Below are 111,084 nucleotides of genomic sequence, written 5' to 3' on the forward strand. Positions count from 1 at the left end.
AATAAGCAGGTTATTAAAAAAGTAATCACAATTAACGTTAATGCATTTTTTGTATATGCAAAAGGCAGTGTGAGTTTATTCCATGCCACAATGATGTCCTTTGACGTTATGTGAAATTTAACATAACTGATTCAGTGTATTCGTTATTTGGTAACTACTGTACATATATAAAATAAAAATCAAAGCTGATTTAGTGTTTTTAATTAAATCATATTTAGAGAAAAAATCTAGTTGTCTCGTTGTTGATCTAATCATGAGATAGAGGGGACAGCTAGCAACCATTAGTCCATTGATATATATTTTATGTGCAATGAAGAGCAGGGGGGATATCTGTTTCTTACAGAGTGGAGCATGCCTGTCATCTCTGGGCTGTTGATGCTGGATATGGAGGAGCTCGCTTTTCTTCTGGAGCAGTTTGCTATTACAAATGGTATTTGTACCATATAAAGCCAAATACAAGCAATACAAAAAGGCTTTAATAGATAAATCAAGTTGTTACAACAATTTGAGACCTGATCAAACTTCTCACACCAGTTGTGAACAGGCACTGAAGAGCTGAATCAGTATAGGCTTTGTTTTTAATATCGTCAGTGCGCTATCTCTCATCAGCTAATAAGAAAATCTTACGCGTTGAGAGTCAAGGATTCACCACAGCTCAGCATATCTATAGCCTTTCATTTCCTGCTCAGGAAATTACTGTGAAGCATCATGCCTTTGTTCACTGTGGAGCATTGTGCTTCCTGGCAGCTCATTTAACATGGTGTAGAATACAAAAAGGCATTAAAATTTATATAATCAACACTGTGGTGCAAATATACTAAGCAAGTTAGTTTCAGTGTTTTTGGAGCACCTAGTTCACTTTGAAGTGTACTTGTTAAATATTTTTGTCAAAAATTAAGATGAAACTAGGGAAGGGAAACATCTAAAACTGGGAAATGTAATGCATGAGTCTGTCAATTGACTGTGCATGGGTCTTAGTTATTCGGGATACGCAGTCACAAAATTACACGCAACATTAAGATCTTGAACTAATAATTGGGTGAATATTTAAGTGCTTAGGAAAAGTGTATTTAAGGGGGATTCTGTAATTTCTTAAAAAAAATCAGTTGTGACTAACAAATACTACCAGCCCTGTGAGGGAAAAAAAAAAAAAGTTTGCCTTTCCTTTTTGGGTCTAATTATCGACCTTTTCCCTTTGCCTGAAGTACTTGGATGTCAAGGATGAGAAGGCTGATCCTGAACTACAGAGAGCAGCTGCTATAGAAGGCTTGGAGTAGGTAGGCTTACTTTGCTTCCCAGCAGTGAGATGCCCATTGCAGTGTTCATTATCTGTAGTTTCTTTCCTGCTGACAGGCAGGCTGCAGGAGTTGCATTCACAAGCAACCTCATCCTCCTCCAACCTGTTCCTGATCGTTGGGGATGGATATAGTTTAAGCTGAGACTGCACGCACTGTGAGAGGCCTTAATCAGGATTGTGATTGCTAACAAAAATGCCATGGGTTGGAAGTTCTGGATGTGTGATTATGTATTTAATACTCAAATTACTTAGATTGCTGAGAATTAACAAATATGAATTAATTCCGACTATAGTTTTGGCTACAATTGTTAGGATATAAAGCAATAATTGTAAGCAGGTTCCTGCAAACCTGTTTTTTAATGCTTGAACTTGAAGGTAGTTATATTTTGGGGGTGTGTATTTAAAACTTCATGCTTTTTAGTCTTAGTATTCTAATAGTACCTGTTCCAAGGTAAAATTTACACTTACGTACCCTTCTCCTTAAAAGATGTTTTTCCCTTTTGAGCCTGTTCAGGCAATTTTATTTGCCTGGAAAGTAATTTCTTGAGGCTTTGAGAGCAAGAGGTTACTGTACAAAAGAGAATTTTCTAAAGGTTCTTGGGAGTTTGGACTAATGTCAATGTTTATAGAATGGATTTGGTAGTGGCAGGTCTAAAAATCTTATAGAAGGGTGATGCTGTACTTAATTGCTCATCATTAATACTCCAGTTACATTGAATGGATTTAGCACAGGTGTGCCTGTCCTGTTCATCTATAATCACTGTATTTGTACCCAGCAAGCATCATAGCAAGTGGCCTTCAAACCCATGTCAGGAGTGGAGGTTCAGTGTTAGCAATAGTTGTGGGTAATTTCTCTCAATATTAAGGCTACATATACTAACGGGTCCTGATCGCTTTGAGAACCAGCTATGGAAATACTGTGATGTTGACTGTATTAGCAATTTGTTCCCATTGATCTGTAGTTTAATTAAAATGAAGGTGTTCAACAAGCCCAGCTTTGTTGCTAACATTTTTATATAACACATTTGCTTTTTTTTCTAATAGACAAACTTACAATGCTTATGTTGCTGCCTCAGGTACTCTCTCTAGGTTTTCTCACGTATTGCTCTCTGAAAAATTTGTTGGCTCCCAATCAATGTAAGCAGTGAGGATACTTTCAGATGTGTTATTGAGCTCTGAATCAAAATTCCATAGTGGGAACTTAGTAGAAAGCAGTCAAAAGTATTCTTGCAGCTCTTATTTCTAAATATAATAGTTCAAAATAAGTTTGGGACAATTTCTTCACTTTTAAAAACTAATTTCCTGCTACAGGACTCTTTTCTAAACTTGAAAAATAGATTTTACTGTAAATGGTTTGGCATTCAGAATTTAGACCATAGACAGATGTTTTGGTGCCACTGACACATCTCATGCATGTCCTGGTGTGCTGCAAATGGAGCCTTGCCAAGTTATAGGGACTGCATTTCCATAGGCAACTTGTATGTTCTCAACTTGTTCCATGTTGGACAACAAAGGAAAGTGCTGCTGAGGTTACTGGAATTTTAAAAGTGCATCTGAGAATTGATTGACATTAAAAATGGGTGATTTAAGTGGGCTGTGAGGAGGAATAATCGCTTGCTTAGGAAGTGTTGAGCATTTTTCAGTCTCTCATTTAACTGATATTCCCGTACAGATGCAATTTAAGATTGAAGTTGTTTGTTCCACAGGCTGTAGAAAACTGGCTGGTAACAAGATTTTGTCTGTAGCTGACTAAATATCGTAAAATATATTTTTCTTTCAAACCTGTTGCCTGTTTTCTGAACACTTCCAGACAGTGGTTGGTGCCACCTCTGTCTGTGTGAAAGAGCCGTGACAGCGGCTGGTGCTTGTTCACAGGGGAGAAATTCTCTGAGCTGTTCTGTGGTGGGAAGTCCCAACCCTGGGTTCTGCACATGTGCTCATGTACCTGTACCTGGCTCAATAGTTGTGACTACGTGAGCATTGACAAGACACAGCTACATAACGGAGCATTCAGATTTCATATATGTCTGCAATTAGGTTTGATTTAAAGATACTTTCAAACGCTTTTTCATGGTATTAAAAACCAAAATGAATTGTGCTTCATGTTTAGTGGGACCTGATAACTCTGCTGTTCAATTAAGTGATGTTATTGCGGTGCAGGTCTTATATAAATTAAGCTTGAAATTCATTGTTCATTTAAGTGGGGATTTTAACCATAAACATTTTCTCGGGAACGTTTGCTCTGTTTTCATGTTAAATCACTATCTTAGGCACAAATTGAATTTTCTGATGCATTCTGAACAAAAAAATATAGAGTGTAGGATGTCACTTTTTGCTTCATCCGAAATAAATTTTAGAAGTTAGTCATAAATGTATATTTCAAACTGTCCTTGTAATTCAAATAAATTAAATCTTCTAAAACAGTTCCGTTTTGAAAGAATTGGATTATAATGCATATTTTGATTATACAGGATACATGCACCACATGGTAACATTAGTCCTTAGGCCTTTTCTGTACATATCTTGTTATTAACCAAGGTGAGCACTTCAGGAGACTGCTGCTACTTGTTTCCTCCGTGTACAGTGTGGTTGGCCCCAGCAAGGAGGCAGGCACTTGCTCAGCCTCTCGCTCCCCTCTCATGAAATGTGGAGATAGTTGGAGAAAGTGAGAAGAGCCACGGATGACAGTGAAAGCAAAAGCTGCTCCTGCAAGCGAACTACAAAGAGGATTTCATTAATTACTTTGGTCACTTGGGGTCAGCTGTCCTGGCTGCTTCTGCTCCCAACCTTGTGTGCACCCCTGGGCTAAGAAGAGACAAAACCTCAATGCTGTGCATGCACTGCCCAGCAGTAGCCAAAATGGTGGTGTTACTGGCACTGCTTTAGCCATGAATGTAAAGCACAGCACCATATGGACTACCGTGAGGAAAGTTAACTCCATCCCAGCCACACCCAGTCCAATATGAAAACAGCCAGACTTGATGGTGTGCGACCTCATGCTACCCTAAATTAATCCTTCCTAGTGAAGATGACACTTTTAAAATGCCCACTTATACTTAACACAGAAATGGTTGTAGTACACAGAAGCAAATTTTGTTGTCATTCTGTTGCCTGTCATTAACTCTGCAAGGTGAAACATCAGAAACTTTGCCACAATACTCTTGGTATTTTAATTAGTCCACTTGTCCCTTAAGTTACCTGGGTGCATGCCAGCTTTGGGCATTGGTGTAGGAGAGCTTCAGTGCCCTTCAGGTTTTAATGCTAAAGCAACTGATGCAGGAGACCAAGATCTTTAAAGTACAGGTATGTGATTTCATGGACTCGATAATTCCTTGAGCAGCAAGGCAATACAGCTTCTGCTAGGAAAAGTGGCTGTCCAGATCGTTTGTTCTCTTCCTTGTGCTACTACCCTATTAGTGCTGGTATGATCAATTTGTGCAGATGTGTGGTAAATCACATGAAGGACCTGAAATGTTTCAGAGCTAACCAGTTCTCTTAGCCAGATCAATCATCCTGCACATTTTTTCACCACGAGTGTGTTTACCTGAGTATACACATACAGCAAGTTTGTTAAAATCATGGATTCACGACATTGGAAGGCACTTTTAAAAGCTTGTGAATATAGACTAGCAAGAGCATCTCCTGTTGGAAGGCAGATCTTGCTTCTGCCATATGCTTGCTTGTCTTAGCTCTTCTTAAAGGCTTCCAATAACATCGGGTCCACAACTGCTGCAGGCAACTCTTCCATGGCCTGGTGTTTCTTGCTGTCAGAAGCCTTTGCTCACACTGAACTGGGAGTGCTTACTGACATGGAAAACATTGCTTCTTCCAGCAATCTTCTGTGTAGATAGTTTCGTCCTTTTCTCTTGCTTAGGCCAAAAACCCACAAACAAACAAAACCCCAAACCAAACAAACCCTACCATAATTACCATAGCTTTTTTATGTACAGATCACCTTTCTTTGCACTCCTATAGATGTTCTCTGGACAAGAGATGATCCGTATAATTTTTATTTTTTCAATGTCGGGATGTAAACTGGCTAAAGTAGCCTGGGTGAGATCACCTGTATTGAAGAGGACTGGAAGATAACTGTAAATCTTGCAGGCTATTACCCAAACACGTTTCAGGTGTTTGTATTTTCAGGGTAGACTGAATGATCACTTTCAGCTGGTGGTTTTCTGTAGCCTCTGACTCCCTGGATATGAGCTCTGCTTTCTCTTGTAATTGTGTGGCTTGTCTGTAAGCAGCTTGCCACCATCACTCACCCAAGATCTATTTAGATTTTGTAACTGTTGAGCATCTCTGAGTTAAATACAATCTGAAAACTCAAAGGTGGTCACTGTGTTCCTGTTCTGGGTGGTCACTTTGGCCTGTTCTTAATTAGTATAGGAGTGAGGGTAGGTACTTGTGGCTCTCCTGTTTTCTACAACCCTTCCATTTAACACTGAACCCACTCTTTTGTCCAATCTCTTAGTTTCATCTGCACTTTTCCTTATCTGTCTTGTGAGAGTGTTATGAGAGACCATGGCAAAAGCTTCACCACCATCAAGATTGATGATGTGAGTTGTTTTGCCTTGGTCCACAGGACTGGCATAGGAGGAAATGAGATTTACTCGACTCGATTTGTTCTCAGCAAATCCATCTTGACTGTTTAATCATCTGTTATCTTTTAGGTTCTTACAAATAATTTTGCTACTACTGTTTTCCCCCCAGAATTAAATCAGGCTGGTCCAGAACTCTTCAGCCCTTCCTCCCCCCATATCTTTTTAAAGATAGGCATCATTTAAGTATTTTTTTCATGTGTCCATCCTCTGAGCTATCAAAATAATTATTGATGGCTGAGATTTAATGAGCCTACTCTGTTAGCATAGCTTCTGCACCATGTTATTTCCTAAGATCAGATTTAACCCAAGTATTCTCCAATAAATTTTATCCTGTGAAAAGCTGAGAGCTTATCTATCTGTCCCTGCCATTAATTATGATAGCCCTCCGGTCACAGTAGATTCTTGTAGCAAAGCATATTTTAAAACAAACAAAAACATTAAATACTTAGGTTTTTTAAAAGTTTCTTTTCTGTCTTGTCTTTTCCTTGTAGTGGGCTAATAGTTTCATTATTTTCTGACTGCTGCTGTATTTATAGAAAAGAGAAAAGCAATCTTTTGATGTCCTATACTAATTGCTGTGAATATTGTACTACACCTTTTATCTACGTGTTATGGTGTTTGTATGTAGAAGCTCAGCCCTAGTTTTCATCTTGTGTAAGTTACTTTTTTTTGAGTTGAGGGTAATGAAACTAATGACTTATGATACTAGTAGTAAAAGTATAGTAGAAGACCCCACTTCCTCTGCAGTGAAATAGTGTCCCAGTGAAACTTTAATTTTTTCCTTAAGTGAGTGTTGCAGGTTAACCTCAGTAGGGAGCTAAGCCCCACTCAGCTGCTTGCTCACTTCCCTCCAGTGGGACAAGGGGAGAATCTGAAGGGTAAAAGAAAACTCTTAGGTCAAGGTAAAGGCAATTTATAAGGTAAAGCAACAGCTGTGCGCACAAAGCAAATGAGGAACTCATTCACTACTTTGCATTGTCAGGCTATTTCCAGGAAAGCAGGGCTTTGTTGTGCATAAGTACTTGGGAGGACAAATGCTGTAACTCTGTATGTCTCACCTTTCTCCTCTTTTCCCTTGTTTTTATTTCTGAGTATGACTTTGTATTGTATAGGACATTCCTGTCCTGGCTGTGTCTCCTCCCAGCTTCTTGTGTGCACTCCAGCCTACTCGCTGATGGGGCAGCATGAGCAGAAAGGACCTTGATGCTGTGTAAGCATCCTTCAGCAATAACTAAAACATCAGTGTGTTATCAGCACTGTTTTGGTTACAAATCCATAACATGGCACCATATGAGTGACTATGAAGAAAATTAATTCTATCCTAGCCAAAGCCAGTACTGGAAGGAAAAGGTTGTCTTTCTGCACTGGGTTTCATCCCTTCGGAAGCTGTAATGACTCTGAATTTATTGAAGTTTTTATTGATTTTTTTTTTTTGATCTGAAATTGTCAATCTCTGCTTTCTTCTCTAACCCTCCTTCTGCTGAAGATCATGAATTCATTTTATGTTCACTGTCACACAGTTTATATTATGCATAGTGTTTTCAACTGGTTCCTCTCTGTTAGTTCAAGTCTATGAGAGCCTTCCATTTCATTGTTTTCTTCTAAAACCTGCATCAAAATTTACCATCTGTACTTCCAGACCTTCCTAGTCAGTCTATCACTTGGTAGATATCTTTTCCCAAAAGCTGTTTTTGATTAAAATCTCCTTAGTGCTATTAGAAGCTCTAAAAAAAATGTGTAGTTTAGCAGTATTCCCAGAGCCATGTACTGTTTGTTGTACTGCGGCTAGGAAAAAAAAGAAATAAATGTTTTCTGTCCATAAATATGTGTCCTTCATTCTGGCATTGATATGGAAAAATCCACCTACAAAACAGAAGTTACAAAAGAATAATTTCCTCTCTGGGGATAAGCAATCTGTTTGTGGGTCTCACAGGCAGGCAGCATTGTTAAAAGAGTTGAATCATTCAGTAGTCCCTGCCTGTTATACAGTCCATGCCGACATAAAGTAGCTTTGTTTGGTTTGCATTCATGAGTCATCCTGAAGAGGTTACAAGAGACAGAAAATCTTTGCCAGCCTCTAGTCACCAAACAGAGCTGTGATAGATAGCAAGGCTACTGGGTAGTGGGGTCACCCCTGATTTGTGTGGTGTCCCAGCTGCACAACTAGCACCTAGCAGCAGATAAAATCATGCTCTGTCACGCTGAGAGGAGAAAAGCCTCGAATAGATCTTGTTTTTGTCACTGGAGCATTTGGAGAGTGCTAAGCAATCTTGCTCCTGTAAATTGTTCAACTGCAGGAACTGTGTCCAGGTATCTCACGCATAGTGGACAGGAATATCAAAGTCTAAACACTCTGATTCACTTTCCCATTATTAAAAATACTGAATAAACATGACAGAGAATATCTCTTGGTAACTTTGGATATAAGGCTGAACTAACACATGCAGACATGCTTTCCCCAGCTGGGAAAGCAAAGTAAAACTTTGAGAGTTAGCATAATGAAAATGATTGGTTTGCATTACAGAAGCAAGTAGGGGAACCAAATATAATTACAAGCTTGTCGTCAAGCAGAAGAAAGGATCATTATTACATTTTACACATGGGAAACTCTGGAAAAGTGAGACTAAAAGTGCTTGCTTCAGACCTTGTGTGAATACTGAGGCAGCTGCAAAAGCATCCCAGTCCTGAACACCAGTCATGACCTTCCCTTTTAAGAAAGGGGTCATCTGTCTGACAGGGGCCAGTTTGGACTTGAAGCTTTTGCTGGTTTCTGTTAATTGTAGTAAATGATAAGATTCCATGGTACTCCACAGTCTCAAATCTTTTGTTATGCTTTCATGCTGGTCTCTTTTTATGAGAAAAATTAATCCCTCAATAAGGCAGATACGTAAACACTAGGTATAAGATGCTGAGGTTAGAGCCAGAGACATTGACTTTGTAAAGCGAGGCGAGCAACAGCTGAGCATTAGATGTGACATGAAACTTAGCACCACGGGTGCTAAGACTTTCTGCCACTTTACCTGTGTATCTCCTTGTTCAGTATTTCAGATCAGTGGCTCCAATTTTAACTTTTTCTTCTCGATGTATGTTATCTTTACATATAACAGTTAAGGCTATGTGGTGCTAGCTGTCACATTCAGCTAGGCTGCCCCTGTTTGGGGATACTGCAGGGAAAAGCACTGCTGGAGACTTGCAGCCATTTTCCCTGACCGATGCTTTAGAACAGAGAAAACTGTATGTATTTGAACAAACCTTAATGAAATAGTGCGCCCGATCCAGTTGTGTTCAGTTCTACACTAAGATAACCTGTTCAAGGTAGCTAATAGAAAAGTTCTAGAAAACGGGAGAAGTGAGGAAGAAAATAATAGGAAGAGAAAATGACGAGAGTAAGTGACAAAATGAGTATTTGACTTGAGTATGTTAGTGTAAGAGAAATACAGAATCCTAACACAATTTCCCAAGTAGGCTTGAGAGACGGAGACATTACCTTAACAATGCAGTCAAATTACTGTTTGAGCAATTACTTTCTGCTCATTTACAATTTCTGAGCTTATACTAGTCTGAAATTAAGTAGGAAACAAATTCTTTAGAAAAAAAATCTTCACCCTTGAGACATGAGCAATTCAGAGACAAGTGAAGTTGTCTAATATATAAACAGACCTCCAGGAGCCATACAGGATTGTTTCTACCTTCATAGATGATTAATTGCCTTATTGATGTTGTGGTTATAAGAGAGTCGTACGATCAGAGTCTGGCCCTTATGTAGCTCAGGTAGAAACCACAACCATTGCTGCCTTGATTAAAAAGCTTTCTCCAATTAAGCATTCTCTTTCAGTGGAAATACTCTTTGCAAGTCATCAATCATCCTTTAATGTAGAAGGTTTGTTAAGTCTTTCATTATAAGATATATCTCTTATCCCTTAATGCTTCCTTTCTGAACCAACCTACATTTTTATAAAACGGGGAGAGATGAGTTCCTACATCAAAGAATTCCTCACATCAAAGTCAATGTGAAAACATTTCCATACAACTTTTCCTTGCAGAAACTCAGCCGCTACTTTTTCTTGGCATGTGCTGAGCAAGGCCTGATGTCCCTGTGTCTCCCCAGGGCCACCACTTGCCCATTGCTCCCCAGGGCCACCCACAGGGACCCTGATGGCTCTGACTTGTAGCCAACACTTGTTGGTGCTCACAGCCGCAGTTTGGGCTCCAGACACAGGTTTTTAGGTTCTCCAGTTGGGTTCAGAGTGATATTTCCTTGCCCAAACTGTTATCCATAGGCTCATGCACAGTGCACCCCGCCAATAAGCACACGGAGTCAGAATCCACACGAAGGTGTTTTAATTAAACAATTAATGCTACAGCAGGCCCTGCTGGGCCAGCTGACCTCCTGCTGCCTCTTTCGGTGCCCCAGCCCCTCGGCTTGAGGGGTGAGGAGCCGAACCCGGAGCCCTGGGGAGCCTCCCCACAGCGGGACCCTACTGGGTGGCGGCTCCTGAGGGGGTCCCCAGGGGGCTCGGGCTGGGCTCTGCCCCGGGGGCTGCGGTGAGCAGAGGCCGTGGGCGCCCTCCTGCCCCCGGTTCCCGTCAGCCGGCGCTGGGTCGCCCCATGCCGGGTTTCCGCCGGTGTCGGCGGGGGCGGATAAAAGGAGGCGCCGCGGGCGAGGCTGAGAGCGCGGCGCTGCCCCCGCCCGGCCGGCCCCATGCAGCCCGCCATGATGATGTTCTCCAGCAAGTACTGGGCGCGCAGGGGCTTCTCGCTCGACTCGGCCCTGCCGGAGGAGCGCCCCGCCGGCCTCGCCGTAAGTGCCGGGGCTGGGAGCGGGGGTGCCGGGGGGGAGCTCGGCTCGGCTCGGTCCCGGCTCGGGAAGGATGGAGGGAGGGACGGGAGCCGTGCTGCACGGGCACCCCGGTGCTCCCGGGGGTCGGCGCTGCGCGGGCAGGCAGCCGCTTTGGGGTTTAACCAGCGCTGCTTTGGAAGCGGCTTCAAGCCACGGCAAAAGTTTTGCTGGAGCCGCGAACCTCCCCGCTCCGCTGCAAGGCGCCGGGGTCCGGCTCAGGTGCCGGTGATGCTGGGGTTTGACAGCCCTGCGGTGCTCCCGCTGGCTCTGTGCTGTACCCGCAGCACCCACCGTGGTAAAGCACGTGTAAGCCTCCTACCGCGGTGTTTAAACACTTCCATAGTAGCAACTCGTGTGAGTGTATTTCTGCTGCTGGCACCTCCATCCCGAGCAGGTGCGACAGGTGCCTGGGTGATCCCGAGCATGGGACATGCTTCTGTGCCCTTACAGGTAAAGGGATTTGAGCAGGTTTGCTTTATTGATAATAACAGAAAGTGTTAATGGTGCTAATAATGTAATCTGCTATGAATGAGTTAGATATTTAAGGTTATCCATATAATATCTTATGGCAAATCCACAGTGCATGGAGGCTCTGATAATTTGAGTAGAGCCGACAGAGTGCACTAGTTTGTGCCAGTTGTGAACCAGTCCTTATAGTAAAACACTAAATGCTCTTTCTCGTATATGCTTCATTTCTGTTGGCGATACTGAATGAACTGTGATAAACTCATTTCACAGTTTTTATATCTGAGTTACTTCACTGTGTTCTGCTGTAGGTCGCTCTTTCATTCTTGAGCACTTGCGCTCGCTCCAGAGAATTTGTCTTCATTGGGGAAGTTGATCTGCTAATCATTATTTAATTATAAAGTGTATTAATAAGCGTGGCTGATAAGATTTGAGTTCTGGCAGTAACACAGCCCCCTACTAGATTGATAACGATTAAGCTAATCTAGCTTTTATATGCCTGAGAGAGGCTTTCAGTCATCACTTCAGGTAAAGCTTGCTTGCAAGTGTTGGTGAACCTGGGACAGTCTTGGAAGGTGCCAAGTGCTGTTGTTTCCTGGAGGAAACGATGGTACTGCATGATCCTCTGTATGGAGCTTCCAGAAAGCAGCATACAGTGGAAAAGTGTGGATGCCATCTAAATAGTATCTTTTTCTCTTTGACACTTTGTGTGGAGGTTGTGTTCTTGATAGGTGTGAAAATTCCTCAGCCAAATCCCCAAAACCCGTTAAGTTAATCCCAAATATATTGAAGTTAAAGCCAAAGTGACCTTCTCCTAAGCAACCCTACTACCAAGCAGATTCATATAAGCTCAATTACTGAAAGGTAAATGTTTAAAATCCTACGTATGCCATTTCATATGCAGAATTACTTTTCCAGTTTGGTCTTTTATCCTTTTATTAGATCACACACAAACTCTTCAGCATGCTCTGAAAAGAGTGTGGGCTCTTTAACTTGTACTGTTTTAAAGAGTAGCTTTTGGTAAGATGTTTCAACTACCCCTCCTATTAATTCAGTGTGGTCTTCTGCTTTTTTTTTCCTTAAAAAAAAAAAGCTTCAGAATATCCAGTGAGAGCTGACTTGAGAGCTGTGGCCTCATTCAGCAGAGGGAGATATTCCAGTTTGACATGAACTGTGTGGATGCATTGAGATGGATGTGATGCAAATACCTCATCTGTCAGTGATATCTATTTCTAAGAAAACTGTCTTAAATAATCCAATTTGAAGAGGAATTAGACTAAAGCTTACTGACTTTTCCTGGGTCATGGAGCATTCGATTAAAAACTTCTGAAATCTCTTAGAAGCACAAGGAGACGTTGCTGAAGCCTGTTGTCATGGGTCTACAGACATTATGCAGGTGGGATAACCTGCCTTGACAGTCCCACATGAAAGGCAAAAAAAAACAAGAATATTTATCTTGGCTTTAAGAATCTGTTGAGACCTGTTTAAAAAACTCCACCTATTTTTGGGTCTGTTTTATGTTTATTGCTGCTCTATGATTTACCAAAGAACAATTTAATCCATTAATAATTAGGGAATACCTGTATATGAATCTGAATTTCTATGATCACTTTTTTCTTTAGCCTTCATATTACAGGTGATGCTGTTATTCAAAAACCAGTTACCTCCTCACTGGGGATGTCATTTTTCAGGAATCATGACAATGGGTATTGGAAAATGCAGACTTTTTTGAAAATCGTAGTCAGTATTATTAAAATTGTCTATAAAGTCGGACTCACTGTACAGTTTGCATCTTGACAAAATATAATTCCATAAACTTTTTTTGAAGCTATGGGATGAAATATGGCTTAAAGCAAAGTTTTTACCCCTGAAATTAAGAGAAGGTTGTAAGAGTGGCCAAGGATGATGTGATTTCCTTTATTTTGAGGAGTTCCTCAGCTGGCTCACTTGTGGGAGGTGCAGTCTCAGCTTGTGTTTCTGTCCTTATATGTATAACCAACAGGGGTTTTATTTCCTTGGGAAAAATGACCTTACATAGCAACATCAACAGATTACATTCACAGCATAACAATTATGTTATGCTCATGACTGACCACTAAACCCCTACCTATGAGGGAGGAAGGCTCAGTGGTGGTGGGCAGGAGGATGCCCTGGTGAAGCTCAGGGAATCCTGCAGGGTGCCTCTGGCCACAGCAGCTGCAAAGAAGCTGATTTCATCTCAACACAGAGGGGAGTTTAGGTGAACAGCTGTCAGTAGTGAAATGGATCAGCTGGTGGTGTAAATGTTTCTCCCTGAGTTCATTAGAAGAGTGTGAATGTCTCCCGGAGTCCCAGAGCTGTAGGAGGCGAGTGAATGCACGGCTCAGCCCAACGTGGGGTACAGAAACTGAACAATGAACAGGAGGATTTCAGAGATTGGTGGGCTTGAACTGGCTGTGACGCTCATATCCCTTCCTGGAGTTTCTGGTTGTGCAGTGGTGTGGCAGTGAGCATAGCACAGGGACCAGTCATGCCAATCGCACTGGTCCTGTGGCTGAACTGTGGGCTGCCTCTGCTGTGTTTTGCTAAGCGTAGCTTACCTTTGTGTTGTGTCTTCAGTACATTGCACGTCACTCTGATAAATCAGAGCTCTGGGGTGACATCAGATATCTTCAGATATTTAAATTTGGTATTAAACGTTACACTTGCCACCTATGGAATATCTGAAAGCAGCCGGTCAGAGTATTGGACTCTGGCAATGGATAGTACAAAAATACAGGCCAGTGTAAATCAGCATAAATTGACTCCTACAAATTACAGTAGCATCACCACAAGTAGTGGTTTTGCAGTAATTCTGACCATCTCTACTCAATTTGTTTATTACTAATGATAGCATTGCCCTAATAGTATCATTATACCTGTATCCTATACTTCCATATGCTTTGCCTTTCCTTTTTTTTTTTTTTTTTTTTTTTTAGGAATTGAACTCTTACACAATCATCTCTAACAGATGCTTTTGACTTGTGATTCTAGTTTCAAGTGAATGAATTAACCTTTAAATTAAGTCTGGATGGGTTCCATTCAGTTATTTTTCTAACAAATATTTCTCTTCATGTAAACAGACTTAATTTTGGGAAATGCCCTTTACATCTGAAGTGATGTTCTTTATCCATCTGTAGCTGAACAGATCAAGTTCTGGGAAGAACGAGGAAAAGAAAGGGAATAAAGGAAATGGGAAAGGTGAATCGGCTTCTGAAGGTGGAAAGACAGCTGTGGTGTTTTCCTTGAAGAATGAAGTTGGCGGGTTGGTGAAAGCTCTCCGGCTCTTCCAGGTAAAGTCATTCTGTGGACCAGACTGAGGAAGGTCAGGTGTTTGTTGGTGTAAATTAATGCACCGGGGAGTGCAGTTACTTTTATTGAATTCTGCAGAGTGTAACTTCAAATTTTATGGATCATTCAGCAAAGCATTTTGGACTCACAAAGAGTTTTCTGGAACAAAGTTTAACAGTGATGTTGATGTTCACACCATTCACTTTAGATTTCTAAAGTGTGATTCTCAATGCCGTAAATTAGGTTTGAAGTTCTCTGTACAGACTGTGATGAAAGAAAGCACTTTCAGAGAGCAGTTCAGCACCTAAGTTATATGCCTGAAGTCAGATGGTGATGGCAGCCTTGCTGCAGGACAATGTTTGGTCATAAATTTACGTGCACCTTTAAGTGCTTGCAGGGTCAAGGCTTTGTGTCTAACTTGAACATAAATTGTAAAATGTTGGTTCCTGTATAGATCCCCATGCAATTGGTGGTTTTCAGTCAGGCTGCTGGTACTCGATGTAGTCTGCTTACCTCATTAATAAACTGAGAGGACTTGGAGGTGTGTCTGAGGATAATTAAAGCAGAGCAGTGTGATGCAAGTCTTAGGCTGTAAGTCTTCTCAACCCAGGGTATATCAAAACCACTCTTGTTACTTCTGAAGAGAGTGTCTAAAACTTAGCACTGTGCCAGCTGGAAACATGCAGGGGAGTCCTGTGGCCTGTGTTACTCAGGAATAGGTCATCAAAATGATCCCACTTGGCTTTGTAACCCGTCTACAAATAGCAGATTCAAACCCCTCAGCAGATGGAGGCTTTTCCTTCTGTGAATGTGTTAGATGAATGAGTTGGCTAAGGAGATGCACTATATGCATTCCTTACAGAGTGTGCCAGTGAAAGAATTATCTACTATGTAAGTCCAGAGGTAGAAAAGCAGAAATAGCTAGTTGGCTGTACCAGAGGGGACCTTCATCTAAAATTCAAAAAATCTTCCCTGAAGAACATGCTGTCAATATTACCATTCTAACTGATATGGTTATTCTTAATCCATTTTTTTGTCTTTCCACAGGAGAAACATGTCAGTATGGTTCATATTGAATCACGAAAATCAAAGAGGAGGAACTCAGAGGTGGAAATTTTTGTGGACTGTGACTGCAGTAAAAAAGAATTTAATGAACTAATCCAGTTGCTCAAGTTTCAAACTAATATCGTGTCTCTCAATCCACCAGAAAACATCTGGACTGATGAGGAAGGCAAGGCTCCTTCATTTCACTCGCTTTAGACACTGACAAACTTTTTGGACATGTATCTCAATCTCATACTCAATACATTCAACTTGCATTCTGTCTTCTGCAGATCTTGACTGTGTCCCTTGGTTCCCCAGGAAGATATCTGAATTAGACAAATGCTCACAGAGAGTTTTGATGTATGGATCTGAGCTCGATGCAGATCACCCTGTAAGTGTAACAAAAATTGTATTGTAGATAACATGTTCAGGTTGTTTGCCAGTCAAATAAAGCATGTTGACTGCTGATTTTGAGTACTTTTCTGAATTCTCAGAAGGTGGGGATTTAGTTCTCTTCAGTGAATCAATTCTCCTTTTCTGTAGCTGGACATGCAAAAAGGAAGTCCCCCTGAAAACTTTATTACTCTTGAACATCTTTGTTCCCTTTTGTCCTGCCTTCACTTACTTATTTTTTAGTTAGCTGGTTGACAGAAGCTTTCAGACAAACTGGGGAGTTTAGATCAATGTGACCTTAAGTTCTGCCACAAGTGGCTCTTAGATAAGAACTGATATTAACCTAGGTGTCAGAGAAGAAAGAAGTATGGAGAAAGACATCCTGGCCACTCAGAAGATAATTACAAAATAGAACAGAGCCACATGTTCCTGTCTCTGCATGGATGGGGCAGGTGGGAAGGTGCTTCACATTGTTTCCTGACTTCAGTGACAGGAGACAAAAGCTTGCATTTCACATAAGCATTATCTGCAGTAGTACCAAATCTTCAATTCAAGAGGCAAAAAAAAATATATATTTTGGTGTATATCCATAAATTCATAACCTCAGAGTCTTTAAATGCCAGATGATATCAGGCATTAGTGTTGGAAGTTTTTTTCACTTGTTTCAAATCAGTTTCTACCTTTGCACACCTTGGCTCAGCGTTACTGGTGGCAACTACTTCTATTTGTTCCTACTCAAAATGCTTTTTTCAACCATTTATAAAAAAAAAAAAGGATGGGTTCAACTGATATTGTAGGAAACTTCAACTTCCAGCTGAAGGGAAGTAATGAACTAAAACACCTGACCACATTAAGACTGTCTTGTTACATATCCAGATTAAAAACTAGCTGTAGGCAATAGTCTCCTTTGCTTTTTGTCATGTATATTTTTCATCGGTAGCGTGCAGGCTGTTCTTAAATGCGTTCACATAAATTCAGTGTAGGGAACTCCAAAGATCCATCTGTGCCATGCCGTGGTGTTACAGTGTCTGTCTGAGCTCTTCCCTGACCTCTACCATGCCTGAGGAGAGGCAGGCAGTCCTGGTGACCCAGTGTTTAGGACTCTGTGCAGCACACAAGTGGCAGTCAGACCACTGCCTCCTGCTCTGGCTGCTCCACAGCTCCTACAGCCACTGTGCTGTGGCAGGGTGTTGGGTGCAGACATGCACGATTAAACTGGCATCATCACCATTTCCCCTGGCAGTCTCACTTCCCTGTCCCTCGTGTCACTTGCCTATCAGCCACGATAAGCATCAGCACCTTGCTTGGTTTCCAGCCACCTCTGCAGAGCATGAACCCCTCCTGCTCTGTGGGCCCACAGTTAGGGAGCATGTTCCTGGGTCCTGATTTCTGCCACTTACTTCTTGATGACAAGCTAGGATTTACCTACTGTGTTCTCAGAATAGAAAAATCTGTTGATTACCTTCAGCCATTAACAGTAATTTGGTTCAAACAGAGGCCTTAATAATGGCAACTCATTCTAGGCTTGAGTTGATGATTGTGACGGGCCATTTGATAGTGTTTTATGTTCTGAGCAGGTGCCTTCATTAAATTCTTGAGTGCTTTGCTGAAAATCTGCATTCCCTTTTACAGACAATGAAAAAAGACATTTGCATTATATGAATATATATTTTACACTTGGGGGAACTCTTATAAACATAATTTACACACCATTTGTTAGCTTATGCAGCACACAAGGTATTAGAGGTGGGGGAAAAAATCCTAAAATCTGTGACTAGCCTTTCAGATGCTAGTTCTGGTGCCTGCTCTGTGCCTTCATGCTGGTATGTACATGCCAGAGAACCAAAGAGAATTACCTCGTTACGGAACCAGCATAGCACCACTTTAGATACTTACCAACTCCAAACTGGCTAATGGTTTCAGTCTCGATTTCACTGCACGTGATGGGCCTTTAAGTCACCTGTGCTGTCATCCATCCCGTTTTGTCTGTTGAATGGTCTATAGCTGAGTAACATAATGCTAATGTCAGAAGGTATTAAGCAGACAAGGATATTCCCCAAAATTTCAGCAAATTTTTGTCTATCAAAAAGCTTTTCAGTAGGCAGTGTCATTATAATGTGTCATTCTGGACTCTTCAGTTGCATTTTGCAGGGGGACCGCTAGGCTCTGTAGAAAGCAGGCCACACAAAAGCAGGTTCAGAGAGGGCAGATATGTGCTTGAGTTTATGAAGTAACTAATCTCACCATAAGGTATGTATAGCAAGTCAATAACCAAATGAATGCCAAGGAAGAAAACAGATTGTCTGGTACCTGAATGGTGTTGCACAAGGCCTTTGTTACCCTGTGTGAGAGCGAAGGCTTGGAGGTTTTCTGCAGTCCTCTGACATTCTCCCTCACTCTGCCCTAGCAGCACAGCTTTGGTTATAGGGCAGTAGAATACCTTCCCAGTTTTCTCATACAAACGTTTTAAAACAGAAGACGTTGTCTTTTCATTCCTTTTGTTGATTTGTGTTTGTATATTTGAGCGGTAAGGAAAAAAATGGTGTTTTCTTTTTCAGCTGTGCCTAGGTGGTGGGAGCAGCCTGTTTAGGTTGTGACACTTGAGGAAATTTAAGCACGTTTTCTGGGCTACTAACTATGGGGCTTATATAGCCGTTTACCCTTTTTCATTTTCAAGAGGTTACAAGTCCTGCTTTGAAAGCAGATAACTTTTGTAGTCAAAAACCTGAAGCATCCAAATCTTTTATAGGTACAAAAGAAGTGATGGTTTAGTTTTGAATAGCTTGAAGGGCTGTAACTGACCGGTGTATATGTTTTATACAGGTCTTTTGTGCTAAATATGCAAAAGGTAAGAGCCTGCTGTAGTCCACAAAGTAGAGTGTTTCCTCTGTAGCTCAAACTGGGGCAATGTATGTAGTTGCTGTTGGAGGCTGGTGGTTCAGTCCCTGGTGTGTTGGTTAAGATGGCAACTGCTGAAGCAGCGTCTTCAAAATGAGTTACTTATGAACCCTGAGTGCTTCAGTCTTCTAGTGATGACAGATGTATTAAGAAAAGGTCAGTTATTCTGCTTGATGCCTGCCTGTAGATCTCCGTTCAGATTAAGGAAAACCTGCATGAGATGAAATGACAAGGAAATGTTTCCCTTTTTTGCTGTCTTGGATGAATGACAACTATGCACAAACCTGTCTTGAAAATACTCCTGTGGGGCTTTGGTGGGGAAAAGAGCAAGAAAATCCTTGTCTTCTCTTACAGTCCAGTAGATGGTGTTAATCAAAATACAGTATAATTTGGTACTAAATAAACACTTTAATGATTTATTTTATAATTCTTACAGCTGATTTTCTGTCTTTATTATAAATTACTCTCTTCTTCCTCACTTAAGGGATTTAAAGACAATGTCTATCGACAGAGAAGAAAGTACTTCGTGGATGTTGCCATGAGCTATAAATAGTAAGTACTGGTATAATTCTTCCCTGTGCTGCTGACTAGTTAGAATTCATGCTCTACTTAATTCTGTAGGATGAAGTTTTGCAACAGACAACATCATCCTTTAAACTTTTGCTAGTGTGGCCTATAAAACACAAACCTGATGCTTGGAATCCTCTTACATTTTCAGTACAGACACAGGCAAGTAAAATATTTGAAATGTGAGCTTTATCTTTTCCGCATTTTATTCATAGCTGGTTAAACTTAAGGAACTCTTTTATTAATGAAAAACTGAGGTACTGCTGAATCCATGGTCACTGGATGCCAAATCATTACTCAGTATTTTGACCAAAGAAAATGGTGCTTGTTGTGAAGAGAACTGCTACACATACCAGGAAAGGCACCCAGAGGAAAATGTACACAGTAGGAGTGCTGTACACTTCCCCTGCTTCATATAAGTGTTGTGTTTGTCACAACAGTTTGATTCCTACCATTGGTATAGGATGAACTCTCAAAACTAGTCAGTAATAATTATTAAATAACTCACATCACTACCTGCAGAAGTGCTGCCAAGACATAAGAGTCAGGTCCTGAGGATGTTCAGAGCCCCCAAAACTACGTATTGCCTTAAGGGTGAGCTTTTTGAGGTAGGAGCAGGAATACGTTTTTGCATGGGATACTACATATGTGACAAACCTAACACAGAGGAGGGGAAAAAAAGAAAAAGAGAAAGGAGATGGAAGGAAAACTTGGGTTTATACAGGCTATCCAATATAGGAAGCAATGTTTGAATCCATGACAAAGAATTACTGCTTCTTGCTTTTACTGCAAGAATGATTTTTGATTACTAAAGAGAGCTGGAGCCCAATACAGTCCTGACCTTGATGTGGACAGGGGCTAAAGCAATTTCTTCAGTATTTGGATGCGCTGTGCACTCTGAAAGAGTCTATGAACCCTGGATGCTGTTTATCTGTGTTGTTTTCTGAAAAATCCTTGACATCATATCACAGTACAGTTGTGGTTTAAAGAGTTTTATTTTGAAGAGCCCAGCAGAATTAGATGTCCCCCTTGATTTCTTCCCCTCTCCCCCCATACATCAGTAGTTTCCATAGAGCCAGGAGGATATCAGGGCCTCAACTTGTTGAAGCCTGAAATTTTGATTTTTCACTGAAAAAGGAGCTATGATTCTTTTTCATGAACTTAATATGCTGGATGCTGCAAAATGCCTTTTATGAATTTTGCCACCACAGCTGTAAACTTCTCAGAATTCATTCAGTGTGTTGCCCTGTAGTTAATGGACCTGCTGCCTGCACACAAGTACACTCCATGTGGTTCCTCCTTTTGATCTTTTTTCCCTGTCAAGTCAGTATTTTCAATTTGCTGCCATCCCTGGAAGTTAGGAAACTTTCTGTACTACCTACAAATACCTACTGCGTTGCAATTTTCTTGTCACATCAGCATTGCACTAATTCTAATCATACTGTTTTGTTTGCCCTCATTATCAAGGGAGAGAACATACTAATTTCATGTTCTTTTCCATTTTACTTTTTCAGATTTTTAATTTTTCTCCGCTGGGATTTCTGTGTATGTTGTTTAAAGGATATAAAGTGCAACAGTTTTTGCTGCCTTCACAGAAGGCACGTCCTGCCACGAAGCAATTCAGAAAAGTATTTTTGAAGTTATTTTGGTTCTACTTTTTATTTCAATATAAGGCTAATCCACAGGCTGCAGAAGGCTAGGGGTGGAGACAGGAAGGTTAACTTGGCTTTGTCACTATATATTCCCAATTATGTTTCTTCTTTGCTTTTGTCCCATTCCTGTTGTTATGCCATAACCAATCTAATAAATGTCCAAGTGTTTGGTTCCCCTTTCATCAGCCCATGGTGGCATTTATTTAGCTGGGTGCTCGTGGCACTCATCTGGCACACTGGGCTTCTGCTGGGTAAGTCCTAAGCTAGCCAGTTTTCAAATATAAGTTGAGACAGGATTTTTGTTTGTTTGCGGCTGATCAATTTTTCCGCCAGCCTAATTCTTGCTGTAGAGTTAGTTATTCTTGCCTAGCGTTTGCTATAGTGTGAAGTGTCAAGCAGGTACCTGTGGATGAGGGCAGATTGTGTGCACCTGTAGAACTCTCTCAGTAAACTTGGACAGTTCTCCATTTATCCATGATGCTAGCACTGGTAGTGCCCCGCATTTCACAGTTGCTAAGCTGCTGGAAATATCTTCTTCCCTTCTTCCCATCTAAGCTGCCTAAGTGCTGACGAGGTTCTGCTGGTTCACTGAGCAGTGGTTGGTCTTCTGCTACAAGGATTTCTTTCCCCCTGAAACTAGTGAGAAATGTCTTTTTAGAAAAATCTTTCACGTTCCCAGAAAAACAGCTAAAGGAAATGAGAATTCTTTTCCTTCCTTAGATTTTGAAGGCTCAATGAGCATTTCTGCAGGCAAATTACAAAAAACAAACAACCCAAAAGAGAAGTTATTTGAAGACCTGATGTTGTACTTCAGTGAAGCTGCTCAGAAGGACTCCCTCATCCCAATAATATTTTCAAACATGTAAAAAGTTTTAAAACTCTTCCAGCTATTATCAGCAGCTTTAAAGGTTTTTAGCCAGGAACAACACCAGAATAAAAATGTCTGAGAGGCCAGTAATTAGAGCAATTACCTAAGACGTGGTAAAAACTCATGCATGCTCCTCAGGTCTGCTAAAGCAGCTGTCTTCACTCCACTGAAGTGCCACATCGACTGGGCTGTGCAGTCAGTCTCTCCTCCCAGATGTCTGCCCTGCAGAGGCACCCTGGGGAGGGGTAAATCAGCTCCGTGAGGACCCTGTGCTGCTCCAGCCGAGCTATTTCTGCTACCCATGCTGGTGCATTTAAAACTAATTTGGGTGTCTTGACGCTGCATTGCAATCTCGTTACACCCTCTCCTGCAGTCTGATGACTATTTACTTATTTATACAAAAAGAACAGCTTTGGCAGGGAATGTTGGGAGAGCTTCACGGTAACATAGATGACAGTTCTGGTATACGGAGTGCTTCCCTCTGAGACAAATTTAGAGCATTGTCTTGAACCTCTCATATTTAAAAAATAAAAGATTTGTCTGCAAAGAATTAGCTGTAAGGAACTGCTCCGTCAAAAACTGTTGAATTGAAAATCCCTGATTGGCATTTTCTTTGTGAATTGCTATTGTACTGTAGCAGGAGATATTCTACTTTGGTGGAACATAAAGAGCCCTCAGTAGGGGATAGGGAAGGAAAAAAAAATAAGAATCAAAGCTGGAGGAGCAGCTACTTGCTGGTGCTAGGTGTTAAAGCCAAAGACATGTTGATAGAGCACATCAATGGAGATCAGCTGTATGAAATAAATGGACCAAAAAATAAATATTCCTCCCTCCTTCAGTTAGCTTCTATCCTAAAGATAGTGAAAATGTGTTAATCTTGCTAATTAGCCCTTTGAGACAGGACTTGCAATTAGGGATTGAAAAAGTGTTGAGAAAATTAAATCTGGAGGAAAAGTATGAGGTTTATAGAGGGAATTCATAATGTGAGTTGATAGCTCATGACCATGGCAAAATGGAAAGACCCTGTTTTAATAAGGGGAGATAAAAAAATCAGGTCAGGTTAGCCTGTAGAGTTGTCTTCCTCAGCCCCAAGAGCACTGTTTTAGCAGGCTTGACACTTGTATGATTTATTGGGTGATGAGTTGCAAGGTGGGGTTTGCTTGTTGAAGCAAGAGGGTGAGAAAACTGAGCTTGGCAGGGCTGGGTGAAAATGGCACAGTCCTCCCTCAAATCTGGCTACTGTGATCTCTGTAAAGCAGCATCACTATCATCTGGAAATAAGACCAGCCCTCCTAGGCATAAATTCTAATAAGGAATTAATGTTCAGTGAACCTTATTTCAGTACTAATGAATTAATTGAAACAGTAACAAAATTATAAGCCTCGTAGTGAACAATGAACAAGGTTCAGGTCCTTGATCTTCTTTATACCTCTCTAGTGACAGGCTAAATAGAAACTTGATTTTTTTTTTCTTTCCATTGGTGCCCAGATTTCTTCAGCTTTGCTGCTCTGAATGGGCAGAATGTTGATGAGGTTGATGTAGCTGTTGGGTCTAAGGAAAGGAGAATACCTGGTGTGCTTGGTACAATTTGGAATAGCTCTGTTCTACTTTCCATCAGCTGGCAGGCAGCATAAGGCTGGTGGAGCGTACTGCTGAGGACAGATGCTAGATGTGGAGGGCTGATTCCTGCTGTATTATGGACATGGAGGTAACGCAGCTTCTGCTGGTGAGAAATGCTCTGCTAAAAGCATTGCAATTCTTGTCAGGTCTGCAAAAGCGTGGCTGAAAGGGAACTAGCAGATTTAATACATTGTATGTTCAGAGAGTCTTTGACAAGTGTGAGTGCCTCACACAAAGTAGCCTTTAACTGACAGGTACTGCTGTGGATCAAAATACCTTGATGTAGTGAAAGGCACAGGGATTAAACAGTAAGTTTTCAATAGAGGACAGTCACAAACAAATGTAGGGCAGATGCTCTTCTCTAGTGTGTATAGGGACTGCATAGCAGCAATTGCGTGTGACACGAGGGCTCGTTCTTTGTTACCTGGCATGGTGGAGACGGGATTGTGAGCCGGGTGAGAGCCAGGAAGGACACTCAGCCTGCTGGCAAATGCACAGCGCTGCAGCTCTCCTGCTGCAGTGAGACTTCCCCATGCCTGGTGCACCACTTTGGTGGGCTGGCCACCCAGGTCTGGTGTCTGGGACACTGAATGACACTGAGCTGGGGGTGCCCACTGTGGCAGGGGAGTGGGAGATAGGGACTGAGGGGGCTGGAAGGGGATTCTGTGAATCCCTGTGCTCATCTGTGCTTGATAACGGCCTGGGAAAAGAGAAGGACACCTGGGGACATAGCAGATTTCATGATTACATACAATGGATTGTGAACATTAAATCCAGAGAAAGACTGTAAAGTTTCCAGGGGGAATTCATAATATGAGTTGAAGACCACGCTGTGGGAAGTTCCTTAAAGCTAAATACAAGGCAGTGCAAGTTGGAGGGAGCCCTTCACACTCCGTGCTGTCAGTCAGCTTTGAATTAGCTGTAACCACTAAGGCAAATCTTGGATGTCAGAGACAGATTAGCAGGCACCCTGGGAGGCTCCTGCTTTGCAATTTCTATGCATCTGAGTAAGTGGGAAGAGGCAGAGGAATTGTGCAGAAGAAAAATATTGCGATGTATTTAGAAGCTTAGTTTCCCTCTGGCTAGGCTGTTGGCTCCAAGGTGAGCTTCCTTGTCATGCAGTCCTGAATGAGTTTGGGATTCCAAACACACCTGCACATTTAAACATCAATCCAAACAGTAAATGTATGTATTTTGATTGGATCCTAGTATTTCTAAACATCTACATAATTGCCTAATCTTCACTTTATAAAATTTTAGGCAATGATGCTCTGTGAATATAATGCATGTTACAGAATGGATAGAGCATGAAGTCTACTGGTGGTCTTACTGAGTATACACATTACACTGAATTAGGATCTTCAGCTAATGATTGCAAAGGCATCATCAACAGAAAACAGAGCTATTAGTTTGGTATACAAACACATTATGTAAGAAATCCATCTTTCTAATATGATATATACAAAGATTAAGAAATAATCTCATTGCTTAGTAAGAAATGCAGTTCTTATGAAATAAATGTGATATGTGCAATGTAATGTAGGGAAGAAACTTCAAGAAAGAAGCGTCTAGTTGTTATTTTAAAATATTTTTTAAAATAAGCTCTGTGTAGTTTTATTTAATTAATACTTTTAACAGAAATTTTGTTATCTAGAATCTATCTAGAAGCTGTTTGAATTCAAATTTTTTAAATTTTATTTTCCAGTGGTCAACCCATTCCCAGAGTGGAGTACACAGCTGAAGAAATTAAGACATGGGGGGTGGTATTTAGGGAACTCAGTAAACTCTATCCCACCCATGCTTGTCGTGAATATTTAAAAAACTTTCCTCTGCTGACTAAGTACTGTGGATATAGAGAGGATAATGTGCCTCAGCTGGAAGACGTTTCTATTTTCCTTAAAGGTAAGATTCATATTTGATTTATCAATAGATAGTGTTTCATGAAAATACTCTTTTCTCTTAGTATGTAATACAAAGCACATTGAATGAAAAGGCTCCCAGTACTGTCAGCCAACTTTGGTTTAGGCTGGAGTATCGTTCTGTGTTTGATGTTCTCCATGGGAGAGAATTTGCTGAGTGAAGACAGTTGTATGTATTTGCAGGTATGAAGCTGAGATGAATTAAACAACTAATCATGTATCACGTTGATGCTATCTTGCACAGGGAGAAAAGCCTTTCAGTATGATGAAAACAAAGCTGAGTTAGTTCTGCTGTTCTGATTACCACAGGGTAGGTGTCCTGATGACCACAGCATGCATCCCCCAAACATCCAGGCAGTTTAAAAAATAAAATCGAAAAAAAAAAATTGTCAATATAACTGAATTCAAAGAGGAGAGTACGTTTGGCATGTTGACATACAGCCTGAGGAATATGAGGCTTTTCTGAAAGCCCAAGACCTCATGAAGCTGGTCACTACGTTTGTACATTGAATAGACTCAATGAGACTCCATGGGTGATCTGCCACTTCTTTCATGTTATTTTTAAGGGATCAGAGTGTTATACAGTAGAGTTTGAAAATACTCTGCTTTCTTATATATAATGGAAATGTATCCTATGTGGAAGGATAAGTGGTAGACAAGAAGAACCTGTTGTTTTTAACTCTAGAGAATAAGCAGCCAAAGAATCCAGTTAAGATTTTCTCTTCTCCCCAGGTGTTCCTTCAGACACATATACTTATTCCTTAATTCCCTTCCTCAGGAGCTCAGGAATTAAAATATTGCAAAGATACATGTTAAGAAGAAATGTTATGTGCTGTTAAGTACTATGGAGGGGGAAGGAAGAAAAAAAACTCACCACCTCTTTTGTCCCAAATGTGCATAGCAAACTTTTAACTAAGAGAAATATAACATTTATAATAGAAGGCTTACTTCCCCTTGTCCCTGCTTCATCCTTAACTCTTGTTTGTGAACACCTGCATTGACTCATAATGGACTCATAGGTCTTTGAATTTTGTTGTGTCCTTCTGGATCTGTCATGTACTGCGCTACGATTTCTAAGAAACGATGCTAAAGCCTAGATGTTCTTTTCCTGTAACTGGAAACTCAAAAACGCACTTCTTTCAGAAATATTTTCAGACTAAATCGAACAACAGTAATATCTGTTGAAGAAAAACTTGAAACAGTTTTTCTCCTGTAAATTCTTGGAAAGAATAAAGAATGAATGTGGGAGAGAAATGTCCTTTGCAAAGTTACTGAGTCTGAAATAATTCCCTACTGGGACTTACCTGATGAAGCAACAGTTTCTTAAAAATTCAAATGAGGACCTCAACTTTGAAAGGCAATATTTTATCTGTAAAAATAAGGACAGGTTTGGTTTAATCCTGTTTTGCTTTGTTAGTTTTTAATACATTTACAGAAGTCATCCTCTGTTTTGGATGCTTCTCTCCTGTTTTGCTACCATATATAAAAATAAGATGCATTGTGATTTGAGAATGTCCTGTATGGTACCTTACCTTCTTGTCTATACAAAGCTATTTAAACAAACTTTGAAGTACCTCATGCTGTTTTCATAAAACATATGCTAGTAATGCAAAAATAGTTCTTGTACTTAATAGGTGAAAATTATATACAGTGATCTTCAGCCAATATTCTCCATGTCATGCTTCTGGTAATTAACTGCAGGCCATTACCTGTCTTCACAAATTGATGTAATGATTTATAATATGGTCTTTTATTATCTCCTTCACTTCAGAAAGGTCTGGCTTCACAGTGAGACCAGTTGCTGGATACCTCTCTCCCCGAGATTTTTTAGCTGGCTTAGCGTACAGAGTCTTTCACTGTACTCAGTATATACGACATGGCTCAGATCCTCTCTACACACCAGAACCGTAAGTCGCTACATTTGCTTCAGTGATTGGAAAAGAAATGCTCTCAGAATTTTTAAAAGACCCAATTGAAGTTGCCAAGGTTGAAAAGAGGAAGCTTGCTGCAAATGTAGAAATATAATTATGCTGTCAGTGACAAAACACTTCACTTAGGGGAATCAGAATTTAATTAGGATTTTTTTCTTGGACTTTTTACAGCGGTTTTAAATAGCTGTGTTATTTAGCTGCTGGGTCAAAAATATCTACCTGAACTATTTTGCAGTGGAAGATGTAAGTTTTCAACTAAATATTTTGGGAAAAAAAAAAAAAAACAACTACAATTTTCTGGTGGACAATTAAGGAAAGAAGTTTGAAAGAAAAGCACTGAATCCCTTGAAAACAATTACTTTCAGAATTATAATTTGATCTCCTTGCATCCCCATTGATCTCTTTTGGGCCAGACACCACAGTAAAACTTCATCTCTTGCCTATGATACAACACAAGCAAGTCAGGAGGCACAGTTTTCTCACCCAGTAAGGATATTAGATATGAAGCCCTTTACAGAGAACATGATAGAAATAAGAGTGACTTTAATTATGACTTTCATGGGACAGCATTGTGGCTTTTCCAAAACAGTGCTGTGAGTTTGGAGGAAATATTTTGGCATTTGATCTCTTGGTGAAAAATGGAGGGGGGGGCAAAGATCAAAGGGATTATAGTTCTTGTCTTGTATTATATATGTTGTGCTCTGTGCAGTAATAACAGAACAATTCATGTCAGGTAATATGGAGGTAGTTTCAACACAGGCAGCTGCTGATCTTGTAAACCACAGGAATGTCATTTATGCAGTGAATCAGTTATCAGACAGCTACAACGAAACTGCATCATTGTTTACTCAGCTTGTACTATTTTGGTGTGTTTTATTTTCGCCAAAATTTACACAAAGGGTTCATGTATATGTATTCAGCTCCAGTTCTGTAAACATTTGGACCCATGCCTAACTTTGATTTCATGAATAGACTGCTGAAACCATGGAATAATATTTTTGGATATAAAAGGATTAATGGAACTGCACATTTAGCTGTATTTATAAATGCACTAACATTATTCTGACCAGAGTCAGCAGGTGGTGCTGTTAGACACTCATCTACCTACTCTTTTCCTCAGCGTGTGGACAGGGCAAAGCGTTTGCTAAAATGCTGTGAGGCTAGCTTTGTGTCCATTTTTCCATTGAGAAAGAGGTGGTAGTCACCGAAGGAATGCACTTGCAAGTTTTAAGGACGTTACAATTTAGAGAGAAAGGCTCAGATGTATGCTGCTGGATCTCCTCTGGTCTGAGAATATCTGTAGATATTTTAAAAAAATAAAAATATATACTTAGGAAATACCAGGCTTTGCACCAATTATTTTCTCTCCTGTGGGAAGCCAGTATCTCAGTTTGTAACACCTGCTGATACATAGCAGGTGAGTGATGACATTATTAACTTAAAACTAGGAGTATATTTTTGCCTATTAATAGAGGATTTAGGTGCATAACTCAAACAGGAACCAAGGAAGGAACATCTTTCAGGAAACAATTGTGTGTGCCTGTATTTTTACTGATGTTCTCTGGTTCATTGATTCGTATATTTGTATCCTCTGTAGTCTCCAGGATGCTGCTTGTGTTCAGAATTATGCAGCGTGTCATGGCTGATCCTTAGTAGTAACTGCAACTACCTTCTGTAACCTTTCTGGTCATGGTGTCTGGAATGTCACTGTCTGGTAATACTAGTTCAATTAGAATTGATATTTTTGTTTTCTATTCGGTCTAAGCTTAAAAATTCAGATTTTGGTCTTAACAACTCTAACTATGACTAACAGAGGAATGAAATTGTCATGCCCTAATTATGCTACCTTTTTCCTGCAGATCTGCTTGTTCAGAAACTACATAAATGAAATAATGTGCACTATGAGGAACTCCACTGCAAAATTTTGAAAATCCCTTTTAAATTGTATGTGATTTTTTCATAAAATAGAACACAGAGTAGGTGTTACCAGAAATGTAGGAGTGAAATCCTGGCTTTGTTGAAATCAATGGCAAAACTAAACTGACTTGAGCAGGGACAGCTCTTCATCTTCCACAGCAGCTGCAATGGCCTGAGATCTGCTAGTTGATATATGGGGCCATAATGAGGTTTGCTGCAGGTCCATGGCTTGGTGAATGTTGCATTTCGGTGATATAAACCTGGTAAAAAAAACTACTTTTGACTTCAGTGGGCTTTCCATCAGGTTTAACACCCAGGCTATAGAGCTAGATACAAATTAGAGAGTTCATTTGGTTTGATCTGTATCACTACTATATGCATTTTAAAACATTTCTTTCTGAGTTTCATTATGTTCCTACTACATTCACAGAGCTATATAGATTTCCTCTGCTCAGCTAACTAATTTAGTCCAAGAAAAATCTTTTGCTGTGAAAAGTGCATTACAAAAATCTTATTTTCTCTGAGCAATGTGTGTGAATAAATTAAAGGAACTTAATTATTTTCTGAATAAAACAAAACAAAAGAATCAAGACTTGGTAGTTAAGCAGAAAGTTATATTGTTTAGACTATCTATAAAGGACCAGACAGGCACAGAAATCTAAGGGACTCCAATGACAATCCCAAATGCTGGTTCATGGTTCTGCCTGGAAGCCGTGGTACGCTTTATTTTATTTTATTTTTGTGGTTGCTGTTCATATGCTTTGTGTTTCAAGATGACTTCTTTCTAACTACCCATTCAAAACACTTTGCACAGTTTTAAAGGAAAAATCTGCAAGGTAAAGGCATAAGAGAAATATTTTCTGCCTTCTCACCTTCTTTTCCTTTCCAGGAGAGCCAAGCTAGTACGGCTGGCCTTTGTTCTCATTTTGTGTGCAAGGATGGAAGTGACACAAAGAGCCTGTGCCCCAGCGCAGATCAAGGAATAACACATCTTATTTGTTTCTGGGAGCTGTGACTTCAGCACAGTAAAACAGGGATGTAGACACTCACTCAGGAGCCAGTAGTAGAGATGCAGCTGTGGAAGCCTGCCTGGAGCCAAGGGCACTTACCTGAAGCCAGGAGCTTGAAAGCCAGTCCCACTCTTATCTTCTTTGCTTTCATTATAAGATCTACTGATACATGTATGAAGTCACATTAAATGTGTATGGACTGGTGAAGTATTTAGTAATCAGTGTTGATTTCTTCAGTGAAGATGGGAAGTGGAGGTAGGGCACTGGACTTGCAGAGAATGGGCTTTGTGGCCCTTTTCTGTATTGAAGGTGATGGTTAGAGGAATCGGGTTCCTCCAGCGAATTGCTTGATGCTGGGAATTCTCTAGGTGCATCCATCAGGTGCATCAAACTCTATTTCCCTGCAGTCTTTTGGGTTAGTGAGCTAAATCTTGCAGGAGATGACAAGAAGTTGTTGTGACTGGAACTGAATTAATAAAGAAGGGTCATTAACCTTTGATGATTGTCCACTGTAAACCATCTCCTGAACAGAGACGATACCATGCAGAGCAAGCCAATTTTTCATATCCGAGCTCCAATGAGGAAAGCTGGGTTATCTAAGCTACAGCTCCAGTGGTAGGAAATGTTGATCTTGTAAGTCTCAGAGCATCGCCAGTTGAAGGTGTGAGGAGATGATTAAAACAATAAAAAAAAAAAAGCCTTCTTGCCAGGTGGTTTTGAATAAATACAAATAAGAAGTTGTGAATTTCCCAGGCTCTTGAAGGTGCAGTGATGTAGGAACATGGGAAGGAAGACCTTAAAGGAAGGGCAGGTTTTCCCAGGCAGTGGATGGGGTGGGGGAAGCAGTTTTCCTTATGCAAGTCTGATGCTGTTCCTGGCCAGCTGTACATTATCAAACCTGTTTCAGAGCTGTTGAGTAAGTATATTGGCACACAATTAATTTGAACACTCAGTCTATATTGCTGCAGCTGAGTCTCTAGGTAACGGGTGGAACGTGTTTGTTTCATCATGTGTCATGAGCATCCTCTTATCTTTCTTTGGGAAATACGTATGTCTGGGAAAGAAGATAAGTGAGATTTGGTAATTCTTCTAGGTGGCTGAGTGAATTAGCTGAATGTGAGCTAAGCTCCAACTTGTCATGCACAACTTCTGAGCTCTGCCTGTCTCACCAAAAAGTGTGAAGGTAACATAAGCAAATGTTGGCAAGCATCTGTCAGTGAGGCCAGCTGGGCTGAGAAGAGAGACTTTCAAGTAACCTTGTGATACTGGAACTGTATTTGATCAGCTTTTGGTGAAGCAAACTAGGAATGCCAAAATGCTAATGTTCATTTGCATGCATTCAGAAACCATTACCTACCTAGGCACAGTTGGCACAGGCTTCATGGTAAAGAGTAGTGAGTAAAAATAGGAGGCTTTAAATTATATAGAGGGTTGTTTTTCTGTTTATGATTTATCTGAAGTGTCAGGTTCTGTGTCTTTTAGAACAAAAATAGTTTATAAAAGACAAATTGGATGATTTTGGATAGAAGGCAGAAAGCTTGATGTTTTCTCCCTGCCTTTAAAACATTTGTTTACAGCTTAAAAAAAAAAAAGAGAGAAGTGTCTTTGAAGAGACAAAAGCAAAGGAAATGTCAGATCCGATTTTTAAAGTGAACTTTATTACCAACTCCATTATTTTCTGTGAACAAATGCACCAAAACTTTCAGAATTGTTTGAGAGCTTTTGTAGATGATGCATGTGCACTTTTGTTTGTTTGGTGAGGTTTTTTTTAGACTTATATTTGCACTTTGTTGTGACTAATAATGCACTTACAGATGTGGACAGTAGATTTTCTGAAACAAGACAAATTCTCTGCTTTTTCTGGAATCTGCTTGGTGAGAATTGGACTTTGTAAGAAAAATAACTTCTTAATTTCAGCAGGAAGTCATGGCAAAATGAAAAATTAAACACAAAGATACTTCTGTAAATACTGCCCTAAATTTCCAGTGGCAAGTAGCAAAATGTCTGGTTATGGAGCTGTGCCCAGGTGTGGAAGAGGTAATGAAGAAGAAGAAGAGTGTAGGATTTTGAGCTTGATTCATGTGGAGAGAATTGCCAAAAACTGTACATGCGAGACAAGTGGCTTTCCTCTGGGCAATTCACTCTTCATGGAATTGAGCCTGGAAGACAACAATGATCACGCCCCACCAGTCAATCTGGAAATGATGGGGAAATCATGGAACAGAAGTTGTTAACCCATTTAATAGAAATAAACCTGTGTGTTTCTATAGAACTGTATAGAGGGAAGAGAGAGCCTGTAAAAACATGCTTTGTGGTAAGACCTTTCAAGCAGAGGTCAGACCCATGTAAAATGGTCTATGTTAAATTGATTATGGAATTTATTTCTGTAATGCCTCTCTTCTCATTTCTGTTCCCCTAGGGATACGTGCCATGAACTCCTGGGACATGTACCTCTACTTGCTGATCCCAAATTTGCCCAGTTTTCTCAAGAGATAGGACTTGCTTCACTGGGAGCATCTGATGAAGATGTTCAGAAATTAGCCACCGTGAGTCAGTTCATTTTGTGGCATGCTCCCTCCTATCTGTCCTTCATTTTGGTTGATGAAATGACACGTATTGTCTTATCAGAGCTGACTGTGTTTTCAGATGACTATGATGCGACAATCTCAGAGCTTTAGGTGTTTTTCCATTGTTTTTAATAAGAGCAAAGCTGAACACTCATCTTTAAGTAGTCAGTTTTATTATTTATGTGCAATAACCATCCAATTTCAAGGGCTAGCTGAGATGGATTTTGTCTGCTTTAAGGTGCTGAAAACAAGTAAGCAAGGTAATTTGGAAGAGGGGAGGGGGGAAAAAACATTTGGTGTGTACTCTCAGCTCTACACAGTTAGTTCCTCCACAGGTGGCCACTTTGGCTCTTAGCACTGCTATTTCTGTACTCACTGATCAGTCTTGCAGATGTTCACTGTATTGTAGTGTGATAGATTTTGAGATGATTTTGCATCCTTGTTACTGCTCCTGTTGGAGAACATGTAGTTCCGAAGCCAAGGCTGTGCTGCAGTAGATTTAGACTGAGGTCAAGTGCCTCAGCCAGTAGCTGTGAGCAGGATTTTATGTTTCATCAAATGAGGCATGTTCCCACAGAAAGCGAGAACAGAAGAGGCTGCATGTTAAAGATGTTAGATGACCACCCAACTGGAACCTTCCTGCCTCTTGTGTGAGTGTTTGCACTGAAAGGCTATGTCAAGTTGCCAGGACTCTCTGCTCCTGCCCGCCTGTCAGCCCTACTGCAGTGCCATTTCCAAATAGCTCACGTGCTGTCCTTTGCATCATTACATAGATTGGTGACCCCTGGGCTATACTGCTTGCTCAGTTCAGCTGTCCTGTTTTAACTTGCTGTGTGCAGCTTGCTTTTGTGTATTCTGTTAAAACCAACACTGCAAATAATTTAATAAACAATATTGCATTAGAAAACAACTCAATATTTACATATTTTATCTGATGAAAAATTCTGGGAGATCCAGCAGAAAAATTACCTTAATTACCAGGTTACCTTAAAACTTATCTTGTGCACTACTGCTTTCCTACATGAGAAGCACAGTGAGGATTTTAATGGTTAGAAATAACTTGGATTCATTATTGAAAGTAGATTCAAAAAAGGCTCTGTTAAACTGTCATAGTTGTGATGCACTGGTTTATTACAGTCTTAGAGTCCCATCTACTGAAAAAGGAGTTTGTTTGTACCCTTTTTTTTTTTCTTTTACCTGCAGCCCTCCAGATGAGGCCACCAATTTTATTTAATGGAAAATCCTCACTCCCTAATTAGACAGGCTTGATATCCTGCTCCTGGCTGCTTCCTCTCACATGCTCCAGGATACGTTTTTTGCTTTTCCAATGGCTGTCTACTGAGAAGAAATTGTTGTTCATATGGAGGACTCATGAAAATTGTGTGTCTATATGCAAATTTGCTAGGAAGGGACTTGATAGGAAGCAGACCTACCTTGTCATGAGTTGCAGCCTCAAGAGAAACTAGCTATCTGTCTGTTTCTGCAGGTATTTTGAAAAAAGTGGTGTTTTCAAGTCTTTCACCCCATAACTTTAGATGGCATGGGCCTGTTGCAGAGAACAAGGTTGAGCCTAATCTGTTTGGGAGAGATATTAATTCAAAATGACCTCTGAATATTATATAAATGCTTTTTCTCTCCCCCTCCCAGAAATTCCCAGTTATGACTGACTGTGTCATCTGAACAATGAACTGCTCCTGAATCACAAAGCCAAAAATAAAAGAAGACAGCTGAGTCACTTTCCCTTATCACACTGAGAATTTGAAATCTGAGTCAAAGTTGATTTCTCCTCCCATGCTGGAAATAGCTCTTTCAGGTGGAAAAAGGCATTTAAAAAGAGCCTTATGGTAACCCAGGTGTTGTTATTTTTTGTAGAAGCACAATGAAGGGCTATACTCCCCTGGGGCAGGTGCTTGACAAATACAGAGACATTACTTGTCCTAAAATTTGCAATGTAAACAGAGTCAGTTTGAGAGCAAGTAGAAAGAATATCGCTCAGCAGAGAGGGTGAAGAGGCCAAGAAATGCATTTAGTTGTGCACCAAATGTCACCTGATGTGCTATTAACTGACTTTTGCAATATTCCGTCCCATTTCCATCCTAGATTTATATATAAAAAAAAAAGCCAACAAAAACCAGCAAGCTGAAAAATGCCAGCCAAGAGTCTTAACACAGAAAAACAGTGCAGGTTCCAGCTAGGCAACTTCAAAGTAAATAGAGAAACAAATGAATGGAGGGAGAACATGCATATTAATGAGCTCGAAGCAATATGCTCAAGGCAAGCTTGCCATTATCATGACCTGTTTCAAAAGATAGTGACATTAACAGCTGAGCCCTTACCGGGAGGACAATGGCTTTAGGAAGCGAGGAAAACGCCTCTTAGGAATTCAGACCAGAAAGGGAAGAATTATTACAGGTGATTTGCTAATCTTCCGCTCCAGTCTGCTCTCAAAAGCCACCCTGTATCTGCCTTGATAGATCTGCTCTTTGTGTGCCATCAGGCCTGAGCTGCGAAGGAAACGTGCCGGTAATTTTGTCCCTGCGGAGCTGACACGGTGCATGGGGAGCAAGCAGGGGTCTGGTCCCCAGGCAGACCAGAATGGTTTGCCAAATGCCAATTAGTCACCCCTGTGCAACCCTGCTGAGGGCACAGATTAGATGGGAGACCTTGCAGAGGTGCTGGCCAGCTGCAGGGGAAGGACGGCTGCAGTGGAAGAGGGCTGAAAACGGAGGGATGTGAGTCTACCTCTGCCTCCGGTTTGGGTCTGGTAGTCAGGCTGGGGCAAGGGGGAAGTTATAGCTGCTGCTCCTTTTCAAAGTTAAACACTCTTACCCTGAGAAATGGCATACTGAAAGAGCCAAAAGACCATCTTAGCAGTGTTTTTAGAGTTACTGTTCCCTTTACAATATTTTCGGGCAGTAAGAAAAAAAAATACAAGTGAATGAGTGACAGATTACTGCAACAAGGCAAAATATTTCCACAATCCTTTTTTTTTTTTTTTTGCTTGTCCTGTGGTACAAAGCACTTAGTAATTCAGGAAATATAATATTGGCCATGTTTGCCTGGGTACTAATTATGATCATCATAACTAATGTCTTGAGCTACTGTGTGTGACTTTGTAAAAAATGGTTTTGAGTTGATTTTTCAAGCATGCTTGGTCTTTCTATTTTCATATAGTACTAATAAACAAAGACTGTCTTTTCTGCTTACCTATCAAACTCTGTGCTGGAGGGAGGACTTGGCATGAGGTGTTTCAACTAATTTATGTAATATATCATTTACAACACATTTAACAGCACATAATGTAAGGTTTTGTCAGAAAAATTGTACAAAAAGTACACCTCAGTTTATATTTCAATATTATCTTGTAATTTGTGGACTTGTGAGCCTGAGAGCAGCTGTCTTTGTAAAGCTGCAAGCCGATAAGCAGGATTCTCTCTCTTGCTGATGGCAGGAATGACTCCCAACTCCTGCTGAGCTCTTTCAGCATAGCTCAGGTTGCCCTTTGCAGGGCAGTTAAGTAGTAGACATGTGTGTAAAATTGAGTGGGGATTCAGAAATTGGGGCAAATTGGTGGTGATTCAGAGAAGAGGAGGTTAGGGCAGTATCTGTGGTTTGTATGTGGTTTATTGTGAAATCTTTCCATCCAAGAATTTGTCCATTATGGGCTAATTAGCCTTAGTAACTTTTTTCCCCACAATAGTTACGTACTGTAAGGTACATTTAAACCCTCAGCTCTCCAAAACTGAAAAATTGTTGCCTTTTCATTTTTCTTAACGATATTTTCCTCCCGGTATTTTAGTAGCATAGGGCAGTAGAAATCAAGCAATTTCTCTTGGTTTTGCTAGTCTTTATGCAGAAATCACAATAGTGAATTGCTTCCTAATTTGAAGGAATTGTGTGTGGTGAGGTCTTGTGAATACATTTCAAGGTTGTTATGAATCTGAATGTTTTACCTTGCCTTGGATAAATGCTGAGGCCAATGGTGTATTTCTACTGATGACCTTAGTTTATCTCTGTGTGAGTCACATACAAAGTATTTTAGATATATATGCTGGGCTAAGCAATTCATGTGAGCTTACTTGCCTGTCTTCCCTGAGGATCTCTGCTGTCTGGTTTTGTTGGCTTCATTCAAGTTCTTCTACACTGAACAACTGGCACACAATTCAGGACAATTACACATTATGTTTCGAATCATTCAGGTTGGAAAAGACTTCTAAGATCATCTAGTCCAACCTTTAACCTAGTACTAAAGTCTACCACTAAACCGTGCTACGAAGTTGTACATTTACACATACCTTGAAGATCTCCAGGGATGGTGACTCCACCACTTCCCTGGGCAGCCTGTTCCAATGCCACACAACCCTTTCAGTAAAAAAATTTCTCCTAATATCCAACCTAAACCTCCACTGGCACAAATTGAGGGCATTTCCCCTCGTCTTATCACTTGGTGCTTGGAACAGAAGTCCAATCCCCACCTTGCTATAGATAAGATCTCCCCTAAGCCTTCTTTTCTCTAGGCTGAACAGCCCCTGTTCCCTCAGCTGCTCCTCGTAAGACTTCTTTCCTGGACCCTTCACCTGAGGGGCAGATGACCAGAATGGAAGAAACGGGAGCATTGCAGATAAAGGCTGAGTTGCATTTGCCAACTTTGGGTAGATGCAGCATTTGTGGTCATACTAGACGGCACAAACTGTTGTGATCTCTCATCTTCAAAACACATTAGGTTTCCCAGAGGGGCTATCGATAGCATTAGGCTGTAAGTACAGCTTGTGAACTGGGTAACTGCCTTCCTCCATGAATGAACAAATGGAGCAGAGAAGAAAACTATGAAAATACTTGAGATTTTGAACATTCCCACTGTGAATCTGGAAAATCAAGGTTTCTTAAATGTTTCTCATTTATACTTGCAAAATGATAGGCAGCAAACTAACCACTGTGCTAGTCTGTGATCAGATCCCCTGCTGAAGCTGTTCTGCCATATAAAAATAATTGTGTATTGGCCAACTGAAACCTGCTATTATAGCCCAAGAGCTATGGCATTCACTGAGCATATTGAAGTTTAACATTCAAATCTCAGCTCGGTCTTTTTTCTGTATCCCAAATGTATGCCATAATTGTGTGACAAATGCCAGGAGTGAGCAGAGTGCGTACCCTAAGTCCAACGGAGGCATAATGGAGTTTCTTGCAAAGGAGTTGCTTCCAGCTGCACCTGTAGTTAATTAAAGACCTGCAGCATGAAGAGCTGGGTGTGATGAATATGATTTAAAAACTGCTTGAGTAAATTTTGACAGACTAATGGGAGACATGAAACAACTCTGATTGGGGATACATGTCACTTAGAGAAGATGAACCAATCCCCAGTGTAAAACCTGGGATTGTAAAGCTGAAATATATGTGAAGGAAAACTACAGCTAGACATTGTCCTGCCACACAGCATGCGACTGAAAATGCTGTCATCCATACTGTTCATCAGTTGAGAAGTATGAGACCATGGTGTGGGCTATGTCTCTTTCTGACTTTGACCAGGCAAAAACACCTACGTGTGGATATGTTTGGAAATTGTTCAAATGTAAAATCTGAAGCTGATACTAAAACAGAAGACAATGCTGATGAGACCTGGTGGCCTTGATCATTGCAAAGTCGTACAAGTCTGTGTGAATCAGGAGAGAAGGCTGATGGATTACTCTCTTTGATTGGTGAGGTGGTGCTGAGCCCACAGACTGCAGCTCTAAAAGCACGCCCTAATCTCTGGTTTTGCTTTCCATAATGTTTTGAAGGAATTAATAACAGATAATAGTTTGACTCCAGATTTTAAGGGCTTGTTTTAAGGGCTAGTTGATAAACTAATTGGAGCACTGATGTCAAGTCTGCATGTATAATCAAATAGGTGATCAGAAAAGATAGTATAGAACATTTATCACAGAACCAGATTAAAAGGGGAAAATTGTAGATTCCAGGGATCAATATTTAATATTTTAGAATACTGCAATGTTCTCTTGCGGTGCATTTTCATTGTCATCACATCAGAGATTCATGGCACAAGAACAAAAACTCAGCAGCAATATCTAACTAGCTTTGTATCTCAGAAACAAATGGCTCTGTACTACATAAAAATAAGCTGGCACTCCAGAGAAGTTGCTACAGGGAGAATTTGAAGAGTTGATGAAACAGGAGCAACCCCTGTGCGTTTTCTGCAGGAACTGAGACAGTCTGTTGAAGTCTTTGTTCTGGGTTTGGACAGCCTATTGCCAAGTTTGGGTCTGTAAGGACTGCTGTACTGGTCAGCCCACGTGGCCAGTGCCTTGTTCCCAAGGGCAGTCCTGAGCAGCTGCTTAGAAAAGGTAAGAAGGGGATGAGCATGCCTGATTCTTTTTGAATGTTTTCCAGCTTTCTGACACTCAGGGACTCTTAAGCCAAATGTGGTTTCTGTGTATTTAATTTTCCTGAATGGCTATCTGTTCAGTGACAGCTGTCCGTGTTTGAAGACATGTAGACTCTTAGTCCCCACAATGCCTTCTGCAGAGAGCTCTGTGACTCAACTCTTTGCTGTCTGGTGAACTATCTCCCTCAGCTGTATCTAGCCTGATTCTTACGAGCTCTTTTGATGCCACATAGTTTGGTATTTGAAAAGGGAATCATCAAATCATCCCTATACGCTTTCTCAGTGCCATCATGACTTCACATAATTGCATCATACTTTTCCTTAGTTGTCTCCTTATGTGCATTTAAAAGCAATAGTTTTAGTTATTTGTCATGTGGAAGATGCTCTGTAACTACGTGCATGCTATTTCTTCCCTGAACCTCTTCCACTCTTCTGGCTAGAACTGGAAAAGAAAAGGAAGAGAGAGGATATCTAAATCATCATGCTGGGCAATGGGGTAAATGAACAGTTCCAGCCCTAATGCCTGTTTTGGTTAAGAGCAGCACTACAGAATTAAGCCAGGTTTGAATGTTCTTGCTATAGAAATGAGAGCCCATATATTTTAAAGACTTTTTGTATGGCAGGAAGAGCGGACCTAGTAGCTGACGTGGTTTGCTGCTTGGGGATGAGAGAAATGGGCTGCATCCAGGTGCAGGAGGGGAGTAGGAATCGGTGGATCCATCTTTATCAACCAGCATCACTATTCAAGCACGTGAGTTCCTACAGTTTCTGATCAGCAGAAGGTACAAAGGGGCGTTTCTGCTACTGCAAATTCTGTGAGGGGATGGGAGAAATAATTTAGATGATGGAGAAATCATGTTGTCAGCCACGGCAACGAAGGTGGGGAGCTGGACCGCTGCTGTTGGAATTTATTTTTATTTTTTGCTTTTGATTTGTAGAGAGTGGCATAAAGTATCAGTTTGCAAAATATTTTATAAACAAACCTCCTGTTTTATGTAGTCTCTAGGCTAGGTCACAGGATGGGCTACATCTGGAAATGGAACATTTCATGCTTTGGTGTTACTTAAAATTAAGAACAAGGGTAGTTCATCTGTTGTTATGAGGGTACACAGGGTGAACCCGTGCTACATTCTAGCAGTTGCTTGGGTGATTGACCTGCCTTTTGACAGGATCTCAAGTTGCCCTACCAAGCAAAATTTTGTACCTGCAAGTAACTTGACATAATGTTGTTTAATAACATGTTTGTGTGTTTGTGTACTTGGGTCCAATCCTGCAATGAGGAAGCTAGATGCAAGAGAGGACTAATTTGACTTAACTGGGAGCAGGGAAAGAATTAGAAATTGTTGTGGAAATAATATGACTCCTTGTAGACAGGATGCGGTTTATGAAGATCAAGCACTAAGCAGTTAGACATGCTGAAGAGAAAGCCTCTTTTTTTTAATAAAATAACAAACTATAGCCAGACACTGCATTTGTTTTTATTTCTTGTAGGATTATATTTCCAAGAGTGGTTAGACCATGATCTGCGAGGTTACTGAACTGCAAATGCAAATTTACATGCACACAAGTAATACATTTTGACACATAGGTTAACAAGAGAATGGTGCGCATTTCACACAGCACTGGCTTGCTAATTACATTTGTTTATTTTCAGAAGCAACTTCATTTTCATTAAGAAATTGCAGATTCTGCAATAGTAATCTCTGCTGGTACTTCAGTAGCTCACACTGAATGTGTACTCTGTGTGTACTCTGCTGCTACAGTGATAAAAGTGATCCTCAAAAAAACAGCTTGGGAAGAATTTGTAGAGTTTAGGAATGCACTCAAATAGCGAAGATCTGCCACTTCAGTGCTGCATCCAGGAGAGATGGATTGTGGAATAGATGGAAGCGATCTATGAATATTAATGGTGTTTTTTTTCTCTCTTTTGACCTAGAGTAGGACATATATTAACAAAAGGGCATAAAGAGTGTTTTATACACAATATGAAACCAGGACAAATTGTTGCTTCCAATGAGCAGCAATTGTACAAGTGTTTTGGGTAATAACTACTAGCAAAGCACATAACTTACAGAATGAATATTTAAAAGAAATGGGGGGAAAAAAGCATTAGAGGAAGGAGGATTGTGGGGAAGTGAAGGAGTCCAGCACATGGTAACTAATTTCAGACGTGTTTAGGTGTCACTTAGGACCGAGGGATTGTCTGTGCTGTGAGTGCTTGGCTTAGTGTTACCCATGCTTTCTGTGGAGCCAGAGCAGTTGAGGAGTGCTGTGGAAAAAAGTGTGGGTGACTGCATGTGGTGCTGGCCCTGCTGAGTCCTATTAGGATCAGCCCCACCCCATGAATTCAGCTGCCTGGTTATCCGGCTAGGATCTGAATGCTGTTGGGGTGGGTCAGCTCCAGCTTCCCCTTGCTCAAGCGTCTCAGCACCCTGCTGCACTGCGGAGTGCAGCCGTAGCTGCAGCCCTGCACACACAGCCCTCTGCTTGAGGATTGGTGGGACCATCTGGAGAAGGAAGCCAGGAGATTCTGCTGTCAGGCAGAAATCAAACTAATTACGTCTAATGAGCAAAGTCCTCAAACCATACGCTCGTCTTTTAGCTTGTCTGGAGTACTTCAGTAAATGATTTTGCTTCCGGAAGGACACTGATACTTGTAGCTACTATCTATAACCCAAATAACATCATTTTATGGAAACTGTCTAAGAATTCATGTTTGTGAGAGCTGAAAAGATCCTAATTTAATATTCACAACTGTGCTAATCTGAATTGTTTTAAATACAGGCTCGAGGACTAAGCATATCACATGTATTCAGTCTAGTTCTCTCAACAAGCATTTTCCTGAGTAGTTTCTTTGTGTGCTCAGAGAAAAAAGTAGGGAAGTAAGACAAAATATGTCTGGTATCCATAAAGAGCTAACTATGCCTAGGGCTCAATTAGTTGGTGCTACAGCTTTTGAAGTGGTTCTTGTGCCTGTTGTAATCTTTCTATCAAATGGCATCAGAGTGCTGCATCAATATGATCTCATACATTTTTAATTCATATATTTTTGGGTGATCTGCAATGTTTTGGTAAGTATATCTTAATTACAGGGCCAGTCCTGACACCTCAGAAAGCCAAGGATAGGTTTGCCATTGCTTTCAAAGAATTAAGTCAGGGTTTGACCCACAGACCTACGTTTCCATGCAAGTCTCCCTGAAAGTCAATATGGTTGTGCACGTGCAAATGGAGGTAGGATTTGCCACTGTAAAATTAACAGTTTTTGTCAAGCAAAAGATTAACGTATCAGAATATGGGCTTCTGCAGGAAAAAAAGCCAACTCCAAAGAGCATGTGGTTTTACTGTCATGGAAGTCTCTGTCAAAGGCAAGTGCAAGTGGTAGGGCATGTCTCAAACTCACTTGGGTGTTCATTAGCGTTGGTAGGGCTTCGGGCGTTATTGTATATAGGGTTTTTTTGTGGATGAATTGGGAAAGTAAAAGCAAATACCCTAAACCTCAGGGCATTGTTGAAGCCAAAGAGAAGTCTGTGGAGACGGGCCTTGTATCTGATAATTTTGGTTGTTTTGGTTTGAATCCAGCTGTGCCTGATGATATCATAGACAAAGTGACCAGAACAGCACCACGACGGTACTGCTTTAGGCAGTTCCAACACCCCTGTCCCAATCGGGCTGTTTCTCATATTCAAGCTTGGTGTCAGACTTTTTTTTTTTTTTTCCTCAGACAAAGCATTAGTTTTGACAAAATAATTTTACTTCAGTTCGTACCTGTAAGCTTTATATTTTCTGTATTTTGTAGAGAACTTTCTGCAGATCGTCATCGTGGCATTGATAAAATATGGTACCCACTAGCTAGATAAAGGTACCTACTAATAGCACTAGATAAAACAGCTTGGATTTCTTTTAAAAGAAACGCTGGAAAGAGTGGGTGCTCCCAGGTTGTTATTTTTTTTTTCCCCCAAAAAAACATATTAATCTTTTTCTAAAGGTTTTTCTTCCCTCTCTTTAACCCGTAGGCCACAATTGTTACGAATGTATAATTTGACTGTATAAATAGTTAACATTATAGCTTACACCACATTCTACATTTCTAGCATGTAAACACCTTTGTAGGATTAATTTTTCAACTCTCGAGAAACCTATTAGCTTATGTCACACGTCTGCAATGAATTCAGTACCTATATGAGAGCAGAAACCTTACACATGAGTGAGAGCCTGGTTATAACTGATTGTTTCAGTGACCTTTATGTTTGGTAAGTCACTTCTAGAGCAGAGCTGCTGTAAACTGCCTGGGCTTTTGTCTATGCAGGGAAGAGCTGCAATTTGTGCTCACAAATAACTTGCTTAGTATACCTTTTTTCCACCTTGCTGAATGCATATTCATATAATTTGCTGTGTATTTACAGATTTCTGGCAGGTAACCCAGCGGTGACTCACTTGACTAATCTGTAGTTATGACAAATTCTTTTTACATGCCCTCACAGCCTAAAATCAGTGAGAGACAAGGAGATACTCAACTGTACTTGAAAAAGATTTTGTTTGAGGCTGTGAAAGCCGTCTCCAGTTTAGACATATTTTTAGTGGCAAAATTAATAGATATTTAAAATTCCCTGAGCTACTTTTCTTCTTTGATCCATCTGTCAGCTTGACATGAATAGAACTTGCACTTGTGCTGATGCCTACTATTTTTTTTATTTTTATTTTTTTGTGCAAGGCAGGTTAAGCAAATACATTAAGAGCCAGAAAAGCTTTTGGGAGTCCCCTTGCATTTATGTGTTTAAAAGAACATTGGGTTTAAATGCAGTGTTGCTGTTGGAAACTGTGATGTTTGAAAACAGATTTTAGCTATCTGGTTATTAAATCAGTTTTCAGTAAATAGACACAAGCATTTATTTATTTTTAAGTTTAGAAAATTAGCGTGTGTACTGTTATTTTTGGAATGAAGTCCTCTTTTTTTTCTTTTTTCCCTTCTCCTTACAAATAAATGTTTAGGTGTATATGACTGCCAAGAAATAGTGCATTTTTTCCTTGAAATAAACATTTGAAAAATGCATTGGCCAGTTGTCAACATCTCTTTAGTGTGTTTCTGCACCCCCAATTCTAGAGCTTGCCCAGGTTCTGAGATCTTTCCAGCCCTGGGAGACCGCTCTGCTTTCTGGAGATACTATTTCTCCTCGTTAGCAGACACATTAGGACTTCTGCTGTTGATCATGTACTTAAGAATCTCATATCCCTCCTCAACTAAAATGTCATGGGAGGCACTCAGCAGGCTCGGTGAGTCTGCATCACTCCCTGCAGTGCAATTGCCACACACGGTAATTGGTCTGGCAATAAGGTGGGACTCAGCCTGCTCCAGGGAATGGCATCCTGAGAAACACATGTGCCTGGTGCCTTCCCCAGGGGAACGCCGAGGGCCTGTCTCTGGGCTGGCCAAGGATTGCTGTTAAAGAGGCCTTGCAGCCTGCAGTAACTCATTCTGACAGGGGACTGACATAGGGCAGTGATTCAATAAGCTCTCTGTTTATAAAATGAGGACTGCCCAGACTATGATTTGTTACTCCAGCTTTGCTTCTCATGAATCCATGGATTTATCTTGCCAGTCTATCAAAAGCTTCTCTTAGAAAGAGTGGAAGAGGCTCTGGTGCCAGTCTTCTCCATATATAGTTTGCTTACAGCACTCTAGTATGCAAAAAAGGACAGATTATGCCTCCCCAGTCCAAAGAGGCTTTCTTGATGTTTCAGGGAGCATTACAGCTTTGCATCTTCTGTTCTGAGTCTCCTTGTGAGAATGCTTGCTGGGGGTGGAAGATGTTCTTTTAGAGAGGGGGAAACAATTCTGGACCAGTGCTGAGGTCCACATGTAAATGCAGGAGACTGGTCTTGAGGCCTGGGCTAGGCTTTTGTGGAGATGTTTGCTCTGAATGTCAGATGAAGAAGTGTATCTGAGATTGTTCTTGCCTCATCTCTGGAGGCAATGCACTTCAGAACTGGGGCACCAGTCCTTAGGTTGATGACTTCCCATAAAATGTGGGTGTTGGCAGGTGAAGGACGTCTCAATGACCTCTCATATGTGCATTTGTTCCAAATTCTGCTCTTGTTTGGGTCATGCCAACCTGTCACTCAGTCCTTGGCATCTTTCTAGCAAAGATCCAGGCTGTAGTGTGATCCGGAATGCTGAGGGGGCACTTCCAGGGTGCCAGTCCTTGCCTGTAACAAGGTATAAAATTAGCAGTGTTCTTGCTCTGGTTTTGTTAATGTAAAGTCCTCATTTGGAAGAATAGCAGCACAAGATCTGGAAAACAGGGATGTCAGAGCCCTAAAGACAGTCTCTGCTTGCAGCCTGTGAATCCGTGAAGATCCTGGTGGATCAGATGGGTCTCATGAAGCAGCGCAGGCTGAAGACTATGAGTGGGCAGCAGTGGCATATGTTGACCCAGCCTTTTTAAAAATTTTTTGGAAATTCAGAGAACTGTATTTCTTGGAGACCAGCAAACATGTAAAAAGACCTGATTGTGCCTCTTGAGCTAACTGCGTGAAAGGTTTCGACAGCTGAAATTTGAAGCAACAGCTTGAAAAAGAAAGGGGAAAATATTCATGTCAGCTACTGTAGGGAGCACTGAACATGACTTCACATTACATATTGTAAAATAAATTGGAAAGGGAATGGTTCATTATTGCACATCATTTGTTCTTAATAACTCCATATGAAATTAATAAAGCTTTGAAACTCCAGGTTTTAGAAGTTCTTCATGATAAGAGTCAAATGAAAAGGAAGGAGAAATAGGAAGGGTAAAGCATTTGGGCTTCAATGCCTTATGTTTAACAAATGATCTAAGCAGCAGTTCATAGTTTCAATGGTTTCATCTCCTTAGCTACATACTAAGCTTCAGCACTATTAGTTAATTACATTTGAGAAATTAGGAATTATTCTTCTGACAGCGTTAAGCAAGTTGAAGTGAGTGTGCTTTTGGCTGCCTTGATGGGAAACGTCAGACCGTGAATGTAGAAACTCTTTTTGCTGAAGCATTGAGGTGTTTGGTTCTGCAGCTCTGAGTCTCCAAGGTTTTTGACTGAGATAAAATGAGAGAGGTGGACAAATATCTCAGCACAGAGTAAGCCTCAGTTCAGATTATTTAGGAGTAATTCACACATGGAGTCAGATATCCAATGGCTCCAGTTCTGTGGGAAGTGGCTTCTTTTGGAGCAGCAGCGGTGGAAAGATCCCAGAAGTGCTTCACTCTCCATTCTTTCATCCCACTCTTCAGAGTAGCAGGAAGGCCTCCTATATCTGAGAATGGACAGTGGGACACAGTCTCTCAAGAGACAGAGATGTTAGTAAGTCCTCCAGGTCTTACTCCAGAAGATGGACTGGATCTGCAGGTGGGCATCCACCATACCCATTTTCTTACCTTCGGTGAGCTCTCTTGTATTGGGTGGTATAAAATTACCTCCTTACTGATGCCACCGGAGTGTTGCTCTGCAAATTCTGCTTTACAAGCTCAGGATTATGATTTTATTTTGGTCACTGTTATGAGATTTTTTCCAGAAACTCCTGAAAAAAGAAATATATTTCAAAGTGTTTGCAAGGGGTTAAGACCCACAATGCTAACTTTAGTGCATGCTTTCTCTGATGGTGTCAAGCCACTGCATTAGAGGAATTTGCATGTAGTGATGCTGTGTGCTATGGCTGTCAACAGAAACGTGAAGGCTGGGGTGCTTCTAATCCAGAGTGCTCTAATGAGCATCACCACATCTACTCAAACTTCTGTTTATAAAAAGATTGTTCCAAACATTCACCCTTAGTGAAAGGTCTGAATACAAAGCAGTCAGATGAGGGGAAAAAGGAGAATATTGTTAAATATACACACTTTGAAATCCCTGAAGGAGACCTCATTTCAGTGAGCCTAAGTACATTTCAAAGTGGCAGACTAAACAAAATTCTTCAGGAAGGTAACTCTGAAAAATTAAACTTTGTTTTCTTATTTAGAAATGCTGTTGGTTGTGAATAGGGTCACTCCCTTTCCTGGAGGTAGGCGAATCATCTATAATGAAAGACTTATCCATTGAATTTTTCTTCTTTTCTTCTTTTGATCTATTCACAAGCTCATCATGAGATTTATTTGTTGTTCAGAAATCTCCCTGCATTTTTATGCAATACTGTTCCCACATGAATAGCTGTCAAATAGCTTGTATTGCTTGATGTTTGGATGCTGACGTTGGGCTGTACTGGCTAGTTGCCTGGGTTACCTGTGTTGTATCCGTCTGTTTCTTGTAGTGGAGCATTCCTGACACTACTCAACAGGCTGAAAATGTTGAATAATTTGGTCAAATGTGGAATGCTAGCTTTTTTATTATTACTATTATTGGTGGCTATTGATACCTTGGAGACTGGAAAAATAAGCAAGAATTCACAAATTTGTTTATGCTAGCTCTGAAAGAAGAAAGCAAGCAGAAACAAGTCACAGATGGCTTTGAATCAACATTTGCATTCAATCTGAGCAACTTTTACAGGGGGAAGAAAACACCTGTATTTCATTAATTCTTAGGATTAATTTCTAACAGGGATTTTTGAAAGTCTTTCAGTTGTATATAACTATCCTCTTACAAGATAATTACAGCTATGTGAGAGATTTAATCTCCAGGTGAGTAATTTTAAAGCTAAAGCTAAAGGTCTTCTCTTCTAAAGAAAAAGGAACGAATCTTTGCAAATTATTGAATATGTTACACGTGTTGGAATTAAGAGTAGCCCATTCAAATATCCTTTGAAATCATAAATCTAGTAGAAAGAATGTAAAGATTTTTCCTTAAGGATATTTATTTGGCACTGGTCTTGTAAGTGTTTACATATACTAGTATTTGTATTATCTTCACGGCAACTAATTAAATCTGTACTTACATATAAGTGATTATTTCTGGTGCTGCATGTCAGCTTGGGGCTGTATCCCCATCCCATTAGCGGTACTTGAAGTGGTGAATATTCTTGTCCATATGATGTGCTTGCAGTCATGCAATTACTCAGTCCCTCCTTCTTGCCCCTTGTGACAAGGAGTGCAAGTGAATCAGCTCTTGACCACGGCTGGTGTTCCCAGTGCTCATCCTGAGAACATCTTTTTAGAGAACAGATAAAATCTCATTATTCATCATACTGAAAATTACAAAGTGAACATAAATATCAGCCTCTCAGCTATGCCGTAAGAAACCTATGTGAAAAGGAATGGCTTGAAGGGTCTTTTTATAGACAAGGCAGATTTTGAAGTACTGAGTCTGTGACATTAGCACCCAACAGCCTGCACAAGTTCTTTGCACAGGTCCCAGGAGGGAGATTCACAAATGCAAAATGATGTTGAAGAGTGATTTGAAAAAAATCTTCAAAACCAGTCAGATGTGGAGAGTTGCAATTACCAGACCTCTTTTCTACCTTTGCAAATTTCTATATAAACTTGAATATATATATATATATTATATATATATATATATATATGTATGTTAGCTGTCATATCTGTAACTGAACCTTTTCTTGTTGTGGTAGTCTGGATTATAATGTAGGACTGTGCATGAATGTGAAGAATAGACATTGTGCTTTCCATGGAGAGCAAGCTTGGAGTTTGCTGGGGCATGATCTGTTCTATCACTTTTCTGTCAATTGTAGATGTCTGGAGAACGGTGTATGTCTAAAGATTACAGTGGTGATATTTTCCTTGTACCTTCTTGTAGTCGGCAGCAACCATTGGCTCATGGATTTTGAAGGAAGAGACCTGCTGTATTAGTATGTAATAGCACTTAAAGGTTTTTCTTCTATGGATCTATTTATGCATTTTTGAACCCACATGTAGACAGCGTTTCATGAGCATGACTGTAAATTATCAGTCATATACTTCAGTTAAATTAGAGAAATAAATTAAAATAATATCCCACACTGCATCAACCTCCTGGTACAGTCTTCATCATGACATTGTTGTCTCTTAGCTTAAAAAGATATTTTTAATCCTTCATTTGGTGCTGTGATTTTTCATCTTTGGTCATTTGGGTGACAGAAAGGCATTTTAGTGGAGGGCTTTTCAAGAATTACAGAATTTATACAAGATAGGAAGACATCTCTTCTGCTGCTTTGTGTCATCCTGCTGTTCTTGTTGCAGTTTGCAATAGTTATTTTGGCAGGATGCTGCTGTCTTCGTGCTTTAAATATTAAACCTCCTTCTTCCTTGACTTGTGTTTTTACATTTTGATTTGCTGTCCATGGATGTGAATGCTATTGTTCTTGTTGATCTCAGCATGAATTCATATCACTGCTTAAGAAGACTGGTTCCTGTGCTAGCCGAGAGCTTCCATGGAGTGTTAAGCAATGCCATTCTCATTGCTGCTGTAAATGTGTATGGAAAGACTTGTGAGTGGAAGCACCAAAAGTTCATCTGTTCTCCTATAACATAATAATCTTTTTATAAGAATGAGAAGGGAGATGAATAGGAGGAAGAGAGAAGAGTACTTGAAAGAGATTAGTGTGGAAATGCCACATAATCTGTTGTATTTAGCGTAATTCTGGAGCTTCTTTGTGGCCACCAAATATGTTTGTTTCTTTATGTTGTCTATTATGGGGTGGTAAACTGGAGCAGAGGGCTTAAGGTGGTGTTGGTGTAGGAGGAGAAGGAAAACTCTGGGCAGTGAACTGTAGGCATGGAACTTTTGGGGGTATTGTAGTTTGGGGGTAGGGGTGGAGAAGAGATGTGTAGACAAGGGAGTGAATGAAGGGATCAGGAGGCCAGTTGAGGAGAAGGGAGAGCATCTGGTAGTGAACCCAACAGAACTCCAGGAGCCCACCTGTAGGATGAAGCAAGCTGTACTTCACTCCAAAAATGAGGTAGAAGTGGAAGTCATGGGAGAAGACAGGATGCTGATGTAGCTTGTACAGGAGCCATGTGTTTGGGGCTGCAGGTTGGGGAGAAAGCTTAATTTCAGTGTTTTGAGTATGCCAGAGAGAGGTCAAAGATATAAATCAGAACATGAAGGCCTGAACATCCCCATTTGTGCTTACGTTCACCAGTCTACACATAATGATGATATAATTATCAGCTATTTGCCTTCAGGGAAGGCTTTTACAGTTCTGTTCATCTAAGCAGCCGTTACTTCATTCAGTCACTCCAACTGCAGTAGCAAGTTATCTTCTCTATAATATATGTGTATAGCAGTAACTACAGTTACTGTCGCTGCTCCATACAAAGCGAGGGCTAGAGTGGGTATTTGTATATAGTGGGTATGCGTCCAGTCTATTAAAAGAAGAAGAAGAAAAAAGGTCTTTACATAGTTAATATTTAACCTTCTTATCAACACGCTCCAGTGTTTGTAGACCTGAAAGCACGGCTTTCCAAAGCCTGCTGAGTCTCACAAGGCACCGAGCCTTCTCTGGGTGTCCGTGTGAGTGGGAGGGTGGGGGGAGTCATGTATTTCTGAGTAATGAGCTGAAGATGGCAGCATTGGGTGTGCTATTCTCATTTTCTTAGCTAAGTAGAGCTCTCTTAAAATGTAGAAATTATAGTTTTTTCATATGGCAAATTTATCAAAAAAAAAAACCAACATATTTTCATTTGAAGGGTTCTTCTTAATACTGTAGCTTAATACCACAGGTTAGTAGTGGGCAGTCGTGTTTTACCATCAGGTCATTTTGTATGCACGCATATCTCATTATGCTCTGTTTAGCCATTAAGGGAAAAATGAAATTGATGTCTCCCTTTGTCATGTGCACACCCTACCCCTGGGCAGCGGAGATTGCTCTCTCCTGTGCTAGTTTTATATCCCCTCGCTTTCTGTCTCTTCCTTCCCCATTAGTGCCCATCTTCAGAAAAGTGGAGAACATTTCTCCACCCTCCCTTCACTGGCCTTGAAGATTGCTGAGAGGGCGTTCTCAGCAGGACATTCATTTGGTCCTCTTCAGGACCACTTACGGGGACAAAGTTAGGGCCACCATGGTGGATCTATAAGAGAAAAACAGCAGACTCCCTCTTCCTAGCTACTGTCTGTTTTGAGAATGAAAATGACTGTGATCACAGTGTTTTATGAGGAGCCCAGTACAGCTGCATGTCTATCAGGATGTTCTTGTTCATAGTGTAAAAATCATTACCACGTTGTTTCTTTTAAGATTGTTGAAGGGATAATTCAAAGATGCTAGTGGGGTTTAAGCATAAAGCTGAGCATTTCATTGCTGACATTGTTGTCATGTACAGAACCAGAACTGTAACCCTCTAAAGGTTTTTCTAGTGAAATATTTAGGCAAAGAAGCTAAATTTGCTCTCTCCTTGGTGGCAGGTGTCTCAGCCTCACTCAAGTCCTACAGTGATGCCTGTGTCATTCTGTGCATCTGGTTGTTTGTTCCCGAGATGTCTCTTTTGGAAAGCAGTTGCCTTGGCCTTCCTCTAAGTGATGACATCAGCTAATTGCTAATGAACAATTATGTGCCAGCTTGGCTTACCAAGTCAATAGCAAAGTCAGAGGTGGAACTTTGATTTCTTGTTTGACAATGTTGTGCTTTCACCTCTTGTAGATATCTGTGATTTGACTGCTGTGGTGGAACCTGACTAAAGACATCTTAAGTCTCTGCAGCCTTTCCTTCTTCCCAGTCTAGCAGGTTTAGATCAGACACAGGGCTCATATTTTTTTATTCTTTTTTAATCATGCATTTCTATGTAGTGCTGGGTGAATCAGTGGCACTACAGGAACTTTTATGAGAGGCAGAGAAATGAATCATTTCTCAATTTCTAACCATTTGTTGCTGAACTTAAAAGAGCTGTTAATTACTGCTCTTTTACGTTAGCGATGGAGATTCAGTCTAAAAAAGTGGGGTTTGTAAGAAAAGTGGGAAATGGCAAATAAATAAATAAAATCATCTGTTTAGGGTCTATTTTGAAGATATTCAGAAAAGTATAAGATTTAATACCAAATACCGTGTTGAAGTTTATCCTAAAAAAAAAAACAAAACACAAGTAAGCTTCACCCACAGTACCTGCTACATAGTTAAATGAAACTCTAGTCTAAATTGAAATTTCATACAAAACGTGTAAGGCTCTTAGTTTCAGCAGAGTTGTATTTCTGTGCACAAATACTGAAATTGTCAAATAAATGCACACACACACACAAATAAATGTGTGTGTATGTATGCAGTATTTTTGTAGAAACTGATTTTTAACTTCCCCAAACCTTCATATGTAGAAATAGTTACTAACTTAATCTCATCTGCTTGATCTAACATCAAAAAGCCATCTTGACGTGTCATAATAAAAGCAACTAAAACTCATTACCAAAGGAGCAGATGTGATTGTCCTTTGTATTTAGCAGATATTGGACTATCTGTACTCTTTACTGTCTCTCTAACATTTCACATTGTTAGGTGAACACAGCGAAGCTAGATGCATTACCGTTACGCTGATTTAGCCAACCTCCTTCACAATTTCTCATCAGCTCTGCTATGTTACCTGCCTTCTAGTTATGTTGGTTGAATATAGACCTAGAAAATAATTGTAATGAATGAGCCAAGTGAACTCACTAGTAATTTTCTTTGTCATTCAAGATGCCAAATGGCATATTGGTTCTTCATTTTATGACAGAGTAAAATCTAGTGAGGACTAAGACATTGGCTCAGAAAGCTCTTAAGCACTTTTGTATGTTTATTCTAACTCAAGACGGCACTTAAATATGTGCCAAACTTGAGTGTTCTGAACTAGATCTCAAAAATCTTCAGAGGTTTGTAGGCAGGGAGACCATGTGCCTTGTAGGATTTTCTTCTAAAGCACCTTATTTATTTCACAAATCTCTGTAGATTTCTGTTTGTGTCTTTGATACCTAAATGGTCTTGCTTGTCTGTTCCTAACTGGCTCTCCCTGTCAAGTGCCTTGTTGCTCAGAAGAAAACAAAATACCACATTTTTGGGCAAAGCTCCCTTACTGCAGAACAAGATGTTTAAAATACTTGGTGGTAATAACATACTCTACCAGAATCAATATTAAGTCATGAAATTCTGAAGAAGTGGGGCAATGAGGTGACTATAGTGCCAATTGTTTTGGCTGAAATGCTTTTTTTGCATCTACACTGCATATATCTGTATTTCTATATATTTTACAGTGCTATTTTTTTACGATTGAATTTGGCCTTTGCAAACAAGAAGGACAGCTACGTGCTTATGGGGCAGGACTTCTGTCTTCTATTGGAGAACTAAAGGTATGTTGGTTGACATGTCCTTTAAGGAGAATCAAGTTTCTTTTAATAATAATAAAATAATAGTTGGATGTAAATATTTTGACTTGCAAATAACAGTTAAAGTTCTCAAGATAAAAAGCTTTCTTTTAAAATGTGTTATTGACCTGAATCCTTTTTACAAGTATCAGCTGGCATGTGAAGCATGAAATGGATTTGTAAGGACTGAATTACCACAAACTACAACATTTATTTCTGTTTGAAATTTAAAAAATAACTAGCCCATAAGACACTTGCATTTCCTGTAAATGGAGGCTCAGAGTTCAGGGTGTTCTGGGCTTTGAAAGCTTTGCTTAGAAGAGGTGAATACGTTTTTAGTAGGTGAAAGAAACGTGTTTTGAAATCAGACACAATTCTGTTGCAAGTAATCCAAAATACTTCGATGGATTTGTTATTGATATTAAAACAACAGCATTTATTAAGGTACTGATTCAGTAGATTAGTTGTATTTAGGATTAAGGAATGCATAAAAACTCGTGCTAGACTTGAGGTACATGTGTATGTCACAATATATAGGGAACTATTCTTACAAAGGCAAAAGTGCATGGTGTGAGTAGTTGTAGTGGATCATTTATTGCCTCTTTTCATGCATAGTAAACACAATGAATAAGCAAAAGGTATTTTGTCACAAGTATAGTGTTTTGAGGTGTAATACATCTCTCTTGGCAAGATGGAAGGGAAGGGGATGGAGACGGGAAGGAGAGGGAGGAATACCATGTTTCCTCTGGGACCCAGATGAGCTCATTGCTTTTCCTTTAAAAAGTTGGTTTCAGAAACCATATACAGAATAGTGCTTACAAACTGTTTTGCAATATATCTGTTGTTTATGTGCATTTAAGCATCTTCCCACCTCTGTTGGCCAGCTTTCAGTGAAGTACCTGGCAGTTCAATAGAATTGTCTCAGTCTCCTTTTGCTGTTTTACCTGTAACTGAGAATATTAATAATGAAGCTTAGTAGTCAAATTGCTATTCTTTTATTAGCAAGCTTGCAGAAAGGGATAAAAAGAAATGCATAGAAAAAAGGTCAAAGAAAATAACTTTCTCCAGTGATTTTTTTTTTTTTAATTTGATTTCATTACATTTTTTTCTCAGTTCAGTGCATACTTTAGCCACAGAAGCATTCAGCATCAGCATGGAAATGTTGTATCCCCACAGTGCAAAGATGGTTAAGCAGATGAATACGTACCACTTGTTTTCCCCTGGTCCAACAACATCCAGAGCTGAGCCTGAAGCTCGGTGCAGGATTCTGCAGAGAATCAGGCCCTTTATTTAAACTAACAGTTGCAGCCATTAAGTGATGACCCTGAAAATACCTATCACATCATTTACAAAATCTATAGCAGAAAAACAAGGAAATAGATAGTCAAGAACATCATAAATCTTACACCATCAATGTTATAAACAAACACATTATTCTTGTCAAGTGTGCACATTCTGTTACCATACAGCAATCTTAACTGAACTGTGATCCCGATTCTGTGTTCATCACTCAGCAATAATCTCAGAGTATAAATGCAAAGAATAATTCTTTTGAAAAGCAACAGTAAAAATTAAATAATGTGTACATTAATAGACTGTACTGATTGGCTTCAAACGTAAGGCCATATATCATAATAATTTTGCCATAAATCAATGATACTATACACTTTTATATTACACTGTGTATTTATTTCATAGATCTTAAGCCAGAAGCGACTATATCAAATCATCTGATTTGACCTCTTGTGTATCATAAGCTATTAAATTTCACCCATATCTTGAATGTATTGATCACAGAGACTTAATTTAGACTAAAACATTTCACTTATTGAGAGACTAAGCACTTGTGCACTGCAGGTACAAAACAGCACTATACCAAGAATACCCATAGTATCCAAAAAGAAACTGATAAGGTGAAAAATGTCCAGACAATCTTTGTGGGACTGCGCTCTAGGGTGGAAAAGAACATAAGGGGGAAAACAAAATGAAAAAAAAAAAGCACTATATTTTCTGCTAATCTGACCAGGGGAGAAGCTCTTTCTAGACCAGAAACCTGGCATTGAGAGTGCTTCTTTTCAACAAGATCTGTCAGCCGGGTGCTCAGGAAAGAGAAACCCTGGGTACCTCAAGGCACTGTTGCACAGTGTTGCATCAAGCCATTGCTGCTCTCTGACCTTTTATGGGAAAGCAACCTCCCTTACCTCTGACTTTATCTCCAAGCACCCACTAAGAGGGAAAGTTTCCTTCTTGATCTGAAGGTACCTGAAAGGTAATGCTGATGTATGTACTGTATGTACTATTACAAAGGTATGTAATACATGTAATGCTAATGACTGTAGTTGAGATCCTGATGATACCAATATCCTGATTGTAACTCAAATGCTAATGGATGGCAGCAATTGCTCTGAAAACTATGCGAACAATGCTAGCTATTCCTGTGGTGGATGGGGATGAATCCACACCAGATTGCATGGCCATGAAGCCTGACTATGTGTGCAGCCCCCATGCTTCTTCCCACAGAAGTCAGAGGGAAGAAGTCATTTTAGAAATAACTGCTGCCATTCTTAAGACAACAGCAGCTGTTATCCCCACAGTCCTCTCCATGAAGGTAAAATTATTTTTTCTTGTCATTGGGAAGGTCGGTCTTGTTTCACTGTTGAATTTTGCTATCTAGACTTTATGGATATTTGATATAAACACTAATTTGATATTAATATTTATATTTTAGAAATAATATCTAGAAATTTCTAGAAATAACTTAGTCACAGTATTTGCAGGGTGGAAGATGCCAGCAGGATTCGGGCATTTCAGATGAGTGAAGGGCTTGTTCAGTCATCCCTGCTTCTATATTACACTGTTCCACTCTGCAAATCTGGTCAACAGCTTTAGCAAAGGAGAACTAAAAGCTAGAGAAATGTGGGCACCATCCTATCAATATAGGATTTCCTGCATTTTTTTCCCCCCACTCAGTATTTAGACTTCAAATTTCGGATATTGAAAAATGCAACTCCTCATGTGCATGCTGTGGAAACATCAAGCAGAAAATTTGAAAAGCACAACAAAATAAGGAGAAAGAGAAGATTAAAAATGAAGCCTGGGGGGGAAGAATAATACAGTAAGTGGTTATAAATGTTCTGCCTAATATAGTCAGGTTAACTCTAGCTAACGCCATTACACAGTATATATTTAGGGCTTAGAGATAAGGCAGAAATAATGTACATTTCAATTATTAAAACTATTTCTAAAAGGCAGTCCAAATGTCTTTGGAAATGTTAATCCATTTAGTTTGTATGATGCTCTCTTGAACCCTTTGATTAAGGAAGTCTTCCTATTAACTTCAGCTGGCTGTAGATCTTCATATATCCCTGTTATACGCTTCTATATTTAACAGAGAGGTGGACTCCAAGTCTTTCTGTATAGATTTTTTTAAAGTCAAGTAACAATATCCCGTCATGTTTTATTTTAATGACAGTTTTGTGTTAAGAGGAGGCAATATCAGCCGTTACAACAAAAAAGTCTCAAATACTTTGGTTTTGTTTTTTGAAGAATATGCAGATGATGGAGAAAATAATTCCTGGATCCCAGATGCTCATTATAGTGCTCTTTTTAAATTGAGACTCCTCCCATTTTCTAAACAGTATATAAAACTTACACTGATAACATAAAAAAAATAATAAAATCCTGTTAAAGTCAGGTCACAAATCTGGGAGTGTCCTATGTTGAAAAGCATAAGCAGAATAACATTTAAGACCAGGTTTTCTGAGACTGTATTCTGTCACAGAACAGCAAGGTGATAAAACCAGTGCTGGCACGGAGGCAACTTCTCACCAGTGTTCTTATTCTGCCCTGCTGTCATCCTCAGACAGTGCAGTATTTATAACTCGTCTCAACTTTACCCCTTGCTAGCTGAAGTTATTTTTTTTCTTCTTTTCTGGTGAAACCAAAAATTTTAAAGTTATATTATTACATTCATTTTTTCATATGCAAAGGAGAAATTACAGACAAAACTGATCTTTCATGTGTCAGTGATGTTTGTCATTTAGGAAATGATTGATGGTTGCTCCATGTAAATGCCTGGTGCTGTCTGAGATGCCCTAATATATCTGACCAGCTCTGCAGCTGGCATTTCAGAAACTTATAGGTCTTTAGGTCCTGTGCTATAGCTTCCATCCCTGTACAGATACCTGAGACCTGTGGTTCGGTGTCTGAATTGCTTTCTTAGTCTTTGATCTAGTGGGACTGGAGGTATTTCTGTAGTGTTATGCTTATTCCCAATAGGAAGAAGTAGTTGCTGAATTCTTGAGATGTCCCATAGTCTAACATTGCTGCTTTTCCTGGGAATCAGTGACAATCCACTTGGAAGTTTCACTCCAAACTCTTGTTGCTTAAACTGAAAGAGTCACCAACAACTTCATTAGCATATAACTTGTGTGAGTGGGCTGTTAGAGACAGTTGTTATAAACTCGCAAGGCGGTGAGATGTTCTTTTTGACTGAAAGCTGTTTTCCATATTATCAATATCCTTGACTTCTCATGAAGGTGGATGAATTAAGAGATTTCTGATGGAGAAATCCATATTAGATCCTTAGGCATTTGATTTCACTGAAGAACTGTATGTCCAACCAAAACATAAAGGAATGTCATTCATTAGAAAAATACAGGTCTGAGGTCTTAAAAGCTTTTGGACTCACCAGGTGAAATTTTTTTGTTGTTGAGATTCTGTACTTCACAATGTTGAGAGTGCCAAGGAGCAACATTTTAGAGCACCGTAATGTTTCTGAAAAAAAGCCTTTATCTCAGCTTTGAGTCAGTGTCCCGACCATCCTAGTTCATGCTAAGCAGTTTATGGTCTGTATGAAGGTCTTTCAGGCTGCAGAGTTTCAAAACACTACCCAGAACTGCAGGATCCTTCCCATTGCTCTGGTCATCATGACAATGCCTAATTGATCCAGGAGCCAAAAGGCCGTCTCCTGGAAGGGAAATACGTATCTCAGGTGGGAATTCAGCAGAATTTAGGTACTTCATTCCAAAACTGCAATCCTAACAATAAAAATTGATCAGGTGTCAGCTAACTTGGAAGGCGTGTCAGAATTTTGTACCATCTCTTTCCAGGCTGCATGTTTCCTGATGTCTGCACATCTGAATTGCTTTGGAAGCAGCAGCTCTGTCCATGCACAAGCTACATTGGGATCCACAAAGTAGGAGACATTTCATGTGGATAATCTGGGAAGAAGAACCAGAAATGCCCTCTCAGAGGACATCTACTGTGATAAAGAATTAGCTTTTGCTTCTCTTTAAACTATCTCCTTTCATGTAACGAGGGCTCAGTGATTCGAGTAGTTTGTGATTTTGCAGAATCCCTTCTCACTGTATTTCTGTCCAAGGAGCAGACCTGTACCAGCAGAGGCCATTTGTGAGGGGAAGAGGAGAAAGAACTCTGTCACTCTTTCTGTTCAAGCTGTAACAGTACAGGAAAGAATCCATGTGCCAGAAGTGGTCACCAGAAGTGATTCAGTTCGTAAGAAAGCATGGCCAGTAGCACCCTCTTGATTTCCTGCACAGGGCTTCACTAATTCTGCTCAGAGTTTTCAAACTTTGTCCTTTAGACATTTGAAGCATCAGATCCCATCTGAAAGTACAGAGACACCTTAGGAGGAGATGCTGTTATCCGTGGTTAACCCAGGGAGCTTTTTATAATGCCAGTCAAGACAAACCAATTCAGTGGAAGGAGGTAAATGCCTACATTTACAGGTACTAGATCACAGTGTGGCTGTGCAAGGAGATAGTGTCAGGGTGAGGCTGTTTCTGCAATCGATTTAGAAGAGGGTGCTGGTTGACGTAGACCATTTTTGATTTCTGTTTTCAAAACTGTTTCACTGATGGCTGTCTAGAAACAGCAAACTTTGTGAGAAGGAGATGATACATGTACTAAAGAAAGTTAGTTTCCTGACATTTTAAGCTACCATGCATTAATTTTTCATGTATTTATTTTTGGAGAGAGAGAGGGTGGGAGGAAGAGGTTCTTGTTCCAGTTTTATGTCCTGTTATTTGGCAACAGCAGGTTGAGAACTAACTAGTGTGATATTTTCAGAGCCTTTCACATGGATTTAGAAATGAGCATAAGCAAGAAGAATTCAGGTAAACAGTGGTGAATACCTCAAGGCTGATACTTTACTCTGCTGTAAAGTATGTCCATGCAGAAATAAAAATAAAGAAATAAGAGACACCTTCATATCTCGGGGATTTTCTCTCTCCATGTCATTTCTCAGTGCTTTTCATGCACATCTTCCCTGTGGATAGATATTACTGGCCTAACAGAAGTTGACCTATATATGCTTTCCTGCCTCACCTTGTACTTTAGTACAGAGAGCACTGAGAATGAAAATGTGTGTGCTCTAAGAGTTAAACTAGATCCAAAAGCTAACATGAGCGTCCAAGGGGGGAGGTAGAAATAAATTTTATCGTTAAAATGTCTCAGTACCAGGTCTTCAGTTTTTGAAACCTCTGTGTCATTTCTAGTGGCTTTTGCCAGTCATGTAAAAATGAAGGCTAATCTGAAATCTCTTCTCTGGGCAGCAATATTTCATGCCTCATCTGCTTAGCGTCTGCTTTGTACCTCTGCATGCCTGTTTTTTTCTTTTTTTAGTTCCTTTTTTCTTACAGTATTAAAACCAATGATCACTATTCAGGTGCATGTAGTGGGAGGGCAATGCATTTCATCAGCACACACTACATGGGCACTAAATAATGGGTTTTCATTTATATAGTTTCACTCAAACTCACTGTCAGGAAAATAGTACATGAATTTGGCCTGAAAATGTAATGCAGGATATGTGAATGATTTGGTCAGGCTTAATTCACCAACGAGGATGATGATCAATTCTGCAGTTAAGTGACATTTGGGGATATACATATTTGTAATTGTAGATAATGTGTCAGGAATGGTTATTTTATGACTTTCTCATTTCCATCTAAAGGTGTGTATGCTTATATGGCAGATGGATTTCTAATCTTCTCTTTGTTATTTTATTAAGTATTTATGGGGAAAAATGACTCTTAAAAATAGTTTTTTATGAGTAACAGATGATTTGTTCTATTCACACTGAAAAGACCACTGTACATAACACAAGAGAGGCTACCAACTAACAGAAAACATATAGCACAGTGAAGCTGTATATATGAACTGTTGTACAGATACAAAGCAGTATCAAGATATGGTTTAACAGATCCTGTGTTTTATTGTGCAGCATGCTCTCTCTGACAAGGCCAAGGTGAAAACATTCGATCCAAAGACAACCTGTTTGCAAGAATGCCTTATCACCACATTTCAGGAAGCTTACTTTGTTTCAGAAAGTTTTGAAGAAGCCAAAGAAAAGATGAGGTAAATTATTTCCCTTGACTCTAAAATCTAATTTTCTTTTCTTTAGTGGTAGAAAAAAAAAGGTGTTAATTTTCTTTTTTTCTTTCAGGGACTTTGCTAAATCAATCAACCGTCCCTTCTCTGTGTATTTCAATCCATACACGCAAAGCATTGAGATTCTGAAGGATACCAGGAGTATAGAAAATGTTGTCCAGGACCTCCGCAGCGATCTAAACACTGTATGTGATGCATTAAGCAAAATGAACAGATACTTAGGGATTTGATATGTGTGGCACTGTGATTTGCTGTCAGCTGCTTTTTCTGTAGCCGGTCTAGTAACATCACATGATATGGCTAACTTTTCAAACCCATCAATTTTCCCTTTTCAGCTTGGCCTGTGGCTTGCAACATTGTGTAGCTCTGTCTAATTGTAATGTGCAGACAAACCAAGGCAATGCTAATTTGTAAACTCAACATGGAGTGTGGCAGAATATAACCAGCAATTCCTCAACACAATGTCATGTACAAGTACACCAGTAAAAGCTTGCCTGGCAATAGTTTTGTTTCCTTAAGATGATTCCCTTTGATGTATAAGAAATGGTGTTGCTGATTTCATTAAGCCTGAGTTTATTTCTTCTCAATCCCTTTCCTCCCCTAAGAATCTAGAAAAAAAGTATTCGCAACATTTTCCATTTTCTTTGTAAGACAATCTGTATTTCTTTATATAGTGGTGAAGACAGTGTTTTGCCCATATATTTGTAACAGAACTGTGTGTCTCTTGTGACTGAACAATACAATTTATATACCAATGCAGAGATCAGGAAGGCTATGTAATAGTACTAAAAGGTCTGTAGAGGTTACAGATTACGAGAATTTACAACTGACAAATGTTCAATGTGGCTGAGTAACTGCAAAACAATAAAAGCAAACAAACAAACCAACCTCTGACAATTCATGCAGAAAGGTAGTGGTAGTTCATACATGTATTACCTGTGACAATCCTGAGCATACTTCCACTGCAGGGGTTATCTGGAAACAAGAGTGGAAGTGCCTGTGTTAATTCCAGGTTGTTAGATGTGAATATAAAGCCCTTTTACATCATTGTGTGCCTTCTGCATTCCCTTTGAGCATAGTCCTCTATTGCATTTCATGCATAATTTGCCTTTCCTCATTATCCCACATTCAACCTTGACATGGGCATGCATGACTGAGTCTACATCGTATCAGTACATATAAAAAGGTGAATATGGAAGTTGTTATTTAATTATAGTCAAGATGATTATCAGGTAGTAGATTACTTGTGGGGTGATTAAATCATAGAGACACCCAAGCTGCCTAGCTTATACCAGATGGATGCAGGTAATGCCTGAGTTAATAAACCCTAAGTTAGCAAGCTCTGACAGAAGTACAAGCTCTGTCTGGGGAGCACAGCATAGAAATATTTGAGCCAGCTCTTATCTGGAAGCAATAATTATGCATGTCTTTCCTTTATCTGAGTTATTCTATTCTCCTATTAGCCAAGATAATGGAGAGTTGACTAAGCTGTATGGACCCTTCCTAATGGAAACCACATGGCTTATGCAGATCATGTCAGTGTGGGTGCAAATGTCATGGCTTGTCTACATATATGGAAAATAGATATCCATTGAAGCTGCTCTCCCAGCTGAAAGAGTCATGCAGATACTCTTAAGAGTTGCTAGCAATTTCAGCATAAAGAGAGCACCACTTGATAGTATCAGCACATCCTTAAATAAGAGGCAATCTATAAGGATAATTTTCATAGGGAAATCTGCTACCTCCTCAAAGATAACTATGAGATAACAGAAAATGCTTTTTTTTCTCTGGATGGTCCCTGCTGCATTCTAATTCTGCTGTTAATAGGGTGTGGAAAAATCTAGTTTTAGATTTAACTGTGACTGCCACTGTTACAAATGAAGAGCTGTTGAATTATCCCATGGGGATCAGCATGCTGGAGGAGTTTTTTAACTTCCTGACATTAGTGCTGACTCCATTAACAAGTACTTATCACAGAGGAGTCATCGGCAACCTTGGCCTGGAAGTTTCTCCCTCTTTCTTTGCACAGAATCTGATGAACCCCTTGTAGCCCTTTCTGGAGAAAACAGACTGAACTGATATTTGCTTTAGCTGGTCTGAAAAATCATTGCACAAGGAATAGTACAACTCAATTAATTGAAGACCTGGCAAAGTATTGTTGCTTGCTTAAGTAAAACAAAACCAAAAGGAGTAACAAAGATACAAAGCGTGCAAAGTTATTGAGATTTTCCTTTGAATCAGAATTACACAGGAAAGCTTAAAATACTTATAATATCTGGATTTTTTTCTTTACTTGCCTGAATAGCTTAGAGTAAGGATTCCACAGACATAAAACAATAGAAGCATATCTTTGTTTTGTTTTGTACTGTTAACGAGTAAATCTTATTATGGATTAGGGAGAAACCCTTGAAATCCAATAGTCATTTTAGGACTAACGATGGCAAGGAAACTGTCTACAATGAAGATATAATGTCAATGAAACAGAACATTGTCAAAGGATAATGGGCTCCTGCTGCTAGATATATGCTTAATCCAATGATTTTATTTCTATTATACAAGATGATTAAAAATAAATTAAATATAATGAGCTGAGGAATAATAGTGATTTAGAGAGACAATTGCTCATTGTTCTTACATAGTAAAGCTGTGTTCTTACAGGCTACAGGGCGAACTTGCTTTGGGCTTCAGCCACTCAGGAACAGGGACTCGGAAAGGCTTTAAAAAGTGCACTATTGCACTTTTATGAATCAAATAGTTCCAGCTTAGCTGAAATTCTTCTCTGCAGTTTTTATTAGCAAATTAAGATCAGCCATGCAGCAATCTCCTTGGATGACAAGCTCATTTAGGCATAATGAGGGAATTATTGACAGTTATCAAATTACACTAACGTTTCATTTAAAATAGGCCATATTTATCTAAGGTGCTTGTTTAGCTTTAGTGAGCTGGACTCTGGAAATTGGACTTCTTGCTTAGGCTCATTTATTTCCTGTGTAATTCTGAACTGATGCTTTATGGGTCTGAGATATATGTTCTTGCTTTGCCTGCACAGAGTAAATGGGCCCGAGCTTAATGAATGTAAAGCATTGCAGTGTTTACTACCATGCAAAGTCTAAAATGAAAAACAGCACTCTGAGACATTGCAGCAAATACAAATACCAAGTTTCATTTGCAAGCCAAGACATGGTTCATGCGTTTCATTTCATTTATTCGGTGGAGGGGATGGAGTGGGGAAGGTGTTAACACAATGTATTATATTGTGTTTTCTCTCTCTACTCCTTGGGACCTGTTTAGAAGGCTGTTTTAAGTTGAGGCCTTCAATACGTCTTTCATGACATAGGGTGTCTTTTTCTTCTTGTTATGATATCCCAGTGTGATGGAGAAAACTCCAGAAACTTACTGTACTGTAATGTATATTTACTGATGTTCTGTAATGGATTACAGAAGAAAGTTTTGTGTCTTTGGAAGGGCAGCCTGGCTGCAGGAGCTGAAGCCAGCTGAAGCTGGTGAAAACGTTGACCTGAAGGCTGCTGGTACAAATCCAGCCCAGTCAGCAGCTGCTGAAAGCTCTCACCAGCCAGCAGCAGCCTGGCCTCCGTGTGATCAACTGGGAAGCTGGGATTGCTTATTTTCTAGTAGAGGAGACTGAGGGGGAGACATGATAACCTTTTTCAAACACAGAGAAATAGCTGCAAAATGGAAGGGACAAACTGTTCTCCGGCCTTGAGAACTAATGGACTTAAATTGCGAGACGGGAGCACCAAGTTCTGTAACAGTGAGGGCAGGGAAACTTGGGGGACTGATTGCCTAGGGAGACAGCAAGGCCTCTGTCAGTAAGAGACCAGTTTAGCCAAATCTCTCTCAGGAATGATATTCTCACAATCTTGAGCCCAGGGGATAAGCTGTATGGTATCCTGAAATCCCGTACAACAGCTGCTTGGAGAAGGGTTCAGGCTGCTCAGAAAAAGGCTCCGGACGGCCCACAAAAGCAGTAATGGTCCTCGGCCACTGCTGTGGAGCAGCTGCACATCACAGGCACCCCTGCGTGTTCCTGTGGTTTCAGACCAGCCCTGAAGAGTGGTTCTTCATCTTTCCATCTCCTTTTACGGGATGAATAGGATCAACAATCTGAGTGCAGGCTCCAGTGGCGGCTCTGAGGCTCTATTTTAAGTTCATGGGCCGTCTGAGGGAGCTCTGTGGGTGAGTTGCCTGCTTCTTGCAGCTACCCAGAGGCAGAAGGCTGATAGTGAGCAACCAGCATTTGTCCTTTTTTCTGAACAAGGTTTAAAGCTGCTCTACTTTGTAAACAAAGCAGAAATGCATATTTCATCCTATCCATGCCTGTGTTTGGGCTGTCAGTTAGACTGTGCTCCCTTGAACAATCTGGAGAGCCTGGAGCTCTTTCAAGCTCCTGAGCCTGAGTGCTCCAGCCATGCACCAACCTTCTATGGTGGTTAAATTTGGGCCTGGAGCCATCTGTTCTCCCTAACCCCCTGCTTTCCGAGAGAAAGAAACCCACTGGGGTACTCCAGAAGGGAGCTTTGGTTCAGGCCCCTGTAGCTGGGCCAGGGAACTTGGGGCCCACATTTGCTGCTCAGCCCAGTGTCATGTTAAGGGCTGGGTAAGGATTGATGCAGCTCTTTAATCTAGGAAATCGGCTTTCTGACCTTTCCTTTTATTGTTTCAGCAGGACAGTCTGTGCCTTTTTAGAAATATGGCAGGTTCCCTTTTATCTCACTAGAAGCTATTATCGTATTTCCAAATCATTTGCAAAGGAAGTAATTCTGGTATTGCTAAGTAATGGCTATGCCTTGTGGTATCAGTCGCTTAATCTCTGGAGATGTTTCACAGACAAGTTCCCACATTCTCTGTGAAAAATAGGTCAATAGTGACAGATTCCTCTGCCGGACTTTGAAGTACACTTAAAACATGGAGCTAGGAGGTGGTTGTACAAGCAAATATTTGTTAGTAACAAGTCCCTCTAGTTGGCATAGTGAAGGCTGCAGAGATGTCCTAGGCATCCCTGTTGGCATTTTCCTGTAAGTGAATTGAGCTTGGAGATTAAATAATATTCTGCTAGGTTGAAATATTTCACAAAATGTCCATTGTTTCATTTCTTATCTGGTTGTAGAAGAAGGGTAAGTAAATACAACATATTTGGAATTCAGTGATGTCTATTTGGAACATTTTGCAACAACTAAGTTTAGTTTAAAAAGGCACTCTAACACCTAAGAATAGGAATTCATATTTTTATGCCAACAGCTGAGATGTTAAGATGAAACAAAAAATAAGTGCTGACATCTTCTTGGGATTTGGCCCAGAGTGGACTGTTCAGGTGAAATAAATGTCAAATGGGTTACATAGTCACATGCTTTAAAATGCAAGTGGGTGATGGATATTCAGATGGACATTTTTTTAACATAGTCATAAATTTCAAATGTCCAGAAAAAATACTGGAGAAGAAGTTGCTGTTGTCACACTCCACCTTCAGAGGAAAAGAGTTCTCAAAGCAGCAGGGGGTAGATTTCAGTCCTTGATAAACTGGCACATGGCCTGAAATACAAACCAAATAACGCCTACATCCCTGGCTTCTGCATGAGATCCAGAGTGAATACAATTCTGATAACAGAGCAACAATGAAGCACTTCAGAGCCAAACAGCCCTGCTTCCCCACAGGAGACAAAGTGGGTGATTTGAGACCAGCATGGCACAAATCAAAGCACTTTTATTTCCTATTAAATCAATTCTGTTTTCTATTTCTTTTGCAAAACAGCTTTGGATTTGTGTTACTGCTTTTTCTGTAAGGATTATAAAGGGATATATTAATTATGTAATGGTTGATGTTCCCAGCATCCAGCTTTTCTTGTTGCCCCCAAACTCTCTACTGACTCTTGTTAGTATACAAGGAAGTAGAGTAATGCTGAAGGTGTGATGCTGTCATTTCCCAGGGGCTGACAACTTATGGTTTCACCTAAAATACTACCCTCCCTCATCATCCCTCCTTATAGTGAATTGCTAACTTCAGAGAGGTTAATAAGACCAGTTAACAGTAAATGAGTTTGAAGTCATGCACACAGTGGATTTGCTACTCTAGCAGAATTTGTTGGGAGGCTCATTTTGGTTGAATTCCCTTTTGCTGATTACTCTTGGTAGATCATCACAGGTAAAGGTATGAAAAAGCAGGCGTGTCACATCAGATGGGGACCAGGCAGTCAAAAATGCTCCAAAAGCAACACAAGAGGCGTCACACTGCCAGCACCCACCAGTTTAATTAGGCTTAGCTCAAAATAGGTTTTGTAGTTAGTGGACTGAAAGGCAGTGTTTTACTTCCAGGTCTCAGCCCAGGCTCTGTTTTCAGAGATAGATCTGCATCTGCAAGAGCAGGAGCTTGAGCTGCAAGTCAGGCATGTCAGGCCTGTTTCTTATTTCATTTGCAGCATTTTTAAAAGCCTCTTTTTCAGTGTTATTTCCAGAATAGAAATGCAGTGTGCAGAAGATGTGGAGGAAACAAGGTCTGATCTTTTCTGAGGTCTCATTGCTTGCTCACCTTGTTGGGCAGCACAGTGAATGCAGCCAAGGGCAGGCTATTTGAGTCCATGCTAATTGATGAGGGCAGGAGTTAAGAAGCCACCTGAGCCCCAGAGAGGGGCTCCCACTCCTAGCTGCTCTGTGGCCTCAAAACACCCGTTTTTTTTCTGTCTTTTGCAACTTGTTTTTAGAGAGCACCTCCTCAGGATTTTTCTGGAGGTGTTTTTGTAGAGGGATGAGTTAACATATGCTGACGTATGTGCAGGAAAGGTAGGAAAAACAGGTTGAAAAGCACCAAAAATTGAATTTCATCTCTCTCCTTCCATATTTTTCCTTTTGATACACAGCTTCAGCTTGAAAAAAATAGCATGCAAGAGGCCCACCAGCACCATCCCTGTAAGCACCAGGCAGAGGTGACAAAGTCATCCTTTCCAGACCTCCCTCCTACTGCAGTCACCCTGCAGAAACAGTGCCCTTGGCCATTCTCAGCCATCCAGCATAGCCCCCTCTTCTCTGAGACCAGTGGCAGCCCACAGAGCAGCTGAACTGATGCGTGAACACTCGCTTGTCTACATGCCCGGGGCTATTTCGCCACAGGATGCTGACATGCAGAGTTGAGTAGCCTGGAGAAGGTCTCAGGATGAGTACAGTGTGGTAGGACACAGTTCTCCCTTGGATGCTGAGACCTGCCCCACTGCTGGAGCAAAGCCCTGCAGGATAGACAGGGCTCTCAGCTGTAGCAATGCTGTCTTCCCTGCCCTCGTTCAGAACCAGAATCACTTTAAACAGCTTGCTCAGCAAGCCTAATACTTGGGGACTATTAAAAGTGCCAACAGATCCCACAGACTTAAAAACACGAGGAAAGAGCAACCGTGTGGTAACTGCTGGCGAGTATTGATTTTCTCATCACAATCTGAGCACACAATCAGGCATACTAAGGACATGGGGTTCCTGTGAATTCAGTTTTGATATGCAGTCTCTCAAAAAGCTCAGGAGAATCAAAACGGGAGCTGTTTGCAGCTGAATAGGCACAGGGTTCTCTGTAATTCTCTGTGTTTTCCTGCTATTACCTTATTTCCAAGGAGAGGAAGAGCACTGTATTCATGAATGCTATATAAGAGCTGTTGCTTTTTCACAGAGCAATAGCTTGGTTTGCCTGAGTTGGGAATGAAAACCTGGTTAGAGGGAGTGAATTAAATCTCAAATGTAATGCCTCTGATTTGCAGAAGGGAAAGGGGAAGTGCTAAGTGAATGTAGGAAATTGCAGCATTATGCGTTGTGAGAGCAATTCTTTCCATCCTTGTAGCTAATGGACTGAACAGAAAGTGAACAATTTGTTTCATACAATGATTCACCAACACTCTGACAGGGTTTCCAATTCTGAGCTCAGTTTCATATTCAGCTCCCTGTTTACTAGTGAAATAGTACAATTATCTGTCTACCTCTTACATTTTATAAACAGGCAAGGCAGCAGTATCTGAAAAGAATAAAAATAACTGTATAAATCCTGGCTGTTTAAGGCTTGAGGGAGGGGAAATAGAGCAAGTGTTATCTTGCCAGTAGCTTATTGGACCACTTGTCTAAAAATGAAGTTAAATTTCCTGAGAAAATAGGTGCACAGAAAAAAATGCCAACAGACCTCAGTTTTCAATTTCTATTTAATGTTTTCCCCATTCAGGTTTGTGAAAGGAAATCAGAAAACATTTCCCGTTTGAGTTCCCCTGTCAAATTGTCAATAGTAAAATAGCCAGAACTGTTACAGCTGAATTGGCCACATAAAGCTCTGGTGAAAACGGGATGTTTCTCCCAGAGGCATTTGGTAAATGTGCTAAACTGCCTTACAAGATAGGATGACATTTTTCTGCCTTTAACCCCAGTTTTATTTCAGACAGGAATCACTTGCACTATAAGGAATTTCAGCTTTTAATCTGGAAATGTTTGTGAGGCTGCCCTGGCTGCATACATTTCTTGCTGGTACAATCAGAGTGCTGGAATGAGGCAAAATCCAAAAACATCCTTCCAGAATAGTTTGATTAGTCACTTGTTAATATTGACTATTTATGATGCATTTGAGCTTGTCAGGGCTATTTCACAAGCGATTCTAGAAAAATATATTGTGAAAGGGCTGTCCCAAAGCGTATACTGTATAAACTCAGTAGACTTTTTAAAATCCAGTGAGAGTCAGTGGGCTGGATGGAAGAAGCAGATAGCTATAAAGATAGCTGTAAAGCCTATTAATAAGGGCAACAGCCTGCATAGTTGGGGATTTAGGAGCTTTATTTCAAACTGCATAGATAAAATACAAAAAAGCTAGAAGTCAGGAGCAGCAATTACCTGTAGCAGGCCCTTCTTATAGGTAGTGATGAGACTGACAGTTCATGGGAGCATCTAAGTCCATCCCTAATGCTCACTGTAAATGATGAGTATAAGGCTCATGCTAAAAATGCTTTTAGTCTGAGAGCCATTTAAATTGACAGCAACAGCAGCAGTCAGTGTGGGTGCTGAAATACAGGATCCTGCTGAGGAGGTGCGGGCAGCAGAGAGGTGGCCTGCCTTGGTGGGATGGTGCCCATCGGTGGCTTCACAACCACACACGACTATGAATTTCATAGCAGCTGTCTTGCATGTTGTTCCTGGTGACCCCAGAAAGTAAAGCCTCTGAGAACTTTTCTCAGTAAAGGTAGCTTTGGGTAATTAGCATGAATGTAGCTGCCTGAATTATTAGGTGAATCTCACCCCATATCATTCCGACTGCAGCAAATCCCACGCAAACCTTGCCAGTGGTCTGAAACTAAGTGAATCCTGCCCTTTTGTTTAGCTCTGGAATAAATTGTATATCTGGAGGAGAAGGAGGAATCTGCCCAAACAGATACCATGCTGTGATGGCCCTTTGCAGTTAATTAGCTAGCTCTTTGAGCTAAGAAGTAGAGATCACATTGGTCCCAGGGCTGTCTGAAAGTATGCCTATGTCTGGGCAGAATTTGCACATAGCCATTCTTATGATGAGGTAGCTTCAACAGATTTCTCTGATTTCCCTTAAATTCCTGTGTTTCTGTTTTCTGCTGGACATGGCATAAGGAAAAGAATCCAAAAACTCAAAAATGAAGTGTTTTGCTTCTGTTGTTAACGTGGGGCAAACAGAACCCCCTTTCAAGCACCACTGAATTCAAGAGAATGACTGCTCCTCATCCAGCCTCCCTGGCACTCTTACCGCCAGAAGTTGTCTCAAACAGCATTTATTCCTTGTGATTCCTTCTTGTACCCTTGTTTTCAGTTGCCTGGGGCACTACCACGTGGTGAAAGGTGACTTGTGTTTCCCTTTTAGAAGATGACTTCATCTTTGCTACTGCAGAAAGGACCTTTATTTCTTGCTGATTTCTGAGGAATGTTTTGTGATGAGATGACAGACCATACACCTACTTTCACACATTTGCGTAAGTGCAAGCAGCTTGCACACATCCTTCACTGTTGGACATTTCCCAGCACAGGGATCTGTAATGCCCAAAACGAGTCCCAACATCTTTTTTTTTTTTTTTTTTTTTTTTTTTTTTTTTAAGAAATGAAAGCAAAAAAGCAAACTGGTATTTTATTGCTCTCTTTCCTTCTCTGTTTAAATTATCATTTTCCCTTAATTAATCTTGTGTCTGGCTGGATCACCAGCTAGGCAATACAGCTGAAATTTTATTTTTCAGTGTGTGTGTATGTACATGTAAATTATAAAGAGGCCATGTTATTTTCTGGGCAGATTTCTCCATGGTCTCCTGCATCAGAACGGCTGCCTAGGGCTCTGCAAAGCAGCACATGTGGTTCTCATGCAGCAAGCCCAGCAAGCATTACATAAGTAGACCATATTGACTACCAGATGCCTCAAAGTGTCTAAGACTTGTAGTAAATTACTGTTTTCTTAGGTCTGCATCCACTCTGCCTTCTGATGTTTTCCCTCTGACGCAGCGTGACCTTGTTGCGAATGCGATGCCTTCTGCTCGGTGCGCGAGTGGACAGATGGACAGCGGTGCCAGCAAGGGACCACAGTGTTCAGCCCGTTAGACTCTCGCTTGTCATTCCTCAGATGGGTGACAACTGATTAGCTAAAGCTAATGGCTTCAGACAAGTGCTTAACTAGATTTAAAGAAATACTGTCTCAGTGAAACAACAATCTTTTGACGGATATTTGAAACTTCACTTCTCTGCCAGATGGATGTGTTAGTAACCGTACTTCACCAGCTGATCGCATCTCATAATTACAATTACTTGTCCTAGCCCAGGGAAAAGCTCAGTTCATTTATCCAAGTATTGATTAACTGGTGTAGTCAAGATCACTTTCCTTCACAGAGGATGGATAACCATTAATAATGTTTATAATTACAGAACAGAAAGTATGGCGATGAGGGGCTAGACTGAGACTTCAGCAGATAAGGAGACAGACAATATATATTGTTTATATAATCCTGGAAAAAAAAAACAAACATAGCTATTATGTAAAAGAGGGGTTATTAACCCAGGAGAAGCCACTGGTGGCAACGCCACCTGGCCTAATGAGGCAGGAGGGGAAGGACAGGCAGGGCCATACACCCATGGTAGATGCAGTAGCACAGGGTGGCACCAGGGCTTCCTTCTCCTCTCCTCCCATGTGTGGACACTGTCGTGCTCCAGCACAGCCCAGTGCTCACTGACCCTGTTGATGTGACAGCTCTGATTTGGTGGCCGGCTGCCATGCAATCCCAGAGGGAGGAGGAGGGGAGGGATTTATCAGTGTGTATGTGTCTCTCATGGGAGGGGTGTGTGTGTAGGGGGTGGAGGGAACAAAAAGGAGACAGACTCTTCTCACGGGTGCCCAGTGACAGCAATGGGCACAAGCTCAAATACTGGAAATTGAACAGAAGATTTTTTTTTTTTTTTTTTTTTTTTTACTCTGACGGTGCGCATACAGGCCATCCTGAGAGGCTGCATTCTTACAGGCAGTCAAAGCCCAACTGATACTGATCCTGATCTGGGTGGGAGGTTGGACTGGACAACCACCAGGCATCCCCTCCAGCCTCAGTTGTTCCGTAACACTGAGACCAGGACACTTCACAAATGCTGCTGACACATTCTAATAAAGCTGCTACCCAAAGCTTTGCCGTCTCTTTCTAAGCCAAACGTGGGCAGTGTTGTAGATTGCATCTAATTCTTGTAGTAGGATCTACGGCACTACTGTCTGCCTACTGTTTTCTTCTGTGAACCATTTTCCATGCTTTTGCCTGAGACATTAATTACCGATCATTAATCAGTAAGCTCTGTTCCTGACAGAGTAAGATCTCGTCTATCTCCCATGAAGGGGCTAAAGCAAGCTTAATCACATAAAATGAAGCAACCTTATGCATGGAGGAGTGCAGTTTTGCAAAAGAAGGCAGCAACTTGTGTCTAGTTTAGTTTGTCAGCCTGCTGCTGACTTATTCCTGCAACAGTTCAGAGCGAACTGCACGCTCCATCTGTGCAGCCTGGAGGTCAAACAGCCCCTACAGCTCAAGAAAGAAATCCTGTGAAGATCTTCCTCAGGTGGTCAAAGATCAGAAGAATTTTCTTAGTGCTAGGGGTGTCAGAGCCCAAAGTCCAAAGACCAGGTCACTTGCCCTGGTCTGAAGTTGCTGGAAATCTCTTGGATTGGAGGGGTTTGCAGAGAGCTGCAGATGGGATCTCTTTCTTTTGAACTTCTGGAGGAGGTAAAGTAGGCCATGTGCCAAAGATAAGGCTTTATTGATGTGGTAAAAACAGAAAATTATTATCTGGACTCAGTAAACTCGTGTCAAAAGAAGCGTGGCTGGCAGGGCAAGGGAGTTTCTCCCCCTCTGCTCTGCTCGCATGAGACCCCTCCTGGGGCCCTGTGTTCAGCTCTGGGGCCTCCAGCACAAGAATGTGGACCTGTTAGAACGAGTCCAGAGGAGAGCCATGAGGATAATCAGAGGGCTGGAGCATTTCTCCTAAGAAGACAGGCTGAGAGAGCTGGTGTTTTTCAGCCTGAAGAAGAAAAGGCTCCAGGAAGTCCTTGTCGTGGCCTTTCAGTACCTGAAGGGGGCCTGCAGGAAAGCTGGGGAGGGACTCTGTCAGACTGTAGTGATAGGACAAGGGGGAATGGCTTTAAACTAAAAGAGGGTAGGTTTAGATTAGATATAAGGAGGAAATTCTTTGAGGGTGGTGAGGCCCTGGCACAGGCTGCCTAGAGAAGCTGTGGCTGCCCCATCCCTGGAAATGTTCAAGGCCAGGCTGGATGGGGCTTTGGACAACCTGGTCTGGTGGGAGGTGTCCCTGCCCACAGCAGGGGGTTGGAACTGGGTGGGCTTTAAGGACCCTTCCAACCCCAAACATTCTATGATTCTATGATATCTTCACTTTCTTTGACCCCATTACCACAGACTTAATTTCAAGGATCTGTTCCAAATTATTGTTGAAACATAGTAATCTGTTATTCATCCATCACACAGAACAAACACAACAATTTCTACTGAGCAAGTAATTGCTCATGGGTGGTGTGTATGCTTTTATTCCCTTATACAGCCTGTTCTTCCACACAGGTCTATATTTTCACAAATTTTTATGTAAATTCATGCTTGTCCTAATCTCTTTACACATGAGCATACTTCACCCAGCTGATAAGGATCAAGGGAAGCATCCCTTGCTATATAATTTATATCCAAACAAGCTAGGGGTTAATTTGATGCCAAGAGAACAGCTCTAATTCTCCCTCTCAAGACATTAAACTACCAACATTAACTTGCTATGCTCAGCTCTTGGGGTCTACAAGGAGATGGTGTGAGCAAATTTGGTAGCAAGTATATTGGCATGTGAATGTAAATTAGGTGGAGAGTTGTAGACAAAAGGAATCTCAAGTTAAGATGGTGTGTCATGCTTTCCAAAGAAAAACTGACCAAACTAAGTTAAAGCTAACTTGTTGTCACAGTGCTTATAGTTTGGGTGTTTGATATGAACAGTGTAGAAAATTGTTCGGAAATAATACTTCAGGAGTTCTTTTATTAGTGAGACATGGAGTACTCAGATGTCCCACTCTGAAATGTAAAATTTCCTTGTCAGTTCAAGTCTTACTTGCCATTCATTTGATTAATTTCTATCAAGGGCTGATATTCCCTTCATCTTCCACTCTCCTTAAAGTTCTCCAGAAAGATACGTTCCCTTATTTTTCCTGTTCCGGATGCATAATCCTATGGTGTACTTTTTATTTACAGCGTAAGTGCTGGGAGGTAAAACACAGACAATCAATGATCTGACGCACAAATACTGATTGCACATCCCCTCTGTACCACTGCCATCATCACTACAAAAGGTTTTTTAGATTTTATGGGCTACTTGCAAAAATCAAAAACTTCAAGGGAATGTTACCTTCCTATTAAAGATAAGGGAAAATATCCTGAAGCTCGGAGCCCTCTTTAGCAAAATCATTGCAAGCAGTTCCTTCTCTTTCTTAAATTGGCAAGGTGACAGCTTGAGAGTATCCACTGAGTGCCACTGTGACAGTCTGATCTCCTGGGGAGAGAAGCATCTCTCAGACAGGCAGATCCCAAGCCATTTTGGTAATTATAGGTGAAAAATAACAGCTTGCCGGTGCAGATCCTTGAGTGCCCAGGGCACATGCTTTCAGTAGGAGCCTCCGTGGTACAACTGCTGCATTTAGTGATTCTGCAATACCTCTCTGGGGGGGGGGGACTCCTGGGGACTCCCCGGGGAGAGCGTGTTATAAACAGAATAATCAGGAAGTAATAAATGTAATGGACAGCAGTTTTGCAAGCTTCTGACCAGCTGGAGTTGAGAGACCCCATGCCAGCTAATGCAGCTACTTGATTGTCAGGTGTGGGCTGAGCATATAACCAGACCTTCTGGTTGCAAACTAAAGGGATGCTTCTTCTATCCAAAGGCTCTTTATAATTTTTCTTGATTGCTTCTCCCAATAACATTTTCATTTTCTACCCTGCTAATCTTGCTTTTTTCTCTAGCCTTCACTAGGCACTGAATAAACTATTGGTCTCACTGTGAGATGGAGAGGTACTGTCAACCTTATCATCACTTGTATCGTCACTTGCATCAACATTAGACGTGACGTCAGGCTGCCAATTTTCTGTCTTTGTAAAGAGTTAATTAGTGGTAGCCAACTGATAGTAGAATATCCATGTCTTCAACAGGTCATTCCTTGAATTTAGGTGTCAGTACCACGGTACAAAGTCTGAATGTGTAGTTTAGGCTAAGTGTACATATCTACATTCAAAAATCTGGAAATTGCTGCCTCCTTTCCTGCTTACGCTCTAGAGGTATTTTAATTCCTTAAGGACAACCAGGTTTGACTCTGATATTTCCTGGTGCCTACATCTCTGGAAAGACCTAGGAGTGTCATTGTCAGGACTAGGTTTCTGCCTAAGTCTGTCTCTGGTTTCCATTCAGCTTTTTCCCTGAGCAAGTCTCCTGAAAGTCATGATCAAGTTGGTGGGCTCCATTGGAACCAGGAGGACTAACTTCACAAAATTTGGAGTGTGTGGTCTTTCCATTTTAAACCTGAGGCAGGAAAAGTCACCTTCCTCTTCCCCCAAAATACCAGCTGGGAGCAGAACTGACCAAAGCCATAAGAGGATTTTGGTTTTCTACTTGAAAGAAGAGAGCCCAGCATCTCTCACCTGCATGGTTAGGAAAGGGCACTCTCCATCTCTCCCAAGGGATGTGGCTCTGTGCACCAAGAACTGGAGCAGGCAAAATGAAGCTGGACTTTTAGGGCATGGTTATTTCTTCTCCCTTAGCTTAGCTACTGCTATCTTACCCTCATAAGATAATATTCAGATTAGAAATGTTCTTAAATGAGTACTGTAGCACTAAACTATAAAGACAAGAGCATGGATCAGAGCTATCTGGAAAAGCTTCTTTGCTTAGAGAGAAATTGTAGTTTGTCTCTGTAATTGTAAAATAACTTCTTTGTGCCCAACACTCGGGCTGTTTGATGAGTTAACAGGACTGGTGTGACGGTGTCATAGAGCACCAAATCTAAGCTTCTGTTAAAACAAGTGAATTTCTAACCTTTTTGTTTGCCAAGAAAATCTTCCCACAGCCTAATTAATGTAATGTTGTCTGTCTGAGTCTGCAGACAGCCTTAACAGAAAAGTGTGAACCTTTCCACCCCATTCATCTCAGTGAAGTGCCAGCTTCACACTCCTTGACTTCACTCAATGTCAGTGCTACTTGTTTTATTGCTGAGTCTTTTATCAGAAGGTTTGGAAGGGGCAGGTGTGCTGGGACATGGTGGGAAGGAAAAGCAGAGAAAAGAAGAGCAATGGAAAAGAAAGAGAAAAGAGAGAGAGAGAGAGAGAGAGAGAGAGGGAGGAAAATAAACTACAACTGGGGAGATGGGAAAAGTTTTCTTTTGGGAATGTTTGTGTTGATAAAATGCTCAACAAATGAAACCTAAAAGCTGAATTGCTACATAAAGGAAAACCCTGAGCCCCGATGAGTGCACATTCTCAATTGCTAAAATGGTGGCTGTGCAGATTAGGAGACCAGGTCCTCAATTCTCTTGCTGCTCAGTGGATTGGAATTACATGTAGATTTTGGCCTTTCCTTTTGATTTGTATTCTCTCCTTTGGATTCCTTCACTGGACAATACTGTGCCATGTGTGGCTTTGAAAATTATGGTAGAGACATTGTGTGTGTTCTGAGAAGAGCTAATTCCTGGAAACATACAAGTGATGGCTACCAAATTGTAAGTGCAAAGAAATCTGTAGAAAGAGTCTAATGGTGCTGCAATCTATGAGGAGTAAATACACTCTTAAGTGCTTGGATGTGAACACACATTAGATATATTGCCTTAGGCTGGACCTCTGACAGTCAGGGCTGGGACAGAGGGAGGCAGCCCAGCTTCACGTTGGATCTGGATAGAGGAGGTACACTGACTGCATATACCTTTCTTAAGATGTTCTTATGGCTTGCCTCTCCATAATTTGGCCTCTGCCCCCTGCAGTGCCTGTGCCTGAGGTCTGACTGCTGCTGTCCCTGATGCACCATGGTTGGGCACTGGGCTGCTGCAGAAACGAGCCATCGAGGAGATCAGTGTGAGCTGGTCTGTGCAAGTGTCCTGAGAGCTGCCAACTGGAGATGTCAGCACTGACACTGTCTTCTTCTGTTTGCCCTGCACACAAAATGAACCATTCTGCCTTTGGCTTTGTCTCCATCACAGTGGCAATTTGCTGGTTGGGTGCTCCTGCAGAAGACCTCCCAGACCTTCTCTTCCATGCTCTTCTCCTTGCCTTTCCTCGGTGGGTTTTCCAGACACTGCAGTCAGCCTGTCTTCTCCACACTGCAGGGAAGGGACCTTTCATTCTTAGTTTCCATTTTTTCCTAAGCCCACTCATGGTCTGTTGTCAGAGTGAAAGAGATGTGGCCATTCCAGGGGGCTTTGACCCCTGAAACTTTTCTCTAAGGCCCCAGTATCTTCTTGTGTTTGGACTGTAGTACTTTTGTAATGAATGCCCACAGTGTTCCTCTTCATGGAGAGGAAAATTCAAGGCTGTGCTGCTGCAGAATGACTTTCTTTTAAACATCAAACACCATGTTTTTTTCACATCTATCTCTGTGCTGCAGGTTTTTCACACCTCTCCACTTCAGGGCCCCTTTAGATTCACTAAGAGGGGTCCCACTTCTTTGGAGAAGAGGTGGTTAAAAAGACACAGGACTGTGACGAGGAGATGGGCTGGGGGGAAGCTCCTGCTTCTCTGAGCAAGGCTGAGCCAAGCCAGAGGAAAAGGCAGCGTTGGCTGGAGTCAAGGAGAGGTAGGGCCTGGAGGGACAGGGGAGGAGAGGCTGCCGGAGCCTGTCCTTCATTGACCGAATAAACAACCCACGTAGCAATAACAATAAATAATTTTGTGAGGAGCTAGGTAAGCTTTTAAGGGGAAAAATGTTAGGGGGTGTAACTGCAAATTGAAGAGGAAGGCAGCTGAGATGGGTTTCCCTGTTGCCGTCTGTCCTCTATTTGGCAGCAGCTCGTTTGCGAAAAAAGCAATCAAGAGTAGTTTATGATGCTAAGACATTTCAATGACTTGCACTTGGTGAAAATCATCGATGTTCCTTCTTTAGCTACATTTTGCTACTTGCAGTTGAAAGCATTTCACAGCCTGAAATCCTATTTTACTAAACCTGGCAATGAGTAAAATCACAAGTTCCTGGAGAAAACCCTCTGGGGTTGCGGGAGGACGTGTTCATTACCTCTGCAATTAGCTGGAAAGCTCCACCTCGAAGGGGCGCCTAGTCCCTTCTGGGTCCCCCCCTCACAGCTCCCTAATCGCCAGGTGCCAGTCAGGTTGGAGACTGCCACCGTTTAATGCGTTTGGTAGAAAACACTGATTACATGTCACTGTGAAACACTCTGAGAGCCAGGCCATAAATATTTCCATCAACTTGTCTCTCTACTGTCCCCAGGACTCCACTTCATGCAATGCAGCTAATCCTTCAAAATACAGTTTGGGTTTTGATTTCTGTGGAGCTGACCCATATGCAAAGGAAATGTTACCTTGGGAACAAGGTTAAATGATAGGTTTATGGACTTACTTACTCTCCTTTTTTCCCCCTTTATTTTATGGTGGAAATGTAAGATGTTGAGATTGGTTCATCATAACATATGCCAACAGAAGCATGCCAAAAATAACAATCTGAAGCAGCACATGGTATGTAACGCTTGCATACTTCTCCCAGAGTTAGAGAGATCATTGAAACAACACATGTCAGATGCTATTACTGTCATATTGTTGGGGCCATCTGTTAGAGCCCAAGATCAAGACCTGCTGCTTTCCCTGGAACAGCAGCTCCACAGAGGACTGTGACAAATTAAACTAAATCCGCTCAGGCTTGGAGAGTTCATCTGAGGGGTTTGCTTGTTTTATTTCAAGATTTCATCAGGGATGAAACCCTGTATATTTTGGATATTGCTCCAGGGAAGTCTGGGAAAAAGCTTTTTGGTTTTATTTTTATTTTTATTTTATTTATTTATTTATTTAGAGTAAATAAAAGGTACAAGATAAGAACTGAGTTGTCAGGATGTAATGCGTACATCTGTACCCAGAGGTGTGCTTCTTGGGAAAATATGTTTGTAAATAAGGCTCATACAAATGTGCACATGCAATTATTTTCAGCTAATAAATGATAATTTGACAGGAAGCTGCAATTGTAAATGACTGATTAATGCAGGTGACTACACACACAGGCATTTTTGAAGCAAAACAAATATTTTTGAAGTTGCATATGGAATTTAGATGTCAAATCCTCCTGGTGATCTTCAAATTCTTAGCTAGAAAATCTATAAATCTGTATATAATATGCAAGATGAAGTTCTATGCAATTTTGGATCCCCAAGCATTTTTGCTACTGACAGCAGTGGGCTGGTTTTCACATGCATGCTCACTGTATTGATACAGCTACACATACACACTGTCTCCTACACGTGCACAGATATGTATGTGTTTTCAACAGCATCGATATAATGGGACAGCTTTTAGTTCCATTGTATTCACATATGCTTATGTAAGGGACATATGTTTTACTGATGTGTTTCATAACAGTTTTAAACAATGTCCTTACTGGCACTGGAACACCGAAGAACTGAATTTATTGATGTGGAAGAGAGAAAGTCTCTGTTATCAAGAGAGACGATTCAAATGCCATGAAGTGGGAGTAGCTTTCAAATATGGGTAAGTGACATCATAGACCTGGAATATTTTTGCGGAGGTTTCATTTTCCCTCATGTTGGTGAAAGACTTGGGCTTGGCTCCTACCCGTTCTGCACTTTGCAGTTAGTGGGGGACCTTGCACCACAAAAAGCCTGCTGAGCCTTGCTTCAGCTCTGCTGCAGAACAAGCTTCAGCTCTGACATCTCGGTCTGTGCTGCAGCATATGGATACTTTTCCTACGGACTTGGCATGCACATGTTCACTGTGAGGACCTCCTTCTGCTCCCTGAGGAGTCCAGCACAAAGGGATAGGATAGAGCCCTGCAGAGAAGGAGGTTTGAAGCTGGTATTGAAACGAGGAGGAGGCAGCAGGGTGATGCCCTGTTCATCTGTGGCGGAGTAGGAAGATGTGTGAAGAAGAAAGGACTGCCTAATGGTTGTTGCATGTGGAGAGTTGCTAGAGCTGGGGTAGGATCCAGGCCCCCATTTCCAGGAGAGCACTCCTAGCAGCAGGACAGAGACTTTGAGATTACCAACTGCACTGTCAGATCCTGGGGAGGGAGCTTTTACTCATGGAGGTCAGGGTCTGGGGAGAGGAGAGGAAATTCGTACTCATGGTGTTTTTGTAATCTGCTGTTCTGTCCTTTGGGTCTCTTTCAGGAGCCTGGTGTCAGCAGGATGCTGCTGCAGCTGCTGCAGGTGAAGAGGAAAGATCCCAACTGCAGCACCTGCTCAACACATGGCACTGTCTGGGGACACTAACAGCGTGAGCTGATTATGCAGTGCAAAAGTATCTAACAGCCTCCTATTTATTTCCTTTGCAGGAGAAATTCCCCGAGTAGATCGTTGTCACTCCTCCCAGACTTTCTTGCTCCTTTCAGTCTTCAATGAGAAGTGTTTGAAATAATTATTTGCAGCCTTGTTTAATTGAAATGCATTGTATCCAAAGTAATTCAGAAGAGCCAAGACTGTTTTTGTGACAGGCTGTACAACTCTTGAGTCCTTGGAGGAGGGAGGTGAGGTGGAACCAGAAGATGATGAAGCAGTTCAGGGGCCAGGCAGAGGGCATGCTGTGGGACCACAAGTACTCTGGAGTCATTTGTCACCCTCAGGAAGAGCTGGCCTAAAAGAAAAGCTTCCATAATATGAAATATTCCCCACTTCTTCCCTCCCTCTCCAGGTTAGATCTCACTGTTATTTGGGGTGGAAGCATTTTTCTGGGTTTGAAATTTCTGCCAAATGACAAGCTCCCAGGACGGGGCACTTCATCTCAGTGAGACTGATGCTCTTGTCAGTTTTACTGCCACCTCCAGCACAAATGGACAGCAATGCCAACTTCCCTGAGCAGCTGCTGGCGCCAAACACCAAACGTGTCTCTGGAGGGGACCCACCAGCAGACGGGCCCACAGCTTCCAGCATCTCCAGCCTGGGGCAGGCGTGCCAGCAATCGGGACGGCCGATCTCAGAGGACCGTCTTGGATTACACAAAAGCTGGAGATGCTTTCAGTGGCCCTTTGCAGGCTGCACAGTTTGGTATTTGTTGACTAATATTTATTTTGACAGCACTTTTGAGCAATTGTGCAGCCTCTCTCAAGAATTCCCACGAGCTAAGTGCTCACGTTTCCTCTTTTCTTGCACATCAGAAAGGCTCTCTGATTGCATTTAATATCCAGCCTGCATGTGACCAGAAAAGCTTTTGAAAATAGGCCCACTTTTAAGGTCATGGAGAAAGAATGGGCAATTCTTTAACAATCTGACCACTGAGCACTGAGGCAATTCCTATATATTTCATAGTAAGTGGTAATAAAATACCTTCATAAAGAAAACCCTAAACCATCCCAAACTGCTCTTTCCATGAATGCATTCAAACACAGCAACAGCCTGCCTGCAATCTACAGGGGTTCAAACCTGAGATGTGTCAACATGAGCGCTGTGGCCAATCTCAGCTATTGCTCGTCCCAGTGCCAGGCACTAAGTAATTCCTTGCTGGAAGAGGTTTGTGCTCTCCCAGCAGGGAAAGAGGCAGCCACGCTGTACAGGCTATCCAATTATGAGGATTTTTTTCAGGAAACGCTGTAAAAATATCTTCCTTCTTGAGCTTCTTTTCTTGAGCTATACATCTCTAACAATACAGTATTTTTGTTCTGCATGATTTTTTTGCGGTGTTTAGTGAAGTGGCAGGTTAAAAAATGCTGATGATTGGAATATGAAAAGGTACACTGCAGACGGATGTTTTATTTGTTTGCTGTTTTCTTGCTTGATTTTCCTTAGGTTAGAAGTGAGCTTCTGACAAAGAATTCAACTAAATACTTCCATAGAGTAAAGCCGAAATGGATTTGTCAGTGTTGAAGAGATAAAGGCTTCTTTGTTTACACTGGGAATGTTCTTTAATGAAGACAATCCTCAAAGTAATAATGTATATGGGAGAGGCCAGGGCTGGAGTTATTTCTCCTAGGGGAACTGTGAATTGATATGTGTTCCTCTGTCTCCTTCTGTTGATGGTAAGAAGTGTATCCATACTGTAGCTTTAGTCTGTATGGTTTAACATCCTAGAATGGTTCACCTTTGGGACCTAGCAGAAGTATGGAGAAGGAGTATATTTAGAAAAGGAGATGGTCTGTCAAGAATTAAAGAACATTTTGATCAAAACAAGATCCTTGAGAGAAATTTGACAGTGATTTCAAATCTGTTGGCTAGAGTTGCAGTTCTGTGCTGCTTTTGCTGCACCCTTTGGCTTCTGGAGTCAGAGGCAGAAAAAATATCAGCCTTACCAAGCCATGGTATTGCAAGAAGCAAAGAGTGCCAAGCACCCTGTGTGGATCCCTGGAGAAAGCACAAGAAACTGGGCAAGCCCTGAGGGATCGTCACCATTGCCTAGCGCTGGTAGCTCTGCTTTGGTGGTGGGAAGCTTGTCTCCAACCCAGGAAGACCTCTGCCTTGTGGGGACATTGTCCCACAGCTACTGCCTTTGGGGGGAAGCCATTTATCCATTCTATCTGCTCCTTCCCTTGAGAAACCAGTCCAAAGCTGGACATGGCACCAGGAAAGGCTGTCATCCAGGAAAGGCTGGAGGACAGTTCTCACTTTTCAGCTTGTCAGATGAACCCATTTCCCACCACTGCTGGTAATGTCTTCATTATGCCTCTACTGAAATTGTTTTGATGTATTTATGGTCCAAGAAAAAAAAAATAAATCAGGAAAAAGCAGTTTTCAGAAGCTGACTTGGATTTTTTTTTTTTTTTTTTAGTCTTTGTCAGAAGAAACTGTGGAAAATTCAAAACCACTAAAGAAATGGTCTATAACCTATGCGTTTCAAATACTTTAGGGTGTATTTTCGTATTTTCTGCTGCCTCTCCTTTAAATTTGATGTCCGTCTTTTTTAACATCTATGGGCAGCTGGCTGTGATGTGCTGTATCTTCTTTCCACACAACCCATTTATCTGCTATTTTCCTATTCTCTTATCGCCAGGAAAAAAAAAAAAAAACACTTTGACATAACATCTTATGATTTATGTTTTAAAATACCCACCTGATTCAGTTTTATTATGTCCTCAATTGTTGAATTCAGAGTGAATTAAAGTAGGGACTTTAGCATCTGTTTTGAAATTGCAGAGATTAGCCAGAAAACTTTGTGATGATTTTGATGAGCAGCTGTCAGTTTTTTCTTTTTTTTTTTTTTCATGGGACAGCAGTGAGAGCTTCCAGAAAGACCATCGTGTCTGGTGGCTCTGGGTCTGGGCATTTCCAAAACCTGGGATCTGCTCTGTTAATTGTGCTTTGTAGCTTGGACACAGTTCTAGTTTTAGTAATAGATGATGTGTAGCCTTTTTTCAGTTTATTTATTTATTTATTTATTTTTGTAAATGCATGAGTCTGATTGAGAGCTATGTCTTTTCACTTATCTTACAAGCGTTGGCCAATTGCTGTATCCAGCTCAATTAACATCCAAATTTGCTTTAATGAAAAGAAGGTTATTGGTTCTACCCCAGAGGTCACGTTGTACTTAGAAAATAAAGGTCATGTTATATCTTGAATTCCTAACATACAGATGTTATATGGAGGTAAAACCTAAAACCCAGAAGGAAGAGGAAGACATATTTGCAGCTATCCTATGTATATGTAAATGGAAAACAGATAATTTAGTGCTGGAAGAGTGTGGTTTCCTTTTTTCTTTTAACAAAACAATGTAATAAAAACAGGCAAACAAGAAAAAAAAACACAAAATGGACAAATAAATTACAACACATACTCAATCACTCTTAAATATGAGACTGGGGGAATAGATGCTAGTTTCTTAGGATATGGGCAGTAAATATATAGACCCTTAGTGGCAAATCTGGCTTCTCAGAACATTAGTTCCTATATCACAAATGAAAATAAGGATATAAACATCAAAAATGAAGAAGAAAAACAATGCATATACCCATGAGATCTCTGTATAATCCAAATCAGTTGTCTGTAGGAGAGTTAAAAATGCTTTATGCATTGAGGGAATACAGCTTTCCATTGGAGAAATAAAATAGATATATCTACTATATATCAGGGCCAGTCTCACATTTCCTTTCTTCTGGAAATCATATTTCCTCATATCTCTTCTTTCTTCTCTGATTTGATTTCATAGGCTCTGTGCTTTTCCCTTTGAAATTCCCCGTCCTTAGCTTGGCTCTGCCTAAGAGGCAAGTTTCAGACAGAACCCTTGGCACAGTTTTTGCCAATGCTGTAATTTCATCCAGTTTTACATTTCCAGTCTTCTTCTCTGGTGAGACATGTCTGATGCCTTTCAAAGAATTGTGCTGTATGAAGAAATTGCCTTTTCAAGCTGTTTGTCTGGAAATTGGTGTGGCTATCACAGGCACATTTATCTATCTGCCTGTTTGTATTTATTCTCAGCTTTCTTCAGGAATGTGGCTGTAATGGCTTATGCATTTAGATAAGTGCCATGCTTAGATATGGACAGCCTTACTTTTTGTTTCATTTGTCTTCTGAGAAGCAGACCCCCTGCACACTAATGCCTTCTGCAGGACTGTGGATGGAGAGCTGGGCCACCCGTGAGCTCCTCAGCTGTGCTACAGGCAGACACACTGAGAGCACATGGATTTACCTGAGAACTAAGGCTGCCCAAGTACATTTCTTGGCAGAATTACAAATCCTGTAGAGTGAAAAAAGAAAAGAAAAGGAGGCAGCAGCCAGTGAACCTCTTGCTGGAGGAACATCCAAACGTTAGCTGGCTGCTGCTGGAGCTCATGTGCACCATCCCACTAGTGACCACTGAGCAGATTCACCTCCAGCACAGCAATACCAGCACCGTGCATGGTTGAAAAGGAAAAAGGATGTTATAACACACAGGTTTAAAGCTTTTAGTTCTTGATTAAACACAGATGCTTTCAGTCTTAAAATCACAAAGTTTACCATACAAGAAAAAGGAAGCAAACTGATTGTTTTCTCATGTCCTCCTATGCCTAAAATATGTTCTTTAAGTACTAGTATGTTTAAACATATCATGTTTTTTAAAGCAATGGGCAATTCACTGTTAACTGAACCCCTGTACAAACCCTTATTGAAATCTACACGTTCCTTTTTTCTTGTTCATATTCATAGTCTACATGGCAGTTAAGTGAGTGTTGTCTCCAGGTGTCAGTGCAGGATGCTGTGTTCACTCTCAGAAATACAGAACTGAAGCACAGACAAGAGTAAATGAGTTCCCTGAGGTCGCATGTGATGCTTGCAATAGGAACAGGAGCTGCAGTGATCTTCCCTGATATATCATTAAATGCAAGACTATCCTACCCATGTCTTTGCCTGAACAGCCTAGCAAGCAACCAGGGATGTTTGTGGCTTAGTGTGTGCATGTGCTTGAAGGCTAGTTCATGACATGATAATCCAATGTGCTTTTGGAAACTAGTAATGATTTTCATAGGTTTGTACGAGCTTTAGAGCAGACTTACAGTCCTGTGTCCTGCTTCCTATGCTTCAAAAGACCGTGTAGTAGTTCTGCAGCAAACAGGTGTGGGACTTGGCTCCACATGGTGTCTCATCTGAGTCCCAGAGATCAGCATAACCTTAAAGCAGGATATTTGGCATCTCTTCTGTATGTATGTTCTGCAAAACATCCTTATATACTCATAGAAAAACATCTTTTGAGTTGTGATATATGCTCAGCCTCAATCACAGGCTGATTACACTTTCTGTGGAAAAAAAAATCAGCACTGAACAGTACTGAATTCGCTGTCCTTTATTTTATAAAATGTATTCTGGTTCTTGGCACACAGAAATAGATAAAGCAGAACAAAACACAAATATAATTTACCAGCATAGATTAGAAGTCCACACACACTAGAAGGAAGTCAGCTGTCACCTCTAAAAGCTCTGGAATTGATTTGTTTATCTTAATAGTATAAATATTCTTAGAGCTATTCCAAGGGTGATTTTAAATGATGGATTCATATACTAACAGACTTTGCTACGTACATGCACAAAAATTTATTCAGTATAAGTTGCCTTTCTTACAAGGCTGAAATCACAGTGGTTTAAACTTAGCTGTTAAAATTTCAGCACAAACTTTGGAATTGATCTATTCTGATGTCTGCTAAATTCTAGATTGTTTATTGCTTTGTCTAAATAATTAGTGACCTGATAGTACTCCCGGTCCTTTTTAGCAGTGTGACTAATGATGTCTTCCATTATTGATGTTTTAAATGTCTCTCAGACTGTATCACAGGGCAGTGCACCTTTCATTTAATGTGACACTTCCATGATAACCCGCTCTGGGTTTTCACAGGTCTGATTATTGTGTCAGAGAAAAATTTCTTTTTCATGCATGTTATTCAGCTTTTTAAGGTCGATAATGCACAAGAAACTGAAGATTTCTTTTCTTGCGTAGGACTAAGTAGCAACCATTGTAGGGTTACTGGAGAGTCAGCAATGGTGGTCTGCTTGCTCTCGATCCACGAGGAGGAATTGTACTGCAGCAGTACGGGAAAGAAGGGTAAGTGTAAGGCAGCCCAGTTTGAATCCATTCCTGGCTGTTTAAACTTCAATTTCATTCTCCATTATCCACTCTTAAAAGTGAAGTGTCTTTGTGTTTGTTAAATCCTCTGTCTCTGGGTCTGCTGACCTGACATTGCAGCTGCATGTGAAGTTGACTTCAAGCCACCCTCTCCTTGGCTCAGAAGGCAAACAAAGGCCTTGGGTCAACTGATGGCGGTCTTGGAACAGGAACTTCAGTGGTGGCCTGAGGGTAAAGGGGTTTGTATCTGCTTATTGGCCTCGTGGGGAAATTCAGGCTGGGCCACTTGATTAAAAAAAATGCCCATGTCTCTTAGTAAATACTAAACTTTGCTTTGGATCTGAATTGATCTATCTAAGGCAGCTGAACGACCACCTCTGACCCTGGTCCTCCTTGTCAAGCTGAACTTGGTGTTTCCCTCCAACCTGCACCCAGGGTTCCCACTGCTGCAACCCAAGAGCCAATGCTTATTGCACATACCTCTTCAAGCATTCCTACAACACAGCCTCATCATCACTTACAGTCCCCTGACAGTACAAGAGTGAATTTTAAATAACAAACAGAAGTCGTCTTTGCATTTAGTACCCTGTGGCATCTGTAAATATTTTCGGCTCTTCCTTGTGATTCCAGATAATAAGGTGCACACAGGGAGACTCAGGGCATGAATCACCAGAAGTCCTTACTGCCTGCTCTTCACAACTCCTATCAAAAATCTCCCTGAGATTTTCTATATAATAAGTTGTCTCTATAATATCTTCATGTGTAACATTACTACGGAATTTCAGATATATTCCTGCAGAGATGGCAGGACCATTGCAGGAAGCATGTCCCCTGGATCTGCTGCCTAATAATTCCTTATCTATGCTAGAACTTAGCACAGGTACCACAGGATGAATAAATTGTTCTCAGTCACCTACCTGTGGAAATTTCTCTTCACAGCATCACTTTAAAAAGAAAGCAGTTCCCCTAAAATGTTAAATTGATGTTCCAGCTGAGAAAAATAACAGTAACTTTTGAAAGAGAATTTGATTTTTATATTCTTTTGGTTTAATAGCCAGCAGCCTTAGGTATCTGCAAATACGTCCTGAATGTATAATCAGCCTGTGCTGAAACTAGCGCAGGTTTCACATATCTCTTATAAACACAACTCCGAAAAAGGGTGCTTGCACTGCAGCAACACAGAAATCATTGCATCAGCTTACAAAGTGCTCTGAAAGCATGCCTTTAGTGGGTCGTGCTTTCAGGTAAATGACATTCTCCAGTATTGTGATCTGTTATGTGGATAAACGTGTGATTTATTAACCGGGAGGGGTCCGCAAAGTTTTGTTGTTGCAAAAGTTTGATTTTCCAGTTCTTGGGATTGGAAAATAAAATACAGATTGGTCCTAGCATTTTGGCAGAATTGACAAATCATTAATTCCATTGATTCTCATGGCAGATAAATGCATCAAACTGAAATCAATTTGTATTAGCAAAAAAGTTCGTATGCAACAGTATACATATGCATACATATTTTCTTTTACAAGGTACACAACAGTGCGTAAAAATAACCTGGAGTTGTAGACTATGTAGCCTTCTACCTTCTCCCTCCCAGTGAACTTAATGCACTTTATGCCAAACTGCAAATATAGCAAATGTCATGGAATGAAAATATTTGCCAGCCCTCAGACAGCTTTGGGAGGGACAAAGGACAATATGCAGCAAGTGAACACACCACATCTCCACCACCCCAGCCTGCAAACTTGGCTGACATACAAGCTTTTGGCAAGGTGTCAGACTAGGAACAAGTTTCCTCTTCTCTTCCCGATTTTCAGGATGAAAACACTCTGATTCCTGCTTGGGTGTTTTTTACCTCCCCAATAGGATTTTTACCCTGGCTGGTGTAAACCACATAGCCCCAGCTGCAGCAGCTATGACAGTACTGGTGGGGACAGCTCTGCTGCTGCACGGATGCGCTGGGTTTCCATGGGAGCTCAGCCACTGAAAGCCTTTGAGGTGCACAAGAAGAGGAGGGTTAAGGGAGACTCTGATTAAAGTTCCATTTACTGATGCTCTTCACCAATTTATATCCAAGTGTTACATTGCTAATTAATGACTGCTCATGAAACACCGTGTGTCAGCAATGAATCACTTACTTTTGTTGCACTTCAGTAGTGTATCGTTAATGAGCAAGGACAACTCTTATAATTAAAGCCTAAAATAGCCCTGTCTGTAGGACACCATCAAGTGTTTATATCTTGCTGTAGTGGGTGGACCAGTTTATATCACTTTCCTGTCTTTGGTAGTTTTGTAAGAAGAAGGAAAAAAAAAAAGAAACAACCAAAAAACGAGGATTGAAAAAACATGGGGCAGTAATTTTTTTTTTCAACTATAGCAGGAAGAGGAATTGAATTGCATTTTGAAGCAAATAAAAACCTGCCAGTTACCTGGAGGAACCTTAAACTAAGACTCTCTTAATTATCACCTCTAATGGATGTCATCAAAGCTCAAAACTAATTAAAAAAATAAGAGGAAGAATTGGCCTGTTTAGCGCAGAGGGCAGTTTAGTGCCAAGTTACTGTTAAATCAGTAATTTTGTGCTCCTCAGCTGCAGGTGGCTGTGAAAACTAAGAAACAGAGTCAAGCCCTCTGTGAATGTACATAGGCAGCTGTTCGTTCTTTGAGCAACATTTTGAAAAAAATGCAACTGAACCAGTAAGGCAGTAAATAGCATTTCTCCTGCTTGACCTGGTCAGTGCTAGCACAGCTGGGATTTTGCATTTTCATTCATGAGAGGTGAGACTGAGCCTTTGGAGAACATTTGGTCTGTCCAGGCACCCTGCTTTCCTTTCTTCACAATGTTATTTTACATCACAGTCTGAACCGCTGATGCATACCGCTGATTTCTTCACAGATGGAAAAAAAGTCATATTTCTAGGAAAGTATCTACTGTTATCCAAATTACCCCATGTTAGTAGTGACAAGCAAAAATTACTGTTTTCCAGATTCAACAGGTGGAAAACTGGGTCCCACCCCTTTGCTATGGGGTAAATCTCTCTTGTGGACCTACTTATTTTGAAGAACATAAAGACGGAAGAAGGGGAGCGATCTATGTAGTCTATATTGAAAAAATGAGACAAAAAAAAAAGAAAGATGTGGAAAGGCAGACAGAAGAATGGACGTTTTTTTAGTGGTTAAGATACAAAATATTACAGTGTTTAAGGGTTTAATTTTGTAATGAAAAAACAGTTTCACAGAAACATTGGCATATGTCACACCACAACGGCCCTAACATCTCCCTCCTACACCTTTTTACACAAAATTATTTGGAAACTCAAGCTTCTGTGAAGGAACAAAAAAGCCTGACCGAAAGTTATGACCATTCCTGCTGGAGAAAGCAAGAAGTTACTTTTCCAGGAAAAGAACAATAAAGGTGAACATCCACTTTCCTTGGAACAGTTTCTGAATGCTTTCCTATTGTCACCAGACCCAGTCCTGCAGCTTTGCAGTAAGAACAACAAAAGCTCTCCCATTCTTGCTAGCACAACGGATCAGCATTTGTCCTCATCATTGTCTGTAGCAAGCAACAGGTAGACCCTTTGTATTGGCCTCATACAGAGATTAAAAAAACAACACACGAAATGAGGGTGTTTTCTGAAATGACTTCCACAAATTCTCGGAAAAGCTTTGTGAGTGCCTGACAAAGCCCTCCCTTGACTGCATAAAGCACAGTGGGATTGCCAGCTGTGTGTGCTCACAGTCTGGTTTAGGAAAAGCACTCAGCTCAGGTTGAGCAGGGAAGATCCGAATCTCCTTATTCTTGAAAACGCTGCAGCTCTCCCTGCCTGACATCTCTTGAATATTAAACTACGAAGACAGACCTGCTGCCTGCAGCTTATCCCCTTCACAGCCCCTCTGTGATCTCCAAAGACATCATGACACTGGATGGTTCCCTAATGATAAATTGGGGAATAATTCCTCTTGTCGACATCTGCTCCTTCACATTTGTTTAGCTTTTTGGATGCTGTTTGCTTGCGTCAACAGGAGTGTGGCTAACCACCCTCCCTCTGAGCGATGAGACGGTGAGAGAAGACCTTGTATGGAATTTATTGAGATATTTTTGGTCTCCAGACATCCCTGTTGGATAAGTCAAGGTTCTCTATAACTACAGAGTGGAGGCAGGGATAAAAGTGTGAGACTGACAGAGCATCTGCAAAATGGGCACTTTATGTTTTTAAAAAACATGCACTGTTGTGGAACAGAAGCATAATATATGCCATTAACATTAGTGTCATTGAGCAGCCTCTAAATTGCAGATTGGTGGGAAAAAATTGATATGAAAATGTAAACAAGAGAAAATGAAAACTGTAATAAGCTCTCTGCATAAGAAGGGCAATCTACAATTAAATATAAAGGCTAAACTGAAACAATGTGAAGGATGAGACATATTTCCTACTTTAAAGATAAGACTGATGCTGTCTCTAACCCCCAAAGCTGTGACAAAAACTTAATGGTGTGAAGCAGAGACGCCATGTCAGACTTCACTCTGCATTCCTGGCTTTGGATGATTTATCACTTGCAGCCATTCTGTTTGCCATTAATTAAGTAGAAAAGTTATTTTAGTAAGTTAGGTTGGCAGTGCTACGTCCCCTTCTGAGCTTGGTTGAAAGTGAAAACAAAAGGCCTTTGTTGCAGCCACTGTAAATTGAAGTTCCAAATGCATCCCTTTGCATTTGCACACTCATAAAATGTGTGTGTGGGGGGAGGGAAAGGCGGAAGAAAAAGCAAGCAGACTTGATTCTGTGCTGTAGGTGCTCCAACACTTGGTATAAATACGATTATAAAAACTGATTATCTCTTAACAAATAATCTACACGTATTGTAACACATCCATGAGGATATATATGGTCTGGATGGGATTACAAGTGAGTTCTGTCGTTGTTTCATCTGACAGTGCCCATAAGAGCCTAGAGTTGTGCTTTGGAGGACAGCAAACTATTGACGACCAAAGGATGGGTGAGTGACACCAGATGCTGAGGGCTGGCTGGACGTGCCCCCTGGGAGGCAGTGCTCAGCAAAGCAGGTTATTTCTTGGAACTGGAGCTGTCTGCCAGCCAGGCTCTGTCTATAGCTCTGACTGCTTTGGAAATGTCAATAATGTCAACCAGAATGGGAGGCTCATGAGCAAGGAAGACAGAGCATCTTGCTGAGCTATGGCAATAATGAATTTGCTGCCGAATGTGAGTTACCACTGCCTACCTGCACAGCTTTCAGAGCTGAGTGGAAAACACATCTTTTTACACAACTTTCATGATGACATGTCTATTTGTTCATCTTCATTCCCATTCTGTGGGAAACTGGAAACCTGGATAAGCATTTATTTATGGCAAAAAAATGTTTTTTCTCAACATTGTTGGGAATGCTTTCCTGCTTCTCCTGTTGTGTTAGAGTGCTTGTCCTTTTCTGTTTCTTCTTTTTTTTTTTTTAATTTTATTTTTAAATCTTTTCTTCTGCTCACATACTATTAAATTACTCATCCATATTATTTTTCTTAATGTTATATAGGAAGAATGAAGAATTTACTCCAATAAAGACAGCTACAGAGGTGTCAGGGTAAATGGATTTCTTGTGATTCAAACCATGCTGGGGTACAAAATACAAAAGACAAAATTGATGTATGATGTGGCTTTTTGTTTTTCTGTCAGCCACTTACAAGGTAAATCCTTCCTTTATTCTTGTACAGTGATGGCAAATTGAAGACAAGACTTGTTTGGGAGATCCAGAAGACTAGGCAGTACTCAAGCCCAGGATGTGGAAGAAGATCTTGTCCCTCTGAGCATCGGAAGGTCCCACTGAGCCCTCCTACCAGAGCATCCCCATGCTGGTGGGAGACGTGTGGTATGATTGAGCTGAGAAAGAATACCAGAGGCATAACAGATAGTGTGTGTTAGATACCATGAACAGCTTTCAGTCTTTTCTCACAATGTGTATCTGCTCTTTCCCATGAGTATCTCTGAGAACCACTCTTTGTACGGGCAGTGAACATTCAAACCCAGCTGGGGGCTTCGCGTCACCCTCCTGCTATAATGGTGGGTGGTTTTGGGCAGAGCTGAGCCTGGACCCTGCCTTTTACCAAGCTGCTGAATGTTTGTCACAAGGCATTTCCCAGTATAACTCATTTCTCTTCCTACCTGGAGCAGTGTATGTGCAGTCCATGCATGAACCTCAGCCAGCCAGGCCCTTTGGATGTGGGTGGGCAGTGCATGGCTCAGCCCTGCAGCTTCTGACCTGTGTGGGGACTGTCCTGCTGAGGATACCTCTGCCCACTCCAGTGTAGCAATGCTATGCAAAGGAGAAATCTAGTTTTTATTCAGGCTGTGTTCACGATTTACATGCTCCTGCCTAACTGCACACCGAAGAGCTGCTTGGCAGCTCCTCGTGCTGAACTTTGGAGGAGGCAGTCCACAGCAGGAGCTCGGGGTGCATTAACTAAACCCTCTGCTCCTGGAGTCATCACTAAAATTTAAGTAATCCAGACAATTTCTCAACTCCCAGCACAGCTCATTAAGAAGTATGGCTCCCTAAGAGCACCAAACACAACGCGGGATACCTTGTATGTAGTACTTTCATATGCTGATTTTAACAGCTCTCTGAAAAAGAGTTTCAATTACCATTTGCCTGCTTGGGAGAGGCTTTCTCTCCAGCTTTCTGAGCCCTCCCAACTCCCTGCTTACAGGCCAGGGTTTGGTTTCTGCTCAAGGAAGTTCAGTCCCCACGCAAGAGCCACCAACTCCAGCTCCTGCCAGAGCACATGTGATGAGCGTGGGGAAGCACCTGGGGTCCTCGGAAGATAACACCCTCACAGAGAGGTAATTGTAACATCCAACAGAATTTCCCAATGCCAGAACTGCTTGCTTTTCTAAAAGTTAGAATTTTAGCTGGTTGAATTGAGGATACATGATGGGAAAAAATTAGTCTTAATGGAATATTCTTTAAACATTTTATTATTGCTTTTTGTATTGAAGTGTCTTACTCTATCTCATGAGAACCATCGTTAGACATTTTGACATACTGTCTGTTCAATTCAGAAATTAACACAGAGGTTTTAATAAATGTAAGATAAACCCAGTATGAATACAGGGATACAAAACAATTATCTTGTTCTCCAGTCAAGAAGAGGAACATGGAAAAGCCTGTCTGAAGATTACAAAGTTAAGGTCAAAAAAAAAAAAGAAAAAAAAAAGATGAAAGTATGAGCACTGATATCATTGCCTTGAATATTATGAAATTTGTTTTATGACATTTGGCTGTAATCACAATTAGCAGTACTCAGGGCTGTTTGCTTGGCTGTGTGTGCAAATCTGAATGTGTGTATTTAAGAGAGTAATAGTGGCTGTATGAATTAATTTTCTTGTGAAGATCTGATTGCTCCGCCTGTTATAGTCTGTCTACATCCTATGTTCCCATCAAGTGTTGCCGATTAGTTCACAAAATGTAATTGAAGAATGAAAATAGAAGAGCAAAATGTCTGATTTATAGACTGAATTGGTTATGCCCTGTGATTTTTTTTGATGCTGGTTTAAATATTCTGTTATTAAATTGATTAAATAATTAAATGCTGCTATAAACATGTCAGATGGTGTTTCACATCAATTTTCTACTGCTGAGTGGAACTCTCATTTGCTTCCCAATGTTGTTAGTAGCACTGAAGTAAAGCGGGTGCTAGTCTTGAGCATGACTGTTAAAGAACACTAAGGAAAGAGGGAAGGGATGGAAGTGCTTTGAAGGAAAATATAAAGGCTGAGAAAACCCAGGTAGAATGGCAGAAAATTAGTATAACAAACTCTTACAAATATTGTCAGCTGTAGCCAGAGAAAAGGACACCAGCTGCTGTGTCGCTCTTCAAGCAGAGCTAAGGGTAAAGATTGCCCAGGGAATGGGTAAGTTAAGAAGTGTGGGAGCCCACAGAACCCAAGATTTTCCTCCTATAATGGCTTCAGCTCCTATAATTGCTCAGCTTCACTGTCACACTCCATCTTGCACCATCTTTCTGGCTCAGCAGACCTTACAGCACCCAGAGTGTCTCTGCACTGGAGATTTTTCTGGGTGTTAGATAACATCCCATATAGATTTTGCTTAATGAATACATAACAGTTACAGCTTTGCATTGTCAGGTATTTCATGTCCAGGTCCCTCCAGTGAAATCAGTGTATTTGGGGCTGTGGAGCAAAATGTGATACTGCTTCTAGTATTATAATTGCCCACACTTCAAGCCCTTCACTGGTATCAGCCCCTGCTTCCTCCCAGTTTTTGAAACCTTCAGCACAAGATCTGACAAGGAGAAGGATCCATAATCCTGAAAGCACAGGCTGATCAGGAGTCAGCAGCTAGCCAAAGGAAGATGTTGGTATGGATGTGAGAATGAGCTTAATTTGTTGTGCTTTTACATCCTGTGGTGGGCATAAGTGAATGCATTGTGGTCCCCACAGACACCCTGTGGATGACTTGATCCTCCCTGGCTGGGCATATGTGGGCATATGGAATCCTGTGTACCCTGCAGAGAGACTTCACTGCACCCGGAGCAGTGTTATCACTGTTGTTGGAGACCTGGTGTTTGGTCTTGGAGCTGGTTGGACGTCTCATAGGGTGATAGCAAGGATGAAAGGCACGTGGTGTCAGCCAGTGTATTCTTCCCACTGAGGATGCTTGACCTGGTGTGAGCTTCCATGACACTAGGTTAAGAAGACCTCCAACCACATGTAACAGGACTTGACAGAGATGGTCTGGCAGAAGATCATAGAATCATAGAATGGCTTGGGTTGGAAGTGACCTTAAAGATTATTGAACTCCAAACCTCCTGCCACAAGGCAGGAAAGCTACCCACTAGATCAGCTTGGCCAAGGCCCCATCCAGCCTGGCCCCATCCAACTAAGATGTGTGAATGCTGCCTGCAACATGCTTCTCCAGTCCTGCAAGATGGTCTACTTGAGTCACACTGCACCTCCCTGCAGAGAAAGCTCTCATTTGCATTGTCTATGCAGTGCCTAAATATAAAATTGGGTATAAAATGTTTAAAGTAGGTTGAAGAAATTATATTCATTGATACACTGTTATCAAGAATATAGCTGGTTTGTCAAAGAGGATGGCTCCTTCTCTGGTACTGCTCAGCAAGCTGGTCCAGTTCTATGACCCATAACCAGGATCTCAGAAGGAGTGGATGTATGTTGTGCATGGAAGGAGGTATCATGGCTGTTTTTTTTTTTTTTTTTTTTTTTTTTCTAAAATGAATCGAGAGTTTTTGCTGCTGTGCTTTGCTATGTTTTTGCTTTTCATATATCTTTAAATTTTAAGAGCATTCTGCTTGCAGTATATGTATTTTGCCCCTAAGACTTTACTTCTTTTTCTTTTTTACTTAATATATTCCATTAATTTAATAGAAAAACAAGGCAGAGGCTGAAGATATATGGATATTCTCTATATTTGGCAAACAGCAATTTCCAAGCACAGGTTTGCCTTACAGCAAATGTGAGCCTCTCATTTTTAAACATCCACAAGAAATCCACATTCCAGGAGTCCCCAGTCTACATTAATCCTCTGCCACAGCATCCACTTGATTTCCTCATGCATTTTCTTGCTGATCAAGTTTTTTTTGTGACTTAACTGTTTAGCCATTTAGAATTCGCATATGAAGGCAGTCTATCCTGCTACTGCAGCAGCAGTCGTGTGCTTGGACACATCCCTGCTCGCTGTCATTTCGCAAGTGCAAAGCAGAGGCCTTTCTGCAACTGGTCATTAATCATGAACTGTTGGACTCAGATACAAAGATTGGAAACTGCTGAATGTGTTTCAGGTTCTGTTTCGAGACCAGTTCTGAGGTGCCACACACGGCTGATATTCTCTGAATACGTATCAGTGTGGATTACATAAAAGTCTTTTTTTCCCTTGCTGGGAAAGAGATTCATTAAGAACTCATGGTTCAGTGTGTTGCAAAAAAAATTGGGAATTTGGTTCACTGGATCTGAAAGCATATATTCCATCTGAAAGGATGATAAAGGAGATAAAATCGTCATTGTGATTTTGAGGCTAAAATTCCTCCAGATTTATTTAGAAGAACAAGTTAAATAATATTACAAACAAAAGCAGAAAGCTTATAAAAGGCTCAGGATAAATACTGAAAAATAAAATTATTTTTCAGCAGTAAAGAAACTGGAAAAGGCCCATAGATCTTGACAACAACTCAGTAATGCTCACTATAAAAGATATACTTGGAACGGACATCTCCACAATTCAAGTGACTGGCTTTACTCCAGGTCTATATTTCTAAGTCTTAAAATTGATAAGTGTCTAAATAGCTTCAAGAAGTATTTATTTATTTATTTATTGGTAGAGATTGCTGTAATTAAGATCAAATAATTAGAAGTTGGAAGGCAGCATTTGTCATTACTGAACCTGTTTGCTTATATTTATAGTTCTTCAGCAAGTATCAAGAGTGGAAGGTTTCAACTTGAAACAAATCTGCAGTGTGGTTAGGAAACGTGACAGAGTAGCTCCTTTGAGATTCTCTCTTTCTGTCTTGTAAACACACTTTGGTAATTTTATGTAGTGCATGGAGAGCCAGACATAAGTGTCTGTGCATCTCAGTTCATTCAGCATTATTCGATCTGAGGATTGTACTTTGGTGTTCATTTTATTAAATGTAAAACTGGGAGACAGAGAAAGCTTCCAAGCACTGTGTCAGAGAACCACATAGTAAAATCACAATTATAAATCTATAATAAACGTTTATGTACTTTGTACATATTGTAAACTATGTGCATGCATGGAATAACAGAAGACAATAGTGAGGCATTTTCTGCTTTGCAGATTACTTTAGGCTACCACGATCCACCAGCTTTGAAAGCAAGATTATTGTCTTCTGCAAGAAATAACATTTTAAGACTTTCACATGCATGAAGAAGCAGGCATTTCCTTGTGTCTGACAAGGAGGATGTACATGACATAATGTGTCCAGAGTCAAAGTATTCATGTGGTGTATAATGCCACTTTTTTAGCAAGTAGAACCTCCTCCTTTTCTGTACAAAAGAACCCAGGCTCTTTTGTACTACCTACTAGACTCTCTTTCATTTTTATTTTGCAAAAATAAACCCTGAGATATAAACTTTATTCCGGTGCAGAAAATAAAAGCTCTGAAACCTTTATTTGTGAATGGGAATAAAGAAGGTTGAGAGAAAAGTCTGGGGGCTATAATTATAGAAATGTACAAATGAAACTGTCAAATAATTCCTTTGAAGACACTTCTTAACACGTATTTCAGAAAAGGAACAATTTGTAGGATGCCTAGCATCTTTAATTGGAATTTCTGTGCCTTTGCTTTAATAAATTCACTTTAGTTACTTGATCCTTTAAAGTCTTTCTTTAAGTGGTCTGAACTTATTAAGGAAATGGCATGAAGGATGTGATCTATTTGGAAGTCTAGTCATTTACTATGTTCATTGATGAAAAGAGAACAGATCACCTTCACTTATGGTGCAAATATGCAACTGTCTTTCTGTGGAGAAGCAGGTGGACAAGGAAGGCTGGTAAGGCTGATGTGGACATCTCTCACTTGGCTTGGTCATGCTATTGTCTGAATAACTTGCTCTCATTCAGCCAAGGACCTGAACATGTGAGTCATAGAATCACAGACTCATTAAGGTTGGAAAAGACCTCCAGGTCCAACCATCCCCCTACCACTAACGTCACCCACTAAACCATGTCCTTAAGCTCCACGTCCAACCTTTCCTTGAACACCCCCAGGGACAGTAACTCCACCACCTCCCTGGGCAACCTGTCCTAATGCCTGGCTGCTCTTTCTGAGAAGAAATGTCTCCTAATCTCAAATCTGAACCTCTCCTGGCACAACTTGAGGCCATTCCCTCTAGTCCTAGTGTTAGTTATCTGTGAGAAGAGGTTGATCCCCCCCTGCTCTCACAACTTCCTTGCAGGTAGATATATAGAGAAAAAGAGCCTCCTGTAGGAGGTGCACCATTCCTGGAAATACTACAATACCAGGACAATGCATGGAGTGGAGGGGGCAAGCTCCAAATCCAACTCCAAGACCAAAGATCTGTTTAATAAAAAGTCCTCTCATTAAGGACATATCAGATATTGAACTCATAAGAACAGATACTACACTTGATCTTAGCCAAAAGGCTGAAAGCCCCATATAGCAGGTGAAGGATTTTAAAGTTGATTAGATTTCTGAAGAATTATCAGACATTGTGAGGCTACGGGGAAAGAGGCCTGGTCAAACAATTCCATGCCCCAGGAGAGGGGACAGGATCAGGTCTTGGGCCAGACTTAGTTGTTGTGGTAGAACAGACTGTTCATATGAACTGGAGGTGGCTTTGCACAAAGATGTACCTGCTGGTGACAGTTTGCTTTTTCAGGGATATCGTTCTTATACTTCAGTGCACAAAGATAGATTGAGAGGGTGTACTAAGATTCTTCCTTATTTTCCTTAATATTGTTACAGCTACTCTGCTGATATTGTGATAAACATAGTATGAAAACATCATATGTAGAGAATATTAGTTTGCATGTCTTCCAGATTTGCAACAAGGTAGTAGTACAACAAGATAACAGTGGTTGATAAGTGGACACAAGAAAATCTAATCATTAATGACATCAATAATATGCTACAGATCACACACTCTTAGGCAGGTACAGCCTACAACCAAATATATATATATATATATATATATATATGTATATATATATATATATATATATATTTGTGTAGAAACAGGCACCAAAATCTAATGAAATGATAAGAAGGGCTTATCACAGAATCATCTGGGTTGGAAGAGACAAAAAATCACTGCTTAATTGCAGTTTTGCTCAGCACATTTTATCCCAGACTGAGCATTAAGCAAAGCCTGTTTGACACCCAGGGCAGGTGAGGAGACAACAGCATTGCTTGCCTTTTAGGTGTCAGCCCCAAGCATGCTGTACCTGCAGAAACCACAGCCAAGCTGTTGGCATGCCATGCTTGTGCCCATTATTTCTGCTTTATTTCTGTGGGTAACAGCATAGTGAGGTCTTGCTGCATGATCACCACAATAAATAGATAAATAAAAGAAAAAATGATGTCAAAGCAGTGGTTTAAGGAATCTACCAAGGCAGTGGGGCATTAAGAGTCACTTCAGCTATAAACTGAAGCTGTCTACATGGATAACTTAAGGGAGTCAATCGTGCTTAGAAACAGGTCTTTTTATAGGTCTCATAATAAAAGAGCTAAATCTCTGATCTCTTCTACAGACATGAAATGTACATACAATTTCATACCAGGTATTAATAAAATAATTTTATGTGACATTTTTGAAAGCATGGCAACAGGTAAAACTGTTTCTGAGCATCATTTTAATGCTATTTATTTGAAAATCACAACTACTGTTGCAATTATGTGCCCAGTTCAGAAAGAACATCCCTATCGTCCACAGTAATACAAGTCAGAGGGAATCAAGAGAAGGCTTAGTGTTTTGTGCCAGCCAGATTTAATGAGTGAGCTCAAGTTACCTAAATCACATGAAATCCTAGGGTAGCTCATATGTTTTATGCTATGTTGTCCAAATATCTTGCTGGACTGATAGGCTTAGATTTAAGGAATTCCTAAAGAAATCTGAAATAATTTCTGTTCCATATAGTGACTGCTGATGCAAATCAGTTATATCTTCATCTTAAACTGAAAAATAAAGAATACTCAGCTTCAGGCAAACCAGATCATGTCTTAGATTTGTCGTCTGCATGGTAGACAGGAAGATAACTTAAATAGCAACAGGGGATCTCCCTAAGATAGGGAGATATCTTAAGGACAACCGCTGTTTGATGGAGGCTTCTAGTGAGTAAAAGAAATGGCAAATGGGGTCCCTGAAGAAAAACGCTACAATGCTTGTCAACACCTTGTCAAAATTAGGTAGATTAAGAGTTCCTTTCCCTCAGCTAGATTTTCGAATTTAAACCCATTCTGTTTGATTACCTATTCATGCATAAGCAGATACGTTTTCACCATAAGTCCTTTTTGCTTTACATAATCTTCCTTTCTGGCTCCTCAGGGGAAAATAAATGAATAAAATAAATAAATAAAACAAACAAATAAATCTATTAAAAGTAACTCACAGCATTTGTACTCCCCTGGGCCAAATTAGTATCCCTGTGTTTTTGCTACAGAACTTAGTGTACATTACTTGTGAGTAATGGACATGAGTAGTTAAGGGTGAGGTGCCACGTTGCTGTTTGAATATCTCATTCCCCTATTCTGAAGTGAAATGCTTAACTCTTCTATATAATATGCCCCAAAGTGCTGATAAAAATGTACCCACACTGGAGGGGAAAACCAAGCAGAGTTACTCACAGGAAGCAGTTCAAGCAGTTACAATCAGGAACATTCAAGGATGCATTTTCAACACCAGCCTGGAGCTCAGGGGCTGAACTCAAGGTAGTAGAAAGGCACCACCATTCTCAGACTGAATTTATCTCTCTTTGATAGTCCCTGATACCCATTTGATCAGAGAATGTGACTGACTGTTTTCTCTTTCCATTAAAGGTGGAATTGGTGGGAGATATATATATAAATCACCTTCCTGGGAGGAGGTGTCAAGCTAAAGGCTTTGTCTCTGTGCTGAAGGTCCTGAGCATAGGGCTACAGACCTGGTGGAGCTGCACTGGCTCGAAGACCTCTGCAACTGCCACTGATGCTCTTCCCAGCATCCCTGAGACGTGTGTGGGAAGAGCAGCAGAACAACTGCTGGTGGCAGCAGTTATTCTTCTCCTTTTCGGGTGAGGGTGGCCCATTCCTTTGCCAACCTTCCTACAAAATCCTTGGTTTGGACTCTGGCAGCAGATGTGGGATCAAGTGCCCACAGGATTTGGATGACAAGCAGATTTTTATGTTTATGCTGAAGTGAATGGCAGGGGAAGCACTGTTTGGATTTTTATTAAGCAGGCACTGGAGGGTGCCCTCTGTACTTCACTCCTCTGTGCACAGATAATTTCAGTGGGGATTCTGTGGTCGGAGGTGACAGGGACAGAGTCTTATTCACCTTCCCTTCTTTACCTCTGCATTACAACACTTTTATTCTCTTAAACAAATAGAAAACAGTATTTAAAAGGTTACTTTTTTGGCTGTATCTGTTATACCTTTTGCATCATTTGAGGCTGTTCACAGAAAACCTATATGCAGCACTTTTGGGAATTGAAGTGTGGAAGGAAAGAAAATTGCATGTTTATCTTTATTTGATTTCTTAATTTTGAGAAGAAGGGATAAGTTAATTAATTGACAACGAGGTTTTAGATTTATCCCATTAGCAATAAGGGCTGGGATTGCTGAGCACTTAACTATTTTTGACATGTCCAGAAAATTGGGTTTTGTTGCATATTGTGTTTTCTCACTTCAGGCTAGGCTACTTTTATATTTGTTTTAATATTTGTTGCTAAGTAATGAGAATGTTAATATTAGCTAACGCAAAAGGATCTCTGCTTCCAATAGCTTATACTGAATGATTATTTTGTTAGGAGAATAACGAGATGAACTTGCACTATAATTATATAGCTCTGATTTCACCCCTTCTCAATAGCAGGTGATGCTGAGATTCAGGGTTCTTGCTAGATTCTGGTAAGATAAAGCTAAAGATCAGATGATGATAATTTGTAGTAATATCGAAGAATGCTAATAACAATAAAAATAATAATTAACTTTATCTGGTAATGTTTCAGAAATTCTAATCACAAGCAGTGATCCCACTGTGCTAAGTTCTGTACCAGAAATTTGCAGTCAAAATACCCAAGGCAACCAGATAAGATATTTATGCTTAACTCAATGTCGGCTGTGTTCTGTGTGTTTGGAAGAGATGTTTAGCTGTAAACGTATCATTAAGTGAAAGCATCCATTAAATTCTATTTGGTTGCTCCACAACCAAACTTGCTCTGGCAAAATTCTTCATAAGTCCTTCGATTTCTAATCCTTTTTCCAGGCCAGCAGTGCATCAGGTATGAGGTAGGATAGCTCAAAAGTATTTTTGTATTCCATTCATTTCTCAAATGATATAATCAAAACCATGAAGAAGTACACCCAGATTTGGTTTGGCTCCCTATATTTAGCAAAACTTAATACCGGGGCTTTATTTCATCCTAAACTATCTGATTAAATACTGCTATAAATTATTCTGGTTTTAGCAAAGCATTATTTCCTCTTGGGCTCATGTTTCATAACTTAGAATCAGAAAAATGAAGAATTTTTTCCTCTTGTTTTCAACATTTGCTTAGGTAGGCTTTGTGACATGCCTGCAAGACTTGTGAAAAACAAGTCTTAAAGGGTGGAAGGGCATCAGTGACATTTCGTACTGCCCTGATCACAATGGAATTCTATTGTATAACTTAATTTCTGTCTGACACATGCAAGACTATGAAGCAGTTTGGGCCAGGCTGGGCCTCAGGAGGCCCCTAGCCCAAACCCCAAACCCGTGCTCACAGCAGGGTCAGCTATAAGGCCAGACCAGGTGGCTCAGGGCTGTATCTGCAATATGGGCTTGAAAACTTCCAGGGGTGGAGACTGCACAGCCTGCTCCATTGTGCTTTGTTCTTATGAGGAAAACATTTCTTCTGTCTGGTCTGAACCTATCTTGCTTCAGCTTATGCCCACTGCCTCTCAGCCTCTGGACACGCACTGCTGTGAACAGCCTGGCTCCATCTCCTTGGTGAGCATCCTGGAGGTGCTGAGGGGCTGCTGCTGGGTGCTCCTACAACCATCCCCTCTGCAGGTGAACCAGCCCTGGTCCCTTGGCCTGTCCTCACAGGGCATGCGCTCTGTGTTCACCTCTGGACTTGCTCCAGTTTATCGGTGTCTTTCCTGCACAGGGTAGCCCCAAACTGGATGCTGTGCTCTAGATGTGGTATAAAAGCTGTTGAGTACAGGGAATAACCACTTTGTCCTGCTGACACAGCTCACGGCTCTGCTCCCTTTTGTCACTGCCAGGGCTTACTGCCAGCCCATGCTCAGCTTAGGGCCCACCAGCACTCCCAGGCCTGCTCCATGGAGCGGCCTCCCCAGCTGCAAGGGCTTCTTCCTCCCCACAGGCACAGATTTGCATTTGTCCTTATTGAGTTTCATGAGGCTCCTGTTGGCCCATTGCTGAAACGTGACCTCAGACAGAGCTGGAAATCAACTGGGAAACAATTGAAAGGATGAAATTGAATTGAGGGGTTATTCTTGAATCGTTCAGGACAGGAATTTAAATACATTAAAGGGAGGCAGACTGTGCAAAGGTATTCCAATGAATCCTTGAAATACCTTGAAAAGTTATAACAGAATCTTTTATCAAACTGTGTGTGGTGTTGAGTATAGTAAAAGACCTTACACTGTGGAAATGCAGCCCCAAACTACATAGCCCAGAAGAAAATCTTCATCGGTTGTCATAGCAAGGAGCCCCATATCTAGCAGTGGTCAGCTACATAAAGTGACCTATGGGTATCTGATGCTATGGGAGGTGTTGTGCATACCCTTACAGATCTATACATATATACACACAGCATGTCAAAAAAGGACCGACAACGATTGTTAATGGTGCTGGAAAATGCCAGTGGGATGGGCCTACAGATGGCTGGAAGCATATGCCTAGAAAATCCCCTACTTCAATATCAAGCCATTAAAATAAAGCAAAACAAATGGAGGCACTTAGAAGGTCCTAAGTATAAACAAATTTACCTAGGCAAAATGCCATTGTTCCACCCACTCACTAAATTAGGCCTTTTTGAGTGTTATTTAGGATTAAGGAAGGACATGAATTTAAAGTAAAATAGCTATTCTATTTTTTCCATGTAAACAAGCTCTTATTTCATTTTCTCTGTAATTATTCAGAAGCAAGAAAATTAAAGACTATATTCCCTATCAAAAACCTTTATTAAGTATTTGGCCCAAATGACTTGATTGTATCATTTTAATGAATACAGAAAAAATTAATCAGCACAAAAATTCATTAATTATAACATGGCAGAAAGCCACTGAAACAGACAACAGTGTTTCTTTAACAGACACATAATTACTCAGTCAGACCATTTCAAAGCCATCTTGCAAATTTGTCCAATGTGTGGGCAACAGATTCACCAGGGGTTCATGATGTCCCCTCAGTGCTTAGAGCAGGAAGGGGACTGCACTTTCCTTTTACAAACATATTTCAACAGGAGTCACCCTACTAAGTCTGGTTTATTCTACAATAGCCTACATACATAAAAGGCAGAGGAGTTTACTGCAAAAAACGATTTCAGGAGCCATCTCTCTTTTCACAAATACAACTTTATCAAAATTGAAGACTGTGAAAGCAAGTATTGTGCTTTTATTGTAACAAAGCCAAAAATATTCATAGAATCATAGAATGGTTGAGGTTGGAAGGGACCTTAAAGATCATCTAGTTCCAACTCCATCCTTTTCTGAAAATGGATACAATTTAAAGCTACATCAGTACAACCAGCTACTACAGTCCTCATAAAATGAGCATTAATTTAAATGTCTGTATGGATGATGTATTTTAGATCTGAAGAACTAAGAACATGATGTTGTTTTCCTGAACGCAGTTCCTTTTGTGGTCCATTTTTTCTCCATAAATGCACAGCAATCAACTTCTGAACAAGTATCCCAAACAACAGATAATATCAAGTCCCTGAAATCTGAAATTCCACTCCCAGCTGCTTAGACAAGAGAAAATGTGAAGAAGAAAAATGGGACAAAGTATCAGGAAAAACATCCTAGGGACTGAAGTGGTTTAAAATACATGTTGGCTTCTTGCAGAAAATGGGAAAGCTGAGCTCGTTTTTTGTCTTAAGTCTTAACTGATCAAGACAGAGTAGCAAGACTGTGTTGTGGTAGAAAACACCAGAAAATCAGGAGATATGGTTTAGAAATTAGGAGATAATATTTTTAATTAAAATAAAAAAAGGCAAACATTCACCTTCAGCTTTCAGGGCCTTTCAGGATTTATTTATTTATTTATTTATTTATTTTTGAGATTTCTACTACTATGCTTTTCTCTTCAAACATTTGGGCTAGAAACTAAGTATTCTTTTCCAGATGAGATTCCCTGTCAGTGCTGGCACGGCATGGGAAACAGGTGGAGGGGGACCTGGGCTGAGCCTCAGGGAGGCTGTAATGCCAAAACTGCAGCTCACATCCCTGCACTGGTGTGTGAGTGGGAGACCTGCTGGTCATTTCCATGGGCCCGTCTTCAGATGGTCTGACGCGGGTTAATTCTGCAGAAGTCAATGGAATTGTGTTGATTCCCACCATCTGGGTATTTGGCTAAATCACTCCCTGGCAGAGTAACATAGTTATAAGGGTGCCAGCGCTGTTCCACTGTCACTCTTTGTGGGTTGATTCTATATTTGCTGAAAGAAAACAATAATTGAAGCACTGATATTTGCTTGACAGATAATGCTCATGGCAACAATCTCTCAAGCGTTTATTGTGTACACAGTTATTGAGAACACTGACAGTTTTCCTTTACTTGATGACATAATAAAAGACTATAATTAGTACAAAATGTACTGAGCATTCAAAATTTAGTTGTCCAGTGATATTCATTGTTGTTGTGATTGACAGATTTTAGAGGAGACTGATGGATTTACTTTCATGGTATTTGCATATATTTTACAATTGGCACTGACTGATTTGCAGTAGCCAAAGGTAATGTGATTTCCAGACTTTGTTTCCCAGTCGGGACCAGTTACATTTGTTTTGAGGTTTCCCATTAATCTGTGTAATCTATTGTGTAAATTACTGCTTGTTTCATCATGGACAGGTACTTTTCCTACAAAAAATAACAAATTCTTGGTCTCTTGTTCCAGTTGTATGTCACTGAAAAGAAACAGTGACTTGTCTCTGCATGCTTTGCTGACTTTATGATCACAAAATAGGAAGTAAGGTCAGTTTTCTCCACAGAAGGAGGCTGTGCTAGCTCCCTGTCTTGCATGGGAACAAGGTTGCTTTTCTAATTTTGTTACAGTCAAGTGCAAGGAAGAGGACAATGTTCATGCTATGAAGACAGAAATGGTTGAAAGAACCCCCAAAGAATCAGTGAAGGGGATAATGACACGCAAGACTCTGGTAACTCTTCCCTGCTACTGCTTAGCAGAATATTCACTGAGTTTTGATTGCTTCATCAGCCACTTACCATAAAACATCAAATTGCCACATAACTCTTTTGATGGATAGACAGCTATAGAAAAAATTCATGCACACCTTAAAGAACATGCACTCAGGGTGCTTGCTGAGGTGCATCCTCATCAGATATTAAACCCAGGTTTCAAGCCCTGAGGCTTGAAAACTGTGTGGATTATTAAAGATCTGTATATGTAATCTTTAACTCTGACCCTGGAATGTCAGAGTGCAATAGGGTTGCTAGGTTCACTTTGGACTTGAAATGAGAGAAAACCATTAGGAAATTACTGGTTGTGGCACCTGGATCACAGCTAATTCTGGAACTGCAGAATGGCAGAGTGAGGAAGGGACTTCTGGAGGCAGTCTGGTCCAAGTCCTGGTTTGTAGCAGATCCATTGAAATCAGATTGTTCATTATCTTATCCAGACAAGTTTTGACTATCTCACATGATGAAGATGCTATATACTATATGGTCATTCTGGCCCAATGTTTGAGTGCCCTCCCAGTGAATATTTATTTCTCCTAATCTCTAATTGGAATTTCTGGTTTTGCCACTTGTGCGTCATGCCTCTCATCCTATCTTCAGGGAAAGTCTGTCTCTGCCTTCTCTGTACAATTTTATTAGGTAGCTGAAGACAGCAAGAAGACTCTTCCTTAGCAGTGTCTTCTTAAGATTGTGTAAACCCAGCTCACAGTCACACCTTGTAGACCATGTGCTCCTGAGGTCACTGAGGTCCCGGAAGAGCGAGATGAGGCACAACGACTCTTTCCTGCTCTTCCTTCCCTCTTTTCCCATTGGTCAAATAAGGTTTTGGTGCTGATACTGGAGGTCAAGAGGAATGGGGAAGAGAAAGACTACTAAGGCAGCTGTAAATGTTGGCAGGCTGCTAGGGCCCGTGTCTGTGAATGCAATAAGCTAACTCGCAAACCCAGGCTTAATGCGAAGTGACTAGTTAGAGAGGATACATGCAAAGGTCATCCTGGTTTGGGCCAGAGCCTCAATTCAGGGTCACATAAGCTCTTTGAGAAAGAGTTTTAAGAAAGTGCCTCCCGTTTAAGGCTTCTTTGCCACAAAGAACTTGTCATGTGCAGATGCTGTTTATGTTTACCATGGATATTTTTAGAATAATTTAAGGAAGGTTTTAAAAAACTTTCTTGTAACCCTTGCTTGTATTCTTCCACCTGCAAGTCCATACTGTGATGTATAAAGCATGTACCAAGCAAAGAGAGAAGAGTGCTGATAGTACAAGGGCTCACTGAGTGCACCTCTGACAAGACTGGGTTACGTGAGGCTGTCTTCGCAGATCAATTCGCCATGCATGCCTATCCAGTGCAGCAAACCTTTCTTCCAGTGACTGAATAACCGTGCTGTTAAATATAGAACAACTGATGGTATAAAACAAGAGTTTAGCTTCAGAGGTGAGGTTTTGATTCTGCCAAACTCACTTCCATTTTTTAAACAACTATAAGCCTGAACGGGGTAAAGGGAATGGAGAAGAACAGAAGTACCTCTGTTCTTAACTGCCTCTTCCACTGTGCCATGCAGCCAGGATTTGATTACTGTCCCTTAAGAATTGCAGAGTGGCTGCACTTCCATGGAGCTCCCAGAACCTTACTCTTAGAACATGCAGATTGCTTGGTTAACACCCTTTCGCAGTACCCACAGTAACTGCTCCAATACAGCATCACCCAGGAGCTTTCTGAGGCACTGCTTGCTTGTAAAAATCCCATGAACATCTGAGGGGACATGGCAATTCCTTGTGCCTGTCAATCTGTTATTCAGCCCCCAATGCACACAGCATGATGCAGAAGCATTTTCAATAGTACGGAGTAAAGTCTTGTTAATCTCTGTAAAGGCCAGAAATAGTTCTTCAATCATCCCAATTTAATGGGTTATTCTCGTGCAAGCATAGCAATGTCTACAAATTCAAGGTAGTTGTGGACTCCACAGAATACTAACTGAGATACAGGGGCACAATCTAGTGAATCATAAAGATATGCATGTACAAGCAGTTTTAAAATTTCAGTTTAAACATCAAATTGCTGTGCAACATCAACATAACTTTGTCACAATGTTTAGTGGGAAACACTTAGAGCAAAATATTACCCTCTCAGCCAAATGCATGTCAGAGAGAAATATTCACATCCTTCTAGGTGGCTGTAGATTCAAACAGGAGCTAAGAAAAAATACAACATTTTTAATGTAAGTGTTTATTTTTGGTTGATTTTTAATGAAATATTTGACAGTCCTGAAGCACAAATATCATTATTTATTGCAGGATTTAATTAAAAGTTGCCTATTTTAGACAAAAATAATGTGTCTGTCCTGAAATACCACTGCTATAGTACACAGGCAAAAGAAATATGGGAACACATTTTTGAAGTGCACATTTTCTGTGTGTATGGCTCTGAAGTCCTATTTATGGACCAAATTCAAGAAGCTGTAGAGGTGATCTCTGTGGGTGAGGAGTTTATACAGTGGGGTAGGAGAACCAAGCAGGATCCCCACAAGATCCATGTATGTCTTGTTGTCACCTTCTTTTCTCCTATGAGGAATGGTTTGTCTGGTTGTTCCATATAGTTGTAGAGTCTTGTTTAAAAACTTATTTAGAGTCTTATTTTTTGGGGTATGGCCCAAAACATTTGTTGCACTGAGCTGTCAGCTAGGTATCTGTAACTTGCACTTGGCTGTTGACAGAGGTCTTATGAGGGTTCACGGAGCTTTGGGTCAGCATTGAGGTGAGCATGGGCCCACAGGAGATTCCCTTTGTGGGAGCTGGACAAAGTTCCCTGTAGGTCCTGGTGGACCCCTGTGTTATGAAGGCAGTCAGAGAGCTGTACACATGCTCCCAACACTGGATGTCCTAAATGGGGAAAATGCATATTTCACTGTTAAGATGGTGGAATCAGCTGCCTTTAGGAACAGATCTGGCCCTCTCAGTGGGTAAATCTTTTAAATTAATAATTTGGATGAGTTCTCTGCTGATGTCCTTAAAGTGAACTGCTGGCCAGAAATGTTTACTATAAGAAAAAAACGAGAATAACATGTGTGATACATACACTTTTCCCTTGAAAATAATGTCACACAACAGGTGCATGAAAAGCCCATGTTTTTAAACTTTCCCTTTTACAGTGCATAATTTCAAGGGTAGGCTACATGCATACATATGGAAAATATGCAACATTCCCAGCAGCTCCAGGAGACTCAGGACTTCCCAGAACTACTATTGAACTGATCTTAATGGATAATACCACACATTTCTTCCAGGCGTTTTTCAGTAGCACTGCTGTGAAGAATAGCTTTCCTGCACACGGGCAGCCTCAGTTTCCAGTCAATGTGTTTCTCACACTGAAACTCAGGAGACTGAAAGAAGTAGGGTCTTGATCATGTTTGTACTGAAGCCCAAGGCAATCTACCCATCCTTGGCTTTCACATGTATCACTGTTTGAATCAGGTTAAGAGGGTATAAAAATGCTGCTGGCAGCTCCCCTTAGGAATTCCTTTTATGATGGAGGATAATTGGCAGGGCTCTGGGGAAAGCAGGAAGCAGCTTCCTTTCCTCTACAGGGACTCAGCTGAATAACTCAAGCTCCCTCAGCATTCACACAGCCTCCCTGGATGATGGACCAGGATTTAAAGCAAACAAGCAGGTAGCTAAACCAGACAAAACCAAACAAAAACAACCTTGTTGGCATCTGAAGGTAGGATCCTCCAGCCAGAACTAGACAAGCAAATAAGTGATGTTGTGAGGGGTGAGTGCTCCCCGAGCAGACCCTGCTGTGTTCAGTGG

The 111,084-nt window shown here is 40.7% G+C and overlaps 1 protein-coding gene and 1 non-coding gene across 5 annotated transcripts; one reads left to right on the top strand and one right to left on the bottom strand.

Moving 5' to 3' along the window:
- Positions 1-10,438: 10,438 nt before the first annotated feature.
- Positions 10,439-94,740, top strand: TPH2 (tryptophan hydroxylase 2). Of its 4 annotated transcripts, XR_011807731.1 has the most exons (15): positions 10,439-10,702; positions 14,365-14,517; positions 15,563-15,746; positions 15,850-15,950; positions 19,335-19,402; positions 25,263-25,459; positions 27,248-27,383; positions 32,754-32,880; positions 53,387-53,482; positions 60,744-60,877; positions 60,966-61,095; positions 87,004-87,108; positions 92,063-92,124; positions 92,674-92,721; positions 92,852-94,740. XR_011807731.1 is itself a non-coding variant. In XM_038168432.2 (12 exons), exons 1-12 carry the CDS (start codon positions 10,604-10,606, stop codon positions 80,963-80,965), a joined length of 1,443 nt encoding a protein of 480 aa, XP_038024360.1. In that variant the 5' UTR covers positions 10,439-10,603; the 3' UTR covers positions 80,966-83,329. The 4 variants fall into 4 exon arrangements, 2 of the variants coding, with proteins under 2 accessions (XP_038024360.1, XP_027311290.1); XR_005261115.2 differs by lacking the exons at positions 87,004-87,108; positions 92,063-92,124; positions 92,674-92,721; positions 92,852-94,740 and adding exons at positions 80,017-80,145; positions 80,948-83,329; XM_038168432.2 differs by lacking the exons at positions 87,004-87,108; positions 92,063-92,124; positions 92,674-92,721; positions 92,852-94,740 and adding an exon at positions 80,948-83,329.
- Positions 94,741-99,122: 4,382 nt separating this feature from the next.
- LOC113842459 (U2 spliceosomal RNA) lies at positions 99,123-99,313 on the bottom strand. The gene has a single exon (XR_003494994.3). It is a non-coding gene; the product is annotated as a U2 spliceosomal RNA (small nuclear RNA).
- Between the last annotated feature and the right edge of the window lie 11,771 nt (positions 99,314-111,084).

The sequence above is a fragment of the Anas platyrhynchos genome, chromosome 1, assembly GCF_047663525.1.
Source record: "Anas platyrhynchos isolate ZD024472 breed Pekin duck chromosome 1, IASCAAS_PekinDuck_T2T, whole genome shotgun sequence".
Taxonomy (NCBI): domain Eukaryota; kingdom Metazoa; phylum Chordata; class Aves; order Anseriformes; family Anatidae; genus Anas; species Anas platyrhynchos.

What these genes read in the sequence shown, in the direction of transcription:
- TPH2 (XM_027455489.3), top strand. Translation starts at nt 10,604, where the DNA reads ATGCAGCCCGCCATGATGATGTTCTCCAGCAAGTACTGGGCGCGCAGG. An exon ending in CGTTTCTATTTTCCTTAAAG is followed by an intron (nt 25,460 to 27,247) that starts GTAAGATTCATA and finishes CCTTCACTTCAG; the next exon opens with AAAGGTCTGGCTTCACAGTG. An exon ending in CCTCTCTACACACCAGAACC is followed by an intron (nt 27,384 to 32,753) that starts GTAAGTCGCTAC and finishes CTGTTCCCCTAG; the next exon opens with GGATACGTGCCATGAACTCC.